The sequence below is a fragment of the Phaseolus vulgaris genome, chromosome 4 (genome assembly GCF_000499845.2).
Source record: "Phaseolus vulgaris cultivar G19833 chromosome 4, P. vulgaris v2.0, whole genome shotgun sequence".
In the NCBI taxonomy this organism is placed as follows: domain Eukaryota; kingdom Viridiplantae; phylum Streptophyta; class Magnoliopsida; order Fabales; family Fabaceae; genus Phaseolus; species Phaseolus vulgaris.
Genome location: NC_023756.2, coordinates 210,231 through 354,307, shown reverse-complemented (window position 1 = coordinate 354,307; position 144,077 = coordinate 210,231). Strand labels below are relative to the sequence as shown.

Here is a 144,077-nt window from a genome sequence, read left to right as displayed (position 1 = left end):
ACCCAGAATAAAATTGCAGAAAGTTGGGCGAAATTTCACAAGTTTTGGTAGAGGATAGCCTTTGATTTGCACAAAATTTCTGAAATATTCTCCCGATATAGTTTTTTCCTGAAATTCCACGTAAGAATCTCCACTGAATTTGGGACAAAACGCGACAAATTTCAGGCCAAACGGATGAGTATTCACCCACGAAAAGAATCAAACAGTTTCACACACAAACGAACCTTCCTTTAAGCCCTCGCAGTGATGAATAAAAGATTTATTGCCATCTTGTGGGACGAATCTGGAGCTCAAGTCTCAGCCAAAACTCAATAGACGTAGTGACAGACGTCTGGTAAAAATTTCAGACCAAAATACCCAATGATAAAGGCGTAGTAAGTCCCAGACCGAGAGTGAACAAAACTGATTTTCCGTAAACAAAACGTCCTGGCTTTTCTTCCCCGTATCTTCCTTCTGTGATTTCTTAATGGACGTGCCTCCTTACCTGGGTGCAAACAACATATGAAAGTACTTTTGTGAATTTTTTCAGCGTAATACGCACCCAAAATAAAATTGCAGAAAGTTGGACGAAATTTCACAAGTTTTGGTAGAGGATAGCCTTTGATTTGCACAAAATTTCTGAAATATTCTCGCGAAATAGTTTTTTCCTGAAATTCCACGTAAGAATCTCCACTGGATTTGGGACAAAACGCGACAAATTTCGGGCCAAACGGATGAGTATTCACCCACGAAAAGAATGAAACAGTTTCACACACAAACGAACCTTCCTTTAAACCCTCGCAGTGATGAATAAAAAATTTATTACCTATCTTGTGGGACGAATTTGGAGCTGAAATCTCAGCCAAAACGCAATAGACACAGTGACGAACGTCTGGTAAAAATTTCAGACCAAAATACCCAAGCAGAAAGGCGTAGTAAGTCCCAGACTAAGAGTGAACAAAACTGGTTCTCCGAAAACAAAACCTCCTGGCTTTTCTTTCCCGTAACTTCCTTCTGTGATTTGTTTATGGACGTGCCTCCTTACCTGGGTGCAAACAACATATGAAAGTACTTGTGTGAATTTTTTCAGCGCAATACAGACCCAGATTAAAATTGCAGAAAGTTGGGCGAAATTTCACCAGTTTTGGTAGAGGATAACCTTTGGTTTACACAAAATTTCTGAAAAATTCTCTCGAAATAGTTTTTTCCTAAAATTCCACGTAAGAATCTGCACTGAATTTCGGACTAAATGTGACAAATTTCGGGTCAAACGTATGAGTATTCACCCACGAAAAGAATCAAACAGTTTAACACACAAACGAACCTTTCTGTCAGCCATTGCAGTGGTTTATTAAAAAATTATTGCCAATCTTGTGGGACGAATATGGAGCTCAAGTCTCAGCAAAACCTCAATAGACACAGTGACGAACATCTGGTAAAAATTTCAGACCAAAATACCCAAGGACGAAGGCGTAGTAAGTCCCAGACCGAGAGTGAACAAAACTGGTTTTCCGAAAACAAAACGTCCTGGCTTTTCTTCCTCGTATCTTCCTTCTGTGATTTGTTTATGGACGTGCGTCCTTACCTGGGTGCAAACAACATATGAAAGTACTTGTGTGAATTTTTTCAGCGCAATACGGACCCAGAATAAAATTGCAGAAAGTTAAGCGAAATTTCACAAGTTTTGGTAGATGATAGCCTTTGGTTTGCATAAAATTTGTGAAAAATTCTCCCGAAATAGTTTTTTCCTGAAATTCCACATAACAATCTCCACTGAATTTGGGACGAAATGCGACAAACTTCGGGTCAAATGGATGAGCATTCACCCACGAAAAGAATCAAACAGTTTCACACACAAACAAACCTTCCTTTCAGCCCTGGCAGTGGTGAATTAAAAATTTATTGCAAATCTTGTGGGACGAATCTGGAGCTCAAGTCTACGCCAAAACTCAATAGACACAGTGACGAACGTCTGGTAAAAATTTCAGACCAAAATACCCAAGGACGAAGGCGTAGTGAGTCCCAGACCGAGAGTGAACAAAACTGGTTTTCCGAAAACAAAACGTCCTGGCTTTTCTTCCCCGTATCTTCCTTCTGTGATTTGTTTATGGACATGACTCCTTATTTGGGTGCAAACAACATATGAAAGTACTTGTGTGAATTTTTTCAGCGCAATACAGACCCATAATAAAATTGAAGAAAGTTGGGCGAAATTTCACCAGTTTTGGTAGAGGATAGGCTTTGGTTTGCACAAAATTTTTGAAAAATTCTCCCGAAATAGTAGTTTTTTCCTGAAATTCCACGTAAGAATCTCCACTGAATTTGGGACAAAACCCGACAAATTTCGGGTCAAACGGATGGGTATTCACCCACGAAAAGAATCAAACAGTTTCACACACAAACGAACCTTCCTTTCATCCCTTGCAGTGGTTTATTAAAAAATTTATTGTCAATCTTGTGGGATGAATATGGAGCTCAAGTCTCAGCTAAACCTCAATTGACACAGTGACGAACATCTGGTAAAAATTTCAGACCAAAATACCCAAGGACGAAGGCGTAGTAAGTCCCAGACCGAGAGTGAACAAAACTGGTTTTCTGAAAACAAAACGTCCTGGCTTTTCTTCCCCGTATCTTCCTTCTGTGATTTGTTTATGGACGTGTCTCCTTACCTGGGTGCAAACAACATATGAAAGTACTTGTGTGAATTTTTTCAGCGCAATACGGACCCAGAATAAAATTGCAGAAAATTGGGCGACATTTCACAAGTTTTGGTAGAGGATAGCCTTTGATTTGCACAAAATTTCTGAAAAATTCTCCTGAAATAGTTTTTTCCTGAAATTCCACGTAAGAATCTGCTCTGAATTTGGGACAAAACGCCAAAAATTTCGGGTCAAACGGATGAGTATTCACCCACGAAAAAAATCAAACAGTTTCACACACAAACGAACCTTCATAATTTTTTATTGTGTTTAAAAAATTTATTGTCAATCTTGTGGGACGAATCTTACGAATGTTCGTTTCTGTGTGAAACTGTTTTATTTTTTTTCTTACTGAATTCTCATCCGTTTGAGCTGAAATTTATTGCGTTTGGTCCCAAATTTTGTTGGGATTCTTACACAGAATTTCAATGAGAAACTGTTTCTGGAAAAAAATTCTGAAATTTCTTGCACTCCAAAACTATCCTCTTTCAAGATTTGTGAAATTTTTCCCTAATTTCTGCAATTTTGTTTTGAGTTCATATTACGTTGACCTTGTTAAGAACATTTCCCAGCATTCCTCCTCGAGGTAAAGAATAGATGTCAAATGTCAATCACACCCAAGTAATGAATAGATGTCAGATGTCACAATTTGTCTATCCTCATAAAAGGATTTATTAAATTTTCCATTGTTCGCGTTCCCGAAGGTGTCCCTCTCTTTTAAGAGAATTCGCGGCATGTTAAATCCTTGTAAAAATATTGTAGATTTTAGGTATTATATAATGCAAAAAATTTAAAAAGAAAGATTTCTGACTAAAATTTTCCTAAAAGAGGTTAGGGTAGATGTAAAAGCAAAATGTAATATCTATTCGTTGATAAAAGTAGGATTTATTTTCTTTGTAAGTGATTTTTTTTTTCAAAAGCATGCTTAAAATGATCAATGATCAGGAAATAATTGTGAACTGCTTTTGCTCTGCATGATCTGTGAGAGCAGTGATGGACAACAACATTTTGATGTTGAATTTGTTAAGCAGTGCTACATGGAAGTTTCTTGTACGAAAGTAGTTTAGAAATTTAGGAGAAGCTAGCCAATAGAAAACATTAGCAGATTGATTTTTATTCAACGGTTTTGATGAGTTGGAGGACTGAATAATTCCATACTTTAAACTTTTAATTAGTGCACAACAAGAGTTTTTCAGTTGCAGGAGGTTCTCCAGATAGTAGAGGAGAGGTAATAAAGTAGTAAAATATAACTGAAACAGTAGCATACAAATAAGAAATGGGTTCTATTTTATTTCTTCAAAGACAAGTTTAGAATCAAATAGACCCACTAAGAGGTTCAACAAAACAGTTTGGTTCAGAAATTCACTTTCCAATCTACAATGTTCTAAGAATTAATGTTTAAAGTATTTGCATTTCAAAACTCCATTCTTTCAATTTGTCTCTCAGATGTTGGAGTTTGCTCGGGAACTGTACAGGAACTCCTCATCAGAACCCAATTTCAAGCTCTTGTACTTATTTCCTCTGTATAATATCATGGTACACTGCTACACACCAACTTTGGAAGAGCTGTGGAAGAAATAAGGTAGAAAGAAACAAAAGCATAAGCACATTGTTCCATTTAAATCATTAACTTAAAAAACAAGAAAGAATGGGTCTATCCATCATAAATACATTAGCATACAAATTTTTTATAGAGCTGCATGTTTAGATTTTTCCAATTAAAGTGCAGTTCTAAAGCTTCACAATGTTAATTGCATTCACAGCTAGCTTCATATTTAGATAAAAAAAGTGTTAAAATAAACAAATGTGCTGCAATGGAGTTGGACTAGCTACAGCTTGAATTGAATACACTCAGAGATTTGGAACTTTTCCCAAAATCCTATCAAACTCAGTCTTCATTGAACACCATAAGACTTATTTTAATGCCTAAAAATCTTGATGAAATATCGAAGACCTTTTTAATAAAGAAAAAAGTGGTTTAAAAATACTTTTAAATTCCAATTACAAGTTCCTTAGATACAGAATGTCCTTTATGTCCACTGCAGTTTCCATTCATAACTTCATTTTTTGGATCATTTAGTTCCAGTGATCTATTATTAAGTTTAAGTTCATTTTTTTGTCAGAAACTGTAGTAACATGAAATAAGAACACAGAATACTCTGTTCGGAATGGATGCCAAATGCCAAACCACCTTCACGATTTTCGTAGTATTCTAAAATTAGGAAAAACATTCGGTTGGAATTTAATTTCAACAGAAAAATTGAAATAATTTTGCACGAAAATATGAGTAAAATAAGAGTAATTGATTCATGAAAAACGTAGTTGAGTTCAAGTATATCATGTGCTGCTCTTGTTTGAAAAATGGCAATTATAGGGTTACCGTTTGCAACTAAGAAAATGGTAATCGAAAAGGTACAAAGATATTCTGGAGAATGGGAACCTGTTGAAGTGGCAGACAAATTGAAATATCACCGAACTTCTGACTCATCTTATCACCGAACTTCCAGTTTTTGGATGTGAGCAATCTTTCCCCAGTCTTCGCCATCTGGATTCCGACAACGCTCCTTCAGCAATGGACAAAAGAAGATTGTAAGAGAAGAGATGGATTTGGGGAGACCCTCCGCTGGTAAGCATTCAAGGCTGGGACAAAACTCAAGTGTGAGAGAGGAGAGGTGGCAGAGACCCTTGTAGTGCATCTTTTTAAGATATGGACACCGACGGATTGCTAGAGTGGTGAGAGAGCGTGGCAGCAAAACTTCATCGGGAAAACACTCCTCCTCCAAATATCTCATAGACAAGGTTTGAAGAGATGTGTTGGGATCCAAGTTGTCTCTCAAGGAGGCGATAAGTTTTAAACATGAAAGAGAGATATGTTTTATATTTAATGGCAAACCTCCATCTGGGAACAACTCAACTTCTGGACAATTAAGTATCCGAAGGTCGGTAAGGGACGGAAACAGGATTTGCATGGGTTTGGGAAACATGAATGATTTAAATCGACGGCAATCTTCAATACGTAGATCCATGAGATGATTATGAGCGTACTCCTGTGAAATTCTTCTTAGGTTTTGGCAGTCTATCAGTTTAAGAGAACGGAGCTTTGGAAAGAAATGTAGTGGAAAGATTGTAAGAGAGTGGGTGCCTCCATCAGTATGCGATGTGTCCATACTGTTTCCGCTAATTCTGAGCTCATCACTAACAACTACTTTCGTACCTTTCAGTTTCGGACATTTAAACACATCAAGCCTTTCAAGACGTGGAAAAGAAGTAGTTTTACACTCCCATTCTTCCCATTCCTTCATATCGTAGAATGACAGACTCTCCAAGGATGCAAACGAAGAGTTGCTCCCATAAAATTCAGCACCAATGCTCACTATTCCATCAAGCCCACTAATTTGAAGGGTCTTCAGTGATGACAAAAGTCCAAGGGGAGGCAAACATAGGCAGTATTTACAGTTCCTCAACTCTAAGAACACCAGATTTGATAACGAATTATCGGATACCCAACTTGGGAATTCTGTACCATTGTAGTACCAGATTGACAAATTCTCCAAGTGATTGGAAGGTTGTAGATTCTGAAGTACTTCCTTTTCTTTCTTTGGATCATCAGTGACGTGGTTCCACTTCCATTGTAATTCTAGCTCCACAAGGCGTTTATCTTTCAAATTTGCTTTTAATGCATCCAAAGGATTCCCAATATTCTGCACGTCATTGATTGATAGCCTTCCATGAAGATTGAGTCCTCCCAATCCGCCCAGTTGCTTAGTACTTAGCTCACTATTTTTATCCACCAAAAACGTACTTAGTACTTGAAGATTCTTCAATTCTCCAAAATGCATTGGCATCTTTCTCACTATTGTACATTTAAATTCCAGGCAACGCAATTTGGTAAGCTTATGCAAATTTAAGGGAAACTCCTTCAACACTGAACAAAAGTTCAACTTCAGTATTAGTAAGTTATAGAGCAAACATATCGAGTTAGGTAGCTTTTGTATCCTAGTCCACGAAAGATCTAACGATTGGAGATGTTTAAGATCACCTACAGAATCTGGGACCTCTCTAAGGTCTAAACAACCACAGAAAGATAACACACGAATAAACTTAATTTTGGAAAACAAATCATGTATCGAAATCTTGAAATGCCATTCATCCATCAAAGAATTTGAGATAGGAAGAAATGAACGAAGTCTTTTAGCATCAGTTAAACTCTCAAAACCATCAAAACTTTTGACGTCACCAAATTTAAATGAAAAATGACGGGTTGTTTTCTGTATACATTCGCCTTTATCAAATTTCAACCTGAAACAGAAATCCGCACATACATATTTTGCCAAATCATTCAGAAGGTCATGCATGACGAAACACCCTACGAAGCTTGATTGGTTAAGAAAACACCTTGACAGTAGATCATTGAAGTACTCTTCACCAACTTCTTCTGGATGTCTAATCTGTTGTGGACTCAGTAGAAAATTTTGGGCCATCCACAACAAAATTAACTCCTCCTTCTCAAACCTATAATCTTTGGGGAATAAGGCACAATAAGCAAAACACCGTTTAAGATGAGAAGGAAGATGGCGATAGCTCAAAAATAACGCAGGAATAATTTCACTGTGTTCTTTTGGTAACTCCCATACGTCACTTTCCATTATGTTCTTCCAATCTGAAATGGATGACTTTGTGCTCAAAAGACATCCAATTGTTTTCAGAGCAAGAGGTAATCCCTTGCATTTCTCAACTATTCTTCTACCAACCTTCATTAACTCATCATTCAATTCAAGATCACGATCTTTTAATGCATGATTTTCAAAAACTTTCCAGCATTCATCCTTTCCTAATTGCTTTAGAAGATGCACTTCAGACCTCATGCTAGAAGCAACTTTCTCATTGCGAGTTGTGACAAGAATTCTACTTCCTGGAGCCCCGTAGCTAAGAGGAGTTCGCACAGCTTCCCATTCTGCTGGTCTTTCGTTCCAAACATCATCCAAAACAAGAAGAAATTTCTTTCCTGACAATTTTTCTTTCAGTTTTTTGTGAACCATTTGTAGGTTCCCACTGTCATCTTTTTGATTTGTGATTGCCTCAAGAATTGTTCTTGTCACGGTCAAAACATGAAAATGATCAGAAACACAAACCCATGCTTTGATATCAAATTTTGCATCTTCAATCTTTGGGTCACTGTACACATGCTGGGCCAGGGTGGTCTTACCCAAGCCACCCATGCCCACAATGGAAAGTATTGATGGCTGGTTAGGATTGTCAGTTTCAGATGTGAGCCAATTAATGATTATATCTTTGTCAGCATCTCTCCCATAAATAACACTTTCAACCACCAAAGAAGTTGATGGCAATTTTTGTGGCATGTTACTACCTGATCCATCACCAGAATAAGTACCCTCCTTCAAACCAAGATCACCCTTTTGGTTTGCAAGATATTCTAGTTTCTTTAGGACTTCTTTCATCCCAAATTCAATTTTCTTGTTAAATGAATTGAAAATAGAGTTGAAGATGTTTGATACCTTGTAAGTACAGGTTTGAGGTTTGGATTGAGCTTTGACTTGGCATCTGGTGAGTTTATAGTCTATTTCACCCAAAAGATCCTCTGCATCAAAGACAGCCTCTTTGACAGCAAAAAGCCATGCTTTGACGTGTGGATCTGTGAACTGCTTGAGTTCAGCATCATCAGCGAGAGCATTGATGGAGTTCAGCTTGATGTTCAAATTGCCAAGGAGCTTCTCATCAAGTTTTCTTCGACGAAAGAAGTCAAGAAATTGAGGAGAAGCGAGCCTTTCTAATGCAACCTGAAGAAAGGCGGAAAGAAGAGCACCACCAACAAATTCTGCTGCCATGGTTGGAAGGAGTTGGAAATGAAGTGAAATGGATTGAGTGGAGGAATGAATGGTATAGTGATGAATGAAAAGAGTAGTTAGAAAGGATGACTTGACTTTAAGAACATGTTTTTCTCTAATGGCAACTCAACCAATATAAAATGTGAGCTGTTGGATATTCATTCAACGGTTGTGATGAATGAACGAATGGGAAGAGGGTTGTGGGCCCAGTGAAGCAATAATTGTTGACTGTTACGTATAAGAAAAGTCCATGAATGACTGTAATAGATGAAACAAATCATCAGTGAAATCTGACAGTAGTTCAAATAATATCTTTAATGTAACAATTATATTATATTCATGCAAATTTACTTGATGTACTTAATTTGGTTTATCGGGCTTTCTTTGTCTCTTTATTTATCACTTAATATATCTTAAAAACACAAAAGATATATGATATTTTCATGATATTTTGATTTATATATGACAAGTTATAGAATTTTATAGCCTCAGACCCTAGACCCTGCAGTTATTATACTACAGTGAAGGCAGAAAACAATTATCTCTTTAAGCATCATCAACTTTAAGTCCTTTTTGAATAACATGTTTTCTTGTAGTTGCAACCATGTCCTTTCTTTGTAGAAATTCTTATTGTCTTTTTTAAGAGTGTCAGTTATCTACTCAGTTCAATCTTTGAAGATGGCCAAATGGAGAAAATTAGTAACTGGATTCAATTTGGATTAAAGCATGTTTATGTACCTTAGCTTTTTGTTTATGTCACTCTTATTTAAGTGTTCATCATAGTGTTGAGTTTTTATTCATACTTCTTAGATTTCCTTTCATCTTAATTATAAAATCAACACAAGCAAGGTCCTATCTCATCTAACCAAAATACTAAACTTTCTTTCTTCCAATATGTATTTATTATACACCAGTTTCAAAGTCAAATCCTCTTAATCTTAGAACATGTAAGAAAAAAAGGCCATAATACTAATATTGAACTATTATTATAGTCTTGTAGTTGACATTAATATCATGAACTTCACTGACACACAGGTATATTGTAAAACATCTATTGCTTCTTCCATTAAGAAATACAAGGACCATTTTAGGTACAACAAATACTCAAGCTTTACACAGCTAATCTACATCAGGTGACTGCTACACAAATTCTCCTCTCCTAATTTTATAAACAAATGGAAATCCAAGGAGGAAAAGAAAAATAAATTAAAAGTTATTTGCAATGCTCACTACTTCAATGCCACCTCCCAACTCAGGAAGAAATCAAATACAATTCCAAGGTCTAAGAATGTATGTTTAGAAGCATTTACATTTCACAACTCCCTTTGCTCCAATCTTTCTCTGAGGTGTATTAGTTTTCCCTGGACCTATTTAGGTAACTCATCATCTGATAACCCAATTTCAATCCCTTCTACTTGTTCTCTCTGTATAATATCATGGTAGTAGAAACCGACTTTGAAAAGACCTATAGGAGAAATAGGGTACATCGATCACGTAAATAAATTTTAGGAGTTTTTTTAGTACTTTTAATTTTAATATATTATTGAAATAAAAATAATAATTTTCTTATCATTTAGACATCAAATCTTTCTTTTGAAATGAAAATAATGTTAATATTTGAATCTCATGATAGAAATTTTGTACTTGGTTTACATATGTAGAAAGTTATGCTACATATAAAGTGTATGAATAAAAAATTAATGAAACTCTAAATCCACTCTTTGAATATAGAAGATTCGTAGAGAGGTGTTAGCTCCTAATAGACTTTTTATCTCCAACTATACAAGACAATACTTGGTAAACAAGAAACTTTACACTTTTGTAAGTTTGTTGTTGCTGTTCAGAGTCCTTTAACTTTTAGTGCAGAGCAAGAGTTTTTCAGAGAATCTATAGACTCTAGAGGAGAGGTAATAAAATAGTAAAATATAATTTAGTTTTATTTTTGAATGGGAAGAGATATTCGAAGGATGTGAAATAAAACAGTAGAGAAACGATTTTTTATTGGAATAATCAGAATTGTTTGAGAGACCATCCATCTAATCCAACCTGAAGGAAATAAGTTTTGAACAGTTAGATGTTTGAATGTGTGTGTTGTGAAATGTGGATCCAATCAATGACCCTTCAGTCTTTTATCTTTACTTTCATCCAGTTTTGTTTCTGCAAGAGGGTTAATGGCATAATGAGTGCTCAGGGAAAAGTCCATTTCTATGTTGGAATATTTGTTAATTATCTGAGAAATCATATTGCCAAAGTGGTTTAAAAATACTTTTAAATTCCAATTACAAGTTTCTCAGATACAGAATGTCTCTTATGGCCATAACTTCCAACTACAGAATACTCTATTGGAAATAGATGCCAAATGCAAGACCACCTTCACGATTTTGGTAGTATTCTAAAAATAGGAAACAGATTTGGTTGGAATTTAATTTCATCAAAACAATGAAATAATTTTGCACGAAAATAAGAATAAAATAAAAGTAATTGATTCATGAAAAACTTAGTTGAGCCTTCTTTAATAAATATCATCACATCAGTTTAAATATAACATGTGCTACTCTCACTAAAAAAAAAAAATATTTTGTGGGGTTATTTTTGACATTTCCGGCGGTTTTAACCTGCATTACTCGCAGTTTGCTATGTTCCTAGAAAATCCATTGTTACTAACGGATTATTGACGATTTTTACAAATCTCGGAAAATAATTACTTTTCTGCGATTTTGAAACCCCATTATTTCCCGACGGTTTAGAAACTCCCGTAATTTTTGACGGTTTTGAAACCCTTGTAATTCCCGACAGTTTTGAAATCCCTGTAATTCCCAGTGTTTTCAAAACTCCTGTTATTTTCGGCAGTTCCCGGTGATTTTGAAACCTCTGTTACTTTTAGGAGGTGCACATATAAAAAAGTAAGTGACGAATAATAAAAATGTTGATGCAAAATAGTCTAACGGTCTTCTGAGATCTTGTGTTCCTCTTCTACCACCTAACACTAATACACTACCGTTTTTCAACTTTTTTTTTTATTTACTTTCCAATGTTTCATAATACTATATTGGTATAATTTTTTCATAATGAAAATATAGACATTGACATTAAAAACATCACTTTTGTCAGTCAAATTACGTGTTAAGAATAAAAGAAAACTATTGAAAACTTTTCTCCGTTCTCTCTCTTCAATTTCCTCTTTGGCTTTCACCCTTCGTCTTCCTCGCATTCTATCTGCACAATCTTCAAATGGCTAAAGACTTTTATCATAGAGCACGACAACCTCAACAAGAATCCCGCAATCATACAACTTTCTTCTTCTCTAATTTCCCGAATGGTTGGGGAGAATACGAAATGTTAAAAAAAAAAAAAAAAAAAAATTCAGAGATGGGCTAAAGTTAAAGAAGTATTTATATCCCGCAGATTAAATAGATGGGGAAGAAGGTTTGGATTTGTGAGATTTTTTGAGGTTACATATGTTTTCCGCCTTGAGAAAGAACTGGACCAGATTTATATAGGGCATATGAAATTACATGTCAATCTACCAAGGTACAGGAAGGATGAATATGATTCACATAGGGAGGCACCAAAACACAGAATCTATGATACGAAAGGAATGAGTTATAAGCAGGGGAGGAAGGATAAGGAAGAAGTAAAATATAAGGAAGTATGGAAGGAAAAGAAAGGGAAGAAACTATATGTAGAGGCTGTTAGAGGTTCATCTTCGCAGGAGATATGGAAGGGGCCTATCATCGAAACTCAAAAGCAAATTCTGCCATGGATGGGAAACAGTGTGGTTGGGCATATGATAGCAGATTTAGACTTCTCTCAACTATGTGAGGAACTTGTGAAGGGTGGGATAAGTAAGATTAAAACAAGGTATATGGGGGATAATATGGTGATGCTAACGCCTGTGGATGGTGAATGTATGGAGAATTTGATAAAGGTGAACAAAGACTGGATGGAGAGTATTTTTGAAGTCATTAATCCATGGTCTGATGAATATCTATCTGGACACAAAATAGTATGGGTAAGATGCACTGGTCTCCCTTTATCTCTATGGAATAGAGATTGCTTTGCAAAAGTGGTAGGAGAGGTGGCCTCTTTGGTGTCTATTGATGAAGACACTATGAATTGGGAAAATCTGGAGTATGCCAGACTGCAAGTTAGACTTCTCAGGAGCTGTAATGTAAGATTGAGTAAAGCTTTTAAGATCAATGGGCAGATCTATAATATTAATATTGAAGAAGAGGCGCCATACGGTAGGGAAGGGAAATGTGATTGTAGGTACAACCAATGTTACTCATCTGATAGTATTACTTCGTCGGAATCATTTGTGGAGGAAACCTTATTTTCTGAAAACAATTTCAATGAAGAATTTCATGGTATAATTGCGGAGGAGGAGATGACCGGAGGACAAGAACGGAACGAGCAAGAACACTCTGGATCACCGTTTGGGGGGTCTGACATAGGAGATGGGAGGATGCAGGTTACCGTTGAAGATACAATCATGGGAAAGGCATCGTGTGGGCAGGGGGAAAGTGAGATAGCACCAGACCTAATGTCTAGCCCTATACAATCTAAGCCTAAATCTGTCCAAGATGTAATAAACAATCTATTGGTAGCTGTAGAGGCTGTAAAAAGTATTCATCCCATGTTGGGCTCGGCCCACTCAGTTCTCAACACAGCCCAATCTTGCTCCATCAAGGGGAATAACCTTGTTAGGACAAACGGAAATACTGGATTGGGGGAGTGCGAATCGGGAAATGAAGAAACATCTAAGAAGCATGTCTCGAAGGATGTAGGCGAGGGAGATACTACTCCGGTAACGAAAAATCGGGGATCGGTATCATCAATGTCTAGCAACAAATCGTGTGGCGCGGTAAATCAGAATGCAATTGAAGCAATTGAAGGACCGCAGACAAGTGTCATCAACCATGGTGAAGTTGGAATGGAAGGTGGGAAAGGAGTTCCGAAAACGATACTGCTGGCTAGATTCTCGGGAGAGGATGAAATGGAATGTGGAGGTAATTACTTAACCCCGCCATATGGATGGAGGCAACGAGGACTATGCGAGATTGGGGAAACAAGCAGAAAGCCCTGATGGAAGTATCTTACAAAAAAAGGGGATCTACAAAACGAAACCATCTGTGAATCCAGGGGATGCTGGTGCTGGGAGTATGTTAACTATGTGGCATAAGGAAGCATTTACTTATATTAATCACCAAATAGGTAAAGGGTATATAGCCATTTTTGGTCATCATTTGAAGTCTAAAAAGAATGTCTCGGTGATCAATGTATACTCTCCTTGCATTTTGAGCGAAAAGAAATCTCTCTGGGAGGATATAAGTAACATTAAGATTTCAAAACAAAACACTGCTTGGTGTATTCTGGGAGATTTCAATGCGGTCAGGAATGTGAATGAAAGGAAAGGGATTAATGTTAGGAACTCCCAAGAGAATGAAATTAAAAACTTCAATCTTTTCATTGAAAATAATCTCTTGTTGGAATTACCATCAGTTGGAAGGAAGTACACATGGTATAGAGCGAATGATTCAGCTAAAAGCAGATTAGACAGGGTACTTGTATCTGAAGAATGGCTCCAAGAATGGCCATTGAGTAAACAGTATACCCAACCAAGGGAAATATCAGATCACTGTGCTATTGTGGTGAAATCTGTGGTTAAGGATTGGGGTCCTAAACCATTTCGGTCTATTGATGCGTGGCTACTGGATGGTGATTTTAAGAATCTGGTGAAAGAAAAATGGAACTCCTATAATGTGCAAAGTGATGATATAAGAAGATTTAAAGAGAAGCTGAAACTCCTAAAGGCTGATCTTAAAATCTGGAATAAGGAAGTATTTGGGCATCTGGAAACATCAAAGAATAAAATTTTGAAGGACATAGAGGATCTTGACAATAAAGATGATGACAATATGCTGGAAGATATGACTAGGTTAGAAAGATTGAATCTTATTAGACAACTGAGGGTGATTCACAATAAGTTAGAATCTCTGTATCGCCAAAAGGCTAGAGTAAATTGGATGAAGAATAGCGATTCTAACTCAAAATATTACCATTCGATTATTAGATGGAGGAGACTTAGAAATGGAATTAAAGGTGTAGAAGTGGGGGGTATATGGACGGAGGAGCCGCAAGTGGTGCAAATGGAAGCAAAAAAATTATTCGAGGATAGATTATCGACTACAAAGGATTTTGGGGTCAGACTGGGGGGAGTGAAATTTCGCTCAATATCCTCAGATGACAAAGTAAGCTTAATCTCGGATTTTACAAAAGAGGAAGTAAAAGAAGCAGTGTGGCAATGTGATGGCTCAAAAAGCCCGGGGCCAGATGGATTCAATTTTAAATTTATACAACATAATTGGGAAGTGATGGAAGATGATATCTTTAAGGCTATTAGACTCTTCCAAGTTACTGGGAGGATACCTAAAGGTTGTAATGCATCTTTCATTACTCTTGTACCTAAAGTTAAGGATCCATTAAAGATTGAACAGTATAGACCTATAGCCTTAGTTGGGGTATTATACAAGATTATTGCGAAGCTGCTAGCGTGTAGAATAAAGAAGGTTCTTCCATCGGTGATTGATGAAAGTCAGTCTGCTTTCTTGAAGGAAAGAGGAATGTTAGATAGTGTATTATTAGCAAATGAAGTATTAGAAGACCTTAAGAGAAGGGGAAAGAGAGGTGTATGCTTGAAAGTGGATTATGAAAAGGCCTATGACTCAGTCAGGTGGGACTTCCTATATGATATGCTAAGTGCACTAGGTTTTCATGACAAATGGGTGAACTGGATAAGAGGGTGCTTAGAATCTGCTTCTGTGTCAGTGTTGGTAAATGGGAGCCCCACAACGGAATTTAAACCGACTAGAGGGCTGAGACAAGGTGATCCACTTGCACCGTTCCTGTTTATTATTGTAGCTGAGGGCCTCACAGGACTTGTGAAGCAAGCTATGAAGAGGAATATGCTTAAAGGTGTGAAAGTCGGTAGACTTGAGGTTGAGCTGGGTATTTTGCAGTTTGCAGATGACACTCTTCTTATGTGTGAAGATAATGTTCAAAATGTGCTTACAATCAAAGCTATTCTTAGATGTTATGAACTTGCATCTGGATTAAAAATCAATTTTCACAAATCTAATCTAGCAGTTATAAACATTGAAAAAACATCTTTTGATTGTTATGCAAGGATTTTGAACTGCTCTCAAATGTCTTTACCTTTTAAATACTTGGGTATGGTTATTGGTGGTAACCCAAGGAAAGGCCAGTTCTGGGAACATGTAGTGAACAAGATAAGGATCAAATTAAGTTCCTGGAAAGGGAAACTGTTATCTTTGGCAGGAAGAGTATGTCTTATAAAGTCGGTTTTATCCGCTATCCCTTTGTTTTATTTCTCTGTATTCAAAGCCCCTGAATCGGTATATAAAACGTTGATTAGTATTCAAAGAAGATTCCTCTGGGGATGGGGAAGGGACAAGCGAACAATTCCATGGATTAGCTGGGAAAATATCTGCAAAACAAGAGAAGAAGGTGGGCTTGGAATTAAAGATATTCGTTGTTTTAACTATGCGTTGTTGGCCAAGTGGAAATGGAGAATTCAAGGAGAAGAAAGAGGGAAATGGAAGGAGATAATTGAGTCGAAGTATGGAAGTGGAACAGATCAGTCACCTATCCCTATTAAATACCAATCGTGGTGGTGGAGAGACCTCATTAAGGTGTGTGGAGAGGAGAGTTCGATGGGGTGGTTCCATTAAGAAATCAAGTGGAAGATTGGTGTTGGGGATAAAATAAGATTTTGGGAGGACTCTTGGGTCAATAATAATAGTTTAAAGTCAATTTATCCTAGACTATATACTTTATCAGTTGATCAGGGGTTAAAAGTAAAAGAAGTTGGTAGTTGGGTGGACTCGGTATGGATCTGGAATCTAAGATGGAGACGTCCTGGATTTGAATGGGAAGTTGCATTACAGGAAGAATTATCAAGAACTTTGGCTGGATTTAAACTAGATAGAGAGATGAAGGATTGTATGACATGGAAAGGCGAAGACTTCTCTGTTAAATCTGCATATGAATGTGTTACAAAAAGTGATTCATGTAATAAGAGTATAATTTTCGAACATCTCTGGATGTCTAGAGCATTTCCAAATGTTCAAATTACAGCATGGAGGGTCTTATTGGATAGGTTACCAACAAGGATAAACCTTTCCAGGAGAGGTGTAGGGGTAAATACATCTCTTTGTGCTCTGTGTCAGAAGTGGCCTGAATCGGCTCAACACCTGTTCCTAGAGTGTGAATTTGCAATACAGGTATGGAACTGGTGTTTTAGATGGATTGGAATTATGTCTGTACAACAAAAAATCCTCAAAGACCATTTTGAGAGCTTCTATTTGATGCAGATGAATTATAAACAAAATTTTGTGTGGAAAGGTGTATGGACAGCTATAGTATGGAGCATTTGGGATCAAAGGAACAGAACTATCTTTAAACAAGATAGTGTTGATACGGAGGAAATATTCCATATGGCTCAACTTAAAACTTGGTTATGGTTGAGGTATAGAATGAAGTCCTTTAATTATTCTTTCTCTGATTGGCTTTTAAACCCTATCTTGTGCATTAAAAGTTGCTAGTAGATGGAAGGAGTATAGGGAAGGAGTCGCTACTTGCATAGAGATGAAAGGAAGATAGGTTAATGGTGGAAGGGTATGAGGGGTTATGTAGGAGGGATGGGTGAAGTGTAATATAGAATTAATTCTAAGATTGTTATAACTGTTCTTTATCAATTTGTATTACTTATATCCTAGCTGAAAGCTAGGAAAGGTTTTCTGGTTTCTGGTTGGAACAGGATACCATGGTTTGCGTGGACAGAATGGTACAAGATGGGGAACTTATGGTTAATTGTTGTGCTGGAAGGTGTGTACTAATACAAGGAACAGCTTGTGGAGATCCTGTAGCCACAAAGGACTAACGCATTGTTGCTGTCTTTATTCTTAGTGTGGTCTGGTATGGGGGAATGGTGCTGTCAAAGGTTATTCTGCTGCACAGAATTCTAAGTAGCCAAATACAATTTGTGTTTTTTTTTTCTCTTAGTGCAGACTTTGAGCTACTATTATTTTGTTTTAATGTTGATGTTGGTAATAGTATTAGGAAAAACTGGTGCAGAATTTACACCTGTGTACACCAGTTTGGAATCAATTAGTTGTAGGTTTTTGACATCTAAAGTTTCAGAACTTTTGGGTAATTGATTTTGCTCAATATCACAAGGAATGGCACTTTGTGATTGTGTATATGGGTTGGGTTACCCCTGAAGTAACCCTCTAATTTAATTTATTCATTGCTGGTAAAAAAAAAATATAGACATTGAATTATTAATGTAAAAAATGTGTGTAGTATGTGATTAACATTATTAATACCAAATAATTATATTAATGTAAAAAATACATATCACTTACTAATTCATTTATCTTATTCATTAAGATCCATCTAATAACCAGATGTTAGAATAATAAACATAAAGGTTTAGATTCGATTCTTATTGTAAAATAGTTAATTGTTTTGAAACAAAATCCTAAAGACAATTTGACGTCACTTTCATTTTCTTGGTGAGGGAAACGGGTCTTTTTAGTAGTGCCCTTGATTTATTTTTTTTATCAGCAATGAATAAAATTAATAAAAGGAGATACTTTAAGGGTATCCCAACCCGTATACAAAACACATGGTTACTCCTCCTTTTAGTAGTGCCCTTGTTAAAACATCATAATATCATGAAATCTTCCAAGTTCAACAGAGAGGAAACATGAAACTATTGTTGAATGGCTTCAAACTGCCACAGAATGGCTTCGAACTGCTTTTTAATTGCTGTGCTGACTAGAACAAATTTTACCAAATTAGCTGATGTGATATGATTCACCCACAATAGCTGCCACAGAGCCTGCAGAAATAACAAACTTCAAAAACTAGTAGCTACTTCAAAGCAGGTTACAGTTGTAAGGGGCATTGCACTAAAACTTTAAGGATGTTTTTGACACACCAATTTTCCAAAATGTAACTTAGTTTCATTCTTTGAACTCTTATGTACATACACATTGGTAGACACCCTTCGAAAAAAGTTTGACACACCTTGTTTTGTCTCACTAAAACAACAGGCATTCCATTCCATAACATTACCTGCCTTAGCAGAATGATAAGACTTCTAATATCCTTCAGTGATAGTGGTATCTCCTGCTCGTAATATTCCTCATTATCAACTATCATGAGCATATGCCTGATTAAAGAAGAACAGGTTATGGTAAGAGAGAGAACCATCTCCCATAAACACCCTTCGAAAAAATTTAATAATTATGATTAAATATAGTAACCAAACTTCAAAGTTATGCTCAAATCTAACATAGAAAAAGTTGCACACTTATTTTTGCATAGTAAGTTGACTTCTCTATGATAGATTACTTTGCTTGGGGTTCTAAAAAAAGTGTATCCTTCCACTCTTTTGCAGTTTCTAATAATACACTCGGTGTTTGAAGGTAAAACTAGGCTGTGATGTTACAGAAGTAATATATTGAGGATTGTTTATATTGGGAAGGTGATCCATCCTTGATTAAAGGGTTAGCTTATTTCCTCGATTAAAGGGTTAGCTTATTGCCTAGTTGTCTCCTTCCTTAGTAGTATGTATGTAGATATAGATGTAATTGTAACAATACATTCTTCCTTCTTTTAAAGAGAAGAAATATGATATTTGTCAATAAAGTTTAACAAAGAAAATAGTATCTTTAATAAGAAAAGCTTGAAGGTCTGATCAGAAATCATACTCTCTCTACCATCAGATCTTGTCTTGTCGGAGATGGATATGATTCCAGCAAAAATGTCGTAACAGAAGCAAGGTTTATAGCATGCTCAATTATCTATTTGGTACATCTTGGATAATATTTAGTCTATTTGACTTTCTATATTCATCACTTTTTTTCAATTTTCTTACTTTGATTGTTAGTTTTCAAAACTGAAAGTGGCATAATTAATTGAAACAGTGGTGTGCATTGCAGAAAAGTGCGCTCTATTTTGTTCTTTGAAAAGCAAATTTAGAAGCAATAGACCCATGAAGAGGTTGGTGGACAACACTAAGTTTAATTAGAAAACCTTTTACAGTTAAATTTTATAAATAAATGAAAATTTGAGAAGGAAAATGTAATGTCAGAAGTAAAAGGTATTTGCAATGCTCACTGCTTCTATGCCACTCCCAACCGAAGATTGGAATACTGTGAAAAAGATAATGTGATTATCAATTAAATCATTAATTTGAAATTATCAAACCAACAAAAGAAATCAGTAGACAAGTCATGAATACATAATACATTAGCATAAGAGCTTTTTTACACCTACATTTTTAGATCAAAGTGTGGGAGATCAAACAAATATCTGATGAATCATTATTGCTTCAATGAGATTCTACAATCACATAGCTGAGATCAGCTACAATTTACTATGCTCAGTTACTAATGCATTTGATATATATATATATATATATATATATATATATATATATGTATGTATTCTAATTGCTATAGTTCAAGAAGCTCTACCATGACAGGAAAGATGTTGGAAATCAGACTTATCCAATGTGAAATTTAGCAGAACAACAAAATAATAAAAATTACTAATGTGATTACTTTAACAATTTTGTAATCAACAAATCCATAGTGATATTTGCAATGCTATGACATTATTACTAATTTTGTTCAAAAGCAATAACAGATAATAACAGCAAAAAGGCAACTTCTAGAAAAATGCTTGATTTGGAAAAAAGAATTATATTATTGCCAATTAACAAATAATCAATTAAAATCATCTGGTCATCTCCTCTAAAACATAGAGTTTATTTTGTTTAGTAAATGCCGATTACAGAGTGAAACATTTGAAACTTCAGAAAATTGTAATTAAAAAGGAACAGAGATACTGTGGAAAATTAATTAGCACCTGTAGAAGAGGCAGAGAAATGGGAATTGCTCCACATCTAATTTTGAACTTGTGCTTCATCTTATTACCTAACACTCAGTTTTTCAATGTGAGCAATCTTTCCCCAGCTTTGCCTTCTGGATTCTGAAAATGTTGTTTGAGCAATGAACATTCTCAAATTGTAAGAGAAGAGATGGAACTTCATCGGGAAAAGGCTCCATGTCAACCTTTTCAATACACAAGCTTGGAAAACATGTGTTTACATCCAAGGTCTCTCTCAGGGAGGCCATAAGTTTGAAACTTGAAAGAGACACATGTTGAAAATTCCACATCGAATGTCCTTTATGTGCACTGCAGTTTCCAGTCATCTTTTCTCTACTCTAAACCCTTAACTTCATTTTAGCCTGGACAAGCTTTTCAATAATACATTCAGGAATCAGTAGTGGTGTTAACAACTACTGATTTTTACCTGAAATTTTGACTGAGATTAGAGCCGTATATTCATCCAAAAAGATTGAAGAAAAAACTTTTATTCGTCACTGCCAGGGCTGAAAGGAAGGTTCATTTGTGTATGAAACTGTTTGATTTTTTTCGTGGGTGAATACTCATTCGTTTGACCTGAAATTTGTCGCGTTTTGTCCCAAATTCAGTGGAGATTCTTAGGTGGAATTTCAGGAAAAAACTATTGAGGGAGAATTTTTCAGAAATTTTGGGCAAACCCAGGCTATCCTCTACCAAAACTCGTGAAATTTCGCCCTACTTTCTGAAATTTTTGTCTGGGTCCGTATTGCGCTGAAAAAATTCACACAGATACTTTCATATGTTGTTTGCACCCTGGTAAGGAGGCACGTCGACAAACAAATCACAAAAAGAAGATACGGGGAGAAAATTCAGGACGCTCTGTTTTCGGAAAACCAGGTTTGTTCACTCTCGGTATGGGACTTACTACGCCCTACTCCCTTGGTCATCTGAAATGAAATTTATACCAGACGTTCGTCACTGTGTCTACTGAGTTTTGGCTGAGATTTGAGCCCCAGATTCATCCCACAAGATGTGCAATAAATTTTTTATTCATCACTGCCAAGGCTGAAAGGAAGGTTTGTTTGTGTGTGAAACTGTTTGATTTTTTTCGTGGGTGAATACTCATCCGTTTGACCTGAAATTTGTCGCGTTTTGTCCCAAAAATTCAGTGGAGATTCTTACGTGAAATTTCAGGAAAGACCTATTCCAGGAGAATTTTTCAGAAATTTTGGGGAAACCGAGGCTATCCTCTATCAAAACTCGTGAAATTTCGCCCTACTTTCCGAAATTTTAGTCCGGGTTCGTATTGCGCTGAATAAATTCGCACAGGTACTTTCGTATGTTGTTTGAGCCCAGGTAAGGAGGCACGTCCATAAACAAATCACAAAAAGAAGATACGGGGGAGAAAAGCCAGGACGCTCTGTTTTCGGAAAACCAGTTTTGTTCATTCTCGGTCTGGGAGTTACTACGCCCTATTCCCCGGGTCATCTGGTTTGAAAATTCTACCAGATGTTCGTCACTGTGTCTACTGAGTTTTGACTGAGATTTGAGCCCCAGATTCGTCCCACAATTGGCAATATATTTATTATTCATCACTGCCAGGGATGAAAGGAAGGTTCGTTTGTGTGTGAAACTGTTTGATTTTTTTCGTGGGTGAATACTCATCCGTTTCACCTGAAATTTGTTGCGTTTTGTCCCAAATTCAATGGAGATTCTTACATGGAATTTCAGGAAAAAACTATTTCGGGAAAATGTTTCAGAAATTTTGGGCAAACCAGGGTTATCCTCTACCAAAACTCGTGCAATTTCGCCATACTTTCTGAAATTTTAGTCTGGGTCCGTATTGCGCTGAAAAAATTCACACAGGTACTTTCCGATGTTGTTTGCGCCCAGGTAAGGAGGCACGTCCACAAACAAATCACAAAAAGAAAATACGGGGGAGAAAAGCCAGGACGCTCTGGTTTCGGAAAACCAATTTTGTTAACTCTCGGTCTGGGACTTACTACGCCCTACTACCCGAGTCATCTGGTTTAAAATTTTTAACAGATGTTCGTCACTGTGTGTACTGAGTTTTGGCTTAGATTTGAACCCCAGATTCGTCCCACAAGATGTGCAATAAATTTTTTATTCATCACTGCCATGGCTGAAAGAGAGGTTCGTTTGTATGTGAAACTGATTGATTTTTCTCGTGGGTGAATACTCATCCGTTTGACCCGAAATTTGTCGCGTTTTGTCCCAAATTCAGTGGAGATTCTTACGAGAAATTTCGGGAGAATTTTTCATAAATTTTGTGCAAACCAAAGGCTATCCTCTACCAAAACTTGTGAAATTTCGCCCAACTTTGAGCAATATCATTCTGGGTCCGTATTGCGCTGAAAAAACTCACACAAGTACTTTCATATGTTGTTTCCACCTAGGGAAGGAGGCACGTCCATAAAACAATCACAAAAGGAAGATACGGGGAAGAAAAGCAAGGACGTTTTGTTTTCAGAAAACCAGTTTTGTTCACTCTCGGTCTGGGACTTACTATGCCTTACTCCTTGGGTATTTTGATCAGAAATTTTTACCAGACGTTTCTTACTGTGTCTATTGAGTTTTGGCTGAAAGAGAGGTTCATTTGTGTGTGAAACTGTTTGATTTTTCTCGTGGGTGAATAGTTATCCGTTTGACTTGAAATTTGTCGTGTTTTGTCCCAAATTCAGTGGAGATTCTTAGGTGGAATTTCAGGAAAAAACTATTCTGGGAGAATTTTTCAGAAATTTTGGGCAAACCCAGGCTATCCTCTACCAAAACTCGTGAAATTTCGCCCTACTTTCCGAAATTTTTGTCTGGGTCCGTGTTGCACTGAAAAAATTCACACAGGTACTTTCATATGTTGTTTGCACCCAGGTGAGGAGGCACGTCCACAAACAAATCACAAAAAGAAGATACGGGGAGAAAAGCCTGGACGCTCTGTTTTCGGAAAACCGGTTTTGTTCACTCTCGGTCTAGGCATTACTACTGAGTTTTGACTGAGATTTGAGCCCCAGATTCGTCCCACAAGATTGGCAATAAATTTTTTCTTCATCACTGCTAGGGCAGAAAGGATGGTTCGTTTGTGTGTGAAACTGTTTGATTTTTTTCATTGCTGAATACTCATCCGTTTGACCTGAAATTTGTCGCGTTTTGTCCCAAATTCAGTGGAGATTCTTACGTGAAATTTCAGGAAAAAACTATTCCGGGAGAATGTTTCAGAAATTTTTGGCAAACTAAGGCTATATCCTTTACCAAAACTCGTGAAATTTAGCCCTATTTTCTGAAATTTTAGTCTGGGTCCATATTGCGCTGAAAAAATTCACACAGGTACCTTCATATGTTGTTTGCACCCAGGTAAGGAGGCACGTCCACAAACAAATAACAAAAAGAAGATACGTGGGAGAAAAGCCAGGACGCTCTGTTTTTGGAAAACCAGTTTTGTTCACTCTCGGTCTGGGACTTACTATGCCCTACTCTCCGGGTATTCTGGTCTGACATTTTTACCAGACGTTTGTCACTGTGTCTACTGAGTTATGGCTGAGATTTGAGCCCCAGATTCGTCCCACAAGATTGGCAATAAATTTTTTATTAATCACTGCCAGGGTAGAAAGGAAGGTTGGTTTGTGTGTGAAACTGTTTGATTTTTTTCGTTGCTGAATAATCATCCGTTTGACCTGAAATTTGTCGCGTTTTGTCCCAAATTCGGTGGAGATTCTTATGTGGAATTTCAGGAAAAAACTATTCCGGGAGAATTTTCAGAAATTTTTGGCAATCCAAGGCTATCCTCTACCAAAACTCGTGAAATTTCGCCCTACTTTCCGAAATTTTAGTCTGGGTTCGTATTGCGCTGAAAAAATTCACACAGGTACTTTCATATGTTGTTTGCACCCAGCTAAGGAGGCACGTCCACAAACAAATCACAAAAAGAAGATACGGGGGAGAAAAGCAAGGACGCTCTGTTTTCGGTAAACCAGTTTTGTTCACTCTCTGTCTGGGACTTACTATGCCCTAGTCTCCCGGTATTCTGGTCTGACATTTTTACCAGACGTTCGTCACTGTGTCTACTAAGTTTTGGTCGAGATTTGAGCCCCAGATTCGTCCCACAAGATTGACAATAAATTTTTTCTTCATCACTGCCTGGGCAGAAAGGAAGGTTCGTTTGTGTGTGAAACTGTTTGATTTTTTTCGTGGCTGAATACTCATCCGTTTGACTTGAAATTTGTCGCGTTTTGTCCCCAATTCAGTGGAGATTCTTACGTGAAATTTCAGGAAAAAACTATTCTGGGAGAATTTTTCAGAAATATTTGGCAAACCAAGGCTATCCTCTACCAAAACTCGTGAAATTTCACCCTATTTTCTGAAATTTTAGTTTGGGTCCTTATTGCGCGAAAAAATTCACACAGGTACCTTCATATGTTGTTTTCACCCAGGTAAGGAGGCACGTCCATAAAAAAATAAAAAAATAAAAAAGATACGGGGGAGAAAAGCAAGGACGCTCTGTTTTCGGAAAACCAGTTTTGTTCACTCTTGGTCTGGGACTTACTATGCCCTACTCTCCGGGTATTCTGGTCTGACATGTTTACAAGACGTTCGTCACTGTGTCTATTGAGTTTTGGCTGAGATTTGAGCCCCAGATTCGTCCCACAAGATTGACAATAAATTTTTTATTCATCACTGTTAGGGCTGAAACGAAGGTTCGTTTGTGTGGGAAACTGTTTGATTTTTTTCGTGGCTGAATACTCATCCGTTTGACCTGAAATTTGTCGCATTTTGTCCCAAATTCAGTGGAGATTCTTACGTGGAATTTCAGGAAAAAACTATTCTGGGAGAATTTTTCAGAAATTTTGGGCAAACCAAAGGCTATATCCTCTACCAAAACTTGTGAAATTTCGCCCAACTTTCTGCAATTTCATTTTGGGTCCATATAGCGCTGGAAAAATTCACAGAAGTACTTTCATATGTTGTGTGCACCCAGGTGAGAAGGCACGTCCATAAACAAATCACAAAAGGAAGATACGGGGAAGATAAGCCAGGACGTTTTGTTTTCGGAAAACCAGTTTTGTTCACTCTCGGTCTGGGACCTACAATGTCTTACTCCTTGGGTATTTTGGTCTGAAAATTTTACCAGACGTTAGTCTCTGTGTCTATCGAGGTTTTGGCTGAGACTTGAGCTCAATATTCGTCCCACGAGATTGGCAATTAATTTTTTATTCATCACTGTCAGGGCTGAAAGGAAGGTTCGTTTGTGTGTGAAACTGTTTGATTTTTTTCGTGGGTGAATACTCATCCGTTTGATCCGAAATTTGTCGCGTTTTGTCTCAAATTCAGTGGAGATTTTTACGTGGAATTTCAGGAAAAAACTATTTCGGGAGTATTTTTCAGAAGTTTTATGCAAAACAAAGGCTATCCTCTACCAAAACTGTATATCAGAAAATTATTGTATTTATCTTTTTTAAAACTGTGTTAAAACTATACAAGAATTTTCATAAATCTAACAAATATTTTTTGAATTGAACACTTCACTAATAAGTGTCGTACGAGTGTTGACACCGATACGTGTGTCTAACACGGATATGTCATTTAAGAGAAGTGTCTGAGCCTCGACATTACTAATTCGCATCCTTTCCTTATTCACTTAATTTGGTTTATCGTCTTTCTTTGTCTCTTTATTTATCATTTTTTTAATTTGGTTCAATAGTAATTTTTATCTCTTTGTTTATACTTTTATTATTTTTTAAAGGTCTCAAATTAGTTTTACTTTTATTTAAAATTAGTCAGAAAAGAAATTTTAATATTGTTTGATTGACTAACTTTGAAGTGGGACTTAACATTGATTTGGTATTATTGTAGTTACGTATTAAATTTGGATTGTATTATGATATGTGATTTTAGAAGAATACAGTGACGTTGTTATCTTTTATGAGTCATCGTAAATTGATGTACTTTGTTGGTTCTACATTTATTTCATAAGGTAAATAAGGTATGACTAATAGAAGTATGACTCTTGACCACCGTTTTTTTTTTGTTTTTTTTCTTTAATTTAATTCCTTCTAATGATGTTTAGGGTTATAATTCCTTCTAGTTAAATTTGAGCTAATTGATATCTCTATTTGTAATATATCATTTTGTTTCATATTTCTTTAAATTTCTCAAAATAACACAAAAATTAGAAATAAACATTCTTATGCATCTCATAATTTAAAAATATGTAAAAAAAATTCAAATTTCTAAATTAGAAGTTGAATTATAACTATTTTATCAATTAAAATTATAAAAAATTAAAGTTCTAAGTTTCTATCTTTTTTATGAAATATTACATAATAATTATGACCTTGATTAACAACTTCCCTTAAATCTACTTCCTCTATATAAGTTTGTATTATTGTAATCTATATTTCAGCGAAGACAGAAAACAATTATCTCTTTAAGCATCATCAATTTTAAGTCCTTTTGAATAACATGCTTTGTTGTAGTTTCAACAATGTTAAAAGTGAAATAGACCACAATTCATCACTAAAACGTCCCAGTGGACACTGAAGGAAGGACCAAAAATTTCCTAGCTCAATCTAGTGCACAAGCTAAAAAAAATCTATAAATATGAGACTTATGAATGAATAGAGAGATACATAATTTTTAGTTTAATAGTTTTGCTTTATTTTCTTTCTTTCTATTTGTAAAAGTAGTATATTAAGTGGAGACTTATGAGTGTGCTGTACTATCTCCAGATATAATAGGGGATGGTGTAAAACAAAGTGTGGAAAAATAGTAATTGAAAATTATAGGATTAGTGTTTGAAACAAAGAAGATTGTAATCGAAAAGGTAGAGAGATATTGTACAGAATTAGTAGGTGTTGAAGTGGCAGACAAAGGAATTTCAATTGGTTGAGTTAATTAAGGTCACAAGACAGAGGTCATCTCTTTCTACTAAGCTTCTGCACTACATCTTCTCACCATGTTCTGCTTCTTTTTTTTCCTTTTATAAGCATAGACTATTATCTTATATTATTAATATTAATATTAATATAGTTTACATCATACACATTGTCATGTTTTTCATTATCATTGTTTATTCTTGGGTGTTCTTTCATGTATTATGTCGTATGGCGATTTTTTTCTTCTTCAAATACAAGAATCAGTACATAGGATAGTTTTTACATACCTTTTCAGCTGGTGTTTCCATGCTATCACAAATATATATACAGTTCCTAAAAATGAAGAAGTTTCTTTGAAAATTTTTAACTTGGGACATATCTATGTAGAAAGCTATTGAAGACTCGGAAAAGTAGCAGTTTTACATTCTATTCGTTCATGTTGTAGAATTGCAATCTTTCCAAAGACAGAAATGAAGAAGACCTGCTTCCATAAAATTCTGCACCAATGCTCGCTATTACTACTGAACTGCAATTTGTATCGACAAAAATGTACTTAGTACTTTAAGATTCTTCAATTTTCTCAAATGCATTGGCATATTTGTCACTTTTATAAGTGTAAATTCAAGTTGGTGAGTGTATGCAAATTTGAGGGCATCTCCTTCAGGTTGTAACAAATGTTCAGCTTCAGTATTAACAAATTATAGAGCAAACATGTTGATATTAACATAGCATACATAATTTTGCTTTTATATATATATAGGAAACAATTAATGTATGAAGAAGAAAAGGGTCTTATTTCTTTAATATCTATTGTGCTGAATTTCAAACAATGACGTCTGAACTGTTGAATTTCTTTCATACACATTTCATATCTGGTTTGAAATCTTTTACCTTTAATTTCATCTAGTTTTTGTTGCTTCTAGAGGGTTGGTGGCATAATGAGTGCTCGGGGAAAAATTTGATTGTCCTGGTTTATATAATTATAGCATGCTGGATTATCACTGCCTGACTTAGTATTTGGTACATCTTGGATAATATTCATCACTTTTTTTCAATTTTCTTACTTTGATTGTTAGTTTTCAAAACTGAAAGTGGCATAATTAATTGAAACAGTTGTGTGCATTGCAGAAAAGTGCGCTCTATTTTGTTCTTTGAAAAGCAAATTTAGAAGCAATAGACCCATGAAGAGGTTGGTGGACAACATTAAGTTTAACTAGAAAACCTTTTACAGTTAAATTTTATAAATAAATGGAAATTTGAGAAGGAAAATGTAATGTCAAAAGTAAAAGGTATTTGCAATGCTCACTGCTTCAATGCCACTCCCAACCGAAGATTAGGATCCTCTGCCAACCGAAGATTGGAATACTGTGAAAAAAAGATAATGTGATTATCAATCAAATCATTAATTTGAAATTATCAAACCAACAAAAGAAATCAGTAGACAAGTCATGAATACATAATACATTAGCATAAGAGCTTTTTAACACCTACATTTTTAGATCAAAGTGTGGGTGATCAAACAAATCTCAAGGCTTTGTGTGGGTTTGGCACTGAAATGGATGGATGTGTGGCCTTGCACATTGGACCCTTTTTTAAGAAAATTTCAAGGCTCATCAGTTTATTCTAATTAATTACCAAATGAGGTATAGAATCTTACACCATTTGACATTAAGTCAAGTTGCCTAAGAGATATATAAATCATACTCCAAGAATTGATAACAGTGATATGGAACTTTTCCCCACATCCCATCAAAGCCTGATAGCATATCACCTATTCCACAGCACCAGAACCAAACTCACTCTATATCTATAAAACAAAAAGCTGAATTTCAGTGTTGGAATATTTGTTAATTATCTGACAAAGACTACAATCATATTGCCAAAGTATCGTATAAAAGATGCTTTAAATTAGTAAACAAAGTTAAGATATTTCTAATCCCAGGTATTTATATTATTTAGTTGAAGTCATGCATTAAATGAACTAACTAGCAGTGTATGAATCAAATAATTTATAAAATATCACTAAAGACAGACCCTGCAGTTATATTACACTAAAGACAGAAAATAATTATCTCTTTAAGCATCATCAACTTTAAGTCCTTTTGAATAACATGTTTTCTTGTAGTTTCAACAATGTTAAAAGTGAAATAGACCACAATTCATCACTAAAACGTCCCAGTGGACACTGAAGGAAGGACCAAAAATCTCCTAGCTCAATCTATTGCTCAAGCTAAAAAAAATTTATAAATATGAGACTTGTGAATGAATAGGGAGATATATAATTTTTAGTTTAATAGTTTGTTCTATTTTCTTTCTTTCTATTTGTAAAAGTAGTATATTAAGTGGAGAGACTTATGAGTGTGTTGTACCACCTCCAGATATAAAAGGGGATGGTGTAAAAGAAAGTGTGGAAAAATAGTAATTGAAAATTATAGGATTAGTGTTTGAAACAAAGAAGATTGTAATAGAAAAGGTAGAGAGATATTGTGCAGAATTAGGAGGTGTTGAAGTTGCAGACAAAGGGAAATAAAAGAGTGTGAGAGTGGAGAGGTGACACAGACCCTTGTAGTGCATCTTCAACTGAAGAGCACCACCAACAAGTTCTGCTGTCATGGTAGGAGTTGGAAATGGAGTGAATGGAAGTTTGTGATTTGAAATGGATTAAGTGCAGGGATGGTATAATGATGAAATGAGTAGTTAGCTATTTTAGGAAGATGGATGAGTAGTGATCTTTTAACATTATTTGAATAATGTTGTGGTGTTTTCAATGTGTAATAGTGTGATTAAAATACTATATATGCAAACAAGGTTTTGTTTTTAGTAATTAATTATATAGTTTCGTGATTTTAGGGTATTTTCAGAAGTTGTAGCTATGCATACTCGCCTTGGTCATGCTATCTATAACAGTGTGGCTAGAATAATGAGATTGTGCAATTCCATGTACTCGATTCTCTGTTTCTTGGTTTTAAACTTTTTGCTGAAACAAATTGGCAAACGGTTCTGGTTGTTGTTACTTGGATGGATGTATGGCCTTGCTCATTGGATCCTGTTTTAAGAAAATTTCAAAGCTCAAATTGTCTCAGTTTGTTGTAACTAAACACAAATGAGCTATAGAATCTTATACCATGTTAGATTTCAGCTTAAAAGCATTTCACATTAAGACTTGAGACAAGCAATATGGAACTTTTCCCAGCATCCCATCAAAGCCTCATAGCAGAAATTAAAGGTTCTAATCTAATATCTAAGAAAAGAAAAGAGAAAGAGCTGATAAAAAAGATAAGAGTATAGCACATTAACATTATGAATAACCATCTTTGAACGTGTAGGGGTTGTTTCATAATAACATGGTTTATTATGTATAATTCAATTTCTCCATGATTTAGCATAACATTTCTGAATAAACTTTCAAGAGAACCAAATTCAAAAAACAGAGATTTACTCACACTCAGATGTGTTAAGAGTAAGCAAGTAGTGAATTTGGTTAAATTTATACGGACTTCATTTGGTGTAAGTGTTGCAAAGGTTATCTTTATATAGTTAGTCATTACAACCTAATTAGTTATTAGTTTATGATACACACATCCACTGATTGCAGAGGAGAAACATCAATGCCAATGAGGTTAATTAAGAGTAAGATCTCTAAAGAGGTCTCTTCTACTCCCTCCAGATATAGAAAAGGATACTGTAAAAAAAGATAGTATGAATGATTGATTAGTAAAGCTTCTTATCTTCCAATTAAATCATTAATTTAAAATCGAAACCTAACAAAAGATAAGTCAACACATCATCGATACATTAGCATAATAAATTTTCAGTCCAGCATGCTGGGAAATGCCGAAGCCTTAATGTTAAAGTTAATCAAAAGAAGGTAAAATGGTTGCAAACATGTTTCTTTCATCAAAAGAAGAAAATATTTTTAACAACATTGGATTGGAGATAGGATAAGCATATTATGGACATCGTTTCTGTTGAGAATCTTTAAAATTTTATTCCAGAAAAGGTTTTATCAAAAAGAGAAACAGTTGATGAAAAAGATGGAGTACAACAGCCACTTCTAAGGGTTATATTCTGTACTGATTACTTTACCAATAACTTCTGCACTTCACAATTTTCAGTGTCCTAAACAGTGTCTGCATAATAAATTCAATGCTGCATATGTAGGGGTTTCACAGCTTGGTTGATTATCTATAATTCAATTTCTCTATAATTTAACATAATCCACCTACTCCTTTTCCATTAAACAGAAACAAATACACGAGTGTGGAAAAGGTAGCTTAAGTATGTGTTCATGAAAACAACTTTAAGTTATTATCAATTAGAGTTTGTTCTCTAAATTTGATCATTAAACTTAAAGGAATAAGCTAAAAGGAGTTTTTTGAAAAAAGGTTATCTAAGAAGCTTATTGAAATAATAGAGATTATACGAGTCATAAGCTCAAATACACTTCCAATAAGCTCTTCAAAATACTTCCTTAGCTAGAATTAAAATCCTCAATTTCTTCATTTGTTATGAATTCAGAGAATGTTAATCTTTTTAAAGGCAGGTAAAAGCATGGACCACATAGGTATAACCAAGTGAATATTTAGACGTGAATTCCTCCTACACCACTCATGCCAACATAATAATAACTTCCATGTTTTTCCAATGGCAGGATATCTCATAATGAAGAGTGATCACTATTTGTTTAATGTCTTATCTAAAAGTAAACCAAAAGCATAGCTGTAAAAGGAAAAGGAAAATAAAACTAGTTTATATTCAATACAAGTTCCTTAGAAACAGAATTCAGAAGAAGCCATTCTTAATGTACCCAATGTTCTCAGTCATTTCCTTTCATCTTGTCTCCAGACAATGAATTTCAATGTTGAATGTACACAAAAGAAATAGTGTTCTTAGATATAGGGTTTAGGATTTAGGTATATAAATAACTTATCATCATTCATTTTAAGTTTATCATTTAATTTTTACACCAATTTCTGTTTATTTTATTGTTTTAAAAATTTATAATTCATTCAAAAAAGATCAATTATTACTATTCAAATTTTATTTAATTTTATTAAAATATATCCTTATGAATTTTGCATGTATTCGCAATATTAGATCATTTCTATTTTGTTTCTACTGAATTCACGGATTATAGTAAGAAAACCAAAAATAATTTCCATATCCAAATAACTAATCATATTTCATTTTAAATTAATTTTAATCACAAAAATAAAGTTATAATTTTATAGTTTCATCAATTAAAAAAATAATTTTATTAATCACACATATATTCACAAATTTTCATAATTTTTTCTTTTTACTTTCCACTTTTTTTTCCTGAATCTAAATAACCTCTCTTTTCGGTCTCTTTCAATTCAAATCCATCTTTTTCATCTTCAAATCATGGAAACAGTAGAGAGAAAAAGATAGATAATGTTATATAGAAAATGACGTTTTGAAAATGATATAAATCTGTTAACAACATGCTTTTTGAAGGTTAATAAATAGAATTAAAACACTCATTTAATATCTTATTTTTATTTTTATTTTTTGCTTACATATCATAGACGTTTTGACAAAAATATCAATGAAATAAATGCCACGTTTAATGTTTTAAGATATTGGGTTGAATGATGTTAAATTCATTTGTAAATAGATTTAATTTAGCTGCTTCTCCCCGTCCCTCCATACCTTCTTCTCTCACCTATTTTTGTATTTTAAAAAATGCCCTTCTGTAATATTCTGGATTGTATAATCCGGAAGTCATTTTTCAAATTTGTAATTAGCTTCCGGATTATATAATCCAGAAGTCTTTTTTTAGATGCATTATTACTTTCCGGATTACATAATCCGGAAGTCTTTTTTAACTTCCGGATTATGTAATCCGGAAGTCTTTTTTCAAATGCGTTTTCGGATTATATAATCCAGAAGTTACTCTATGGGGTGGCACAAGAAGGACAAAAATGTATTTTCATTTTGTATATGGAGGTGCCAGAAGAAGATATGGAAGTGCAGGAAGAAACAGTCTTTAATTTAATATTTTCTTCTATGTTTCCATCTCATTGTATTCTACGACCAGCTTTTAAAATAGAGAGTTAAGAAGAAAAGGCAATTTCTTCCTGCACCACCTCCATGCTTGCTACTGCACCTTCATATAAGATGGAAATGACAATTTTGCCCTTTACTTCCTTTTCTCATGACATTTCTCTTTCCTTTTTTATTTAAAATTCTAAACTCTAATAACTATTAATAATAAAAACTATTTATCAATAATATATAAAATAATTTAAAGATTAATATTTTTTAATCTCTAAAATAATTTAATTTATGTTTATTTTTAATAATCTTTTAGTAGTGTTTCTATATTTTTATTCAACACTAAAGCCATAGATAAATACTTTACTCTTGAGTTTAAATTCTATATATAAGATGATTTAAGTAAAAAGAAACATTTCCAATTTATTCTCTCAAGTTTGAGATTCGGATTTTCAGAAAGGAATCATACACTAAAAATCCACATTTTTTATACAATTATATTATCACTCTTAATATTATTATTTTAATTTTTTTTCATATTATTTAATTTTAAACTTAGCCTTTATTATATATTTTTAATTTTAAACTTAATATTTTAAAAATTATATACACTACAAGAAAATCATTAAATAAAAACCAATTTTAGATAAAAAAAAAATAATTAGTTGTTATATAATTAAATTAGAAACTATTTTAGAGACTAAAAAGATTATTAATTTTTAAATTAGTTTTTATTATTGATAAATAGTTTTTAAATTTGTATTTAATTAGCTATAAAGATTTTAACTTCCAATTATTTATATTCTAAATTTGGTAGAAAAAACTTGGTAGCTAATTAGATGTGAATTTTGAAACTATTTATTAATAATAGAAACTAACTTAAAAATAATAATTTTTTTAGTCTTTAAAATAAATTTTAATTTAATTTATATATAATTAATTATTATTTTTCTAGCATCTTGGTAATATGTGAAGAGGGGTGTCTGCGACATAGTCTTGGATGGAAGAAGTACTGTGAGAAGCATAACAGTGGTGTAACTGTAGCAGCTGCAAAACCAAACATGGTCATCGTATTCTCCTCGTATCTAGGTGGTCCTAAAACTATCATCATCTATTCATAGTACACATAAATCTCTATATGAATCATCAAATGAAATACTATTTTATTTATGTCATATAAAATTATTGAAAACTGTGTTACAGTTTCTCCATTAATGAATTTCCTCGTTAAAAGTATAATAAAATAAATAATATTTTACTGAAATCTAATTTATTTTTTTCAACAACATAATTAGAGGAACGAGCTTCCAACCTCTCAAAAAATTTCTATTTCTTCATATAATTTGGAACAATGGTTAGTCAATGTATATGATTATCCTTCCATCTAACTTTTCCACAATCTTCCTAAATGTATTCATATTTTTCCTTTTTTTTCTTACATGATATTTTTCTTATATCATTCTTTCTATTCTACACTGAAATTCATTCCAAAATAAAATAAACGTAAATTATTTTGGTATATTAAATGGAAATGGAAACTATTTATTTAGGTTTATACCTGAACTTTTAGGAGCTTTCAAACAGCTCATGCACGTCCATGGTCACTTTCAACAATAATAATATTGAAAACTCAGAAAAAGAATAAACAAATGAAAAAGAAAAAAAAATGGTAATAATAAATAACTCACCAAAAAATGAAAAACTATTTGTTATGGCACAGCTTGGAATCCGTAGTGGTAGGTTTAAGGCCCCAGTAACTTTGAATTTTCTTTATATTTTAAAACTTTTGGTATATATATATTTCTCACTTTGCAATTTCGAAGAGTCTTTTTCTCTTATTTAATGTAGGGCCTTTTCTTCATATACATAGGATTTCATGTTAATAATATCAAATTATCATGATTGTAGAAAAAAAAAAACAAAGATTGCTAAAAAACTATGCAATCTTGAAAATATTGTGGCAAAGGCACATGTTAGATTAGACCATGTTATATATACATATCAATGATTAATAAAATTGATATGATTTGAACTTAAAACAAAGCAATTAAACACTTTTTTGCAAGGAAGCCATTGACTAAAATAGTTTTGAAGATTAATATAGATGAGGCAAATAGGTGGGCAAATAGATGAGACATGAGTTCAGATTCTCTTATACGTTTATGGTGTTGTCGGTGTCTTTAAAATACAATAATTTTAATATATTTAAAAAAAATAATATATTTTAAAATATTAAAATCAGGATATCTTAAAGGTACAATAATAGAATAGTAAAGATCCAAAAATTTAATAGTAGTCACCAATTTTATATTTCAAAATATAACATTTAAAGCTTTGAATCAAAACTATTATTATAGATAATATAAGATTTTTCTTTTGAACATCTTTAAAATAGAGATATTATTAATATGATATATTTGTTAATTTTATCCATAATTAATCTTCATTATTTTAGGCATTTTTCAATATTTTAAGCTTTTAGTTAACGTTGTAGGGTTTGGATTTATTTACTTTTATGTTTTATATTTAGGGTTTTGAGTTTTTTACCTTTGAGTTTGTATTTTATGTTACACGTTTGAGGATTTTAATACCATTTTTTAATTAATTTTGCAATTAAAGAACAACTAATAATCTTTGTTTATATTTTATGTTACACGTTTTAGGATTTTAATACTATTTTTTTAATTAATTTTTTAATTAAAGAACAACTAAATCTTTGACAACTAATTTCATTTATTTTTGAATTTGGATTTGTTTGACTTGTTTGAAATTTGTGTTTTGGTTGGTTTGAACTCAGTTGACTAGATTGTTACTATCTCATATCTTGCATTTTAATTTGTTTGGTGTTCTTACATCGTTTAATTTAGTTTTAAGAAATGTTTGGATTGTTGTGATAAATGAGATTTAACATCGGAATAAGCACATTTTTAAAGGAAAAATGATTGATCATTCTCAAATCTTCTCTGGTTCAATTGAAGATTTGGTCTTGGATAACATCCAAATTTCTTCATCTTTTTTGTCTTTTCAGATAGATGTCTTGATCTCCTGGTTTGCATGTTTTCGATTAAAAACAAGTGATTTATTTTAAGTTTGTTAGGTGTGTGTTCTGATGTGTGTAAGGGGAAAGTTATTTTTGTTTTATTGAATTGAGTGATAAGTGTTAAAAATGTATAAGAGTTGTATCACCTCTCTAACTCATATTTTTTCATGCTGATAAATAAAAATGCACTTAACCTTAAGTTTTCCATTGAAAGTGGTCTAGTAATTCTTACATGAATCTTTGTATCTCCAGAAAAAACTCCCAAGAAAAACAAAAGTTATGCTCGTCAATTATGGTAAAGTAGACACCCTCCCATTGGTGAAGTTATTGAAAAAGCAAAGCATTATTCTCCCAAACCAAATGCTCTAATCACACACACACAAGCCATTACACAACAGACAAGACACGTTTTTGTACTGAGTCTGTCCAAATTTTGAAGTCAAACTAAAATTTTCTCTTTGTGATCTTTACCTTCAAACCATCCTTCATAAGAAGAACAATAGAGAGGCTAGGAGAAGCAACATAACCCTCCACCACTTTCACACAGTAATTCCGCAAAATAGCTGCTGCCACCATCTTCAACTGGATGAAGGACAAGTCTTTCCCCAAGCAATTCCTTGGTCCTGCATTGAAAGCAATGAATTTGTAAGACGGTTCATAAACGTTTCCTCCTCTCTTCGATATCCATCTCTCTGGCTTGAACTCCATGCAATCTTTTCCCCATGTTTCTTCAAGCCTTCCCATTGCATACAAAAACAACAGTATCTTTGTTCTGGAATCAACACCATGCCCACTAGGAAGCATGTCAGCTTCAAGGGCTTGCTTGCGTTCGAAAGGTATAGGAGGAAAGAGTCTCAGTGTTTCACATATAGCACCATGCAGATAAACCAGTTTTTTCACTTCTTCCACACTTAAAACCTCAGCTTTCTCTTCATTTCTTCCATACGTTTCTTTGATCTCTTCAAGAATCTTGGCTTCCACCAAAGGGTTTGTAGCAACAAGCCAAAAGAACCACGTGAGAGCTGAAGTTATGGTATCTCTCCCAGCCACAAAAAGATTGAACACAGCATCTCTTAGAAATGTATCATCGTGTGCTTCTCCCTTTCCCTTTCCTTCTCTCATCAAAGTTGTCAACAAGTCAACCTGAAAAGTTTTCCCTGTTTCATTTTCCATAAGATCTTCTCTCTTAGACGCTATGCATGAATATATGAACTCATCAAGCGTCTTACACGCTTCTGTCATCTTCCTCTCTTGCCCAATTTGAAGCCATTGCTGCACCTTCCAAACAGACTTCGGCACTATATGTCTGTAGAATATGCACTCTTCTGCTTGGTTAAAAGCCTTCTCAACTGCAACTTCTGGAAAATCAATGGAAAGGCATTCAGGGTCACGTCCAAGAACTGTAGAACATATATTATCGAAAGTGAAGCGGTTGAAGAGATCTTGAAGATCCACCACCCTCCCTTGTTGTTGCACATGATCCAATACAGGAAGTAGGCTATTCTGCACCTTCTTGTGAATGGTTTTCTCCAGCAAAACCTCGAAGCTTTTATGTTTGAACAAAGAATGGAAGAGATCTCTGCTGTATTTCCAAGCTTCTCCATCAGCAGTGAAAATCCCATCTCCAAAAGCCTGAAAAATGTCTCGAAACTCGGGTCCCTTGACGTAGTTGTGGAAGTTTTTGCTCAGCATGTGGTGCACGTTGAGGGGATCACAAGTGACCAAGTAGTTCATATTGGTAAACCATGGTCCACCGAACTCAGCAGTGCCTCCATGTTGTTTCAAAACCTGAGTTGAATAATCATGGGCATGCCACAGATTACAAAGAACTTGTGGGAGCATTCCAACAAAAGGGTATTCGGTGAAGATGGGGTGCGTGCAACATCTTCTGCGATGGAAAACTACGCAGAGGAGTGCTGCAACTGTGGCTGCTGCATAGCCAACCAAGAACAGTTCCATGTTGTAAATATAAACAAAACATTTTGGCTGTGTCTTCTTATAGAAGATTCACTCATGATTAATTATGTTACCATTATTTTGATATTATCATGTTTATCTCACTTTTAAATTATATGAAAGTGAGTTTTTTTTTTAACTTAATCTTAGTTATTATTACAAAACAAAAATCATTAAATATAAACCAATTTTTTATACAAAATAATTAGTTACAATTGTAACTAAATTAGAAACTATTTTAAAAATTAAAAAAAAATTGGTTTTTAAATTAATTTCTATTATTTTTAAATAGTTTTAAAATTGGTACCTAATTAGCTACCAAGCTTTTAACTACCAATTATTTAGATTCTAAATTTGGTAACAAAAATATTAGTGGCTAATTAGATACCAATTTAAAAACCATTTAACAATAATAGAAACTACTTTAGAAACCAAAAATTTATTTAATCTCTAAAATGGTCTCTAATTTAATCACTATAACAACTAATTATTTTTTGTCTCTAAAATTGGTTTCTATTAATTTCATGATTTTTTTTTTTTTAGTGTTATGTAACTTGGCATCTCAACTTCATTTTAAGTATTATTATACAATTTGGCATCTTAATTAAGTTGACACTTTAAATAACAACAATCATCTATCATTACATAAAAAAAATATATTATACTTATTTATAAATAATTCTAAAAGATAAAAGCATATTATATCAATAAAATATTAATATAATGTGTAAGAATAAATCATAAAAATCTAAATATGACTTGGAGTTTAAGTTGAATAATATTGTTAGAATCTGATTTTATGGTTGATAACTAAACACGTAGACTTTTGGTGTATAGGAACATTGTAGATTTGAGATTAAATACGTATATCAGGTGTGATAGGTTTGTGTTTGTTTGTATTTAGTGATAAGAAAAAAACAATAATTTTGAGATGAGACAGAAACCAGCCTTATCCCTTCGTACATAATTTCTGCTGAAAAGAATGGCTTATCACTAAGCATTTATTATTGTTTGGCCTATGCATTAATGATGAATACTGTAAAATGTTGGGAAAATGATGATTGGTTGTCTCCTCCAACTATCATGTAAGAGATATGAGAAATCGTTCGTAGAAGTACATATTTCTTATGATCTAATATCAGTCAAAATAAATCTTTACTTTCATTACTTTAATTTTACAAAATTAATTTATAAGATGATATTTGTATCAATTTATATACTAGGAAATGTTTTTATTTTTAGTTGATGTGGAATCTTTAAGATCGTTATTGAATCACTTATAGATATATAGTATTATACACGAGTTGAAATGTCTCAACATGAGAAGGCGTGTTGAAGATTTCATGTTGATTACCGGTAAGGACATCTTCATCACAATTTTCTTATTTTACTCTCTATATAAATCTTCTCACACTCATTTTCATCACTCACATTCTTCTGATTATCTCTTTCATTCACACTTATCTTCTTTATCCATATATCGCATTCACATTTATCTCCTTTATAATGTTTACTCATACAGAGTTGATTTTTTGTCTTATGCTAATCTCGAGTTAGTATTTCCTATTTGTCATTTGCATCGATTTTTGGCGAACACTAAATCTAAATTTTCTTATAGTGTTAAAATTATAAAATTAATTAAAGGGATGTTGATCATTAAATTAATAAGCGCACTTAAAGAGTGGTTTAACCCTTATATAGAGTAAAAGAGGACAAATAGTACATTTTCACATACACATAACCAAAATGAAATCTCCTACTGCCTACCCCAATACTACCAACTAAAGAAAAAACATAAAGATCAACGATCAACCCTTATAGTGACATTAAATCGAATGCATACATACCAAGACTTCAAGGCACCCGTCAGAGAACGAGAAAGTCACTAATGATATCTTTGAAAATATCAAAGACCAAACATGAACCTGTGTTAGAAAAAAAAAAACTGTATAGTAAACATTAACTTCATCTCTTGCCCTCTAAGGGCTTTGTAAATGTGTACATGTGCTTGAGGAAGAAAGTCAATATATAGGAAACAAAAGTGTAAATGTGCACATGTACGCTTGAGAAAGAAAGTCCATATATAGAAAACAAAAGGACGATTATGGTGGTTAAAGAAATGAAACAAAGATGATTATAATTTTAAAATTTAGTTGATAAGTCATTTGTACTTAGTATTCTAAGTGTTATACTTATAAAATTTGCAAATGTATGTTATATTATATTGAATGGATTTTAGTTTATCATTTCACATATTCCATATAAAGATTTATTAACATGTGTCTAAGATTTGATTTATAAAAAGGGAAAGAATATTGATGATAATTGTATTAAATCTTAAATTATTTATTTGAATAATTTAAAAAAAAAAAACATATTTTTGTAATTCATAGGTATGTTGAAATTGTTTCTTCTTAAATGTGAGTGAATTAAATTATAATATTCTTCGGTTATGTTGTAATAGTTTATGGTTGAACAAAGTAATATACACTAAAGAGAAATAAGAATTCACACAAAACTTCATTTGCAAGTTTGATTTGCAAGTTTGAAAGAGGTTTGAGACCTTGAGACTCTAACAAGAAGAAGCAATTTAGTTTGATATCTCTCCTATAATTAGAGTCAACAACCAAGAGAAATCATTTATGTTTTATATCTAATAATAAATTGAGTTATAGCTTAATCATTATTATTTCCTCAATTTTTTTGAAAGATTTTTGGAGAAGTTGTTATGTAACATGTGTCTTTCTCCATAAAGATATGATCACTATACAAAATCATTGAATTTGAGTGGACCAAAAACACATAAAAATAGGAGAATATCGACTGTAAAATAAATATTTTCGTGAACTTAACGTCGCATAAACAATAGATGTTAAACTCATCGACACAAACACACTTGTGTCGCAATTGAAAGCCCACACTATTTTGCGTAGGTTTAACCCATGCAACTATTGTAGGCTAAGTTCATACAAAACCGACAATATAATATAAAAATATAATATGTAATAAATCTAACTTTCTTCCACCAAGACCACAATTGTAATTATTGGAGGCTAAACCTACACATAACCGACAATATAATATAAAATATATAATAAATCTAGCTTCCGTCGGACATCACCACAACGGAAATTTTCTTTCAAAATTATAGCATTTTATAAGCTGACACTTATGTAAATGGATCCCAATTCCAAACTAAAATTGAATTTTCAATTCTCTATAAATATAACATTTATATCTCCAAATATAAATTCCTTAGCAAATTAAAATTAAACTTTAATTTCAATAATAAAATCTGTAAATTTCTTAAGTAAAATTAAATTTGAACCGAAATTAATTAAATAATAAATCAAATTTAAAAGACCAACACCATCTATCATGGAGGATGGATCGGAGGACAAGTTTAAAAACAAAACAAAACAAGTGAAATTGTGAACCCTAAAAAAAGCCCTAAATTGTCTCTCAACCGGTCACACCTCCGTTGCAGGTGTGTCCTTCATGCGCACCTGTTCTCCTCGCCGTCAATGGCGTCGCTTTTGTTTAAGATCTTGTTGTTGAAGATATCGTCACTACAGTTGTCTTCGCGCTCACCTCATGCAACCATCGTTCGCGCTCGCCGTTGTTGCAACCCCTACTGTCGTGTTCGTCGTCACCAAATCTCGCTTTTAATTCCAAATCTCGTGCGACAAAGCTTCAAACGGTCAACGGAGCCCGAATCACCACCATCTACCATCGCTCACCTTCAACGAACTACATTTATTGAATAACTATATTTATTGAACTAACTACAATTTGTACAAATTGTCCTTGTTTTTTTCTTTCATTACATGTACTATTTCGAGAATCCAGTAAAAAGATGTTATTGTTGATTAAGACCTCACTAATTGTGGTTTAGCAAAAGTGTGTTTCCCTAGCTTCATTGTTGGATTCTTGAGTTATTTTTCGAACTAGCCGTCGGATATTCTTTAGATCTGTTGTTAGCTTGATGTCAAGACTACTGATGATCGATTATCCACCTTATATTAAGAAATAAAGACAATTTTTGCAAAAGCCTAAATAAATTTAGGTTATATTATAATACTTTGAACTTTTTTAAGAAGTCATGTTGAAATTTATTTATTTTTACTGATAAAAAAAAACTAACCAAAAGCTCTCCTAGGAATAATGCAACAAAACAAAAAGGTAGTTGCAGCAATTGAGAGATCTTGAAGATTTCACATTCACCTGGGCCAAACTGCACTTAATATTGTCCATGCTGCGGTCCACACTGCATCCACTTCTTTCTACCTATATTTTCTCAATAACTTACATGTTCTTATCTTTCTATTTCATACTACTTTATTTATTTCACATTTTATAATTAGTAATCATATATTATATTAATCTTCATCAAAATTTGATTCTCAATAGTCTTATTATCTATTTTAGAAGTCTAAGTTTCAAATTAAATAATAACTGTTTGCATAACTATTTGTTTAAGAATATAAATTTAAATCATTTCAGAAATTAATTTCTGAAGTTGCAAAAATTTTGTAAATTTTGCGAAATTAAATTAATTATAGAACATGTACATATTATCAAATATATAATAATAAAAACTAATTTAAATATCAATAGTTTTTTTTCTTTAAAATAATATATAAGTTAGTCAGTATAACAACTAATTATTTTTTGTCTCCAGAATTTATAAACTAGTTTATAAATTGGTTTTTAATTAGCTATCAATTATTTATATTATAAAATTAGTAGTTAATTAGATATCAATTTATAAATCATTTATCAATAATAGAAACTAATTCAGATGTAAATAATTTTTGTAGTATCTAAAATAGTATATGATTAATCAATATAGCAACTAATTATTTTTTATGTTCAAAATTAGTTTTTATCTAATGATTTTCTTGTATGTTTGAAATAAACTTTAGTAAGAAAAAATATTTAAAAATACAAAATAAAAACACACAAAAATTGTAGTGAGAGGAAAAAAAATTGAGTGGAAAAAGAAATATATATCCTTGAGCAATTATGTTGTTGGGCCCAAAGAGGTGTTTTTTTTTCTTTCGACACCTACTTCTTAAAGAAATATAAAATTGCTTTTAATATGAATAGTACACAATGATCTTTATCTTCCATTTTTGATTTGGAATCATTGCTTTTAATATAAAATTGAATTTTTTTTTATTATCCTTTTTGTATAAAAACAAAAGGCATCACCGTCTTGAAGTCACTTTTTCCATGGATTGTTGTTTGAGAATAATGATAATGAAGAAGCATACTTTAACTTGTGGCCACCATGTTTCAACAATTTTCCATTCCTTCAAATGCATCACTAACACAAGATTCTTCTTTTTCTTGTCCTCATGCATTCATTTTTTTCTACCATTTTTATTCCTTTGTTCATATACTTTCATGTGTGTTTGTTGGCTATAAATCTCCTAAATTACACTGAAATTATTCATCACTTGGTAATGATTATATCTATGGAAGATTTTCATGCTATCATTTTGTGATAATCTCAAAAGGATGAACATTTCGTATGAACTTGAAATGGGTGAATTGTTGGAGAATCTTGGAGTTACGTACATAACTAAATTTTATCATTATATTGTTTATTATTATTATTTTTTATCCATAAATAATAAATAAAGTTAAGCATCTTCCAATTATTATATAAGAATTTCTAGCCACCACATTATTATAAATTATTAAATAAAAAATTTAACAATTAGTTACTATAATAACTTTTACTAATGTTTTAAAGATACTAATTTAAAGATAAAAAAAAATTCCTATCTAAATTATTTTATATTATTAATAAATAGTTTTTAAATTGATATATAATTAGTTACTAATGCTTTAACTATTAATTATTTATATTTAAAATTAATAGTTAAAATCTTGGTAATTAATTAGACTTCAATTTAAATATTATTTATTATAATAAACAATCATTTAAATTTTAATAATTCTTTTAGTGACTAAATAGTATCTAATTTAATTAATATAATAATTAAGTATTTTATATTTTTTAAATGAATTTTTATATAATAATTTTTTTTAGTGAAGATAAATCACAACTAATTAGAGAAGGAGGAGGCAAAACTTCTATATTGTTATCAATTTAGTTAATGATATCAGTAAGAACTTGATGAGCTTTGGTGATTAGTGATAATCAATAAAGAAAGAGGTGTTTATAGTTTATGATCATTATTATTAAATAAATGATTGTCTTTGCACTTTTTTTTATAAATGATAGGTTTAATAACTTTTTTTTTCTTGTTTTACTATTATAAATATTTTTAATTTAATCTCATTTTTAGAAGAAAAAAAAAATCTTCTATGGAATTAGTGTTTGTATCAGTTTTTATCTCATCAATAAGTCAATTTTAATTAATGATGAGTCATTTATTGTTTATTATATGTTATTGTTGTAGGGTCATTTTTATCAGTTTGATATGTCATTATTATGGTGTCATTACTATCAATTTGATACGGAAAAAGTGTATTTATTTCCTATATCAATTTGAGAACGTTTAAAATATGTGACCAAAATTGAAAAAATCATCATAATAATAAAATTAAAATAATTGAATCTAAATTATATAATATATTTTATAAGATTCAATTCCATTCAAATAAAAAAGATTATTATTTTTTATGGTCAAGTATATTTTAAAAAAATATTTAGATGATGTGATATATATTATATATGGATTCACTTTGAAAATTTTGATTAGAGTTTCTTAAAGGCTATTTTTATGATAAAATATACTTTTTGTTGAAATGTGCGAAGTAAGTAATGGCATTATCTCTATAATTTATTGTTGAAAGTCACATAATTTTTCAAAATTTATTTAATTAGTATTAACAAAAATTTGATAAGAAAGAAGAATTTCAACTTGCTTTACAAACTAATAATAAATAATTTATAATTAAATAAATTATACTCATTAAATATATGATTATCACATGATTGATCGTCAATATATATATATGAAATAAAACGTTTTGGTGATTATTATGTTCTAGTCCTGTGTGAGATCTAAATGACTTTTTTTTTCATAAGTTTGATATTTAAAAAGTCTATCATAATTGTTTGAGAAATGTGTCTTGTATTAAGTGAGATTTAATTCCACAAAATTAACTTGAAATGTGTTGTTTAGAAAGATCGATTAGATATAGTTATTTTAGAATTTATAAATAGATTCTTGAATTACCACACTACTACAAACTTTGAATTTTATGACCCAAATTAACAATAGTCATCATCAGAAAAAAAAAAAAAAGTGATGATAGTTTTGTAAATAAATGAAACTTTTTTACAACAATTGACCCATGATCGCGGCAAAAGTGATAAATAATGACAATTTCTCATATAATCATCATCAAAAGTCAAAAAAATAAAAATAAAAACTTTTTTTCATAACTATTGTCGTTAGGGTCAAAATTGTGAAGTTTTCATGTGTATTTTTTTTAGTCAAACACGAGACGGATCTATACAGAGCAAATCGACCCATATTATCACTTTAACCACAAGAAATAGAAAAAGGTTTAGCATTTTTTCAACTTATCACTTAAAAAAAAATACAAAAACCATTTTAAACATAGAATATGGTTTGAATGGAATCCCATTATCCAAAATATTGAGATGAAGCAATAGGCAAGGTAAAAAAGAAAAAGGTATCTAAAGTGTTGTAGGGTTTTCTGATTTTAGAGCTCTGATGAATGGACATGTATGTTCCACCATTTTGTATGCAAGTTGTGGTTTGTTAAAGGCAGCACGAGTAGTGTTCTACTTTTTAAGAAGCATCAAATTCACCAACTTTTCTATAATTAACATGCTTCCGTCACTTCATCACCGTCCTTTATCTAATACTATACTCACCTCTTTCTTACATTTTATTGGAGTAAAACTAATCATCAAAATTGATTTTATTACAAAATGGAATTTAAGTGGCTTGATAAGTCCAACAAATACTCGTTAGGATAGGCTCAAGATGGATCTGATACCATATTACGGAGTGAACTTTCAACTCATGAAGTGAGGTTTACACCCACTTATCTCTTCATTTTGAGGGGAGAGGATATTTACTGTTCACAGGTATATCCTCTCCTTCACTTCCCTGCACATCCCTTGATCCAAATCATGGATATCCACTCACATCCTTCCTCTTGAACAGTACATCCATGAAAGCAAACAAGGGATAAATGTTCTTGCAGAACAAACAAGACCACAAAACTAGTAAAAACATGCTCACATAAGATTTCAAAAAGTCATCCTCATACAAGTCGTAGGATCAAAGCACCTGACGACGTGTATGTTTTTTGAAAATTCCATACATAATAATTAATAAAGAATAATTATATTTTTATTTAGATTTATTAACTTTTCATACAAGTGGGGTTATTTGGATTGAATTTGATTAAATTAAAAGTGTAGCTAGATGAATTGAATGGAGTAGGTTTAGATTATAGATTTTGAGATTGATTAAAAAGTGTAGACATCTTTGATTAAAATTAGGGTTAGGGTTAGGTTTGTGTGGCAAATAGGGATGTGTTGAGATGGGTTAGGCCCACATCGAATTTGTTTGTTTGTGGATTTTCTTGTGTCCACTCAAATCCGCGTAGATAGAAAGCAACTTCTATACCTAGCATAGCTGTGATCACAAACCCAAATTTTTTTTAACAAATATCATATTTATAAATATATATAATTAACATATTTTGACTATTAATTATTTTTCAAGTTAAATTTGGATTTTGCATAGACGGATAGATAAAATAACATTTATAAATAAATAAAGTAAAAAATTCAAGATTTTAATATTGAAATTGAAATAGATGAATTTTTTAAAATATTATATAATAACAAAAGACTCTGCAAAAAGAGAATCAAACAATTTAGTTAAATTATTGTGTTGGAAAATGTTCTAAAGAGGTAGCTATTATAAAATTAAGAAAGCAATGTACTTTAAGTTTGTATTTTTCAGTCAAAGGTAGTTAATATCTTGAAAAAAAATGTGAATTTAGTACGTTTGAATTTTTAGTGGAAAGATCATGTGTTCTTAAAGAATATTAAATTGGAATTAATTTATTAAAATTTTGCAAGTTTAATGAAAAATAAAACTATATTTCGAATAAATAAATAAAACAAAATTATGTTTCCAATAAAATGATTGTATTTTTATCGTTATATACTTGGATTATAAATAATAATTTTATTTTGTGTATTGAAAATTTAAAATAAACTATTAAAAATATGATTTTACATTAATGACATTTTTGGTAACGGTTTTAAATTTAAAAAAAAACGTTGCATCAACTTTTAAACTTATAACATAAAAATTAAATAATAAAGAGATGAAACTGAACTAAATGAATAAATAATTATATATATATAATTTAACCCTTTCTTTTGTAAGATTTGATGGTACATAATGGTAAAATATTAAAAAAATTATGAAATTTCTAAAATAACCATATAAATGTAAAAGACTTTATATTAAAAAATGAATTACCTTATTTAATCATATAATACTTTTTCTGATATTTTTATAATATTATTTTTATTTTATCACATCAATCATCCTTGTCACTTCTCTTTATTATAATGCCAATTGTATGAATTTATATTATAACTATTAAAAAAATATATATCTATACCTTCTCTTTAAATAAATGACAAAGTTTTTTTTATATTATCATTCTATTTATAATAAAAATGATGATTTCATATAGATATTTACAATATAATATGTGTAATTTTAACTTTTAGTGTCTTACTTTTTTTTTAAGGCTCTAAATTAAAAGTTAAATCGTAGAAAAATAAAATTCTCATTACGTCAACGCACTTATGTGATTGTTGATATGACTTAGAATATATAAGTTAACAATTATTTGTTTCAAAAAAATAATGAAATGTAAATTTACTTTTTAAATTATTTTGTCTAAAATATATTTTAAACCCTAGAATATAGATCAAATTTGTATTTAAACAACTACTTAAAATTAATTTTTTAATTTCTCAAATTTAAAAGTATGTTTTCAGCTTCCAAATTTATTTTTGATTTTCAAAATTGATGTGATTGGAAGTTTATTGATGTAAATAACATGTTATTTAACTTTTAAGCAATTTTAAAATAGTATTTGAAATATCTTTTTACTTTTATTTTTTTAATTCATCTTCTCTTTTTTTAACAATCATAAAGGGTGATTGTTATTACAACACAAGTATCTAATCCCTTTCTTATATTCTACTTTCTTTATTAATTGTTTGCTATATTGTAATGAATAAAATTTTCTCTTAAGATTTTATTTTAAGATTAAAGTATAATGGTTGTGATTAGAATGTGTAAATATGATGTTTTTTTTTAGATTTGAGTGGTTAAAAATCATGAAACATTTTATTTTAAAATATTTTTCAGTAATTTAAAATTTGGAAATTTGAAATTGTGATAAATGAAATTTCTAAAAGTGTTATAAAAGATATTTTAGTGACTTAAATCTATTTTATATATACGTTATGGGCCAGTTTTATACTTTTTTTCATCCTTGAAATTTTTTTTCCCCACGAAGAAGATGAATGAAGCAAAACTTTTACATTTAATTTTAAATTAGAGATGTTAAATATATTTTTTTAATTTGATGGACTAAAAAATAATTTTAAATTTGAAGGCTAAAAAATTAATTTTAAATTTATAGACTAAATTACTTTTAAATTTGGAGAACTAAAATAAATTTTGGCCTAAATTGGAATGATTAAAAGGATGTTTTAGTACAAAATTAAAAAAAATAAATTCTTAAGAGTATTTTAGTTACATTTTAATACGAATATCATTAACCACGTGAACAACAATTGTAACGTAAAGAGACAAAAAAAAATATTCACAAAACCCAGAAACTAAAAAACCCATTTTTAATTTAAAAAACTATAAATAATAGCCAAATTTAAAATACTAAAACATATTTAAACTTATTCTAAACACACTAGAAAAAAAAAAACCTTTAATCATAGTGTATTACTATAAGAAACTCATTTTTTTACTAAAAAACGTTAGAAAAAATAATAATATTGTCCTCAAAATCTTTTCACATTCATATTGGTGAATTTAGTTGTATATCTTATTAAGATTTATTTGTGTATGAAAATCTTCAAAACAGTAAACTCCCACTGAACAGAAACATGTGAGCAACAATTATGATATTTGCACCAATTTGATCAATTTGATTTTGGTCCACTTTATGCTATTTGCACCACCGTTCATATGATCGTATAGTATAGTATTTTTATACTTTAACAGTACATGGCAGAAATATTGGTCACGTGTCCCAGGTGGACCAACCAGAACACAACATTTCAGATAGTTAACTTTGAAAAAGACAAAAGCAACAGAGAATCCGATGCTAACGGTTGATTTCTGTTGGATATTCTCCAACTTCAACGTTAACCAGCCACACTCTTTTCTCCTTCACGGTTTCATAACCATGATAATCTTATATATATACCATGGAAAATCTAACATGGACTCTTAAAGAAACGCAGAGTTGTTGCCTCTGTCTCTTGGAACTCTAAACTGACACACACACTTAATAATATTATAGTGAAAGATAGCCAACAAAGTAAGCTAACTCCTTTTTTCATTGGACTCAATAGGTACTTGTTTCTTTCTTATTCCTCATGCTTTTTTCTCCTTGGAAACTGCAAATCTCATCCATTTTTCTGAAGGGTCTTTTTGTGTTGCAAAAGGGTTCACAAAGATCACTCTTTTATGTAATATATCTCTTTTGCTTGCATATGGTGGGTGGAATAGAGATGGAAACTGAAGTCTTTTTCTGGTTTTTTGTTGCAGTAAGCCAACACAGATGCCGCTGAATATATTTCAGGACAGAGATGGATTGCCAAGGATTATATTGACTGAGCCAAAAGGTTCCTCAGCTGAGGTTGGTTTCACCTTTTGTGTTTTTATTGTAACTATGATCTAAAGAGTCTATTTTGTTGTAGGAAAATGGGATTTTCCCTTCATGGTATTTTATGCTCATGTTTGATAGGTTGGTTATGAATTTTGTAGCTTATTATCAACTTTAGAAATTAGATACAAGTTATAGAAGCTCTAAATTGGCAATACTTTCTGAAGATATTTGAGAGTATTGTTTAAACTCTGGACTTACTAATGATCATCTGATGCAGTCAATGCTAAATCTTAGAATTTTTGAGTAAAGATGCTACAATCCTTGTCATTTGAGTAAAGTGTAAAATGGTATTCAACACTATTGGATCAAGATCAATATAGTTTTAAATAAATCAGCCATGGTTTGCAATATTGATCTTATATGGAAGTGGTAATTTCACTTATAAACAGTTTATAACTGTTTGAAATATATGATTTCAGGTGCTTCTGTATGGAGGGCAGATTGTTTCTTGGAAGAATCACAGGAAGGAAGAACTTCTGTTTATGAGCAGTAAGGTAAAAAAGAATAGTTTAAACTTCAAGTAAAACCAAGTTTTTTTACATTGTCAACAAATTAGAAATCATTCAAAATATATGTTTTATTAAATTAAAACAAAGATTAACATTTGTATCATAGTAACAGTATATGATCAGATGACAATGGCCTTCTAAATAAGTTTTACTTGATATTTAATCGATAATGTATATAAACATGTCCTTTCAAAAATCCATAGTTATTTTAATATTAAAAACATTTATAAGAATCACTACAATACAATGATATGCAAAATTAGTTCTTGAAGTTGAATTCATGTTTCTCTATTTTATTGCCAGCCTTGAATCGTGTTTGAAGATCAAATTTCTTCTTAATTCTCATTATTGTCTTTTGCTTAATTTTACTTGAAATTTCTTACAAGAAAATAAGGATGTGAGAATGAGTTTCATGCATTCTTTTGAATGTTGTTTCCTTTACTTGCAATAGATTTATGCATTGTCAATGCAAATGGTGATTTTCTATTGAACAGGCTAACTGGAAACAGCATAAAGCAATCAAAGGAGGAATATCAGCTTGCTTTGCACGGGTTAGTTTCATTTCATCACACTGGTGGTGAAAACATATTTGATTTCTGTTGCTGGAGTCCAACATTTTTAATACTATTTCTGTTTCAGTTTGGTGATCTTGGTTCACTTGAACAACATGGATTTGCAAGAAACAGGATGTGGTCATTGGATAGGGATCCTTCACCTCTTCCTCCCTTGGACAATCAGTCATCTGTGGATCTAATATTGAAGTCAACAAAAGTTGACTTAAAGACACCCCATAGGTACATATATATGGATTCAATCAATCTGTGTTTGTGCTCATAAGAAATCATCTGTGTTTGTGCTTATAAGAAATGAAGTGCAGTTGAATCATCCACGTCGACTAGAGATAAAAACATTTCATAGTATATAACTGATACAAATCTCACCTTATAAGTCGATTTTACAAGTTCGAGTGTTTCCTCTGCTTTTGCATATCTAAATGTCTAACTTCTGTTGCTGCTTCTGCAGCTTTGAGTTCCGGCTTCGCATCTCTCTCAATGCTGACAAGCTAATTCTTATTCCACGAGTCAGAAACACAGATAACAAAGCTTTTTCTTTCTCCTTTGCACTACGCAACTATTTATCTGGATCAGATATTAGGTGTGCATCTTTACATATAGATTAACTGCTTTTTGTTCTGATATGATGCCTAGATTGTTCCATTTCATCATTGCTGTCTTCTAGAATGATCTTGCTTAACTATGACTCTAAGAGAGATTGAATGAATTTGCAGTGAAGTGCGCATTGAGGGATTGGAGACACTTGATTTCTTTGACAATCTGATGAACAGATCACGATTCACAGAACAGGCAGATGCACTTACATTTGATGGTGAGGTATAATATCATCTTCTGCTCATTTCGTTCAGTTGATTGGAGGCGTCTTCCAGGCTAACAAAATTGACATTACAAGCTAATCTTTCTCATAAATTTTCTCATTTCTGGAATATATGTAATAGATACCAAATCATGTTTTCAAGTGGTCTCTAAGGACATGTGTGGTTTACCTTTTGTAGATTGACAGAGTGTACTTGCACAGCCCAAATAAAATTGCCATCATAGACCATGAGAAGAAAAGAACTTTTGTACTCCAGAAGAAAGGAATGCCAGATGCAGGTAGTTAGTTTTGCATGGCATTGTATCTATTTAGCATTCACATGTACACTTTTTTGTTCTTTTAATCTACATTTGATACAAATAAGAAAATAAGTCAGTATTTCTCATCTGTTGTAATTATGAGACTGCAGTGGTATGGAATCCCTGGGCTAAGAAGGCCAAGGCTATCCCTGATTTGGGAGATGATGATTACAAGATCATGATATGTATGAGTTCTGCAGCTATTGAAACCCCTGTTCTCTTGAAGCCCTCAGAAGAGTGGATGGGATATCAGGAACTCTCTACTGTTTCATCAAGCTATTGCAGTGGACAATTGGATCCTCGCAAGGTTCTTTATGGCTTTCATTGACTTGATCAATGCAGTTAGTGGAGATTTGTGGCCCTTAGTTACCTAGTTGGGTGCATGCACATGCACTACTTTGTCCACATAGTGGCTTTCATAGACTTACACTATCCTAATGACTGCATGAATGTGATGCTGATAACACAGCAAAAAGGCTTCAGCAATATGGACATCTATTTTTGCCACTTTACAATAATTGAGAGATGCCTCTTCTTATTCAGTTGCTTGGTGCCATGGCAATTCTTACAATATTATTCATCGGATCCAGGGTTGAAATGCTTACCAATTTTTGCAATGTGTCTGTGAAGTTCCAATGAAACTTTCTGCTTAGAAACAAGATTATGTTACGAACATGTCTTTATTGAGCAATGACAAGACAGCACAGAAACAACTTTTTGTTTTTGAATCCTTGTCAAGACAATCTACTCCTAGATACAATGTAGGCCATTACCATGCCCTGAAGTTCACGATCAACCTTCCTGACTTTCTCGGCCATCACTGAACTTTATGAAAAAGGAAGATGGAACATTTTCATTTTTGTTTGGAAAATCTACAAATTTTATGTCCTGTGATTATGAACATATTATTGTACTGTACTACTTCATCTCTCCATGTAAACACTAATAAGATCTAGTAGTTCGGAGGTAATATGATGGAATTATAAAAATGAACTACAATCTCACAGGAAACAGTTAATTTTAGGGTTTGGAAGTTGCTATAAAAGATTATGATATCCTAGTTGAGTTATTTTTGTGCTTGGTCCAATATTGAACTTTGTGTCACTAACATAACTTTCCTGGAATATAGAAAATAATTTTAGCATACATAGTAACTCCTAAGAACATACAAATTGTACAACAGAATTCTCATCTAAATATATTAGAAGAATAAAAATATTGTCCTCTAAATTATTTCTCACAAATTGCATACGTTTACAGTACAAAATAGAACAAAGAAAATGAAGAGACAACTTAATCACCCTGAATATGGCAAAAGAAAATGAAGAGACAATTTAAATCACCCTGAATATGGCAAAATAAACCAGCAATAAACAGGTCCTCGACGAATCATAATTTAAAATCCAACTTTGGAATATAAGCACTGATCCGTTCTCCAAATTTTGAGTTAGACTGTACAATTCAACATAAAATGTATAAAGTGAGGCAGAGATAAAAATCTATTATTCATCGTCTTCCTCGTCTTCAGCACCGCCAGCAGCCCCTGCATCATCTCCAATGCCTTCAAGTAGTTTGTCAACGTCCTCTCCCAACTCCAACAATCTAGCACTAAGTTTGTCTACCTTGCTTTGTTCTTGCCCGAGGCATACAAGCAGATCATTCAGTTCACCCTCGCTCTCCTTCTGAGCTTCTTCCCTAGCTTCAGACTTTATTGCTTCCACATCTGGGAATGTTGAGTGCCCTTCTTTCTTCAGTGCTTTCACTTCATTCTCCAGTTGCAAGTTAGATTGCTCAAGACTATTATAGGCATCAGACAGACTCCTTAGATCGGCTTCCATCTTTCCAGCTAAATTCCGATAATGTATTGCCTCTGATTCAACTTTGGCCCTTTCTTCCTTGAGCTTCTCCAATCTTTGAGATGCTTCTTGGAGATCTCTACGGAGTGTCTCTATTTGGATTCTGTCTGAGGCCCCACCCACTCTTTGCTCGGGCTGCAAAGTACTGCCTGTCTTTGCCAGGTCCTCAGCCAGAGTAGCATTTCGATGAACAACATCCTGAGATGATGACATGAAAAACTAATCACCAAATCATATACATAGAGCGGCAAGTGCATAGCCTCCTGCATCCTACATACTTCCTATTGTAATGAGATGTCACTTTTATTCAAGACGGGAACATGTCAAAGTAATAATTAACATACCAAGGTATTATTAGTCCATAATTATGGATTAATGTGAAAACCATCATAAAACTTACTAACTGAACAAATTCACAAAGATATAAGCCGGCTCCAGTATATAGTAGTAAGCAAATAACAAGAATGTTCTTGGTAATATTATTATGTGCATACCGTTTAAAAATAATTCCAGAATCTCATTTTAAGAAAATGGAATTTGAAGGTTTATTTTAGTACATTCAACCTACACCTTCCTAATTGAAGTCAGGTAGAGTACCTAAAAAAACAGATTCATGACTCACCTGTATCTCAGAGCACTGTTTCTCAACAAAAGCCTTCAGCCGTTTTATGTATTCACCGTCACTTTCACCACTCCTCTGCTCTAATTCTGCTGGCACTACTGCCACCTTCGTTTTTGGACGACTAAAGACCTCCACAATCTGTTCTCTAATATCTGCCTCTAAACTTTTGACAAGGTTCACAAAGTTGGAATCCAAGATTGAAGAGAGAATTGGATGGTCCAAATTTTTCTTTTCTGACAAATCATTTTCATCTACATCTTCAATATCTACCATGCTAGATGCTGAAGATCTAGTGAATGATTGGTAGGTCAGGGATGACTTCACACTGACAAAAATTGAACTTTTCTGCATCTCATCAAATTTTAAAAAGTATGAGCTAAGCCCAATTTTCTGACTTATTGCATCTACAATGGCAAACGCATCTTTTCCACTGTCAGTGGATTTGTTATATATCACGCATTCACCCAAGACAACTGCCGCAAAACCCCTTATACACACTGTTTCAGACAAATTTGATACCAGCTCAAGAAGATAAGTAAGGTGGGGGCGTGCATCTAGGAAGCAGTTCACTGCACTGGGGCAGTCTGCTAGCCAGGTAATCAGTAATTTCAAGATAATGGCCTGAACATAAGAATTTTCTGATGTACTAGACTTTCCAACTTGCGATTTCATGGAAGAAGCAATAGCCAAATATTTCACCATTCGATGCATTAGCGGCTCTGGAGCTCCTAAAGATTGCATGGGTGCTGCCTCAATTTCAATTCGTAAAACCTGCAACTACTCTCGTAAGATTTCTCAAAAACTTCCTTTTAAATATCACTTCATACATACATAAATGTGGAAAAACCAACATCTAGCCCAAATAAACGTTTGGGGTAGAACATGCCACAAACTTCTGAATAACAAATCATACATGCATAAAATGCATTTACAAATTGAATGTATGCATTCAACAATCTACCTAATATTTATATGCTAATGAATAAAACCTGTTAATTTCTCAATTTTCAATAAGCTATGGCATGTCAAATAGATTATCAAATTTTAACACTTACGGTTTAGTTTATTTGTATAATTCCTTTTACTCTTTAGTCATCTAATCTTGCTATATTATATAATGATAACTTCTCTCTATAAATTTAGTCCTGAATGCATAACAAATTATCAACTGCAATATTTAAAATAATTATAGAAGTTCCTAAGTGTAGGATCTCTATGGTTTAGATAATTTTCTCCTCTCTTTTCACTTGATAGAGCAAAAGCAAATTTTGGGGGTTTTGGGGAACTTGAATTTAGAGGATAGCCAAAAAATCAGTGAGTGTACTTCAGCTGATGTACTAGAAACACACACACATATGAAAAGATGAGAACAAGTACGATACAAGAAAAAGGCTGCAACCTATGACTCTTAACTCTAAAATTAGATACATCCAAAAGAGGAACCTTTATAAAAGCTATACAAGAAATAATAAACAAATATTTAACACTCCCCCTCAAGTTGGAGCATATAAATTGTATGCATCAGACTTGGAACATATAAATTGAATTATCAACCCTTTTAAAGACTTAGTTAGAATGTTTGCAGGTTGATCATCAGAGCTAATAAATTCAATACTAAGTTCCTTGGACGACAACTTCTCCCTAACAAAATGGCAATCGATCTTTGTTTGGTTCGCTAATGAGATATTGAATCGAGATCAATATGAAGCACGGTTTGATTATACAACTCCGTCGGCTTAATTTTACAAAATTTCAACACTCATGAAGGAGTTGTTTAGTCCACACAAGTTCATAAGGGGTCAAGGCCATAGATCTATATTTAGCTTCCGCACTAGATCAGACAACAACACTTTGTTTCTTACTCTTCCAAGGGATAATGTTCTCTCTGATGAATACACGATATCCTACGGTGGATCTCCTATCGCTGGGATATTCAACCCAATTTGCATCACAATACCCAAGCATTCGAGTATTTCCCTTGTCCTCGTAGAACAACCCTTGTCCTAGAGCCTTTTTGACATATTTGAGAATGTGAAGCGCAAAAAATATAAACAATCATTTAATAGGGAAGAAGAAATTGTATACCAAATGCCCGTGTAGGAACTTGCCTTTATAGGTTCTATAATAATAGTGAATCCATATATTATAATTTTATCATGTTATGATTGAGTACTTTGATTCTTTATGATGATTTGTTTAGCTATAAAACTCATTATTTATGCATAAAGATTAAATCCGATGGACTGAAGTCCTCAACTCTGTCATAACAAGTAGCAAAATATAGCTCAAAATATAGTAAGTGGGAAACATTGGCATACCCTTTCCTTGCATTGGAGATTGTCCTTCAATATATGAGATAAAACACTAGCAGCTCGGCAAGAAGTCTACATTTTTAATATAATGTCAGATAATTATCATGTTAAAATGTCACAACAATTGACTTCCATTGTATAAATAAAAATGCCATAGTTTATTAGAATTTCCACCCAATGGCATTAGCACGCAATGCAAAATATAATTTGAAATAGACACAAATTTCAAATAGGTAGTCGAATACATATCACATACCTCAAGATCACCATTTTCACCCAAAGTAAGACTCTGTAATAGCATGCTGAAAAGGAACAGTCAACAATCTTTAATCTGACTGAAGATAGCACATTATCAAAAGGCAAGGGAGTCATTAATGCACCACCAACAAAACAAACCTGCCAAAAGACATACTGACATCCTCCTCAAGGAATGCATGATTCGCTGAATATGGCTGTGGAATTAATGTAGACGCCAACATAGATTGACCATCAGCATTTTTCTGTTTTAGATAAGATTAATCAAGGGAGGAGCAGAAACCATAAGTATGTAGTGAAAAGCAAACACACATCAGTCAAAATTTATTAACTGGTGGGATGTGGTGAAGAGGAATTTTGTAAGCGATAAATCAAGAAAGAAGTATGCACAACCAACCTCACAAAAGCTTTTGAACATATAATCAGCAGCAAGGAACTCTTGCATGTTAGATGTTCTCAAAAGGATTCTAAGTATAGAGTTCAGAGCAGGTTCAACTTGGGGCTCCTCTCCGAGAACTTTGCTTGCAAGAAGGTCCCGATTCTTTGAATCTCCAACAATCAAATCACCAATACATTGCATTGCCTGAGAAAAATAGCAAAATATAAAACCAAGCACCCTTTGTACTTCTTCACAACACAGAAAAAATTCTCACAAACTAAGCATTTCAAGAACAAAAAAATAACAATGCCACAACTAAAATGGAAATGGAACTACTACTACAACAAAAAAAGAAAATGCTCTTTGAAAACTACATGTGAATCAAAAGTGAGGTGGATGCATCATGCATAGACCGTTTAGTAACTCTACACTCCAAGTTCAACTGATTCTTTGACAACAATACTAGTTTTTTGCTTAATTTTACAAATGTCTCTTGAACAACAACTTCTATTGCCAAATATAAGCATAATATAATTTTCTCATTACTTACAACATCTAATCAATATACAACCACATCTAGATGTCACAAGTAATGTAAGGAATGAAAGATAATGAAAGCATGAAGAAAAATTCTAGTCTGTGTTAGTGTTTGAACATTATTTACTACAGATTTTTTATGTTAGAAATAAATACATCAGAGCATTGTTGTGAAAAAGGCAGGTTGTCTTACCGCACAGCGAATGGCAACAGGTACCCATTGGCTTTCAACACCTAATATTAACAAATGTTCCAATACCTTTTTCTACAACAAATCCACAAAACCACAGAATAAGATCACCAGATTGCTATTTTATGCAAGCATCACAAGACTAAGTTCATGACAAACCTGAACCAGAGTAGTTTTATTTGCCTGTTTATTCATATCTTTCCCAGGATCAGACTCAGAACCTCCCTTTAGTAACAATTTAATGGTTTCTAATGCACTTAGAAGATTGATTGTCTACTGGCATGGTATTTATAAAAAAGAGTTAGCTATAAGGGTTCACCAATAGCATGAACTAAAGTGAAAAATTGAAAGAATCTAACCTTTTGTTGATTAAAAGTGAAACTACTTCCTCTCAGCTTTAAAATCAATATCAATGAGTCAAGACCTACAGTCTCTCTTAGTAGCACCTGAACCATACAGAGTTGAAATTAGAACCAGGTTTAGCACTGGATAAACACAGTAGAACGAACAAACCTGATTGGATGAATTGCTACGTAGCAAATTGTTCAACAACTCAAGACAATCCTGCACAGCAACATAAGAATAACTATCCAGACCAAAAGCTATATAAAGCTTCACCATGCTCAAAATATATTACATGAATAAGAACTATATTTATCTAAAAAGGCCTTGGTCAACATTGGGAGGGAATTTCAGTGCCTTGTACAAACAAGACAAGATGACAAATAATACAATTTTGACTACATTTCGTTTTTGCATATTTTTGTTTTTTTTCATGTTTTAATTTACCATATCTAAATCTGAAAATGTGGTTACCCAAAAAAGAATCTGAAAATGGGTTATCAAAAAAAGAATCTGAAAATGTAATCAAGTGATGGTAACAAAAAAAAAAGTCCATAAAAATTATTTTGAGCAATGGCTTTCAAACACTATTGTTGAAAATCCCACATTGACTAGGTATATAGCCAAATTATAGTATCTAAGTGGATGCAAACTTCATTTTACAAACCAATTTTGTGAGATTGAGTTAGAGTTAAAGTCCACTTTTTAAAATGGTATCAAAACTTATCCAAACAAGTTTTTTTGGGCCTATCAAGTCAGTATCAGATTACCTACAAATATCCAATCCCATGCTCGAGATACTCCATCCTTGGATTAAAGGGGTGTGTTAGAGACCTTACATTGACTAAGGATATGGTCAAACTATAGTATATAAATAGGTTAAAATCTCACCTTACAAGTCAGTTTTATGAGGTTGAATTAGACTTATAGTCCACTTTCTAAGAACTATTGACTCTCACAATATTTAGAAGCAGGAGCATGTATGCTCACTCACTCTTTATATGTATATGAAAAAAGGATTTTACCAAAAGAAAAAAATACAAGTACATGTTCGTAATCATTGACAACTTGCTTCGAGTAGACCATAATCGTGCATTAATATCATTCATCATGTAGGTTATACAGCAAATTAAATAAAGTATCGTCATGGTAATCATTTATTACCTGTACTACAACACCACCATCAGAATTTCCCTCTTCTCTTACGATACTGAAAATCTTCTCAAATGCACCTTCAAAGACGACAATCTTTTGAATCTCCTATAATCATTAAATTCATTTAGATGACACACAACAACTACTCAATAAAACAAGTTTTAAAAGGAAAAATTTGAAGTGGAGATAAAAGTACGATTAGAGCAAAAAAAGTTACCTCAGCTTCGCGGGTCAGATGAGTGAGAAGCAATAATGCCTCGTTCCTTATTACCTGGAAGGTAAACCTTTGTCATTTTCCCAGTATAAACAATAGTCCCAGGTATCAATATTCTCAAACAGAATTAGCCCCTTTGGGGCTTTCTCTTAAAAAAATATTAGTGAACAAAACTTATCAGATGATTTCCAACAGTATATATTGAGAATTTAAACAAACAGATTGCACCATCAATTAATTACCGGTGAATATGTTAAACAAATATATTTAGTACATGAGACAAAAGACAACAATTCATTCTGAAAAGGTTACTAAAATTACTAGAACTTTGAAGTCTTGTACCTCACGATCCATAAGCATGTCCATTAGTCGAGTTATACCGCGAGGGATGGTCAATATTGCTTCTTGTAACCTGAAGAGGAAGCCAGCAAGGGTACAGTGAGCTAGATGATTTATCAGTTCTGAGATTAAACCAAAATGGAAGCTATAAAGCCAATACCTCTGTGGAGAATTGGTGAGAAGGGCAGTCAAAATTTGCAAAGTGTAATACCGTACATAGAAATCATCCTCTTCCTATCAAGGTACACTCGAAAGAAAAAATAAATAAGACAATATTTTAATTTATATACATATGCCCAGAAATGAAGGAAACTTTCAGTGATATAACTGAGAGTACGTCCTTGATTCTAGTAAAGAAATTCTTACCAACAAACTTAAGAGAAGCGAGATACAGTCTGCTTCTCTAGAAAGCAAATCAGTGTTCATCAAAGCTGGCTGAACTTCATTACTTGATCCTTTTGCATGATTAATAGGCGTCAATGCACTTACAAGAGTTTCCAGGGCACCGCGAACCTGTTGGAATACACTTTGCAATTAACACATTGTTGGGACTTGATATATTAAAAGCAAATGTTACAAACCTAAAGGGAAAAAATCCCTCTAAAATATGAAGGACTGATAGAGAAACAAAGAACGGTAGAAAGACTAACAGTTTTGATTCAACAACCATAATCAAGAACCTTCACAATCTAACTGAACTGTATCCATCATTAATGAGATTAGCACAGCCAGTACATGATACCACAACAAAGTAAGTTGTCTATAAGAGTACTGCATCGGCAATATAAATATATATATATATATATATAATATAATATAATATACCTTCAAATATGAAAAATCCTAGAAAAAATAAAACAAATGCTAGAGCTCAAGAGAATATCATAGAACCCTTGTGTAGGCTGACTAAAATAAATTTCAGTACATTGATTCATAGAAGTGTCCACAATTCAGTTAAGTGAAGAAGCTCTATGCTAAATACAAAAGTATGAGCCCAGAAACTCCTTTACATATGACAGATGAATTTGACATTTGACCATAATACCAATTTGGTACATAAAATGATAGTCCTGAAGTAAAGACTTCAGAATTTAATAATTGAACTATTGAATAACAAGATCACACTTTCACTTTTATAGTTTTCTTTTTTTACATTTTTTCATGTTGTCCTCTTTACAGAAGTGGACTTCATGATCTGGATCCTTTAGTACCAAAAAGAAACAGAAAAAACAATTAGACAATAAAAATGATAAGGAAGAAGTTGTGTCACCATCTCAACATCATCGCGTTCTTCCTTTAAGACACTTAGCATTATAGGAAAGCCTGAAAAAATATCAAACATATTAAACCAGGGGAGAGGGTGAAAAAACTAAAACTGGTTGAGAGATAGGACGTACCCATTGCCCCAAATGCTAACTGGAAAGGTTGACTTTCTGAGACAACACCCTGAAGCTCAGCAATAGCATTTCTCCTGTCATCTGGTAATTTACCATTGCTTATCCGGTCAAGCAAGCGCTCAACATATCTATTCAAATAAGACAAAGAAAATGTACATCACACTAAGTATAAGGCACTCCGTATAATAGTTAGTTAAAAAACAAACAGACTGCTAAAAAGATATTCATCATTATGATAATTGAAAACTATAAAATAAATTCAAGAGACAGAGTTTCTTATTTTAAATAGTCAGAAATGATATATTTAACCTAAAGAAAACTAAAAGGAAGGCAGCAGATACAAGTCAACTAGCAATGAACTTTGATTTCAACGAACAATAATGTGGATCAAGCAGCAAGGATCAATGATACCCATCTAAAAAAACGTCTATAATCCATAATAATAATCAGTTTTTTTTTTTTTTTATAAAAAGGTGAATATTCTTCAGGACCCCTTACTCAGCAGAAGCAAGTTACTTTACTAGTAAGCAAAGGAACCGATCAACAAACAGAACATGATACTAGCAGAAAATCTCCAATTACATTTGTTCAAGAACGCCGCATGAAACAGACATGAAGAGCTGTGCATAACACAGCAAAACAGTTTTTAGAACATTTACAAAAAAAAAATACCTATCTTCGTTTGAAGAGTTCTCGTTGCCAACAAGAAGCCCAACAACCCCCTGCACAATAATTACCAAACTAATTCATTTCTAAACAGAGATAAATCAACATTAGCTCGGGTTGCACGCTGTCGTTATCTCGAGCTACAAAATTTGCAAATTCAAAAGAGTACTCAAGATCAAATCATACCTTGTAACCAGACATCAAATCCATCCTCATAGATCACAAAATGGCGCAGAATCCTTGAACAAAAACAAATTTAAAAGGCAACAAATCCAATTCAATTCACAGTTATCACAATCGGAAACAATTGGCTCATTGAGATTGCAAATTGTGGGAATTGAGAACCCTAAAAGTGATAGTGAGAGAAGAAATGTACCGAAGCTAAGAATTGGTGATTTCTTTTACCGCAATTCAACATCAAAGCCACAGACACATGACGATGCAGATTTCTTATTTTGTATTTTTTTTTGTCTATTATTGGTTTGGGTTTCATTATGGGCCGTTTCTGGAAAATAAATCAATCCATGCAAATTTCTTCCTCCACCTCCATAGTTTCTTCCTACCCCACCTTAAATTTTAAGATTCCAAAATTACCCTTGAGTAAAAGATGTAGGATTTTTTTTTTTCATTTTCAAATTTTATAATCCATACACTTTTTGAGCTCTAAAATTTAAAATATAAAATTGTATTTTCATTTTTAGAGTTTTAAATTCAAATACTAGAATTGAAAAAGAATTTTTTGAGTTCAAAAATTATTTTCAGATTATAGAATATAAAACACAATTTTGTATTCTGAATTTTAAAGTTTAGAATGAATTTTTGAACCTAAAAAATTCAATTTCACTCTATAATTCAGAAGGTATGAATATAAAAAAAAGATGTGATAATAAAAGACAAAATTAACATTTCACGTGTTCTATGTTTCGGCACGTGAATTAGCTAAAGATTACTTTTATATTAGATTACTTTTATATAGTTAACCAAAAGGGTGTTTTAGTCTTTTTAGCTGCAGCAACAGAGTTGCATGAATAGTTATGGTGTTGCAGAAATTAATTTCTTAATTTTGAAACACTTATTGTAGGCAATTACTTTTTGTACCTTCATAACTTCTTCTTATATTCTATATTTTAATTGATACATTAAGTAATTCATGTTGGTTAGCATAATTAAGAGTATGGTGAAGTTCAAAAAAAATAAAAAAAATTAGAGGAGAATAAATCGAAATATATAACATTTTTTTAAATTTTATTGATGGTGTAGTTTGAAACACATTATTTTTTTACTAGATTGTGTAATCCATTAAATTTATCCAACTCAGATGTGTTTCAAATTGAAGGGTTTATAATTATAACATTGATTCTACCATCCAAAAAATTTATAAATCATTCAATCTAAAAATACAAACAACAAAAAACATAAAATAAATAAATAAATAAAATACATACCTTAACCGAGAAAAAGAAAGTTAGCATAGTGATACCTAATATGAAAGCATTTTATAAAAAAAAACAAAGAAAAAGAAAGAAAAGTGGAAAATAGAAGCAGGAACAATAGACTGTTTCTTCCTGCACCTCCATATGTTCTTTTGTCACGCCATACAAAATGTGAAAATACATTTTTATCCTTTTTGTACCACCTCCACAGAGTACCTTCCGGATTATATAATCCAAATACGTATTTGAAAAAGAACTTCCAGATTACATAATACGAAAGTTAAAAAAAAACTTTCATATTATATAATTCATAAACTAATCATACATCTAAAAAAAGGCTTTCAGATTATGTAATTCGGAAGCTAATTACGAATTTAAAAAAATACTTTCAGATTACGTAATCCAAAATATTACAGAGAAATATTTTTAGAAATATGAACATTTTTGGAAATGAGAGAAGAACATATAGAGGTGCAGGAAAAAACAGTCGGAACAATAACAACTAAGAAACCCAAGAAAGGGAAGAAACAACTTTCTTTCTTCAGAATGGGGTGTTTAAAGTAAGAAAATACGATAGGTTAAATTGTATATATTCTAATAAGGATACTTTTGTCAATTCGATCATTCGTGGAGATGCGTCAAGATATTATAAGGTGCATAAAGTAACTTCCTTTTCTGTGTTTTGCTCCATTTGTAGCTATACCACCGTCATTTTTTTAAGTTTTACCATAACTAAAGAAATTGTGGACTTATCAGGCCACCTGCTATCAAACTGTTGTTGGATTATCCATAATATATAGTCTCATACACGAGTTGGTAGTCTCAATGTAAGTTGTGTCGGAAACTCCATATCATTATGACCTTTTATAGTATATAAATGAATACAAATCTCACATTTTTATAAGGTTAAATTATATTTAAATTACATTATTTTTTGAATAGAAGATTGAAAAAAAGTTACCATAACTAAAGGAATTGTGAAAGGACAAAAAGAATGCAAATCTAGTATTTTATTGTAGCATTTGATTTGATTTATGGTAAAACATTTCCTCTTATCTTTTGAACTCATCTAATGGGAAGAACTTTTGAATGGTTCAAAGGGTATGAAAGGGAAATTTCCGTGTGTTGGAATTTTATGTTAATTAGGTTTTGGCTCTTTTCTTTTTAGTAAAGTCAATTTCTACCAACAATTCTTTTTTTTTTTCACTCAATAAAAACACACACAAAGGTAACAAAGGTGAAAGATAAAAAAAATTAAAAATGTTACAAATTATATATTTACTATTCCATTTTCTTACACTCCCCAATAATTTTTTTAATAAGATTGACTTATCTTTTTAAATAAAAAAATTATTTTTTCATATTAATTTTATATAATAATTTTTATTAGTTTTTTTTCTTAAATAATTGCTTTTAAAAAAAACATCACTATTGTTATTGTTGGAAGTTGCAAGACTATTTCTTAATATTATATATATATATATATTGATTAATTACATATCGTTTTCTCAATATCTGTATTTATTTATTATTTTTTGAAAAAATATTACATCGTTTTCTTAATATCTGTATTTATTTATTGATTTATTATTTTTTGGAAAAAAGATTATATCGTTTTCTTAATATCTGTATTTATTTATTATTTTTTGAAAAATATTACATCGTTTTCTTAATATCTGTATTTATTTATTGATTTATTATTTTTTGGAAAAAAGATTATATCGTTTTCTTAATATCTGTATTTATTTATTGATTTATTATTTTTTGAAAAAAGATAAATATAGATGATAGGCACATAAATAAAAGAAGCATTTATTTTTTCTAAGAGAATAAAAATGAAAGAAATGAGAAGAATAAAAGAAAAAAGGGAAAGAATATACTACCTATAAAATGTGTTTATTTATTTTTGTGGTTTCAAACAAATAATGACCTTAAATTAATACTATAAATGAATCTAAATCATATGTTAATATTAAAATTTAATTAATAATCACATAATAATCCAAATCAATTATTTTTTAAAATTTTAATCATTTACATATACTTTTGAAATTAATTATTTTTTATCTTATTTTCCACTGTATAACAAAAATAAAAAATTGTAAAAAATGGACCCACTAAGATCCCTTTCCCTCCTTCCTTCGTGGAATCTTCAAAATTAAATAAATATCTATCTTTTAAAAATTGTGAGCAAAATTCAAATTTTAAATTCGAAGACAAAAAAAGAATATGAAAATATCTCTCTTTTAAGTTTTTTATTTTTAATATAATTTTAAATGAGATACTTATTGCATTTCTTTGGATTTTTTTTGTTCAAATGTACATTTATGTGTTATTAAATTTTTTATCTTTAATCATAATTACTTTTCTTTCTTCCTATTAATTAAGTTAAGGATATAATTAAAAATTAATTATCTTAAAATATTTAAAAAGTAACATATAGGTACATACTTTTCTTAAAAAAAGACCATTAAAAAGGAAAAGACTATTAACATTAATAAAAGTAGGGGTTAAAAGTTGGAAAGAAATTAAAGTTTTATTTAGAAATAAATAAATAAATAAATAAATAAAAACTGTCATAAAAAATAAATAAAAGAAAAAATGGTGCAGAAAAAAAAAAAATAGAAAAAAAAAGAAAACGGCTATGCTATAAATGTAACTGACGTTATGTTTTGCACAGTACTGTGTTTGTGAGGCTTGAGAAACTCAGAGTCACACAAAAACAACACACTTCAACTCCAAAGGCCTCAAACATTGTATTCAACTCCATAAATTCTCCTTTTGTTTTTCTTCTTCTTCTTCTTCTTTTGTTCTTCTTTCATTCACCATGTCTGAAGGTTATTACAATTCCAAGAAAAGTGATGACATATGTGGAGATGTTTGTAACCAGGTACTTGCACTCTCTCTCTCTCTCTTTCACCACTTTCAGTTTTGGAATGGAAATGGTTACTTCAGATTTTCTTCTCATTTTAATACTAAAATGGAAACTTCAAGCATGATGCTTTTCATTTCCCATTTTTTATGTTATAAAAAATAATGAAATTGTGGGCTGGTGTGTTTTTTGTTTTTCCTTCCCAATCAAAAAAACTTAATTTTTTGGTGAATTTTCAGTGTTTCTTTCACTTTGTTCCTCCATGTGACCCTTTGTGTGTATTTGGATTGGTTATGGACATGCAATTTCTCTTGGTTGTCTAGTTTTTGAAGTTTCATGTGTAGGTTTTTTTATCCAGCATTCTTTTGGAACATGGATTCTGTTCAAGTTTGAGTTTTTGGAATTGGATCTTTTGCCCTTTTCAAACCCGCTAATTGTATTGCCCCCTGCTTCATTTGGTTCCCCTTTGCTCAGGAAAAAAAATATTGGGAACTGAAATTTCTGTGCTTTTCCTAACTTTGTTTTTTTGTGTGTTCTATCTTTTTTTATATTCCATTTTCTGGGGGTTTTCCAGATCCTATTTTCAAGAGAAGATGAAATAGTACCAGGGTGTGGTTTTTTAACTGTTGCCATGAAATGTCTTTGTCTAACATGTGCTTGTGGGGATGATTGGACGGATTTTCATGGGCTGCTACTGCTTGATACTGGTTGTGCTGTGATGCATGTAAGGTATTTGAGCAATGAATTAACTTGGGAGTGGTTTTGTTTTCTGTGCAGCAGGAAACTCGTGCAGCATTGGGCATGTCAAGACTTCGTTGCATTTTGCGAGGGTTGGATTTCAAGACCTGCATTTTTCTGTTTGTGGTTGTTCCAATGGGAATCTTCTTTGTGTATTTTCATGGATTGAAAATCTCATATTTTCTGAGACCCCTTTGGGAGTCTCCTCCGAAGTCCTTCCATGAAATCCCTCACTATTATCATGAGAATGTGTCGATGGAGACTTTGTGCAGGCTTCATGGTTGGGGAATTCGTGACTCACCGAGAAGAGTCTTTGACGCGGTTTTGTTTAACAATGAAGTTGACATCCTTACCATTCGCTGGAAAGAACTGTATCCATATGTGACACATTATGTCATCCTGGAATCAAACTCAACTTTTACAGGAATTCCCAAACCTTTGATTTTCGCAAACAACAGGGACAAGTTTGGGTTTGTCGAGTCTCGGTTGACATATGGGGTGATTGGAGGAAGATTTATGAAAGGTGAGAATCCTTTTGTTGAAGAGGCCTACCAAAGAGTGGCCTTGGACAGGCTTCTCAGGACAGCAGGAATAGAAGATGATGATCTCTTGATAATGTCTGATGTTGATGAGATTCCCAGTGCTCACACCATTAACCTCTTGAGGTGGTGCAATGATATCCCTTCTATTCTCCATCTTCAAATGAGGAACTACTTGTACTCTTTTGAGTTCTTTCTTGACAACCAAAGTTGGAGAGCATCAGTTCATAGATACCAAACTGGCAAGACATGTTATGCGCACTATAGGCAGGGTGATGTGTTGTTATCAGATGCTGGCTGGCATTGTAGCTTCTGTTTTCGCCGTATAAGTGAATTCGTGTTCAAGATGAAAGCTTACAGCCATAATGATCGGGTGAGGTTTGCACATTACTTGAACCGTGACAGGATTCAGGATGTGATTTGCAAAGGGGCTGACCTATTTGACATGCTCCCTGAAGAGTATACATTCAAGGAGATTATTGGGAAGATGGGACCTATTCCCCATTCTTATTCAGCAGTTCATCTTCCATCATATTTGTTGAATACTGCAGAGAAGTACAAGTTCTTGTTGCCTGGTAACTGCAGAAGAGAAAGTGGCTGAGCATGTTAGAATACAAAATCTTCTGATATAACACCCAAAGGAGCAGTGTTGGATGACTCAATTGTGGTGTGTTCATGGTACAACACACCTTTATGCCAAGCAAATGCAGGCCTTTCTTTGGAGGAGTATATGGAAAAACCTGTTGGGGTCTTATAATTTGACATTGAAATTCTCGAGTGAGGAGGTTCTTGTGTGGGAAATAGTGTTGCATCTTTTGGCAAACTTTGTAGCTTGTCCCCCCCCCCCCCCCCATTTGTTTAATATAGTAGAAAGACATTCCCAATCTTTTCTGATGATTAGACTGGGTTATGTTCACATAATTCTTACCACTTTTGTTAAATGTCTCATCACTAGTTTTAGTTATTTCTACAATTAAATTTTGATGTATTTCCATTTCCCCATACTTTATGTATACTCCTATTCTGCACTGTACTTGTTTTGTGTGGCTTTTTTAATTTCTAATGATAACAAGGTGGTAAGTTTAGCCCCTTAACTCTGCATCTAAATTCAATTGAACTATACTGATTAAACCATAAACAGTGCAAGATAAGGTGTGCTGCACTTTAGAATTGGCCATGATGATTTTATTAAACTGTTGCAATTCTTTTTGTCCAACTCTTGTTATGCAATCAAACTCATCCAACAATAAGGCATCAAAACCTTTTCCATAGATTTTCTTGTGGCTAATTTTATTTCTTTTCTTTTTTGTGAACAAGCCCTGAATTTTTTATACTGAGTGGACTTCATTGACTTGGCTGAGCTGTGCCAATGGTTGGATAATTTTCCTAGGAAATTGACGTTTTATTTTTTCTTTCATTTTTCCAAAGACTTGGAGGAAGCCATCTGAGTCCCCACCACCACCCAAGACTCCAAAACAGCTCTTAAGATTAAGATGGACACAAAATGGTTACTTTTTCAACTGTCAATTTAATTATGTGTTTGACTCTTCAACAATCCTTTCCTTGGCATAGTTTACTAGAGCTTCCAACTGCTGAAGAAAAACAGCCGAAAAGGGTATCATACATAGCCTGCATTTTGACTGATAAATGACTCAGTATTAAACCAATTCTTGTATTAATTTCATCAATCTTTATCTTGTTCTTACCGAATTTAAAATATCCTGATTTTTTTTATATTATGAAATTGATTTTTGGTTAAAAAGTCTAATGAAAATATTTGTGCTTGGCATGAATAAAAGGTATTTAAGAATTTGAAAAATATGTGAAGGGGATGATGCATTTGAGCTAGGTAAGTTTTCTTTCCACCGCCCAAATTGATTATTAGTGGACAAATTAGCATCACAACTGTCCTATATCCACCACTATCTCAGTCTCAATCTCAATGTGTTTGTATTGTAAATTGTAATGAACATCTAACTCATAAACTTGGTTTTAGTGAATGAGTCAAGTCTTCTATGCTACATTATCAGTATTTCTTTCACACCTAAAGGTTTTTCATTTCTTCCAACCAAATTCTGTGGTAGATCATTACTTAAAAAATATCTCAAATTCTATTTTGAGCAAGTTGAGTGTTTCCTTTGGTTTTCAAATTATAAACATTTTCTCTTTCATTGAAAAATCTTATGTTCATTTTTCATCCTGATATTTTTAAATTTACATATTTTAGTGGAGATTTGATAAAGATAGAAGTCTCTTACAAGATATATTATACATTGGTTTTATATGGATTTTGATGATTTTAGATTTTGTAAAATAAGTAAATTTTGATTGTGTCCTTGATATTTTGGTTTTGGTTTATATGAAAAATCACTACTACTAATTATTATTATTATTATAATAGTAGTTAACTTTTATGTCTTCTACAAAGAAAGGTCAAGTGAGCATTCCCATTTGTACATACCATAATATAGTTGAAAAGTCAATTTGGTTTACAATGTACTTCTAAAAAAGGACCACTTAAGAATTCAAGTGGCAAAATTGATAAAAGAAAAAACAAACTAATTTTGTTTGATTTTAAAATAAAAGAACAAGTTTCTGAAAAGTCTTAAGAACCAAAAGTATACGTCACGCATAATCAATATAGTAAGAATAGAATTAAATGAAACATCCTTCGTTGAGAAACTAATACACTTTAGGTAGACTTCATGACTCTGTAGAAAATGTACAGCAGATGATGACTGCATTGCATGGTGTGACAGGTACATTGAACAGTACATTTTTATTAGGAGCACGGATTAGGTTGAAAAGGTGTGTCTAAAAACACCATCATTATTCAATTATGTTCTCTGCCCTTTCATTGAATGCCTCCATCATATTTTCTTTTTCAAATACAATGATTAGAGAATCAATTATAAATTTCAGAGATTAAAACCAAATTATCTCTAAAACTAGAAACATATTAAAGTTAATTAGTATACTTAGCTTATATAAAAAGGTTTTCCATTTAACTTTCCAGAACTAAAATTTAGAGATTGATTTTGAGTTACATTATTTTTACATTATTTTCTTCTTCCATGAGACAGCTTAAGACCTATATTGATGTGTAGCTTTCAATAAATAAACATACCCCTCATCTCTTTCAATTCCAATTGATTAACTCAATAAAAAAATGCTATAAAACAATATTCTTCTTCAGATAGTCAAAGTCTGAGGCTTCAAACACCACCAAGAATAAGCCACATACATCACATGAGTAGTAGGCTAGCAATTACTTGAGGATTTATGCAGATAACATGTGACAGTGGTGAGAAAAAGATACCCTGTGAGAACTGAATAAAAGGGCTGCATTGTGCATTGGGGTTCATTTCAAGATTCTGTTTGGACCAATCATTGGGTGTTTCTTCCTGATCTCCACAATTTTCTTGTGAGACCTCCCATGCATTTTGGAATAGACTTTGCATTCTGAACTAACCTTCTAGGTTTAAAAGAGAGTATAGACTGATACTTGTTTGAGTGCAGGAATAAACGACCTAAAAAATACCAATGCAATGAGGTCTTGCATTTACTGGACTAATCACTGTCCCAAGCCTCATCTGCCTGTTTTGGTGTTCTCCTCTTAGGTATATCACTTTTGATCACATTACTATTTTGTTTTGTAGGGTAGTCTCCTTCATCCCTAGTGTCCTCTTCAGCATCTGAAGGGCACAGCCAGTTTTCTGAACCGCTAAATTCATCTATGGATTCAGAATCAACTTTGTTAACTCCGTGCTTACCTCTCAAACTCTTTGGTGCACCAAAACTATTATAATGTTGAGCAGAATCACCAACCTTACCCTTATGACCCTTCACACCACGCTCGTTTCTCATTGCTTGATGTGTATACTCATCATCACTGCTACTACTCTTGTAGTTATTGTCACTGGACTTTCTCAAATGTCCTGAGTGATTATTCTCATCGTCCTCAGACTCCCACATTGCATTTTCAACATCACTGAACATGCCTTCTGACTCCGAATCTTCCATGCTCACATTGCTCCTAAATTTGGCTCCAGCATGTCTATTTGAACTTGTGTTATCTCGGTGTTGTCCCATTTCAGGATTATTCTGCTTTTCTCTCTTCCTCCTACTTTCCTTGAACCTTCCTCTACTTCCCTCAGATCCATTAGAATTTCTGTCAAGATCATTAGCATCATCAATATTATTGAAACGCCACTCATCATCTTCACCATCATCATCATCATTGTCAAAATGAGCATTCTCTTCATCATCACTATCCATAGCGTAACGCTTGGGTTGCCTACTCTGCCAAACCCTTGAGCCGCTAGCCTCAACATCATGGTCATCGTTTCTAGAAACATCTGAGCTTCTGTATCTTCCACCATATTCTTCTCTGTTCCAGTATCTAATTCTACCAAACTCTTCTTTTTCTTTTGCCTCTTCAACTTCATACTCTTTATCTGCTGCATCCTCTATCTCAGCAATGAATCGATCAAGCTCTTCCTGATCACTATCAACAGTAGGCTCTGACTCTTCCAAACCTTCAGCAGGTTCTATTATTGACTGCTTACCTTCACGGAAGACATAAGGACTTCCTTCTTTCTTGTCGATGGCATTGAAGAATGTGGAAGCAACTCTCTGGATGCTAGCCATGGCAGCTGGATCCTCAGGATTTACTCCCATCCGTCGAAGCTGCTGTTCTATTTTCTTTATGTTTAGCTTCTGAGATTCAAGAGCCTGCTCAAATCTGGCCTTGAATAGAGCCTGTGTGCAATGACAAGAACAAAGACATTACCTCCTCAAATATCAACTTCTTTGAATAGTATGTAAATAGCTAGGGGCAAAAATAATGATTTTTCAAAACAAGGAAGATAAAAAAAGACCAAGCAAGTTAAAGCAGTTAAGCCTAACCATAATAGCTATATTTTCATAAAAGCTGTCATGTAAGCATAATCAATAAAACAAAAGCATTTAATTTGGTTAGTCACTAACAAACTGTCTTTAACTTTCTTCCCTTACATTCTTCTAGGGATATTTTTTGTAAGCGGGAGTAAGTTTACCAACACAGCTACAATAAACAGGCAAATATAATATTTTTTTGCATTATAATGAACAATATTGGCCCATAAACATCACAGATCATGATTCTGAGGTATAGCCTTAGGCAAGCTGATGGAGATCCACTACAGGCAAAGAATCGCTACTGTTTATATACAGAGAGTGATGCAGTCAAATAAGGAATATATAATTGCAAGCTTACCTTCCTCTTTGTAAGGGTGTTAATAGGTATCAAATTTTTGGGTTGACGATAATTTCTTCCACGGAACATAATGATTGTTTTCACATTATGAACGTTTATAACAATCCCCCCACTCAATCTAGCAAGCATTGAAGCCATTTCTTTTATTTTTTCCTTGGGGAAATTGTCACAACAAACTTGCACAGTCTCATGAAACTTCCAATGGAGATGCATATTTTGCACAACCCCTCCAAAGACACCACGAACACCGACTGGGACATAGTTCTTATTCCGGAATCCAATTTTTTTAAATGCCTGAAGCTGTTCAGGTGTAAAGAGCTCTGGATCATGCCGAGGAGGAGGCAGATCTGGTAGGTCATACTTCTTGAGCTTTTGCAGAAGCAATGCCACTTTCTTCTTGGCCTACAAAAGTTGGAAGGTAGGAGAATAAGATTTAACCAAATGTTTATATAACAAGCACTTACAACAACATTAAGTTAAAAACGTATCATGATTTGAAATTTTGCATTTCATGATTATCAGTATATGTGCTAATAGCTAAACAATCAAAGCTAGAGAAATAACCAAGACGAAACAAGTTAAAGTTGATTGGGAAGATTCAATGCCTTAAATGAAGAACAAGAAGAATCTTAAGTAGCACCCCCTCCTCTCTTTCAAACATATAGGTCTCTCATCTCAAATGCTTACTTCCTTGAGGCACCTTGGCTTCATTAATTTTCAAACAATCAGCTGAATTTCATTAAGAAAATGTTATAAGCAGCAATCATGAAAACTGTTGAGATGCCCCATTTTACTCAGAAACCTAAGTTTAGATATCTCATGTTATAAGCCAATTCTCTATACCACTTTCACTTAGAAACAATGTACATGAATATTTTCGTTTTTCATTTTTTTTCAATTTTTGTTAAATAGTCTAAGACCTTCAGAGTTGGAATAAAAGATTGAGGAAGACATCTACATTCAGAAACCATATAATTATTTTTTTAACACAAATCTCAGACACTTGTTCCAGCACATAACATTAGATGAACTCAAAACAAGAATCACAAATTAAACTCCAAAAAAACAGTTAATGAAAAGGCAGTTGGAGAACACACTCTTTTGAGATTGTAAATGAGCCTCTCCTCCTCAGTCATGAGTTTCTTCTTCAACTTTTTCGCCCTCCGAATCTCCCTCAAAGTCTTCCCAGACTCTTTCTGCATTCGCCTCTCCACCTTACTGCGCATACTCCTTCCTTTGGAAGTTGACATTGCTCGGGACAACAATGATCCATTCAAAAGATTCAACTGCTTAACATAACAATACAAACCAACTCCATGGCATGCCTCTTCAACTTTAACAATGTTGCTGCACTCAGGCGTGTGAGCTAAAGGCACAACATTTCTGAATAAACACAAATCACAATCAACCCCTTTTCCTTAAAACACACAAACACAAAACATAGAGTGATTTCTGATAAAATAGCATCAGTGTACATAAAATAATTAGAAAAAAAAAAGAGATTTTTATTCTCTGTTAAATCAAAATAAGTAAAGTTCACACAAATTGATTAAAATCAAAGCGAGAGAATTTGTTGGCCAGTGAAGTAAAGATGAGAACTTTGATGTGAGAGAGCAAAAGGGGTTTAAGCATTTGCTAGTAAATAGAGAGAGATAGAGGGAAAAGAAGGTACGATTGAAGTTGAAACAGAGAGGAAAGGGGTTTGAAGCAATGTTTTTGAAGATTTCTGGCACCAAACATTGTTGCTTTCTCTTCCTTTGATCACCAATCATCCACAATTCGCGTTTCTCGTTTCTGGGTTTGACATTGGCAGAGGCCAAAGAGTTGCAGGGTTTTGAACTTTGTCTCCCAAACGCGCCCTAGTTATTCTCTCTTCATATATTCTTTTTGGACGACAAATAATTTTTAAAAATCCAAATTTATATTTTAAATAATAGATTGAATTTTTATGGATTAAAATCTAAATAATTATTTTGGTTTCAAATCCAACTTTACATTTGAAAAATTGTTTGAAAGTTTATAAATCATTTTGATCGATTTTAAAATTATTATATTTTAAGTTTAAAGTAATTTAGTATGTAAAAAGTAATTAAAATATAAGTTAAATTATACCAATGTGCTTATATCAAATGTTACATTATAATTAATTTCATGTAAAATGTTTATCTTATTGATTCACTCGTTAAATTATCATTTTGTTTGATTGTAATTATTCATATCAATTTTATTAAAATAAAATATTAATATTAAAGTGATCAAATTATTCGTATTTTAATGTATTTTAAAAATATAAATTACATTAATTTTATTATATATATGTCAAATAATTTTAAATTAATATAAACTTTTGTATATATGATTTATCTAAATGAACCTTTTAATCTAACAAACACTTTTTAAAAAAATGATAAAATCGAAATGTATTAAACAATGGTAAATGTTAAATCGATGTAATGTAACTGTTATATATATTTAACCTGAAAATTTGATTTATTTTCCTTCCTTATGTCCTTCTCTTGTGACTTGTTCAGAAGTTTTCTAAAGAAACTGCATGAACTTGCAAACATGGCATTACCAAGAAGAATGAGGCACTGGAATAGAAACAATTGGAACAAATTCAAAACAATTCCTCACATACAAATGAACTTGAAAAACAAATTATCAATTGTTTGTTTTGTTAGTCAACTTTTAGATTTCCAACTTCTGCATAATAGTTTATGACAACATATACAAGTTACAACAACAGTGCAAAAACATGACACAGCCATAAAGTTTGTGCTTGTGAGCACCACATCATGAAAATTTGAGCTTTATACACACTATCTTAGCATCTTGGAGTAGTAAAAATGACTGCAACAGGTTAATCTGTTTTCCATAACACTAAGGGAGTAAGCATCATAACATAACCAACTAAGAGTTGCTTCATTCAAAGCAAAAGCTTATAGCTTGTCCATCCACTGAAGGGTGCTGTCTTGAGAGCCAAATTGCAAATTCTGCATGAAAATGAGAATCAAAGAGCAATGAGAGGATGTTAACAACCTATTGGAGAGCTCTAAAAGAGTGAGTTAAAACTTACAGAAAGATCAAAATCTGGAGGAGATTCCAATTCCAGGGTGTCCAGGAGAGAAACTCCAGAAGATGCATAATCATTAGTGTTTCCTGGTGCAACCAAACTGTTTGCAGTGCCATTCAAAGGGGAGGCCAATCCAGAATGATTAAAAAGAGCAGATGAATCTGACATTAACAATATTTCCTCTAATTCATGAAAGTCACAATCAGGCTGTGATTCACCAGCCAACCATGCAGGGTCAACCTTAATATCCTCATGCTGAACATCAGATGGTGGGGCAAGTGATTCCCCAGGTATAGGCTTGGCATCCTAATTTGTGAGAATCAACAACTTCACCATGAGTAAATGTAGCAAGCAGATATCAGAAATACGAATCATGTCTCTTTCTTTCTTTCTGATAACCTTTCATTTAAATCATTCCATATATCATAATTCAATGACCAAATATGTCTTAAAAGTGAAGCAAAGATCACAGTTGTTTGGAAAATTAGTGAAAAATGTCAATTGACTTTGCCTCTTTTCTCTCAAGAAAAAATCACATAAGTCACTGGTTTTTCATGATGTGTCCATCAAATGTGCACAAGTAGAAGCTGAAATGTAATGGACTCTTAAATGCAATAGATGCATAAAAAATAACTACACACCTGGATGAATGAGAGAAGCTCATTTTCATCAAAATGGTCATCACATTTGCCTGTGCAAGGTCGAGTTGGGGGATTTGGGTTTGGGGTACTTGGACCTGCTTGTGCTGCTATGTTAGAATCTTCAACTACTGTATTCTCCTCATTCTTCTCAGTGTGCTTCTGGTGCTGATAAAATACTTTTGAAACCACATATTCACCATCCTTCTCCTCTTCTTCACTCCCTAGATGGAACTGATGCATCACCCAATTGGTTTTATATGCCTTGGACCCTTCCTTAGACCTTATATAAAGGACCATGATCTTCTTAAAGCCCTTATGAACTCCATCTTCTGTCACAGATTTGGTCCTACCAGTCTTGTGCCAACGAACATGCTCCTCAGTCAAACCATCTTGATGATGAATCTTCCTACGTTTCCTTCTCCCAGTAGCATATGCATTAGCTGTTTTGTGAAAGAAATGAACACTGTTCCCATCTTTCCTAGCACCTGAAACAAAACATGAATAACATATTTAGAGAATGTGCTCAAGGGAAACATAATGATCTGATATCTTTTCCTTTTCTTTGCTCCATCTTGATCTGGTATCTAGATATAGAAATCAATTAATTTTTTTCTAAAACTTTGTTACTTATAGTTTAAAGACAGTGGGAAAATTATCATCTCTTAGACATTATGAATTTTTTAAATTGATAATCAATATTTATACCTTCTAAATTATTTATAAAAAGTTAATCAAGCATGACAATTTGAACATATTGTTGTCTGTCTAATACAAAAATGAACCTAATTCATCCATCTAAATCTAGAAAATCTAATTCATTTAAGATATTCCTCCCCTTATTTAATAATGAAAAAGACACTATAGTTAAAGTTGATCTAAAAACAAATTAACAACTTTCAAAGAATTTCATAATATATAAAAATAAGATGCAAGAATAAACATAAATGTTCCTAATAATACATACATAATCTAAGATTATAGGATATGCTCTACTTATTTCTACAATTAAAATAGAAACTTATACAATCAATAAGTTTGAGTTTCTAACTTCTAAAAAAGATTCACCTTGTCTACCCTCATTAATGGTGTGTTGGAACTATGTCGGAGCTATGTTAGAGTTGTGTTGATGACGAAAATAAACCTTTTTTAAATTCAAAACTTTAGCAGAGTCTTCAATATATGTTGTATGAGTGTTACTATCATATACATGTCGGACATGGAACACAACATTGAAGAGGTTTGTCCAAGTTTCATAGAATAGGACCCATAAGCCAAGAATGTTTGTTATATGTTGATTGAGGTTTAACTAGACTTATACTTTATGATTGAGGAGAATCAATTTTTTTGTTACTTGTCTTTTGTCTTAGTCAGGTATCAATGAGCAATACTGCCTGATAAGGTGCAGAATACACACTGATTTTACATCCATTTTATCTTCATAACACTTCACAGCCTATTCAACCAAGGACCATTATCTTAAGGAAGTGTTTAAGTAGCTTCTTTGAGGTCTTTGGCAGGTTCACTACCAGTCCATTACTCAATGTTTTGTGGAACAAAATGGTTAGTGTTAAAAGTATTTTAAAAGGGGAGAAAACCTTTACCTGGAAGATTTTCTGGATGAGTGTAGCAAATACCTTGCTCCCCTTCTAAAGTTGGGATGAACTCATGAATAAACACGTGCTGCTCTCTGTTTCCAACACAACACTTTGCTTCCAAATGCTTTAAAAGCTCAATATCAGAAGGATCAAACTTTACACCAACAGGAAAGCCAGGCCACTCATGAGAAACCTGCACAGGCAAACAAATATTCCTAATGAAAATTATGCAACAAGGTAGTTCTTGGATTTGTCTCCCCTAAACACAACAACTCACTTTAAAGTATAAAAGTAAATAATACCAGTCATGGATAGGAACATCAATTCTCAATACTATATATACATGACAAATCATGAATGCATTGAAATACCAATAATTGATGAGTGATTTTTTCTTTAACGATTGAGTTTTGTTAGTTTATTGGTAATGTTTGCACTTTACTCACCAACTCATGCATAAATAATCATGAAACCTGAACTGTTTCCAGAATTTAATCCTGGTACACAGGTAAAGTCTGCAAACTTTAAGGACTTGAATTGATTTATTAGACTAAAAGAAAAGGTGGTTGCATTAACTACTTTATAGCATTTTTTCTAATTTAGTGTATGTGTGAATTTGAAGAACACCACACGATCTGGGATTAAGTAGATGTTGAATTAGGACGTACATCAGTGTTATTAGAGTGATAATGACATTTGGGGCATTCACGATATGTTTCACAGTTCTTCATTTGATCAGCAGCTGAGAGAGTGGTATTTTTCACTTTCGTTGCAAATCCTCCAATGTCATTAAGCCAGCTCCTGCAAAACAAAGTCACCACTTCAAAATCGCACATCGTTTACCTGAAGAACTTCATGTTATGTATGAGAAAATACACTGAAGTTATCAGAAGTTCACAAGAACGACTCAACCAAATAAGCTTTTGAAACTTCTATTTATTTACAAGATGACTCAGAAGGGAAAATCCATGTCTCTTGTGATGATATTCAGGATGTTTCATGACATCAACGGTGTCAATGATAAAAGACAAACAGAGACAGGGACAAATGAAGAAAAACATGCAGAAAGTATCAAAGAAATTTTGGGAACACAACATTTCATGTATACTCTAAAACTAGGACAAACTTTCTTTTCCACTACTTCTCTTCATTTTCTTTTCTTTCAGTTCATGCTTTTCTTATTTCTCCAAGGTATATTTGAGAGAAGATCACTAATCCTTGTAAACTGAGATTTATTTAAGGGATTAACCTCTCCAAATGTATCATTCCATTTCCATAAGTATCCAGAGATCAAACCTAATCATCCCTCAACCATCGTACGAGTGCATGTATCACAAGGTAAATATCCTACAACTTCACATGATCACATCTACATGACAAGTGATTGCATTTTAACCACCCAGAAAGCCACAAATCAGCATTTGGCATTCCACAAGTGTTTCTTTCCACAGTGCAGTGCTAGAAGTAGAAAGAAGCTGCAAGTATTTCCAACTTAAGCAGCACACACTAAACTCCAAATGAGAATGTCACACTATGTACCCGCTAACAATCTCTCCATAAATGGAATTAAAAACATTCAAACATGTCAATATGTTATACACTAACACCATCACCATCAAGTCATCAACCACAAAAGCCAAACCTCAACTTCACCCTACAAAATACACCACCTTACTTAACCGATTATTTCACTAAAAGAAGCACCTACAAAAACCGAGCAAGGTGACATTTCTCTGACACAAGTTTCCGAAACAAGACCACCCAGAAAACGAACAAGTGTTTTTTCCTCATCAACTCAACAAAGGGACTCCGACCCACACTCTAGATCATTCATAAGAAGAAGATACAACCGAAATGTCCAAATGGGGTGTGAAGAAAAAACCAAAGCAGAAAACTTTGCACGCAAATTATGAAACTTGCATCGCAATTTTCTAATGCTAAACATTAAGCTCACCTAGCCATGGTTAGAGAAGAAGATGAGAAAGAAAGACACAAACGCGTTTAATGGGGTGAGTTATATAAGGTGTTTGAGTAGTTTACTTGGGCGAGTGGACAACGTAGTGAGTGTCATTAAGAAAAAAAAACCATTATAGTCAATGCTTTATATTTATATATATATGTATATATATATAAACCATTTAAAACAAAAGTGAATATAAAAATATTTTTTAGTGCATGAATATTTAGAACCATGCTTGTATAATTTGAATTAAATTAATTAATTTTCTTATATTGGGTTGTGTACTTAAGAAGCACAAACCTTGAAGATGAGTGGGACCACTATTGACTGAAGCTGTTCGAGGCTGGGCTTCGGAAGTTACGGTGTTGTCGCTCTGAAATGCGAGCCAAACAGAGATTATAGTAAATTACGTTACTATCCTCAGTGACTAACTTGTTTCCCAAGTTAATGTAATTTTTAAGATATTTTTTTTTTTACTATAATGTAGCTGTTATTAATTTATGATATCATGCTGTGACAAGAGCTGTTATAGGACAGTTCTGAGTGAATGGAAGCGTGTAGGACCCATGTTGTTCAGTGCAACTTCAAACTCAAGAAATTAATTTTGTTATCAGTGTAAGGAAAATTGCAGGATTAATTATTGTAAATATGCTTTTTTTTTACATAAAAGTAAAAGTTGCTTTTAAAATGATTAGTGTGATCAGTGTTTGTTTTAGTTATATATAAAAGTGTGATTAAGTATAAATAATACATTATCAATATATTCTCTTTATCCCAAAAATATTACCTTTCTTTTACAAGGTGGGAATGGAAAACCAGTTTTTCTGCTTGCTGTGATATTGATACTATGTTCATTGCAAATAGATGCATTATTCTTGGATGAAAGAAAGAAGCGTGAGAAATTGGCAACCATACATGGTTCCATGAATGCAACACATGAAAGGCAATGTCACATACATGAACAAGAAAGAGATAAAGGTCTTTGGATGAGCCTTGCTTTACAATGACATTTCATTACATCTCAGTAACCTTTACCCCATAAGTTTCTGGTTATGAGTCAGAAGAAAGTTAACATGATTGTTCAAGAGAGCTTTGCCAACAACTCTTGTTGAGAGCAAAGGTGCTTTCTTAGCTGCTGCTTGCTACTGAACTCGGTATCTGATAACAGTTGACAATTTTCTCATTAAGATTCTAGCTTACAATCTGTGAATGTGGTTTTATTTAGTTTTCCTACGTATGATCTGGGACAGCCCCAAAGTGAAGTGTTTTTTGAGGACTCAGTAACACTGGTTAAAGCAGAAGAAAAACCCCTTAGGCCTGTCTTCAGCTTTGGCTGTTGAGGTTTCTCCAGAGTCATCTCTTGCAAGCATTAGTGCACTTGTACCAGGAGATTCTGGTGGCAACACCACATTATCTGATGAAGTCATCCGCAGATGAACAACTGGCTCTGGTGGTGAAATGGAGGAGAGATATCGAAGGAGCATCTGTATGATCTCACTGAAATTCGGTCTATCATTTGGATCTTCCTTCCAACATGAAGTTACAATCAGAGCTAAATCCTCAGGAAGGTCTTCAGAACTTGGCCTTGTATTCTGAAATAGTTGAATAATCAAGCCATGAATCTGAAATAAATGTATGATGAAAATAGCCTAATGACAACTAAAAAAGTGTTATGAATCTGAAATGCCAACATTTGAATTAGACTACTCTGGCCAAGAAACAAAAATGATGAAATGGTCTTTTTTCTTTATGGTTGGAAAAATGCATATTTGCACACTGATTACATTTAAATGTTTCACACTTTCAAGGATCATAAACTGTGCAAGTGTGATGACCTTAATCAGAAGCATTATAAAGTAACTATAAATCTACCTTAAAAGCAGCTGCATATGCAGCCTGTAGATTAGACATGCCTTCAAAGGGCAACTTATTATGGATGAGTTCCCACAACACAATTGCAAAGCTGTAGGCATCCACCTTGTGGTTGTAATGCTTCTTCTCACCTTGTCTCAGAGTAACAGTACTGTAAAGCTGCCACCAAACAGATAGTAACGATCAATTACATAACACAAAACTGGAAGATCTATAGTTGTTCATAGTTTAAAGTAGTTAAGACGTACTTCAGGAGCCATCCATCGATACGTTCCTGTTTCGGCAGTCATCATCTCTGTTAAGGATTCTTCTCTGGCTAGTCCAAAATCAGCAAGTTTAACTGTCTTATGATCAGCTGTCAAGATCAAGTTATCTGAAAAGGAAAGAAGCAAGTTATCAACACTGTGTTGTTCTTTGATATGTAGAGCAGATTGAATGGCAACACTTCTACTAGATAGTGCTGCCAATTGTATGCTAATTTTCAGATTTGTTTCTTATATAGCATATTCACCATCATCTCAACCCAAACTCAATAGCTCAGAAATATGGCCTAACAAGGGATTCAATTTCATCAAGGATTGGACTCTATAATGAGACAACAATGGACTAAAAACTAACATGCCCTAGTTCCAGAAGTCTCCCCTGATGCAAAGGGACAACGTCAGTTTTCATAGTTTGATTACTTTTCCATTAGGACAAGGATTGTGGCATTCAAAAATCAACAATGGCATTTCCAAAGAAAAACACACCTTCCAATATAAACCTATGGTTGAGACTAATATGGCTACATAACTTCATTACATTCAACAGTTCAGAATTAGTTCGATCAAGATCAATTCAATCAAACATCAAAACAAAATAGGAGGACAGTGTAGTGACCAACAAGGAAAAGAGGCCAAATTACCAATCATTTTTAAAATTACTTGAAGGATCTACTAAGGAAGCATGTACAAAGGAAACATGTAACTGAAACAGGATGCAAAATTCCACCAAATGTAAGTTACAATCAAGCTAAAACTCAACAAAAACCACTAAGTTCAACATTTACATAGACATACCAGGTTTAAGATCGCGATGAATGATCCCATGGGAGTGTAAACACTCCATTGCTCGGGCAATATCAAGAGCAAATCCAACAGCCATGGCCATATCCAAGCACTTTGGCCGCATATTCAAGAGATATTTGCGCAATGTTCCACCTGATAGAAGTTCAGTTACTATAACCATGACAGGTTCTTTGCAAGCCCCGATAAACTGGAACCAAACCAAAAATAAGACCTTCAATGAGACAAAACTTTTGCAAGTCCATCAATACCAACGTGATCTAAGTACTAGTTAACCTCAGTCTATTGCCAATTCTGATTAAAATATATATATATATATATATATGTATATCTATCTATCTAACTATACCTTGTTAAAAATTAATATACAACCTTAACCAGATTTTTGTGTTGAACTCTCGACAACATAGCAACCTCTCTGGCAAACCGAGCCTCTCTCCTTGAAATCTCTTCCGGGGTTTCTCCCTTGTTGATGATCTTAACAGCAACGTTTTGATTTTTATATCTGCAATCAGAAAATCAGCAATTCAAGAAGTAAATAACTTTATCTAATGGACACAGAATGTTTATTTCTCCAAACAGATAGTGTACAACACATGAGTGTGAAATTGGATGCAAATATAGAAGAAAGGAGAGGCATGTTAATGTTGACTTATAGGTCAAGACAAACTTTGCACTAAATATTTAGAAGAAAATTGAGTTAGAAATTTGTGTAAAAGGATTCAAAACAAAAACTGATTCCAAAAATAGAATCTGATGAAATAGGTTTGACTTACTTTCCTTCATATACTTTGGCATGAGCACCCTCTCCAATTTTGGGGCCAACAAACAGTTGTTTAGGATCTACAAGCCACTTGGATTCCAAACTGAACTCCTCAACTGAGTGAACCTCGTTGCCAGATCCCATTTTCCTTGTTTTTCCTCAAAAAAAATGTGAATCTATCTAGCATGCCATTCTCTGCATTACACAGTAACACATGTGGAAGCACACCAACCTACTAAAAGAAAAAGACCCTTAACTGGCATGAACTATGAATCAGTTGCATAGCAACATGCAAGAAAGCTATAACCCCTAGGAGTTTATGAAAGAGGAAAAAAGGCAAGACTTTAGCACACCCCAGAGGCGACTTTCCCAACACACACTCCTATCCCCAAAATCAGGAACATGGATCATTAAAAAAGAGGAAAAAATCAACACTTGCCTTTGTTTGGGAGGCAGAGAATAAAACCCCACATGTAAGGAGGCACTCAACAACAAACCCAGAAGTTATAGCAGTGTTAAAAAAAGAAAGAAATCAAATCAAAGATCCAAAAACAACAGCCTTGTCAGCAGAAAACTATTCACAATGGAAAAAACAACAATATCTAAAAACAAAAGCTTTCATTTTTTTATGAGAATGCAAAAAAGAGGTTGAAAAGTGAGAGAAAGTTAACCACCCAGATTGAGAAATGAAGAAAAGAAGGTGGTGGAAGATAAAAGAAATTGTCTTTACTATATTTTATTAATCTCTGCAACGCGTATTCAACATTCAATGAGTGCCATTCAGCTGGTAAAGTAAAACCGCGGAAGGAGTTCAGTCACTGTCACAAACTAAAAACAGTGTTTTTTTAGTTTACTTTTGTTTTCTTCTTAAATGTTTTTTTTATATAAATTTATTAAAAAATTGATTTTAAATTTATCTCAATTTTATCAAATTTATTCATATAATAAATTTTATATAATTTTAACTTTATAAAATAAAATTTACGAGATATTTTGAAATATGATTATTTTTATATCAAAGTAAAATTTTAATATATGACGAATTTTGAAAAAATCTTTTATTTTTTTTTATTAGTATGATTTTTTACATATACGAATGGCAAAGTCAATGGAACTGTAGTGTTGACCTGAATATTTAAAGCATACGATAATAGATTAATAAATTAAAGAGTAAAGATGAGAAGAAAATGACTTTAAAATGAAAATATTAAAAGAAACTGTGTATGCTTTTAATTAATCATAAATGGATTATTAAAATAAAATTTCCATAAATAAATAACATGTGAGGTGGTGGTATTGGTTAGTTTGACTTTTTTATTCAAAGATTTTTCTTTTTTCTCTCACAATAAACAATGATAAATCAACTAATTTATTTAAAATAATTTTATTGTATGTACTCTTAAGTGTAAATTTATTTATGTATATAATTTTTTACGGTAAAGATGATTAGGAGTATTTAATTATCTTATCATTATTTATTTTAAAGAATAAATATGAGTATTTCAATTATTTTATATGGAAGATAAAAAGTGTAGTGGTTTTATCTTCCACCTTATAATTAGTAGGGTTTTGTTTTTAACTTTAAATGTTTTCTTTTATTTGTAAGACTTTATTTGTATGTGATCAATGTTGAGATGGTTTAATTTTTACTTTTTTCAATAAAAAAAAAATATTAGAGAGACGAAGTATTTCTAACATTACATAATACAAGTTTGAAATATATTAATAGTCACTTGTATAATAATATCTAATATTAAAGCTTTTGAAATATGTTTATTAGTACTAGCGAAAATACAGACACTTTTATATATGTATATTCACATTTTTTTTCATTATATATACTAGTGAGAACACATGCATATCATGTATCCATATTTTTTATTTGTATCATTTATATATAATTATTAAAATTGAATAAACGATATCATTATTTACACATTTATATTATTCGTATAAATTTATAGTTATTTTAATAAATATAAATACACGTGAGAAAGACACATAAATTTTATAAGTGCACCTAGTAATATATTATTATCAAAACATAATTAACATAGTAGTAATATATGATAAATTTTCCGATTATTCAAATTCATTTAATTTTAATTAAATATAAATTTTAATCAAATTAAAATAAGTTTTTACAATTCAAATTGCCACCAATACCAGTATGAAAAACTAATAACAAATATGGATGGAAGATTGGCTCATCTATAATATTACAAATATAACATATTCAAATTTTAAAATTATTTTAATATATTTATCCTCTACTCAGTGTTGTGTATATCTTCTTCTCGCACCTATGTATTCACATTGTTTATTTTTGTCATTGTTGTATATTTTTATTTTTATCATTATTGTGTATTTGGTTTTTTTTTTTCATCATTATTATGTACCTATTTTTTTTATCATAACTGAATATTGCATTTTTTTATTTGTGTATCTGTATTTTTTAATTTTATCGTTACTATATGAGTATTTATATTTATTAAAATAAACTATAAATTTATAAGGTAACATTCTAATTCATTATAAATTGTAAATTTACGTGTTTTCATATTTTGTTTATTTTATCATAAATATTGTGTATATGTCATATTTAATTTTATCACAAACTTATTTCAATCATAATTAATTTATAGGTATATTGTGGTTACAAACAAAGTGTAAATACTAAAAATAAAAAAAGAATTAGGTATATGAAAAAATTAGTTATAATGGTGCTTATAAATATAGATATTATTTACTAAGTCTTATAATTGAAAGAAAGAGGTGAGAAAAGAAAAGAAGAGAAAAAGTTGAAAATGGTTACAGACACAGAAGCCATAACGCACAAGGCTTATGCAAGAGTTGGCTTACTCGGAAACCCAAGCGACGTTTATTACGGCAAAACGATATCGTTTAGCCTCGCCAACTTCTCCGCCACCGTCACCCTCCGCCCCTCTCCGGAACTCGTCATCCAGCCCCACCCTCTTCACGATCTCGTCCATTTCTCATCGCTCCCTCAATTGGTACCTTCCTCATTCCCTTCTCTTCTTCAATTTTCATTCTCTTCTTCATTTTTCATTCTCTTCATTGCACCTTCTTCTTCCGGTTTCAGGTCACGCGGTTGAGCTCCGGCGGCTACTATGGAGGCGTGCGATTGCTCATGGCTATTTGCAAAGTGTTCTACGGTTACTGCAGAGACAACGCTATTCAACTCTCCGACGCCAATTTCACGCTCTCTTACGACACCAATATCCCTCGCCAGGTACTTGCGTTTGCGTTTGCTTCGTTCTTGAGTTTCCGTTTACTTTGTTCTTGAGTTTCCGTTTACTTTGTTCTTGAGTTTCCGTTCACTCATCGGAATTCTTTTCTTTCTTGATTTCTTCAGGCTGGTCTCTCGGGATCCAGCGCGATTGTGTGTGCTGCGTTGAGCTGTTTGCTGGATTTCTTCCAAGTCAGGGACCTTGTCAAGGTCCAGATCAGGCCCAACCTCGTTCTCGCCGCCGAGAAAGAACTCGGGATTGTCGCCGGCCTTCAGGATCGGGTTGCGCAAGTTTACGGTGGACTGGTTTACATGGTTGGTTGCTTTGTTTCTTTCTTTCTTTTTTGATTTTTTTGAACCGATCAGGGATTTTTGGAAACAGAGATTAAGGTCTTGATTTTGGTTGCGAGATTTGCGGTCTTGATTTGGGATTCGGGAATTTTGGACTCTTTTGAACCGTGTTTGTTTATCGTATTTGCCTGCAATTTCTTGTAATGTAATGAGATTATGATTGCTGCTACTTAAAGATTTTGCTCTGTGTAATCAACTAATCGTGATTGTGTTTAGGCACTAGTTTTACTATGTTCACTTGCTCTGCTTTTGTAGGACTTCAGCAAGGAGAACATGGATGAGCTGGGCCATGGTGTTTACATACCCATGGATTTGAGTCTCCTTCCTCCTCTGTATCTCATCTATGCGGACAATCCTAGTGATTCTGGAAAGGTCAGTCCATGAGTGACATGGAATGGCTTCATCTTTGCTTTTACTCAATGCTCCTAGAATCCCATTTGCATGTTTTGTGTTCTTGAAAATGTGTGTGTTTTTTAATTATTTCTTGATATATTGAATTAACTTTCATGGTCCTTTTATCTTTTTAAGTGGGCTTTTAGATTTATGGCACTGGGTTAGTCACTATATGCTACGATGAAAGTGATATTCTAAGACAGTGCTTCTAATAACAAGAGTAGACTTTTCGATATTTAGAAGCTTTTTTTGAAAAGATAAATAAATGTTTGAAGTGACGGCAACTTTGTAGGTTCATAGTAAAGTACGGCAGAGGTGGCTGGATGGTGATGAGTTCATCGTTTCTTCGATGCATGGAATTGCTAATATTGCCGGAGAAGGAAAAACTGTATTAGAAGAAAAGGACTACTCCAAATTTGCAACTCTCATGAATCAAAATTTTGACCTGCGAAGGTGATTCAAGTTTTTCTATCTCATTATACATGGATATCTGCATTTGGACCATTTAGTTTCTTTGACAGATACAACTTTGACACTTCTACGATGATTAAAAAAATCACATTACTTGCTTATAGGAAGTCATTGGTTCTTCTCACAACTAAGAACACTAATCTATAACCAGAACTTATACTGTGTTCTATACTTTGTTTGGATAAACTTCACTATAGGAGGAAAATTAGAAAATAAACAAATTAAACAGTGATAAAAAAAAAGTAGTTATAAAGTTAGGGGAGTCAACTCGACCCCACAAGTCACGTCCCATTATGATCTGCAGTTTGTACGGCCCTCCCCCAGCAAATCTAAAGTCTAGACTATGCTCATCAATAGTGGATTTGAAGGGCCATGGGTCCTTTCACTTAAAAGTTACAGAGGAATTAATGCATCATGTGTACCAAAAAACATTTCATCATGAAAAAATGGAATTGTGGGCTTCTTTTAAACTTTGTTGTTGGGACGTGCAGGTCAATGTTTGGAGATGATGCCCTGGGTGATTTGAACATTAAAATGATAGAGGTTGCTAGAAAAGTTGGAGCTGCATCAAAATTTACAGGTAGTGGAGGAGCTGTTGTTGCATTTTGTCCTGAGGGAACTTCTCAAGTGAAGCTTCTCGAGGATGAATGTCAAAAAGCAGGATTTGTGATACAACCTATTGAGCCATTTCCTTCTCGTCTCAATGAAATCGACTTGAAAACCTTGCAAATAAAATAATGTACGTCATACTCACTTGCTTTTTTACAAAGAAAATTGTGGATTGTGTTACTTTAATAAGAAGAATGTTCAAATTTTTGTGATGTTCAGAATAATGGTGGATGTTTGACACAATAATGAAAGAAATTATAGTGTTTGCAAACTAAAAAGAAAGATGGGTTGGCCAACTACATGACAGCTATTCATAAGACTACTGTTTTATCTGGATAAGAGGATGAGGATGACACGTTAGTGTGATATTTCTTTGTATAATGAGAATCATGTGCGCAATGTAACTTTTGTTTTTCTCTCTGCTTTCTCCTCATTATTGGTGAGGATAAGAAATGACAAAAAATAAAGTATAAATTATTTGATTGATGTAATATAATATTTGTTTATATATTAATATATTTAGAAGTAATTTATAAAATAAAATTTTAAAATAATTTGATTTATAAATTAATTTTTAAAAATATATCTAAAATAAAATTTAAATTAATATAAAAAAATTATATTTAAAAATAAGAACATGTTAAAAAAATAAATTTATAAAATATAGAAAATTTAGATTAATTTATTTGTTTTATTATAATATACAAAGCATGTATGTTAATAAAATATTAACTTAAATTAATTTATATCTTATTTTAATATTTTTATTTTAATTAGTTACAAGAGGATGAGGATGAGATTAAAAAGGAAAAGAAATGAGAGAAAGTAGTTTGTATATTAATATATTTTTGATTATTTAGAGGAGCACGAGGATACGTAATTTTGATTGATATAATATAATAATTTTTTATATATTAATATATTTAAAAAGTAGTTTGTAAAATAAATTTTTTAAAATATAATTAAAATAAAATTTAAATTAAAAAAACTATAATCAAATATTAATAAATAAAAAATTTATATTTTACAATAATAATATGTTAAAATAAATTACTTTATAAAGTACAGAAAATTTAGGTTTATTAATTTAATTGTTTAATTTAATTAAAACATATATTAATAAATAATAACTTAATATATTAAATTATTTCATTTTATTTATCATTTAGCTATTTATTTTATTATAATACAAAAACATATATTAGTGAAATTTAATAGTATAGTTATATATAAATTATCATATACATTTATAATTTAATTATAAAAAATATTACATGTAAGATTTTTTTTATGTTAATACAATTAAAAAGTCATTTTAAAATAATATAATTTAGCTTAATTTTTATTTTAATTTACTTATGTTATAAAACACAATATTAAACAATAATTGATTATATAAAAGATATCTGATTATCTTTTGGATTGCTCGATAGTTGCTAGACAACTCTTTTCAATAATGTATGGAAAGTTGAAGTTATTAATTTCTTATCATTTTTGCGTGTTTTTTTTTTACTTTTTAGATTTTTACACTTTCTTTGCTTTTCTTTCGTTTATATCTCTCTGCCTTTAGAAACAAAGAGGTGAAAGTGATTTTTTTTGGCAACGGTGCAAATGTGATATATTAACACTTTATAATATACACTTTACGCCTTAATAATTTAATATTTTATTTTTTAATTTAAAAATATTATTATATTATTATAAACAGTGTCAAAACTATGTTTTTTTTACTGTTTATAGTGTCAACAAAACTTTTTTTTCTCTTTTAAGCTTTACAGTGAAAGGAAATGCGTGAAGATACCTCTAAAGCTTGAAGATTTATGTTGGAACATGGTGCTCACTAAAAAAATGTCTAATGATAAAACAAACATAGACTAATTTAATCATGTCAACATTAGATAAACTATAGATATGGGTTTTATGATGGATGGAAAATTGTAAGGCAGTGGCTTAGGAAGAAGAGGCATACGTACACATAATCAAACCTCAGAGGGTTCTTCCAACTATCATGTATTTGAAAAAAATTTGAACCTTTATTCTAAATTCAGCAAACTCAGAAGTATTGAGAGGATGAATTGACTACGCTTTGTGTACCATTTTCTTATATTAGACTTACTCATTTCTTTCATATGTAACTTCATTTCTTAAATCATTTTCAACTTCTAATCCCTAACTTGTCTACAATGTTTCATGACTTCAAACCATACATAAATTTCATTACTCAACTAGTCAAATAAAAACAGAACTACAGAGATTCTATTTTTAAGGGCGTCACATTTTGATCTACAACAACAATATACCTTGATATACAAAATACAATAAGTAAGCTACACTTATTTTATCAAAATAGTAACATACGATACATATTTAAAAACATATAAACCTGTGAGAATCCAAATCAAAATCACATTTTTTTATAAATTGTCTCATAAAAGTATCTATATTTCATAGGTTTGGCTACCTCATCGATGTGTATCGATGGTATATCCTAAAGTATATGGATACACAAAAATAAATTGAAGAACTGGTGCATAAGATGCCTCATACAATAAATTCATGGTATCGTATCATCATACCTTGAAGGTCGTCCAGTAGTAAGGATAAACAGAAGCAATGTTCATCATATACTCAAATGAGAAACACTAAGAAATCAATCACATAATTAGATTCTAGAAATTAATGAACTTTATACAAAACCACAGATTCCCTCTTCCCCTCCCTTTTTCTAAACTCATCATATATATGCTCATGATTCATCAGCCTAAAAAGGTTTAATATTCATCATAACACAATCAATCTAAAAATATATTTACCACTCTGCCAAATGCCTAATCTACACGAAGTCACTGTGCTAGAGTTACACTTACAGATAATAAAATCGGTTGTGCTATTGTGCGAAGCAATAGCGGCTTCAATCATCATCATCATCACCACATAGCACTTCCATGAGGTCATTCGGTGACGCCCAAATTGGAAGATCAAACAAGGTTTGTTTAAACTGTTCTTCTCTCTTAACGCACACAGCTTCTGCCACGTCGCATAAATTCGACACATCACGAATTATCGCTTCCTGCGCTTCCACCTGTGCAATTCAAGCACGCACTCAGCTCATTATCGCATCCACATTCCATCCAATTCAATTATAAACCCTAAAATTTCACGTAGAACCTGGATTTAGCGAATTAGGGTTTACCTGCAATAGGAGGTCGCGGAGGAGGGGGGAGGAAGTGGAAGGGAGGGATTGGGCTTGGTTTAGTCGTTGTGGCTGTTGCTGTTGTTGATGATTAGAGTGGAGAGTGGTGCGTTGTTGCAGTGCGCGCAAGGTGTTCGACAATGATTCCCAGTGAAGAATCTCTTTCTCGTACTTCGATCTGAGCTTGAGTAGGGTTTTTTTCTTCCGCTCTCTCCGAAGGTTGTCCGCCGCCGTTTCGTCTTCCTCGTCCGGCGGCGGAGGGTCGATGCGGCGGCGCTTGCGCTTGAAGACGAAACCGTCGTCGTTGCAGAGCTCCCATTGGTGGTCGTCTTCCATTTTGAATAATGGGAGAGACCGCGAGTTTTTTATTTTTCGATTTTCAATTTCTTCAAATATGCCGCTACTACCCTTTCCCTTTCTTTCTACACCTTTTTCGTTTTCTTACTTATTTTATTCTAACTTTTAATTTCTAAATTTTAATTTCCAAATTTTAATCCCAATAACCAAACCCTTTTAGATTTTTTTTTTTAAAAAAAGGAGATGAGAATAAAATTACACAAATTATATTTTTTAATTTATTTTCATTGAATTTTATAATAGTTTGATAAACTAACGTGGAATAAGTTTCCTTCTTTTATAATTTTTATTTTAATAGATTTAAAAACATTAAATTTTAGTTTTTATATTTTTGTCTTTCAAATAAAATGTTCTGACTCTACCGTTATTGTTAATTACCGATAAAATATCATTTTATAAAATTAATATTCAAGATAATAATATCGTTTAATTATATATAATTTTTTAATTAAAAAAATAATACAATAACTTGAATTTATTAATTTTTTATTCCATGATTACATAAAATATCTTTGTTTTTTCATATAATTGGTGTAATTGTTATTAGAGAGTATGAAAATTAATATTTTTCTTTTATTTAATGAAATGGATAAATTGTGTCATGGTGACACGATTTTGTTTGAAAAAGTCATCTAACATCAACACAACTTCAATGTTATCATTCATTCACATTATTATAATTGGTATATGAATGAGGCAAATGTTTGTTTGTGTAGAAAACGCATGTTTCATCAAACAAAAACACAAACGTTAAAAAGCAATAAATGATTCTTAATAGTTTTTCGTCGTGCATTAAACCATGCATAAAACAATGTGTGTATTTAATGGTTCTATATATGAAGAAAGTGACACTTAAATGATTATCATTGTGCAAGGATGGTGTCGATACTTTATCTCTTGCTAACCATGGTTCTTGGCATGCAAGTGAAAGGCATTGATGGTGGAGTGGTGGCTTTTGAAGCAAAAGATGGACTTTTTCCATCGAAAGTACTCATTGAAATGATGAATTTCATAGAGAAGGAGCACTTGATTGTTCACTGCAAGGACAAGCACCATGATCTCGGGGCTCATACAATCAACACTGGTGAAACATACAGCTTTGTTGTTACTCCTAATGTCTTTGCAAAGGTAACATTGTACTTCTGTAAGTTTTATCTTGGAAGTTCAAGTCACTATTTTGATATTTATAGACAAGATCGAGATAATTGTCCTGGTCATGATTGTTACTGGGGCATATTTGAGGATGGACTTTGTAGGCTTAATCTCAAATCTCGTCAATGCTACGGCTGGAATGAAAACTGAGTATATATATATATACATATATATCTTCAGGAATCAAACATGGTTTTTTTCTGTAACTTTTACATTCTCCCTTCATGGTGTAGAATGATATCATAAATAATGAAAATGTATTACTTTTTCTCTGTTAGCTTATATACACTTTTCTTTTTTAATCCATTAAATTTTTTACAAAACTTGAAAAGAAAAATATTGCTTTGTATTTCGATAAGAAAATTTACAAAATTACTAAAAAAAATTTACAAAATATCCTAATTACTAATTTCTTAACATCTAAATATCATATCAAATTTTTAAGGCTATTTTTTATTTGTCATCATCCCAAGCTTCGTGACCCATATAATTATCATAGTGGCTATTAAAAATAATGATAATAAGTGTGAACCCAAATTTATGGTACCATAAAAGTTAAAACTCATAAATACAAATGCAAGTAGAATTAACAAGTTTCAACATCATAAATATGCATAGATGAATATTACTAATGACTCGGATCACCTTATTGAATGTTCATTGAAGAAACTTGATTAAAGGATAAGAAATTTTTACTAATGTTTAAACGAGTTTTTTAGAATTAAGATTTTATTTTATTTCATTCACTTTATTTGGGTCATTTATAGTTGTAAGATTATTTCATAAAATTTTAATTTATTTTTTTCTTCTTATGATTCATTCCATGTCATATTACTTTTAAACTACTTTTTTTCAATTTTTAGCTTAATATAGAAGTTTTATAAAACTAACATTCTAATTAATATTTGGATTAAGTATATTCTTTTTCTCTATATACTATAACATGAAATTGATTATTGTTCATAGTTTAAACTTTTGACTTTTTAGATATTTATAAAAAGAAAATTTAGTGTTTTTTTCTTCTTACACAACAAATAAATATTTTAACATGAAATATATATTATAATATTATAATATGTGATGAATCAACATAGAATATATTTATGCCAATAAAAAAAAATATTAAAGAGAATATTAATCTTATCACATCTTTAAGTCTTGAAAATGATGTAATAACTCTTAAATGAATAAAAACATTAATGCTTCATTAAATAAATAATAAATACTAACTAGTAATAAATTAGTCTTAATTGAATTCATTAATGCATTAAAGACGTTCGCACATTACTATGAAAACATTAGTTCCATGTCTTATAAGCATTTATTTATCAACAAATTTTAAAAAATGTCTAAGTAAATAATAGTGTGAGTTTTATGAATAGGTATAATAGACTCCCAGCTAGTCTGTTCTTAGAATTCTTTATAAATAGGTATAATCTACCTATGTATCGTTTGTGTTAACATATGGGTTTTGGTCTAGTCCCCCCATATTTTTGTATTTTCTTTCTTTTTTCTTTTTTTTTAATAATATTTTTTTTCATGTGATGGCAGATGATTGTTGTTACTTGAGGTGTCAGCTTAGTTGAGATGTCAAGTTGCATAGTGATGCCTAACACGAAAACTTTATAATAAAAAAAAAAAATAGTGTGAGTTTTACACGAGTGATTCGTTGTTCGTTCGCACAAAATAATAAGTCTTTTTCTTAAAACAATGAAATTTCTATTTTTAATGATTTTCTTATTTTTATTTTTTAATATATATATATATATTAAAAACAAATGAATCATGTAAATATTTTATAAGTTTTTAATTAATTAATATTTCTAATTAAAAAAATTAAAAACTATTAGTTTTCACATGTTAAATTATTCCATTACAGTTGTTAGTTATAATTTGATTTATAACTGTTAATAATTTACTATCTGCGTTACAATATTATTATATATTAGTGTCATTCAAATAATATAATAAAAAATTATATTCTAAACGTTTTTTTATTTAAAAATATAGTAACATATTTTATCTAGTTACGTTTCTAGCTTCTCTATCAACTCCAACTTTTTCTATAGTTTCATTCACTTAACACTTAACACCATTTCCATTACTTAACACTTAATAAATTGTTATTTTATTGTAATATAATATAATTTTTTTAAAAATATTGTAGAGTAGTTGTTTTTTAGGGTTAGAGTGTGAAAGAAAATTTACTTTATATATCCACAAACTCATTCACTTAAAAAGTTATTGAAAAAGTATGGTCTCATTCTCCAAAATGATATTACTTTCTTTGTTTTTAACAACACTTCTTCCTTTGCAATTGAAAAGGAGTGAGGGTTGAGGAGAAGAAGAGTTTCTTCCTTCCAAAGTGCATGTTGCAATAACCAATTTCTTAGTTCACGATAACTTGACTGTTAATTGCAAAGACAAGCGTAATGATCTTGGGGTTCACACATTGAAGGCCGAGGAAACATACACTTTTATTTTTAGACCTAATTTATTTTTCAATGTTACCTTGTACTTTTGTCGCTTTGTATGGATAGGAGTAAGTCATTATTTTGACATTTATAGACAAGATAGAGATAAATGTGTTGAGTATCATTGGGACATATTTGAGAGAGGACCATGTAAGATTTATCCAAAGAACAATGAATGTTTTTTGTGGAATAATTAGAAGGTACCTCTATTAGAAGTAGGTAGCTTATGAACATGAAAATAATTTCCTTATGCTACTTTTTACCCTTTTGATTAACCATTATTTGTATCATTCATTTTGATTAACCATAATCACTAATCCAAAACAGACTTGTGTAGTTTCTCACGATTTATGTGTTACTTTTTAATAAAAAATTATTTTCTTGTTTTACGAAAACTTTAATTTTATTGAATGACAAGAGTTGAAAATTATATTAGTATTAAACATTTTTTTCAAATAAAATCGTACCTCCATTGCACGACTCATCCGTTTCAACAAATAAATAAAAACTTACCATTTTGATAATACCAGAAAAAGTTTTCACCAATTTTGTGAAAAAACCAAATGTTTTTGGTCCTTGAAAAGTGGGAAGACAAACTCATTGACATTATTAGAATTGGTATATGAATGAGGTCAATGTTTGTTTGTGTAGAAAACGTATATTTCATCAAACAAAAACACAAACGTTAAAAAGCAATAAATGATTCTTAATTAGTTTTTCATCGTGCATTAAATCCATGCATAAAACAAAGGTATATTTGTAGGGTTCTATATATGAAGAAAGTGACAGTTAAATGATTATCATTTTGCAAGGATGGTCTCATTACTTTATCTGCTGCTAACCATGGTTCTTGGCATGCAAGTGAAAGGCAATGATGGTGGAGTGGTGGTTTCTGAAGCAAAAGATGGATTTTTTCGACCTAAAGTAACCATTGAAATGACGAACATGCTGAAGCAACACTTGATTGTTCACTGCAAGGATAAACACCATGATCTTGGGGCTCAGATAATCAAAACTGGTGAAACATACAGTTTTGTTGTTACTCCTAATATCTTTAAAAAGGTAACATTGTACTTTTGTAAGTTTTATTTTGCAAGTTCGAGTTACTATTTTGATATTTATAGACAAGATCGAGATGATTGTCCTGATCATGTTTGTTACTGGAGTATATTCGAGAAAGGACCTTGTAGGATTAATTTCGTATCTCCTCAATGCTTCCGCTGGAATGACAAATGAGTATATATATACCTTTAGGAATCAAACATGGTTTTTTTCTGTAACTTTTATATTCTCCCTTCATGGTGTAGAATAATATCATAAATAAGGAGAATTTATTACTTTTTCTTTGATACATTTAATAGTCTTACATCGTTAAAAAAAATTAAGATGAATGATAGTTTATATAATATATTTTTCTTAATTCATTCAAATGTCTTTTAAAAATAAAATAACGAAACTTCGAACAAAAAATATTGCTTTCTATTTGAATAAGAAAATTTACATTTTTTTTATGATATTTTGAATTGTTTGCATTTGAAATTGTTTGAGTTTTTAAATGTTTTATTTCAATAAGTTTTTACTTTACTGTTGTTGATTTTTTATTTATTTGAATGAAGTGTTTTCATTTTCATTAAATATCAAAATTACGATTATCGGGAAAAAAATTACAATTTTCACAGAAAAATGAAAATACTGTTTGATTTCATAAAAAGAATCTCAATGGAGAAAGCATTCAATTGAAAGATAATCATATTAAGTTAACCCTGATATTGAAAAATAACTTCTTTGTTTTTTAAAAAATACTATTATTTTAATATTTTTTATATTATTTAATTACAAATTTATCTTTTATTATATATATATTTTTGTCTAAACCATCACTATATATAATTCTAGAGTTGTGAAATCATAATTTTCCATTAAACTCTTTAATTTTTCAAAAATTTGAATTGTTTACTTTTTTTTTTAATTCTTTATACATATAACTTATTTTTATCATAAACATACTATAAATTATATATAAAATCAAACTATCTTCTACAATTTATCACTCAAACATACTATTATTATGAGAGTAAAAGAATATTGAATGATTACTATGAAATCAAAATATATAATTCAAATTAAAATACTAAACAAGTTTGAACATCATAAATATGCATAGATGAATATTACTAATAACTCATATCACCTTATTGAATGTTCATTGATGAAACTTGATTAAAGGATAAGAATTTTTTTACTAATATTTAAACCTTTTTTTATAATTAAGATTTTATTTAATTTCATTCACTTTAATTGGGTCATTTCCAGCTGTAAGATTATTTCAAAAAGTTTTAATTTACTTTTTTTTTCTTATGATTCACTCCATGTCATATTACTTTTAAACTATTTTTTTTTTCAATGTTTAGCTTAATATAGAAGTTTTATAAAACTAACATTCTAATTAATATTTGGATTAAATATATATATATTTTTTCTATATAATATGATGTGAAATTGATCATTGTCCATAATTTAAACTTTAAACTTTTTAATACTTATAAGAACAAAATTATTAAAGTATTTTTTTATCAGTGTTTTTTCTTAATAATAAATCAACATAAAATATATTTATAACAAAAATTAAATATTAACGAATAATATTAATCTTATAACATCTTTAAGTCTTGAAAATGATGTAATATCTCTTAAATGAATAAAAACATTAATGCTTCATTAAATAAATAATAAATACTAACTAGTAATAAATTAGTCTTAATTGAATTTATTAATGCATTAAAGACGTTCGCACATTACTATGAAAACATTAGTTTCATGTCTTATAAGCATTTATTTATCAACAAATTTTAAAAAATGTATAAATAAATAATGATTGAAGTGTGAGTTTTACACGAGTGATTCGTTATTGGTCCCCACAAAATAATAAGTCTTTTTTTTTTAAAACAATGACACTAATAATTTTCTTATTTTTATTTTTTAATCTATATATTAAAAACAAATGAATCATGTAAATATTTTATAAGTTTTTAATTAACTAATATTTCTAATTAAAAAATTAAAAACTATTAGTTTTCACATGCTAAATTATTCCATTAAAGTTGATAGTTATAATTTGATTTATAACTGTTAATAATTTACTATTTGCGTTACAATATTATTATATATTAGTGTCATTCAAATAATATAATAAAAAATTGATATTCTAAACGTTATTTTTAATTTTAAAAAAAAACTAATTAGCAAAATATTTTATCTCTTTCCGTTTCTAGCTTTTTTTTTATCAATTTTAACTTTCATTACCACAAGTTTCATTCACTTAACACTTAAATAATAAATTATTATATTATAATATAATATAGTTTTTTCAAAATTTAATCATAGAGTAGTTGTTTTTTAGTGTTGGAGTGGGAAAGAAATTTACTTTATATATCCACAAACTCATTCACTTAAAAGTTATTGTAAAAGTTATTGAGAAAGCATGGTATCATTATCCAAAATGATGTTATTACTTTCTTTGTTTTTAACAACACTTCTTCCGTCGCAATTGAAAGGGAGTGAGGGTGGAGGAGAAGAAGGGCTTCTTCCCTCCAAAGTGCATGTCGCAATAACCAATTTTCTAGTTCACGATAACTTGACTGTTCATTGCAAAGACAAGCACAATGATCTCGGGGCTCACACATTGAAGGCTGAGGAAACATACACTTTTGTTTTTAGACCTAATTTCTTTTTCAATGTTACCTTGTACTTTTGTCGCTTTGTATGGGTAGGAGCAAGTCATTATTTCGACATTTATGTACAAGATAGAGATAAATGTGTTGAATGTCATTGAGATATATTTTATAGTGGACCCTGTAAGATTATTCCAAAGAACAATGAATGTTTTTTTGTGGAATCAATAGAAGGTATCTCTCTTGGAAGTAGGTAGCTTATGAGCATGAAGATCATTTCTTTATGTTACTTCTTTTTAATTTCCTTTTCCAAATTTATGGAAATTAAATAGTGATATAATGAAATAATGGACGATATTATATGAAGATGTGATTGTATTATTTTTATTCCATTCTCTACTTTTGTTTATCGCATTTTTTCGATTCTTATCAAATCCAACATTAACAAATACTTATGTTCTGAAGTTTTTTTTAGGGCTAAATATGTTTTTTTTTCATGTACTATAACACGAATTTAGTTTTTGTTTATAGTTCAAACTTTAGACCTCTTGGATATTTGTGGTAAAGAAAATGAGTCCTTATTAGTGTTTATTTTTCCGTAATAAATGATTTTTCAACGTGGATTGTATTATAATATTATAAGATTCATGTTAGTGATGAGTTAACATAAAATATTCTAACATCCTAGCCACACTCGTTGTTCACAGATAAAAAAAAACTAACAATGACCAATTTCAATTACAAGTATCCAAGAAATCTAAAATTTGAAATAGAAACAAAAATCAATTTTACATGAAAATTCAGGGACGAAAAACATATTTAACCATTTTGTTCTCTTGAGCTTTATAATTATAAAACATTTATTTTGTTCTATATTTACTATTGTGAGTTATGCTATACGGATTAAACGAACATTTATTATTGTGAATTATGCTATAGTAGATTAAACAAAATCCCAAATTCCACCTTGATTACGTAAACTAAGGTAGCATATACTTTGAATGTACACTATTCATTTATTTATTTTAGGTTTAATTAAATATTTTTTTATAAAAAAATAATTATTTTTAATTTTCTCTTAAGTGTCTAACATTTTTATATTTTTTTAATATAGTTTGATTTGTTTATTGTGTGTAACATTTTTATATATTTTTGATATAATTTGATTTGTTTATTGAGGTGACGTTACCATACCTTACATTATCTTTACTTGCACATGTTAATCAATAAACAAATTAATTAAGTTTTAAATTTCCTTTTAGATTTGATTATTTTAAAATTTTGTTCTATTGAGTATTTTCAATTAAAAAATATATTTTTTTTGGACTCTAATAATTTTTCTTAATACTAACTCAATTAAAATTGTTGATGCATGAAAACTTAAATTTTAATTTAAGCTTAGTTTTTTAGTTAGAACATGAAAGTGGTGGAGAGAAAAAAAAGAAAAGAAAAGTAGAAGAGAAGATTAGTGTGAGTTCAGTTTTGAGGAATTTGGTGTGGTTTTGATTTGATTGAGAGGTAAAATGCTGAAACCCACTTCTCTTTCTCTATCCAACATTTCATCTTTTTTCTTCTTCCATTCCCAACCCATGCCCTCCACGAAGCTCGGATTCTTCTTCTGCCATTGTTACAGACTCTTTCCAACGCTTTCTTCTTCTTCCTCCTTTCCCTTTTCACGCCCAAGACCTCTCTCCACAACCCCATATCCTCTCCAATATGAGCTCATCATCAATCGTCCAGCTTACCCTCGCCCACCAACTGTTCGACCAATTGACTCACCGGAACCCGACGACCCCACTTCCGAGACTCGCCCCCAACTCGACAAGGCGCAGAGGAAGTACTACAACAAGCGCAGGAAGAGGATGTACGGCTCCGATTCCGACCAAGACGAGGCGGGGCGCCGTGATGAGGCGTTTGTGGAGTTGAAGCCCGAGGTGGTGGAATTCCCCACGCTGCACAAGAGGGAGGAAGAGTTGTACTTCCACGACGCGTTTACGTATCCCTGGGAGAAGGACAAGCATTACAAGATGGTTTATCAGTTGGAGAAGAAGTACTTTCCTGACCAATCGCTTGACAAGGCCTTTCTCCAACCGGGGCAGTCGAATGTGAATGCTGCAAATGTTAATGTTGATGCAGATGGAAAGGGCGAGGGTAGGAAGAAAGGTGTTGGTGTTGATGAGAAGTTGGTGTTTTTCGAGGGGAAAGAGAAGGGCGAGGAGGGTGAGCGTGGAAGTAGAGAAGTGAAGGAGAAGAAGGTTGAGGAGTTCTTCAAGGGTTTGAAGAAGGTTCCTGGTAGTGGCAAGGATGTTCAAGTTGGAGAGCCTTTTCTTTCGTCAAGGAGGACTGGTCTTCCTCCTGTGTGGGATAGTCCGCATGGCACTGTGGTTTTGGTCAACAAACCGAAAGGTCAACTTAACATTACACATTATACTACATTCATTTCTGTGCTTCACGATGAAACTGTAGTTACCTGTGCACTATGGAATAGATGGTGTAAAATGCATGCACGTTTTATTCTGGGCAGGGGAGAAACTATTACATGGTTTTGGACTTATGGGTGAAGAAGAATTTATTATATGATCTAAAACTACCATAGTTACTACCAATCTGTAGGAGACTAACATTTAATAAATAACTATGGACATATTTCATTTAGAGATTGGTCAGGACTATGGATACGTGGTTTTGTCAGACTATATAATAATTTTCTGGGCGGGGGGAGTACGGTTGATGCTCACGAATGACAACTATTGCAGTAGATATATATAGCCGCAGTTTTTTTTCTCAAATTTTCATTTTATAAAAAGGCATTGTAAACTTGAAAGGTCTGGAAGAATTGATATTTTTTGGCGTGGCAACGAAATTGAACTGGGATGTAACTCTTTGGCAGGTTGGACTTCATTCACGGTTTGTGGAAAGCTACGTCGCCTTGTCAAAGTGAAAAAGGTTCTTTCCACCGCATATCTTTATTTTTGTTTGCTTCTCTGTGAAGACTTATATAGTTGATTTTGCAGGTAGGTCATGCTGGGACCCTTGACCCGATGGCTACTGGTTTATTGATTGTATGTGTTGGCAAGGCAACGAAACTGGTAGACAGGTGATTGAAAATTTGAAAGTTTCCTGTTTGAGTACTTAATAGTATTGCCTGTTTCACTATCTTATAGTTTTTATTTGTTGTTAAAATGTTTTATTCGAGTAACTTTTCTGGATACTTGAACTTCTTTGTTTCAGATATCAAGGAATGGTTAAGGGTTATAGTGGGGTTTTCCGCTTGGGGGAGGCTACTTCAACATGGGATGCTGACTCACCAGTGAGTTAATTTAGTTTTCTCATCGTTATGAACCAGAAAAAAATGTACTTTTACCCATCAATGGAACAAGATAAATTCATGTATAATAACCTTTTCAGCAAAAAAATGAATGACTTTTTTGTCAATTGAAATTTAGAACATTTTGTCAAGATTGCTTTGGCTGCAATAAGAATCACTTGATCTTTAAATCTCAACAAATCACCCAAGCCAAAAGAAACTCTCAATTTAGTAAGTTGAGCCATTAGGAGAGGGATAAATAACTAATGACTTCTTTATTTTCAAGTTTCTGCTTAGCTTGAAAACTTTGAATCTTTTACAAAGGACACAGCCACTAGCCAGTCATCAACTTGTGCTGAAAGCCCGTATGTGCATTATGAAAATGGAGATACCAGTTAGCATGGATTCAACTTCAACACACCCATTCAGCAGTGTGTCACGCAAAATAATAACTGTTTGATCAATATATGTCTGAATTTGTGTTTAAAATCACACTTTGAACAAAGCATGTCTGAATATTGTATGTGCTGCTTGAAACTTGAACAATGTTCAAGAACGGAATGTTGCATGCTTGTCATTGTAATGTGACTCATTAGTCCGGTAATGGAGAATTAAAACTTGCATTTATTATGACAGTACGTTTATGTTTAAATTTTAAACATTTGCAATATTTTTCCCTCATAGTCTAACCTAATTTGTAGGTCATTCAACGTGAGCCATGGGAGCATATCAAAGATGAGGATATAAAGAGGAATGCTTTGTCTTTCTGTGGTGAGATTTGGCAAGTTCCTCCTATGTTCTCAGCTATTAAAGTAAGAACTTTTGCCTTTCTTGAATCATTTGACTTTAATAATTTCTTCTAAATTATGGTTTGGGCAAGGTGCTAAAGTATTTTTTGCCTTATACGTCATTACAATATTTTTAAGGTATTAAATTTGTATGTGATGTGTAATTGTTAATTGAGAATACTTTATTAATTTAAATATTTTTGGTGTCAAAAATTGCAACTCAATATATTATTTGTAACTAGTTTTAAACTTAGTTTAGTTTTTAATGCATCAATATTATCACCATCATGATTCATTTCTGCAGCAGTTTAGCACTGGGAAAATTTCTCTTTTCAAAAGACTTGGTTTGTGAGAAAACAGGATAGCATTGTTTACTTCATAAACTGGCTTCACCGTTTGGAAAAAAAAGACTTCTCTTGTTGCTGTTGTGGTTTTTTATGTTAATTCTTGACAAAATTTGCCCAGTTCCTTACATGTTGTCACTATGTCTTGATAGGTTGGAGGTGAAAAGATGTATGAGAAAGCAAGAAGAGGAGAAAGCATTGAACTTTCACCTAGACGAATTTCAATTTTTCAGTTTGACACGGAGCGCAGCTTAAGTGACAGGTAGTCGTCTAGTACTCTCCATTCTAAACTCCTTGCTTGTTTTATTTTTAACCTAATATATCTGTGTTATTATTTTTTGCAGACAAAATTTGATTTTTAGAGTGACATGTTCCAAAGGGACATATATTCGGTCACTTTGTGCAGATTTTGGGAAGGCTCTTGACAGGTATTAGTTTATTATTCCTTTTTTTTTTGCATTTTCTTTCTCATAACGAGAACAACATGACACAGTCATTACGAGAGCAACATGGCTTGTAGAAATATTGTCAATCTCTTGTTATGATTTCATTACTTCATTTATCTGTTGATTTAGTGTTCTTCTTGCCTTTATAATAGTCCATGATAATTTAGTTCTTTCCTGCTAGAGATCCAACATGGGTAATTTGGATTCACCAGATCTAATATTAAATATTTCGAATGAAGTCGATGTTTTACTTTTAGTCTGAAGTATTCAGTTGGTGCAAAAATGAATGGTCATGAAGACGAGAAAATACTCTAATATCCTCCAAAACCAAAGTCGAGTTGCTATTGTTGACCTTTTGTTGTAATTTTGCAGCTGTGCTCATTTAACTGCTCTCCGAAGAGATTCAATTGGTAAGTGGGCTTCCAGTTGAGGTGTGACTTCCAAGACTGATTCTGTAAAAATGTTTATATGGTTCTCTTCTTATCTTCAGGGCAGTATTCAGCTGATGATGCATGGGACTTTCAAGAGCTGGAAGAGGCTATCACCAAAAATTATCTCTAACTTGCTTGCCATGTTGCTCCCTCCTACTATAATGGGATTGAGATCCATGACATGCTCTAGTTTTTTGGGTAAAAAAATGCAAAAATGGGGTTGCTTTGGTTTGATAAAATATTTTTCGGTTTTCATTTTTAATCACAAAAGATGTCATTTTTATTTTGTTTTCTGATTTAAAGACTTGCATAGGAAGCATTGAATACATAAAATGAAAACAAGAACCAGTGAAAAATGTTTTTGCTGTTTCTTATTGTTTTCATTTATTTCTATGCAAACTTTTGAAAACAGAAAGTGGAAAAGGGTGGTATTTAAAAGAAAAATTAAGAAAAGCTTTCACAAACTAAGTATGACTCCTAATAAACCAAATCTCAAGCATGTATTCCTTTCTCTAAACTTTTTATTTTCTAGTTTTTAGTGTTCTTTCTCTGCATCAGGTATATAAAATCAAGAGAAATGTTCTGTAAACTTTTTTTTATTTGTATGGAGAATATTAATGTGCTGTTAAGCAAAATTATACATATGTGGTTTTGTAGATGAAGTGTCATTGCCTATTGTATTAAATTTGAACATTTTTACTTGAGAGCACATAATTTTTATTATAGTTTCCATTTTATAGATAAAGTGATATATAATTAAGCTTAAAATAATGAATATATAATTATACTGTAAGAGTGTTAAGTTATCTTTGAAGGACAAACTAATTATGATTGTTATTAAACATGTGAATGACCAATTTAAAAAATAATAATTTAAACTCATCTTCAATACAAGATCATATTATGATGTCTGGTTTTATTTTATGTGAGTCTTTAATGAGTTATATAATTTGTAAGATTTTCTAGCAAGTTTTGTTCTAAGGTAAGGGTTTTTATAATACCTACTCTATAATATATATATATATATATATATATTTTATTTATACTTCAGCTTTTCAAAGTTTAAAAAACATTTTTATTGTAAGAAACGTGTCATCTTAAATTTATGATTTGCATTGGAAATGATGCTATTAAATAACAAAATACAAACATTATTAAATAGTAATAAATGATCTTTAATTATTCATACAACTATTTATATCTATTTATATGTGTGTTTTTACCTGAGTTCTGAGCTTATATAAAAGAAATTGGTGTTCTTTGAAGTTACCCTATCAAACAAGGAATTCAATAATGGTGGATTCAATCTCCAAAGTTATGATAATACTTTTTCTCTTGTTAGTTCTTGCTATGCAATTGAAAGGTATCGAGATTGGAGACCCAATTATTCCTAAAAAAGTTACTGTTGAAATAACCAACAAATTGAATATGACGTTCTTGGGTCTTCGTTGCAAAGAAAAACATAGAGATCTGGGATTTCACATACTCAATGTTGGTGAAACATATAGTTTTCGATTTTATCCTAATTTCTTGTTTCCTGCAACCTTGTACTTTTGTCACTTTAAATATCCAGGTGGTGATCATCATTTTGACATTTATGTACAAAGAAGGGATTATTATTGTTTTCACAATCGATGTTCTTGGGAGATTGTTGAGAATGGACCATGTAAGATTAAACCTAGATCTCGTGAATGCTTTAATTGGAATGTAGCTTTTGTTCCTGCAAACAAATAATAATTTTATATCTTCCTAGTTATTTATTAATTTATGCAGATTAAATAATATTTACATCATATTTAAATTTATAATTTGATACCAAAATCTATTAATAGGTTAGATTCATTAAAAAATGTTAGAAAATAAATTTTATATTAATTAAATATCTTAATGCTGAAGATAAGATTTGAATGTTGTACCGGTCGGGATTATGTTACTCAGTATCGGAAGCTGACCGACCGGATATATTTAATACATTAAGATAATATAAAGAGATACGTGACAAATTATGTAATATGGTATTAATTCTGCAACACGCGATAAATATGGTGATATTGTTCTAGCAAAGATATGCACTAACTATGACCCATAAACGAAATAACCCACTATAAGCACTATAAATAAGTATGATTATACAAGAAAAAAATGATGCTTTTATCAATAGGTTATTCATTTTAATACAAAATACTTACTTGATCGTTGGAGAACCTTTTGCAGGGTCACCCTCGACTAAGTACAAGAGAACGAATACGAGAAAAAAGATAAAGGAAGAGCGATCTAGGTATGAGAAACAATTGTTCAGCCAATAACAGGTACTATCTAGGCCTTATACAAGTACAATTAGTGCTCACTATGAACTTGAGATAGTATTGAAGAACAAAAATTAGTATCAACAAGGCATATGACAAGCGAGAGAATGACGGAGACTGAGCAAGTGACTATGTTCCAAACTTTACAGAAAGAAATGACGGAGATGCACCAAAAGAACAAGGAGAAAATGTAAGTCATTAGTCAAAAGAATGAGAAAGAAATGCGAATCCTTCGAGAACAGAATGAGCAAGGAGGCAGCAATTGACCGAGATTATACCTGAACCAAGGCCTCAAAGGCTGGATCTAGAAGCCAGAGAACCATAGAATCAGGAGAAGACATCTACTCTGAAGGTCAATCCATCACTGTCAACTCATTTGGATAGAGACTCATGCATCATTCAGGCTTCACCAATTGGTACACACTGTTATTTTGGAGGAAGAACCTAAGAGATATCCCTTTTCTGATGAAATCATGGAAGCACAACTTCCACCTAATTGGAAAGAGTTGAACATTGTTCGGCATGATGAAACTACAAATATGGACGAGCACGTGGATGTATATAAAACACAGATGAGCCTCTATATATTTGACAACTCATTGTAGTGCAAAGTATTCCCCATTTCATTGAAAAGAGGGGCACTCTGTTGGTTCGCAAGACTTTCCCTAAGTCGATGGATTGCTTTAGAACTCTTTTATCCAAGTTCGACACTCAATTCTTAACAAGCCAACAACAACACTTAATATCTATTGCACCCGTCAATATCCAACTAAAAAAAGTTGAATCACTTCGAGTTTTCATGAAAATGTTTAACAAGTTGTCTTTAAATATCTAAAACCTTAAAAATGATATGAAATAAAATTGAACATCTTAAATCAGATAATACATAATAGATAAAATAAAAAATTTGTGAAAATAAACTCTAATGCGAGAGAGTATACTTAAGTCAACTTCATTTTGATTTTATATTAATCATCATTTTGTAAAATGAAATTTAACTTATATTTTTTGAAAAATTATATATAATATGTAAACTTGCTAAGAGATGATATTATCATTAACACGGTTTGATAATTTTATTTTATTAAATATATAGTATATTTATATTAGTACGCAATACTAATAATAATAACATTAATACTATTAATACTATTAATATTAATACTATTAATAATATTAATATTAATATGAATATTATTAATATTAATATATGCTTAAATGTATTTGCATTTTGTAATTATATTAGTATATGTGTAATCATATTTATTAAAATAATTATAAATTTATACAGGGATATTTTAATTTATTATAAATTTATTTGTCTTAAATATTTACGTGATAGTAAACTTTATGTTTATTGTAAAGATTTATTTTGATCGAAACACAACCAACATAATAATATATATGATAAATTTACAAATGTTATTATAAATTATAACATATATTTATTTATATATTTTAAAAAAGATGAGGAAAATGTCATTTTTTTTATTTGGATCGCAGTTTTTATTTTAGATTTATCGTTTACAAATTTATTTGGGGTTCCATAGTAAAAATAAATTACTCAACTATACTATCTACATATTTTATTAACATTAATAATATTAATAGTATCGTACACATTTTAATAATAACAATTTTAATAACATTAATAATATTAATAACAATCTTAATAATAATATTAATAATTATAATTATAATAATATTGATATTATTAATTTAATGATAATATTATTAATATTATTACTAATATGGACAATATTAATAGTATTAATTATAGTAATAATAACTATAGTATAATTAATATTAGGAGTAGCAATAATATTTTAAAAATACTAATAATATTAATAATAATATTAATTATAATTATAATAATATTAATAATAATATTAATTATAATTATAATAATATTAATAATAATATAAAGAATAATATTAATATAAAGAATACTAATAATATTGTTATTGTTAATAATAGTAATAATTATAATAATATTAATATTACTAATATAGAAAATATTAATAGTATTAATTATAATGATAATAACTATAATATAAATAATATTAGGAGTAGCAATAATATTTTAGAAATACTAATAATATTAATAATAATATTAAAAATACCAATAATAATATTAATGATAATTTTAATAATATTAACAATAATATAAAGAATAATATTAATATAAAGAATATTATTAATAATAACCTTGCTATTAATATCTACCTAAATAAGTATTTAACACTATTATCATTTTGATATTTTAGGTTGATAATTAGATGACATATTAATCATAAATTATATTATTTAATTTCTTGGAAAGGATTCAAAGATCAAATGTTGTATTAAACTTTGTAGATTAAGCAAAAACATTACTCCAATCGTCAAACACATATTCTTTTCAGTTTTAAATATAACATAAAAATGTTTTAGATGTTGATCTTAAGTATAAATTATCGAGTTTATCATATTTAATTAGACTATCTTTAAATGCTCTTAATTTTATTTGAGTTTAATTTACAAAATCTCTTTGTTATAAAGAAGCTAGGATAGTTTAGAAAATATTTTACATTTTAAATGTTGATGAAACTTTTTAATTAGTGGGAATTAATTATATTTTTTGAACATGATATAAGAGAATTTTATTTATTTGAACAACTGAGTTAATATAAAAAAAAATTGGCATTCTTTGAAGTTACTCAGAATTCAACAATGGTGGATTCAATCTCCAAAATTATGATAATATTCTAATAACTATAATAAAATATTGACAATAATAATGTTATTAGTATTCTTTATATTAATATTGTTCTTTATATTATTATTAATATTATTAAAATTATTATTATTATTCTTATTGGTATTTTTAATATTATAATTAACATTATTAGTATTTTAAAAATATTATTGCTACTCCTAATATTATTTATATTGTAATTATTATTATTATAATTAATACTATTAATATTGTTTATATTAGTAATAATATTAATAATATTATCATTAAATTAATAATATGATAATTATTACTATTATTATTAATATTATTATTAATATTAATATTAATATTGATATGTTATTAATATTATCAATACTATCATTGTTAATATTATTAATTTTTTTTTATTAAAATGTGTATGATTCTATATATAAGTGCTTATTAATAGTATTAATATTGTAATTATTAATGTTAGTGAAATATGTAGCTAGTATATATAGATGAGTTGATCTAATGTTGTATAAAAAAAATTCAAATTTTAGAGCAACAATATCAAACAATGATGATTTTAGTGTCCAAAATTACACTAGTATATACTTTGTTGTTAACAATATTTCTTGGTATGCAACTGAAGTGTGGTGAGAGTATTGCTCCTATCCTTCCCACCAAAGTAACAGTTCAAATAACCAATAGCATATTCAATGGATATTTGGATGTTCATTGCAAAAGCAAAGACAATGATCTCGGAGTGCAACATCTGAATGTTCAACAATCATATAGTTTTTCGTTTTTTCCTAAGTTTTTTTTCCCTTCGACTTTGTATTTTTGTCGTTTTATATGGACAGGAGGAGATCATTATTTTGATATATATGTTCAAAATCGAGATGGATACTGCAAAGACAATCTTTGTTCTTGGAACATACTTGGCAATGGACCATGTAGATGGATATCGGGAGCTCTAAAGTGTTTTCCATGGAATCCACCTGCTGTAGGACAAAGATTGCTTCTGCAACTAAGTAATAACACTTTATCTGTGTAACATTCTTATCTCTCCTCAAAATTTATGGAGATTTTCCAATTAATAAAAGAGAATAAAAAAGCATAATTGCTATATATACATAAATTAGCAAGATAATTTCATAACTTTACCGCTCTTAATCTTAATAAAATATTACCCCTCAAATTTATAATGAATTAGAATATTATTATATAAATTTATAATTATTTTAATTAATATAATTACACATATAGTAATATAAAAGTAAAAAATACGGGTACATATATGCTTCTGCTAGTATTAATAATAATTATAATAACATCAATAATATTAACATTTATAATAATAATATTAACATTTATATTAATATTATTAATAGTAGCAATGCTATTTACTATTAATATTGCCTACTAATATAAATATATTATATGTTTAATAAAAGAAAATTATCACTATGCGTTAATGATAATATCATCTTTTGGCAACTCTACATATTATATATAATTTTTAAAAAAATATATATTTAATTTAAATTCGATCTCACAAAATTAATCTAAAGATTATTAATATAAAATCAAAATGAAGTTAACTTAGGTAAGTATACTCTCTCGCATTAGACTTTATCTTCACAAATTTTACTTCATCTATTATGTATTATCTATTTTCAAAACCACTCATAAATAATTAAGATGTTTAATTCTATTTCAAATCCTCAAACACATATATTCTTTTCGGTTTTAAAAATAAAAATAACATAAAAATGTTTTTTGAATGTTGATCTTAAGTATAAATTATGGAGTTTATCATATTTAATTAGAATATCTCTAAATGCTCTTAATTTAATTGGAGTTTAATTTTCAAAATCTCTTTGTTCTAAAGAAGCAAGGATAGTTTAGAAAACATTTTACATTTTAAATGTTGATGAAATTTTTTAATTAGTGGGAGTTAATTATATTTTTGGAACATGATATAAGAGAATTTTATCTATTTTAACTAAATGTGTTATCTTAAATTTGTGATTTGCATTGGAAATGATGTTATTAAATAACAAAAATACAAACATTATTAAATAGTAATAAATGATCCTTAATTATTCATATATCTATTTATATGTGTGTCTTTACGTGAATTTTGAGTTGATATAAAAGAAATTGGTGTTCTTTGAAGTTACCCTACCAAACAAGGAATTCAACAATGGCGGATTCAACCTCCAAAGTTATGATAATACTCTCTCTGTTGTTAATTCTTGCTCTGCAATTGAAAGGTAGTGATAGATTCAGAATCACTACCACAAAAGTTACTGTTGAAATAACCAACAGATTGAACAAGAAGATCTTGATTCTTCATTGCCAAGAAAAACACAGAGATTTGGGAGTTCATGTACTTAATGTTGGAGAAACATATAGTTTTCGATTTTACCCCAATTACTTTCTTCCTGTTACCTTGTACTTCTGTCGCTTTGTTTATTTAGGTGGTGATCATTATTTTGACATTTATGTAGAAAGAAGGGATGAATATTGTTTTCACAATCGATGTTCTTGGGAGATTGTTGAAGATGGACCATGTGAGATTAAACCTAGTTCTCGTGAATGCTTTGGTTGGAATGTAGCTTCTCTTCCTGCAAACAAATAATAATTTTCTATTCATGGTTATTTATTAGTTTATGCAGATCAAATAATATTTACATCACATTTTAATCTATGATTTGAAACCAGAATCTAATCATGAGAGAGTATACTTACCTAACTCAACTTCATTTTGATTCTACATTTATCACCTTTAGATCAATTTTGTAAGATCGAATTAAACTTAAATATATCATTTCTGAAAGATTATATATAATATATGTAGTATTAAAGGATATGGATAAAGATTTTTAGACGGATATGTGTCTTTCTAGTTGTTTCTCTCTATAAAGATGTATAACCTTTATTTTGTGTTGTTATGATTTTAGTATTTATTGGTTGACTCTTTGTTTTTCATACTCTCTCTTTAGTTAGATCTAAAATGAATGTACTGTTCATATCTTTCAAAAGTATTTGTTCTAAGTTAGGTTTCATCAATATTTATTCCTACGCTTGTGGGGGTTATTAAAGGATATGAATACCAGACTTATAGGATATTCACCTTAAAATAAATAAATAATTTCTCTTTTTAAAATAATGACTATATAGTTTTTTTAATACTATTTTTATTAAATTATATATATATATATTAATAATGTTATTACTACTACTAATACTATAATTATGAATTCGTGGATAATAATATGTAGGTAATATTAAATTTATTTATAGATTTAGATTTATATCTGTAGGTAATAATTTGTATGCAATGTTGAATTTATCTACGGATACTAATTTATGGTAATAATTTGTATGTAATATTGAATTGAATCTACTGATGAATACAAATCTATGGATCGTAATCTGTATGTAATTTACCTATGGAGTTGGATTCGTATGCAATAATGTAAATTTGAACTTTCTAGTAGTGAATAATTTTGAAAGAATTATATAAGAAATGAAAAATTGAGGTGGAGTAGTTATTTTAGAAAACTTCCAATATATACTTTAATAGTTTTAATTCTATCATATTAGTTTTAATTTGACATTTATTAGGACTTTAATTCTATATATTTAATTTTTTTTCTATTGTAAATCTCATAATTAAAGAGATATTTTTTTATTAAGATTAAGAGATGTATAATTCAATATTATCTTATTCATTTATGTCTATATTCAATGTATGTAAAGAGAAAAAAATAAAAATTATTCAATTTTATTCTTGATAAACCTCCATAAATTTGGAGGAAAGATGCAAATGGTATACATATAGTGTTATTATTTTGTTGATACCATAACGAGGGATAATGTTTTATTAAGATTAAAAGGCGTAAAAGTTATGAAATTATTTTGCTCATTTTGAGTACATAGGAATTATGATTTTTTATTCTCTTTTATTATTGAGAAATCTCCATAAACTTTGAGGAGAGATAAGAATGTTACACGGATAAAGTGTTGTTACTTTGTTGCAGAAACAATCTTTGTTCTTCGGTGGGTGGATTCCATGGAAAACACTTCAGAGCTCCCGATATCCATTGACATGGTCCATTGCCAATTATGTTCCAAGAACATGTATTGCCATGACAATATCCATCTCGAGTTTCGACATATATGTCAAAAAAATGATTTCCTCCCACCCATACAAATTGACAAAAGAACAAGGTCGAAGGGATAAAATAATTAGGAAAAAATGAAAAACTATATGATTGCTCAACATTCAGATGTTGCACTCCGAGATCATTGTCTTTGCTTTTGCAATGAAGAGCCAAAATTCCATTGAATAAGCTATTGGTTATTACGACGGTTACTTTGGGGGGAAAGAGAGGAGCAATACTCTCACCACACTTCAGTTGCACACCAAGAAATATTGTTAGCAATAAACAAAATACCAATGTAATTTTGGATGACAAAACCATTTTTCGTCTTTGATATTTGATATTGTTGCTCTAAAATATGAGTTTCTTGTATACAACATCAGGTAAACTCATCTATATATACTAGCTACATATTTTATTAACATTAAGAATATTAATTACAATATTGATCCTATTAATGATGAGAATAACAAACACACCCATATATAGTATCGTAAAATTTTAATAATAATAATTTTAATAACATTAATAATATTGATCATATTATGTTAATAATAGTTTTAATAATTTGAATAATGATATTAATATAATTTTTTTATTTTTGTTAATAATAATAATATTATTCCAACATTATTATTATTAGAAATGTTATTATTATTATTCTTTTTTAGTTTCTATATTAATGTCAAAATCAATTTCATCTTCTATATTTCAAAATAAAATGTTTAGTGTGATCTCAACTTTGTTATTTCTCAATCAATTTCTTATTTTTGTAAAGATTAAAAAAAGAGAAAATAAAAAAATCTTGTGCTCAATCTGCTTTATTTAAAAAAAAAAACAAATGGAGAGAAAAACCAATGGCACCCAAAAATCAAAAACAGATTTTCATGGAAGCCACTTTATTTTTCACTACACACTAATGAGGAAAAAAGAAAATTGCAAATTGCAACATTTGATTAATTATTATTCTTAAGAAAACGTACGAAAAAATATTATTTTCATTCTATTTTGTTCTTTTGTCATTTTGCATGGTTGGAAGGAAATCATTATTTCGTTATATATGTCCACAAACGAGATGAATACTGTCATCATAATAAATGTGTTTGAGATATAGTTGTCAATGGACCATGTAAAACCAATATGGAACTTCGAGAATATTTTGTATAGAATTTATCAGCGGCAAGTAAAATATTTTGTGCAACAAAATAACACTTTATCTTTACAACATTTTCGTCTCTCCTAAAAATTTATGAAGATTTGTCAATAATAAAAGAGAATAATTCTTATTACTTCTTATTAAATATATACATTGAATATATATACAAAATGGGTAAGATAATATCTGAAATCCTCTCAAATTATGAGATTTACATAATGAAACAAGATAAAATATAAAGAATTAGAGTTCTAATAAATATGAATTAAATATAAGATAACAGAATTAGAACTAGTAAAATTTATCAGAAATTTTATAAATATATTCATTAATAAAAATATTACTTATTTTCTAATGAAAAAAACTGAAAGACATCTTAATATCAATCTTTAGTTGGTATTCCACATAAAAAAAATTATTACTGCAGAATTATGACTTTGCAAATTAGTATTTTTTTTTATAACATATGTATATACAAACATATCTTATAATTTATAATAAAATTTGTAAATTTACTATATATAACTATTATGTTGGTTTTATTTTTTTAAAAGATAACTTATATATATATATAATCGTTATTTAAAAAACAGAAGTTATTTAATTATTTTAAAATAATAAAAAAAAATTCAATTATTTATTTTATTAAATAAATAAATATTTTTTTTATTAAAAGATGAATGATATAAATATGTACAATTTTTTTTTGAAAAAACAATTACCATTATTATAACTAGCGGGAATACAGGCGCTCTCGCGCCTGTGTATCCGCATTTTTTATTTTTGTTTTTAATGTATATCTATTTTTTTATTTTTCTATTAATGTTATTATTATTATGTATCAATATTTTTTATTTTTACTGATTTGACTATTCATCAAATCTATAGTAGTTTGATTTTAATTAGTATTTCAAACTAAAAGAAACTTAGGTCTTAATTAATACATTGTTTTAGTGGTTATAGTAATATTTAACCTTTTAAATCAAATATATAGACGATCATATATATATATATATATAGTCATTTTGTTTTAACATAGATTGTGAAAATTATGTCATAAAAACATTTTTTTAAATGCATATTGATTGAATTTTATTAAAACTCATTAAATTTAGTAAAATTATGTTTATTATGGTTTACATAATAATTTTAAAAGACCTCTCATTAAATTATGTTCCACAACATAAAAAAAAATCAGATCTTCATAAATAAAAATATAAACCAAAATAAGATAATGCATAAAATAAAAAATTGAAACATTTTACATACTAATTTTGCTGTTCAAATTTGAATTAGAGTAATGATGAAAAAACATTATTCTATGATTGCGGAGGTGAAATTAGAGTATGAGAAGTTATCACTTTCCAAATTTTTTTATAATTTAATATAAAGCAAAGCAAAAAAGTTAAAAAGGTTTGAATTATAATGTAGTGTAATATTGAGAAAATATAGGTTCTATGTTATCAAATTACAAAGACGGTCACAACACCGCATAATTATGATAGGCAGAAGAAAATCACAAAATGATCATAAAAACAATAATTAATATGTATTTAACTTTAATGCTTTATAATTAAGATATAAAAATTTGAGGTATATGTATTAGATTTGTTGCAATTTTTTGATACCCATTGAAATAAGATTATTTCGCAACCAACTTTCTCTCAAAAGTGCACAGTATTCTTCTCCCCAGAAGAAATAAATGAAATGTATTGTACATCTACATATCGTAATATATATGCATATAATTCAAATTCATGGTAGATAATGAATTGCCCAAAGAAGAAGAAAAGGAAGAAAACAAAAAGGGAACAACGCCAAAGTAGGTTGTTAAGATCATATGTCATTGATTTGCAAACTCAATCTCATTATGTTGCTCAAGAAGGTCTTCGACAAATTCTTCTTCTAAAGAACTTACATCAATATCTTTTTCAGTCTTGAGTATAGGCTAGACCCTCATTAGACACAACAAAACCTTCATAATCATTAGACAACAAAACCTGCATAGTTTCTTGAAAAAAAATAAACCTTGAAGAGATGCTCCTAGAACACCATAGTTTGTCGAGATTTTCTCAATCACCTATCCAAAGCCACTGCAAAAAAAAAAAAACCCCAAAAACTCACAAACAATCAATGAAAAGTGCAAGATTAATCAAAGAAATGAAAGTATGATTTTCCATGAAAGTGAAAAGGAAAGAGAAAAGAAAGTGAGAAGTATGGTAAAAAAAAATGTGTTATGTGTAGTGGAGAGAGAAAGTGAGAAGTAGGTACCTATATAGGAAAGAGAAAGTGGGAAGTAGGATACGTGAGTTATGTGTAGTGGAGAATATCAGTTTAAATCAGAAAAGTAACGTACCAAATCATCTCCACTCTCCTGCTAAAGTGGTCCACAAAATATTACAAATATATTTAATTTTTTATTTAATAGAGAAGAAGATCTTTAAAACAGAAAAGTAACTAATCATTTTCTCCACTATCTCCACTCTCCAGTTAAATAATAACAAACAAAATAAATTAATACAATAAATTATTAAGTAAAGATAAAATGGAAAAAAAATTAAGAGCAGTTAAGAGGAGAATAAGAAATGACACAAAGACCATAATACAATAATAAAATTAAATATTAATATAAGGATAAAATAGGAAAAAAAATTAAGAACAGTTAAGAGGAATCCCCTTTATATATAGGTATTAATATTATAAGTGCTTATTAATAGTATTAATATTGTAATTATTAATGTTAGTGAAATATGTAGCTAGTATATATAGTTGAGTTCATCTGGTGTTGTATAAAAAAAACTCAAATTTTAGAGCAACAATATCAAACAATGATGATTTTAGTGTCTAGAATTACACTAGTATATACTTTGTTGTTAACAATATTTCTTGGTATGCAATTGAAGTGTGGTGAGAGTATTGCTCCTATCCTTCCCACCAAAGTAACAGTTCAAATAACCAATAGCTTATTCAATGGATATTTGGATGTTCATTGCAAAAGCAAAGACAATGATCTCGGAGTGCAACATCTGAATGTTCAACAATCATATAGTTTTTCGTTTTTTCCTAAGTTTTTTTTTCCTTCTACCTTGTACTTTTGTCGTTTTATATGGACAGGAGGAGATCATTATTTTGATATATATGTTCAAAATCGAGATGGATACTGCAAAGACAATCTTTGTTCTTGGAACATACTTGGCAATGGACCATGTAGATGGATATCGGGAGCTCTAAAGTGTTTTCCATGGAATCCACCTGCTGCAAGACAAAGATTGCTTCTGCAACTAAGTAATAACACTTTATCTGTGTAACATTCTTATCTCTCCTCAAAATTTATGGAGATTTTCCAATTAATAAAAGAGAATAAAAAAGCATAATTGCTATATATACATAAATTAGCAAGATAATTTCATAACTTTACCGCTCTTAATCTTAATAAAATATTACCCCTCAAATTTGTAATGAATTAGAATATTATTATATAAATTTATAATTATTTTAATAAAAACAATTACACATATAGTAATATAAAAGTAAAAAATACGAGTAATAATATCAATAATATTAATGTACTGGTAGGCTAAAACCGAGAGGTTTAGGCCGAGAACAACATTAAGTAAACAAGGGGGGATAAGGTTAAAACCAATAGTGAAAAAGATATACATTAAAGAATAAAATAAAATATAAGTACTACTATAAAAATGAAACCCAATTAAGTTTAAAACCTACAGGAGGGGTGTGTAAATAATAAAAAGGTGTAAAGAGAAAGTCCAACAGAAAAGGAGAAAAGCCCATTAAGGAAACCCTATAAATAGAAGTCCAGAGTAAGAAAAAGGTAAGAGTGATTTTATTTGATGAATATTAAACCTTTTCTGACTTTGGCATCAGAGCGACTTGCAGGTACCCCCACCTGTTGTGAGAAGAAGCCTAGAGCACCAGCCGAAGCCGAGAGCACCAGCCGAAGGAGAAGCCAAGAGTTCCCATCGAGGAGAGAAATCAAGTACCCAGCCCAAGATAGTATCCAGCCCAAGATAGTATTCAGCCCAAGATTGAAGGATTAGTCTTGTTAACCTATTTCGAGTGTTCTTGGTCCCTGCAGTAAGAACAATTAACATGAATAATAATAATATTTATATTAATATTATTAATAGTAGCAATGTTATTTACTATTAATATTGCCTACTAATATAAATATATTATATGTTTAATAAAATAAAATTATCAATCTGCGTTAATGATAATATCATCTTTTAGCAAGTCTACATATTATACATAATTTTTCAAAAAATAAATATTTAATTTAAATTCGATCTCACAAAATTAATCTAAAGATTATTAATATAAAATCAAAGTTGACTTAGGTAAGTATACTCTCTCCCATTAGACTTTATCTTCACAAATTTTACTTCATCTATTATGTATTATCTATTTTCAAAACCACTCATAAATAATTAAGATGTTTAATTCTATTTCAAATCCTCAAACACATATATTCTTTTCAGTTTTAAAAATAACATAAAAATGTTTTTTGAATGTTGATCTTAAGTATAAATTATGGAGTTTATCATATTTAATTAGAATATCTCTAAATGCTCTTAATTTAATTGGAGTTTAATTTTCAAAATCTCTTTGTTCTAAAGAAGCAAGGATAGTTTAGAAAACATTTTACATTTTAAATGTTGATGAAATTTTTTAATTAGTGGGAGTTAATTATATTTTTGGAATATGATATAAGAGAATTTTATCTATTTGAATGAAATGTGTTATCTTAAATCTATGATTTGCATTGGAAATGATGTTATTAAATAACAAAAATACAAACATTATTAAATAGTAATAAATGATCCTTAATTATTCATATATCTATTTATATGTGTGTCTTTACGTGAATTTTGAGTTGATATAAAAGAAATTGGTGTTCTTTGAAGTTACCCTACCAAACAAGGAATTCAACAATGGTGGATTCAACCTCCAAAGTTATGATAATACTCTCTCTGATGTTAATTCTTGCTATGCAACTGAAAGGTAGCGATAGATTCAGAATCACTACCACAAAAGTTACTGTTGAAATAACCAACAGATTGAACAAGAAGATCTTGATTCTTCATTGCCAAGAAAAACACAGAGATTTGGGAGTTCATGTACTTAACGTTGGAGAAACATATAGTTTTCGATTTTACCCTAATTACTTTCTTCCTGTGACCTTGTACTTTTGTCGCTTTGTTTATTTAGGTGGTGATCATCATTTTGACATTTATGTAGAAAGAAGGGATGAATATTGTTTTCACAATCGATGTTCTTGGGAGATTGTTGAAGATGGACCATGCGAGATTAAACCTAGCTCTCGTGAATGCTTCAGTTGGAATGTAGCTTCTCTTCCTGCAAACAAATAATAATTTTCTATTCATGGTTATTTATTAGTTTATGTAGATTAATTAATATTTACATCACATTTTAATCTATGATTTGAAACCAGAATCTAATCATGAGAGAATATACTTACCTAACTCAACTTCATTTTGATTCTACATTTATCATCTTTAGATCAATTTTGTAAGATCGAATTAAACTTAAATATATCATTTCTGAAAGATTATATATAATATATGTAGTATTAAAGGATATGGATAAAGATTTTTAGACGGATATGTGTCTTTCTAGTTGTTTCTCTCTATAAAGATGTATAACCTTTATTTTGTGTTGCTATGATTTTAGTATTTATTGGTTGACTCTTTGTTTTTCATACTCTCTCTTTAGTTAGATCTAGAATGAATGTACTGTTCATATCTTTCAAAAGTATTTGTTCTAAGTTAGGTTTCATCAATATTTATTCCTACGCTTGTGGGGGTTATTAAAGGATATGAATACCAGACTTATAGGATATTCACCTTAAAATAAATAAATAATTTCTCTTTTTAAAATAATGACTATATAGTTTTTTGAATACTATTTTTATTAAATTATATATATATATATTAATAATGTTATTACTACTACTAATACTATAATTATTAATTCGTGGATAATAATATGTAGGTAATATTAAATTTATTTATAGATTTAGATTTATATCTGTAGGTAATAATTTGTATGCAATGTTGAATTTATCTACGGATACTAATTTATGGTAATAATTTGTATGTAATATTGAATTGAATCTACTGATGAATACAAATCTATGGATCGTAATTTGTATGTAATTTACCTATGGAGTTGGATTCGTATGCAATAATGTAAATTTGAACTTTCTAGTAGTGAATAATTTTGAAAGAATTATATAAGAAATGAAAAATTGAGTTGGAGTAGTTATTTTAGAAAACTTCCAATATATACTTTAATAGTTTTAATTCCATCATATTAGTTTTAATTTGACATTTATTAGGACTTTAATTCTATATATTTAATTTTTTTTCTATTGTAAATCTCATAATTAAAGAGATATTTTTTTATTAAGATTAAGAGATGTATAATTCAATATTATCTTATTCATTTATGTCTATATTCAATGTATGTAAAGAGAAAAAAATAAAAATTATTCAATTTTATTCTTGATAAACCTCCATAAATTTGGAGGAAAGATGCAAATGGTATACATATAGTGTTATTATTTTGTTGATACCATAATGAGGGATAATGTTTTATTAAGATTAAAAGGCGTAAAAGTTATGATATTATTTTGCTCATTTTGAGTACATAGGAATTATGATTTTTTATTCTCTTTTATTATTGAGAAATCTCCATAAACTTTGAGGAGAGATAAGAATGTTACACGGATAAAGTGTTGTTACTTTGTTGCAGAAACAATCTTTGTTCTTCGGTGGGTGGATTCCATGGAAAACACTTCAGAGCTCCCGATATCCATTGACATGGTCCATTGCCAATTATGTTCCAAGAACATGTATTGCCATGACAATATCCATCTCGAGTTTCGACATATATGTCAAAAAAATGATTTCCTCCCACCCATACAAATTGACAAAAGAACAAGGTCGAAGGGATAAAATAATTAGGAAAAAATGAAAAACTATATGATTGCTCAACATTCAGATGTTGCACTCCGAGATCATTGTCTTTGCTTTTGCAATGAAGAGCCAAAATTCCATTGAATAAGCTATTGGTTATTACAACGGTTACTTTGGGGGGAAAGAGAGGAGCAATACTCTCACCACACTTCAGTTGCACACCAAGAAATATTGTTAGCAATAAACAAAATACTAGTGTAATTTTGGATGACAAAACCATTTTTCGTCTTTGATATTTGATATTGTTGCTCTAAAATTTGAGTTTCTTGTATACAACATCAGGTAAACTCATCTATATATACTAGCTACATATTTTATTAACATTAAGAATATTAATTACAATATTAATCCTATTAATAATGAGAATAACAAACACACCTATATATAGTATCGTAAAATTTTAATAATAACAATTTTAATAACATTAATAATATTGATCATATTCATAAGTAATGTTAATAATAGTTTTAATAATTTGAATAATGATATTAATATAATTTTTTTATTTTTGTTAATAATAATAATATTATTCCAACATTATTATTATTAGAAATGTTATTATTATTATTCTTTTTTAGTTTCTATATTAATGTCAAAATCAATTTAATCTTCTATATTTTAAAATAAAATGTTTAGTGTGATCTCAACTTTGTTATTTCTCAATCAATTTCTTATTTTTGTAAAGATTAAAAAAAGAGAAAATAAAAAAATCTTGTGCTAAATCTGCTTTATTAAAAAAAAAAACAAATGGAGAAAAAAACCAATGGCACCCAAAAATCAAAAACAGATTTTAATGGAAGCCACTTTATTTTCCACTACACACTAATGAGGAAAAAAGAAAATTGCAAATTGCAACATTTGATTAATTATTATTCTTAAGAAAACGTACGGAAAAATTAATGCAAAAAAACAATTCCTAAAATCAATGTCTAACATTAATTTCAAATGCTGTTAATCGTAACAGAGTTAAAAAAAAAAAAAATCTAAATTAGTATATTGCTTATAATTTTAATATTGTTGAAGATGTCACCTTAATTAAATTGAGTAATATAATTATTTAAAAAAATATTTAGTATATTAATCGAGCATGAGATACTCCATTAAATAAACAAATAACTCATCTCATCTAAATAAATAAGAGATTTAAACAAATATAAAAGTATTTTAAACAATAATAAATTATTCATAAATATTTACATTAGTTAGTATATATAGGTGCGTTTACCTTATTTTACAAGATTTATAGATCATGATGGTTTTAATGTCCAAAATTACAGTAATATTTTGTTTATTATTAATAATATTTTTTGGTGTGCAATTGAAGTGTGGTGAGAGAGTGGTGTTCTTCTTCTTTCCACTAGAGTGACAGTTGAAATAACTAATCGCTTAATAAATAGATATTTAGCTGTTTAATGCAAAGATAAGCACAATGATTTTGGAGTGTAACAATTGAATGTTGGTGAAACATTTAGTTTTAAGTTTTTTCCTAAGTATTATTTTCCTTCTATCTTGTTCTTTTGTCATTTTGCATGGTTGGAAGAAAATCATTATTTTGATATATATGTCCACGACCGACATGGATATTGTCATCATGATAAGTGTGTTTGGGATATACTTGTCAATGGACCATGTACGATCAATACGGAACTTCGAGAATATTTTGTATGGAATTCATCTGCGGCAAGTAAAATATTGTTTGTGCAACAAAATAACACTTTATCTTTACAACATTTTCGTCTCTCCTAAAAATTTATGAAGATTTGTCAATCATAAAAGAGAATAATTCTTATTACTTCTTATTAAATATATACATTGAATATATATACAAAATGGGTAAGATAATATCTCAAATCCTCTCAAATTATGAGATTTACATAATGAAACAAGATAAAAATATAAAGAATTAAAGTTCTAATAAATATCGAATTAAATATAAGATAACAGAATTAGAACTAGTAAAATTTATCAGAAATTTTATAAATATATTCATTAATAAAAATATTACTTATTTTCTAATGAAAAAAACTGAAAGACATCTTAATATCAATCTTTAGTTGGTATTCCACATAAAAAAAATTATTACTCCAGAATTATGACTTTGCAAATTAGCATTTTTTTATAACATATGTATATACAAACATATCTTATAATTTATAATAAAATTTGTAAATTTACTATATATAACTATTATGTTGGTTTAATTTTTTTAAAAGATAAATTATATATATATATATATAATCGTTATTTAAAAAAACAGAATTTATTTAATTATTTTAAAATAAAAAAATCAATTATTTATTTTATTAAATAAATAAATATTTTTTTATTAAAAGATGAATGATATAAATATGTACAATTTTTTTTTGAAAAAACAATTACCATTATTATAATAACTACTGAAATAAAAATATATTATGAAATTATAAAAAGATATTTATTAAAAGTAATTATAAATTAAATAATTTTTTATTTTTATTTGATGTAATTTTTTTATCGTGTAGGTATTTTATTAGGAAGAATTATTTGAATTTAAAAATGTAGTTAATTAAAGAGTAAAATTGTAAGAAATTGAGTTTTTTTGGTTTTTTTTCAAATTCAAATTTCCCTAAATTTTTTAATATTTAAATAATCAATTTAAAATAAATAATTGTAAAATTTATTATATTTTAATATTATAAAGGATAAAATTAGAAACTAAAATGTGTGAAAAAAATAGATGGTTAATGTTATTCTCATATATATATATAAATTACTTATTAATCTATATTCATAAATATTATTATTATTATTATTATTATTATTATTCATGTTATGATTACGCTTTATTATTCTTTTAGTCCTATAAAGTTAAAAATCAATTTTATCCTCCAAAATTTAAAATGTTTAATGTGTTTTCAACTTTTTAAAGACAATTAAATAAAACTTTTTCTGTTACCACTTTGAATCATTTCATATACAGTGGAACCACACCTAAAATTGTGTTAAAATTTTTGGACCAAATTGAAATTCTTAACTTAAGTTGAGACACAACGACATTGAACTTTTTAAAATATTTTTTTTTAAATATAGAAAATGAAATTAATTTTTGAACTTTAATATAGGACTAAAAGTAATTACACATCTTATTATTATTGTTAATTTATGAGTAACTCTAAATAAATGGTGAGTTTCTTGTAGTAAATAGTTTTTGAAAGAATTTTAGTCCAACGAAAATGAAAAATACTTTTTCATCAACTTGGGAGAAATGTTAAGGAAAATTCATATAGGTATTTTAAAAGTTTTAATTTATTCATATTATTTTTAATTTGGTATTTATTGAGACATTAGTTCTATATATTTTATCTTTCAAATTGTTGATATAATTCGAGGGATAATGTGTTGTTAAAAGATTAAGAACGGTTTCTGTATTCTCTTTCATTATTGAGAAATCTCCATAAATTTTGAGGAGAGATAAAAAAGTTACATAGATAACGTGTTATTACTTTGTTACAGAAGTAATCTCTCTCCTGCGGCGGGTGGATTCCACGGAAAACACTTCAGAGCTCCCGATATCCATCTACATGGTCCATTGGCAAGTATGTTCCAAGAACAAGGTTTGTCTTTACAATATCCATCTCGATCTTCGACATATATATCAAAATAGTGATCTCCTCCTGTCCATATAAAACGACAAAAGTACAAGGTCGAAGGGATAAAATACTTAGGAAAAAATGAAAAACTATATGATTGGCCAACATTTAGATGTTGCAATCCGAGATCATCGTCTTTGCTTTTGCAATGAACATCCAAATATCCATTATATACGCTATTGGTTATTTCAATCGTTACTTTGGTGGGAAGGACAGGAGCGATACTCTCACCACACTTCAGTTGAACACCAAAAAATATTGTTAACAACAAACAAAATACTAATGTAATCTTGGACATCATCACTTTTGATATTCTTGCTCTAAAATTGAGTTTCTTGTATACAACATTAGATAAACTCACCTATATATACTAGTTACATATTTTATTAACATTAATAATATTAATTATATTTTATTAACATAATAACATTTTATTAACATTAATAACATTAATTACAATATTAATACTAGTAATTGTGAGAATAACAAACACACCTATATATATATATTATATAGTATACAGTATCGTACATATTTTAATAATAACAATTTCAATAACATTAATAATATTATTAAAATAATTGTTTTTATTATTAATATTAATCTTATTGTTATTATTAATTTGATTCTATATTAAGAATGTTATTATTGATATTATTATTATCATTTTTAATATTGTTAATGTTATTAACATTCATATATATAAGGTGTATTCGTGCATGAACGAGTAAGGTTAGACTAAACAAAATGAAACCCTAAAAACGAAATCATATTTAATAATATTATTAATAATAAAAATTAATAAAAATAAAAATATTAATATTAATATTCATATTATTTAGGATTTATATTTATTTGAGATTTTGAATAATTTAAATTTTTTATTTATTTTAAATTTTTATTTAAGTAGAATATTAAATACTTTAGGATTTATATTTATTTAGAATTTTGAATAATTTAAAATTCTATTTATTTTAAATTTTTATTTGAGTAAGATATTTAATAATTTGGGATTTATATTTAATTAAAATTTTGAATAATTTAATAATTTTATTTATTTTAGATTTTTATTTAACTAAGATATTAAATAAATTAAGATTTACATTTATTTAGGATTTGGATAACTTAAGAATTTTATTTATTTTACTATTGCAACTACTTATTTTGGTATCTAAAAATTGATTTTGATTTCATGATTTTTTTGTAGTGTTAAAATGTTTGATGTGTTCTCAACTTTTTAAAAACAATTAAATACAATTTTTTCTTTTAGATTGTCGTCATTAAAATAGATTCATCTCAACGATTCTAATTTATGAATTTTGATTTATATCCATAAATAATAATTTGTATATAATACATAATTTATATATGAATATATATATATATATATATATATATATATATATATATATATATATATATATATATATATATATATATCTGTAGATAATTTACCTATGAATCTGTATCTGTGGATAATAATTCGTATGTAATGTTGAATTTATCGATTGATACATATTTGTATCTTAATATGTACGTAGTTTACCTATAAATCTATATATGTATATAATAATGTAAATTTGAACTTTTTCATAGTGAATAATTTTGGAATAATTATATTCTAGTTGAAAATGAAAAACAGTCATTCACTAATTTGAGAAAAAATGTTGAGCTATTTTAGAAAATTTCTTATAAGTATTTTACTTGTTTTAATTCTATCATATTATTTTTAATTTGGTTTTTATTAGGGTTTTATTTGTTTCATTTTGTAAATATCATCTGAGAAATATTGTTTTATTAAGATTAAGAGAGGTAGGATTTTGATATTATTTTATCCATTCATGTATATAAATTCAATGTATGCATGTAATGAGAAATACTAAGAATTGCTTTCTTTTATTCTTGAAAATCTTCATAAATGTTAAGGAAAGATAAAAATGTTATATAGATAAAGTGTTATTATTCTATTGCAGGAGCAATCTTCTCGTCGGCAGGTGGATTCCATCCATAACACTCTCGAATCCCATCGGTCTGACATGGTCCCTTAGCAACTATGTCCCAAGAACACTTATTATGATGACAATATCCATCTCGGTCTTGGACATATATATCAAAATAATAATCTCCTTCCAACCATACAAATTGACAAAAGAACAAGGTAGAAGGATAATAATACTTAGGAAAAAACCTAAAACTAAATGTTTCGCCAACATTCAAATATTGCACCCCGAAATCATTGTGTTTATCTTTGCATCGAACAGCTAAATATCTATCTATTAAGCGATTAGTTATTTCAACTGTTACCCTAGTGGGAAGAATAGGAACATGACTCTCACCACACTTCAATTGATCACCGATAAATATTGTGAACAATAAACAAAGTATTGCAGTAATTTTGGACATTATAACCATCATGATCTCTAAATTTTGAATTTCTTGTATAAAAAATAAGGTAAATATAATATATATACTAAGTACACATGTAAGTTTGTGTATTTTTCTACCAACCAATGTAAATAGTTATGAATCATTTATTAATGCTTAACACTTTTACGTTTACTTGTTTAAATCCCTTATTTATTTAGATGAAATGAGTTATTTGTTTATTTAATGGAACATCTCATGTTCTATAAATATACTGAATATTTTTTTAAATAATTATATTACTCAATTTAATTAAGGTGGTCTCCTCAACAATATTAAAATAATAAACAATATACTAATTGTTATTAAATAATCATATAAATTAAATTTTTTAACAATAAGTGTTTTAGATTTTGTGTGTTAATTCTGTTATTAATGTTATTTGAAATTAATGTTAATTAGTCGTTGATTTTAGGAATTGTTTTTTTTTTTCATTAATTGCTCCATACGTTTTCTTATACGTTACCATTAAAGAATTACAATTAATTAAGCGTTGCAATTTTTGCAATCCAAAATGCGTTAAATAATCGTATTAATTTAATAAGTTTTATTAAGATAACCTCTTCATCATTATTAAAATTATAAATAATGTATTAATTTATATTTAAATAATCAAATTAATTACAAACTAATGATATTTTCTTACAAAGTAATTTTATTTGAGAGCCACAAGGATTCACATTATTTTTATATACTTTCATTTACATTTACAATGAAAAATTAAGGTTCTTTAGTTTTAAGAGTAAAAAAATATTTATTTGTGTTGATATTTTTATTTTTTTATAATTTCTATATTATATATACAATTTACGCTATAATTAACACTACAGTGAACATGATACACTAACCATAATATTGCGTATTGTTTGAATGAATTTATTTGAAGAAAAAGCATATTTTTATATTAATACGTTAGATTTATTAAAAAATGTTAAAACATCAATTTTATATTAATTAAATATAAAGAACATCAGATTTGGACCCAATTATATTTGAAAGAATTATATTCAAACAAAAATGAAAACACTTATTCAATAATAGAAGAGAATAAAAAATAATAATTCTTATTATTTCTCATTATATACATACATTTAATATATATAAATAAATTAGCAAGATAATTTTAAAATTTTGCTGCTCTTAATCTTAATAAAATATTATTCTTCAAATTGAAGAATAAGTGTTTTCGATTTTTCAGCTAAGATATAGTTCTTTCAAAATAATATTAATATTTTAATAGCAATAATTATAATAATATATTATTAATAATAATAAAATGAGTACTATCATTCATATAATATTGTTATTGTAAATTTATTAAAATTATTATTACTATTATTAATATTTTTTATAATAATAATAATAATAATATTACTAATATTGATTAAATTATTATTATTAATATTTAAGTATATATATATATATATATATATATATATATATATCACTACAAGACAATCATGAAGTAGAAATCAATTTTTAGAGACCAAAATAATTAGTTGTAATAGTAACTAAATTAGAGACTATTTTAGAAATTAAATAAAAAATTGGTTTCTAAATTAGTTTCCATTATTGTTAAATAGTTTCTAAATTGGTATCTAATTAGCAATCTAAGTTTTTAAAATGTTATTAAAATAATTGTTTTTATTATTAATATTAATATTATTGTTATTATTAATTTGTTTCTATATTAAGAATTTTATTATTGATATTATTATTATTATCATTTTTAATATTGTTAATGTTATTAACATTCATATATACAAGGTGTATTCGGGCATGAACGAGTAAGGTTAGACTAAACGAAAATGAAACCCCAAAAACGAAATCATTCCTCAAACAATATTTAATAATATTCTTAATAATAAAAATTAATAAAAATAAAATATTAATATTCATATTCATATTATTTAGGATTTATATTTATTTGAGATTTTGAATAATTTATAAATTTTATTTATTTTAAATTTTTATTTAAGTAGAGTATTAAATACTTTAGGATTTATATTTATTTAGAATTTTGAATAGTTTAAAATTCTATTTATTTTAAATTTTTATTTGAGTAAGACATTTAATAATTTGGGATTTATATTTAATTAAAATTTTGAATAATTTAATAATTTTATTTATTTTATATTTTTATTTAACTAAGATATTAAATAAATTAAGGTTTACATTTATTTAGGATTTGAATTATTTAGGAATTTTATTTATTTTACTATTGCAACTAATTATTTTGGTTTCTAAAAATAGATTTTTATTTCATGATTTTCTTGTAGTGTTAAAATGTTTGATGTGTTCTCAACTTTTTAAAAACAATTAAATACAATTCTTTCTTTTAGATTGTCGTCATTAAAATAGATTCATCTCAACGATTCTAATTTATGAATTTTGATTTATATCCATAAATAATAATTTGTATATAATGCATAATTTATATATGAATATATATATATATATATATATATATATATATATTTGTAGATAATTTACCTCTGAATCTGTATTTGTGGATAATAATTCGTATGTAATGTTGAATTTATGGATTGATACAAATTTGTATCTTAATACGTAAGTAGTTTACCTATAAATCTATATATGTACATAATAATATAAATTTGAACTTTCTCATAGTGAATAATTTTGGAATAATTATATTCTAGTTGAAAATGAAAAACAGTCATTCACCAATTTGAGAAAAAATGTTGAGTTATTTTAGAAAATTTCTTATAAGTATTTTACTTGTTTTAATTCTATCATATTATTTTTAATTTGGTTTTTATTAGGGCTTTATTTGTTTCATTTTGTAAATATCATCTGAGAAATATTGTTTTATTAAGATTAAGAGAGGTAGGATTTTGATATTATTTTATCCATTCATGTATATCTATTCAATGTATGCATGTAATGTAATGAGAAATACTAAAAATTACTTTCTTTTATTCTTGAAAATCTTCATAAATTTTAAGGAAAGATAAAAATGTTATATAGATAAAGTGTTATTATTCTATTGCAGGAGCAATCTTCTCTTCGACAGGTGGATTCCATCCAAAACATTCTTGAAGTCCCGTATCTGTCTTACATGGTCCTTTGACAACTATGTCCCAAGCACACTTATTTTGATGACAAAATCAATCTCGGTTTTGGACATATATATCAAAATAATGATCTCCTTCCAACCATACAAAATGACAAAAAAAACAAGGTAGAAGGATAATAATACTTAGGAAAAAACCTAAAACTAAATGTTTCACCAACATTCAATTGTTGCATCCCGAAATCATTGTGTTTATCTTTGCATTGAACAACTAAATATCTATCTACTAAGCGATTAATTATTTCAACGGCTACTCTAGTGGGAAGAATAGGAGCAATACTCTCACCACACTTCAATTGCACACCAAAAATATTGTTAACAATAAACAAAGTAATGCTGTAACTTTTGACATTAAAATCATCATGATGTCTAAATTTTGAATTTCTTGTATTGAAAGTAAAGTAAACAGACCTATACATGTAACTTTGTATGTTTTTTCTACCAACTAATGTAAATAGTTATGAATCATTTATGACTGCTTAACACGGTTACATTTGCTTGTTTAAATCCCTTATTTATTTAGATGAGTTATTTGTTTATTTAATCAAGTATTTCATACTCTAGGAATATATTAAATATTTTTATGCAGAGTGATGCCTAACATAAAAACTTTTTATAAAAAAAATAAATATTTTTTAAAATAATTATATTATTCAATTTAATTAAGGTGACATCTTCAACAATATTAAATTAAAATTATAAACAATATACTAATCGATATTAAATAATCATATAAATTACCATATTTTAACAAGGTGTGTTTTAGATTCTGTGTGTTAATTCTGTTATTATTAATGACATTTGAAATTAATGTTAATTAGTGGTTGATTTTAGGAATTGTTTTTTGCATTAATTGCTCCCTACGTTTTCTTATACGTTACCATTAAAGAATTACAATTAATTAAGCGTTTCAATTTTTGCAATCCAATGAGCGCTGAAATCGTGTTACGTAATCATATTAATGTTATTATAGTTGTCATCAATAACATTAATTAGTATTAATTAGTATTAATGAGCATATATTTATATACAATTAATATATTTAATAATGAATTATTGGATTATAATAATAAATAAATTTATTATTTTAAATAATATTTATATAATTAGATTTATGTGGGTTTTAGTTATTATTTTTGTGTTTTTTAGAATAAATTATTATATACCTTTATGAATGAGCCAAATAGCCAAAATAAGTAGTTGCTACTTGAACCAAATTAGAAAATAAATTTTGAGGAGAAAGAAAAAAGAAAATAAAATGTACAGTATCATAACATTGGAAGCAAATTTTCTACAAAATAAAATAATTCTGGAAAGTTGGAAATGGTTAACAAAATCTAAACTACAATATTTTCTCAACATCGTTAAGATACAAGCCTTAAAGAAAATGGAGCTTTTTAAGGTTTTCTTAGTTTCTTTTCTTCTTTGTAATTCATAGTGTTTGATTTTTTTTGTAATTTACCATTGAGTTATGAGGTTTTAATCTATAAAAGTTTCGATTTTTAATTCTCTATAACAGTTATATTAATAGTCTAATATCCTGAAAAACTGGTTTTTGTGAGAGGTTTACTTATCTTAAACTTTGATTTCTTAGTTAGTTCGACATTGTTCTAATAATTTTTTTGGGTGCATGATTCAAGGGGGAGGAGATAAGCAATCCCATGGATTATACACATGGAACAAAGTGGGTGTTGATTAAACTAGTAGACACACATGCTTTACTAGTGAGTTTCAGAATTAGATTGATGCACATTCAATTTGGTTTAGTTCTATTGGAGGATTGAGAAATTATTGATCTTTAGAGAACCTTTGAAGAATTCAATGATAGGAAAACTTGGTAATCAACCGTTTTTTATTTTTTATTTTAATTTATTTTATATTTTGCGCACAATTATCTCAGCCCTCTTTTATGTTTATGGTTATTGCTAACTTTTATGGCTTGCAAATAGATTCTAAACACTGATGTACTGTACTAATTTCACTATTGGATTCATTGGGAGACGACGCAAGATCATCTAACAACAATTATACTACCATATATGTGGCATTAGACATGTATATCCTGCAATCGTATCATATTTAATTTGACTGCTAAACGACCTCTAACAATTAATATTATTTTTAATAATATTAATGTTTTTAAATTTGTTATTATTAAAATATGTAAGTAGTATATATAGGTGTGTCTACCTAATTTTGTTTACAAGAAGCTCAAACTTTAGAAACAATATCCAACAATTGAGCAATGATGGTTTTAATGTCTAAAATGAGAGTAATAGTTTGTTTGTTCTTAGTAATATTTGTTGGTGTGCAATTCGAGTATGGTGAGAGTGAGGGTGGTGGTGCTCCTTTTATTCCCACTAAAGTGACTGTTGACATAACTAATCGCTTAGAAAAAAGATATTTGGCTCTTCGATGCAAAGATAAACACCATGATCTAGGGTTGCAGCAACTCAATGTTGGTCAAACATTTAGTTTCAGGTTTTATCCTAACTATTTTATTAATGCGACCTTGTACTTTTGTCATTTTGTATGGTCGGGAGGAGATCATCATTTTGACATATATGTCGAAGAAAGAGATGAATATGGTCACCACAATAGATGTTCTTGGGATATATTTGCAACTGGACCATGTAAATACAACCCAGGACCTCAACAGTGCTTTAAATGGACTTCACCTGCTGCAAGAAAAAGATTGCTTCTCAAAAAAAGTAATAATACTTTATTTATGTAACATTTTCATCTTTCCTAATAATTTATGAATATTTCTCAATAATAAAAGACAATAATTCTTACTATTTCTCATTACCTACATATATTGAATATATATAGATAAATAAGTAAAATATTTTTGGAATTCTATCACTTTTAATTTTAATAAAATAATACCCTTAAATTATAAGATTTATAATTTGAAATAAAGATAAAATATATAAAATAAAAACTCCAATACAAACTAAATAAAAAACTAATATGGTACAACTAAAACTAGGAAAATACACATATGAAATATCCTAAAAAAATTTAACACTTCCTCTGAAATTGGTGAACACGAGTTTTTCATTTCCAGTTGGACTATAAATTTTTCAAAATTATTCACTACAATAAATTTTAAAATTTTCCCAATGAACTACTACAAATAAATATAAAATCTATAAGTAAATTAAACATTAGATCTGGATGATTACCATTGAATATATACATAAATTTATCTATATACATAAATAAATTATCCACATATCTATATCCACAATTAAATTAATCATTACATACTTATTATTACTGACAAATATATAACAAGACCCATAACCAAATTCAATCCATCATCTATGTTGTCCACAAAATAACAATAACAATAATAATATCGATATTAACGATAATACTAATAACAATAATATCATATTAATATTATTATTTATATTAATATTGTTATTATACATTAACAATATTATTATTAATATTATATATGAAAACAAATTCGTAATAATTTATCTATACATCTATATTCTTAATATTCTTAATAATATTAATAATAATAATATTAATAATGATATCACTCATTTTTCTCTCAATAGTTTTAGTTTCACTGCTATGATATTACTCCTTTATCTTTTAAAAAACAAGATTGGAAAATATAAAATAATCCACATGTTCATCATTTCCCATTCCCAAATGATGATGATGAAAATAACTAACTTTTATACATGTGATACCAAAAAATTGGAAGAAGGATGAAAACATTTATACATTTTTTTTGTGACATAGTATCCTAAGAAACATTTTTTTTTACATAGTATCTAAGAAAATGCATTTAAGTGTTCTTGGATAAGTTTCTCATTTATTGTTTGAACATGATAATTAAATAAGTGATAGTGAGAATTATTCTCTTTAAAATCTTTTTGGAACATTAGTTTAAAAGAGAAGTTATAGTTTATTCTATAATATTTCAATTTTTTCGTTCAATAACTCCATTTTGTTGAGGGTGTATAAACACATGATGATTAATGATTCATCCTAAATTTCTTAATAACCATCCTAACACTATAAAAAATTCATTAAATAGAAACCAATTTTAGAGACAAAAAATAATTACTTACTATAGCAACTAAATTAGAGACTAATTTTTTTTTTCTAAAATAGTTTCTATTATTGTTAAATAATTTATAAATTGGTATCTAATTAACTACCAAAGTTTTTGCTACCAAAACTTTGTGGCTAATTAGATACAAATTTAGAAACTATTTAACAATAATAAAAATTATTTTAGAAACCAAAAAATTTTATAGTCTATAAAACGGTTTTTAATTTAGTCAATATAACAACTAAATATTTTTTTGTCTCTAAAATTGATTTCTATTTAATAATTTTCTTATAGTGTAAATTTGTAAATTGATTTGTAATCAGAGACACAATTTGCGTAACAACAAAATTTACCTAAGATTTTTTCTTTTATGAGAAAAAGTCATTTTATCCTTTTACAATAATCAATAAAAATAATAAATCATCTAGGTTGTGAAATATTTGAAATAATATCACATATTTTACGCTACAATGAACACTACTGTGAACATTATACACTAATCATAATATTGCATAATGTTTGTATGAATTTATTTGAAGAAAAAACATATTTTTATATTAATAGGTTAGATTTATTCAAAAATGTTAGAACATAAAATTTATATTAATTAAATATCATAATATCGAAGATAATATTTCAATCCAATTATATATTTAAAAGAATTATATTCAAACAAAAAATATATATTTAAGAGAATTATATTCAAACAAAAATGAAAAACACTTTAAGAGAATAAAAAAATAATTCTTATTCTTTCTTCTTATATACATACATTTAGTATAGATAAATAAATTAGCAAGATAATTTTAAATTTTTGCTACTGTTAATCTTAATAAAGCATTAAGTGTTTTCCATTTTCAACTAGAATATAATTCTTTCAAAGTAATATTAATATTTTAATAGTAATAATTATAATAATATATTAATAATAATAATAATAATAATAAAATGAATAGTATCATTCATATAATATTATATTGTTATTGTTAATATTATTAATATTATTAGAAATCTTATTTATTTATTTTTATTATTATTTAAAGTATGTACTTAATATATATATTAGTATATATAGTTGTATCTACCTGATTTTGTTCACAAGAAGTTCAAGCTTTAAAGGAAGAATATCAAACAATTAAGATGATTTTAATGTCTAAAATTATGACACTATTTTATATTTTTTTTTTGTGTAATTGAAGTATATTTGACTTTTTTCAATGCAAAGATAAAAAAAAAACGTTTGTTGACTAAGCATATAGTTTTAAGTTTTATCTTAAATATTTTTAGCTACAATATTGTGCTTTTATCATTTTGTATGATTAGAGAAAAATTATTTTTTTAATATATAACGAGAAAAATTGCGACATACTTATCAAACTAATTATCTCTGAAATTTTGTTAAAATTTCTCAATAATAAAAAATAATTCTTATTCTTTCTCATTTTCTACATTCAATGTATATACATAAATTGGTAAAATCTTTAAAATTCTACTGCTTTTAATCATAATAAAATAGAATCCTTGAATGATAGGATTTACCATTTGAAATAAAGATTATACATATATATATAATTAAAGTTCCAATAAAAATTAAATTAAAACTAATTAAATCAAAATTTTCTAAAATAATTTAACACTCTTGTCAAGATGTGGACCTACATATTAGTATTCATAATTTAATAATAATAATAATATTATAATTAATATTAATATTAATTATTAATATTACTTTGAATATAAGTCTATGAGTAATTCTTTTAAGTTAATTTGTCTTAAAGATGTAGTTGGAAATATTTAGTAATTTTTAACCCAATTCTTTATGTGCTTAGTAGATGGCACGTAGACCACATACTCCTCCTCCACCAGTAGATATGCCCAACTTAGCTCGGGCAATAGAGATGATGACAACAGCCTTGCAACAACAGAGTGCTACTATGGCACAACAACATCAAGCCGCCTTCATCAATTAGAAACAACTAGATTAGCAGCTGAAGCGTCTCAACTTCATCAACAACCCCATAACTTTAGTTTGGAAGATTTTCTGAGACACAATCCCCCCAAGTTTAATGGGAAGGTAAATCCAGATGAAGCAGACCAGTGGGTGAGAGACATAGAAAGAATCTTTGAAGCTACTCAATGCCCTGAAGAGAGAAAGTTATCCTATGCCATTTATGTACTAACTGAAGAAGCTGAATTCTGGTGGATAGGCATGAAACAAATGATGGAAGACAGAGGAGAAGATGCCACTTGGGAGAACTTCAAAGTAAGATTCCTAGAGGAGTATTTTCCTGATAGTGTCAGATATGCAAAAGAAATTGAATTCATGCAATTGGAACAAGGAAATCTTTCAGTCACTGAATATGCTACTAGGTTCAAACACCTAGCTACTGAGGCTTGAAGATGTAGAAAATTTGAGTTTGGGTTGAAGCAAGAGCTTAAAGAAGTGGTGATTCCTATGTCTATTAGAGATTTCCCTGTTCTAGTGGAGAAAGCAAAAGTAGTGGAGAGTTTGAAAAGTAGTAGCAGACTTTCTAAGCCTCAAGTGGGAGGACCTTCTAGAAGCACACCCAAATATGAAGATAAAAAGAAGCCTTATTCCAGACCTCAATCCTTCAGGAGTGGAGGGCCTACTTCTCAGTTGCTACCAAATGTCAAATGTTTTAGATGTGGTGGGGAACACATAGTTAAATTTTGTCCTCATCCAGTGCCAAACATTACATGTGTTAGATGCCATAGATATGGTCATGCTACGAAGGACTGTCGTGACAGACTTCCAGTCCCAAATAATAATCACAAACCTAGAGCTACTGCTAGAGTTTTTGCCATTAGTGGAGCTAAAGCTTCGCAGTTCGATAGCCTTGTTAGAGGTATTTGTTCTATCCTTGGAACACATTATCTGTATTGTTTGATTCTAGGGCAACCCATTCTTTTATATCTTTTGATTGTGCTAGGAAACTTAAGTTGCCAGTCCGAGAGTTAGAAATTGAGTTGGTGGTATCTACACCAACACAAGGTATTATAGTAACTTCTTCCATGTGTGCTGAGTGTCCAGTAATTATAGATGAGCATAGATACAAAATCAACATGAATTATATACCTCTAAAAGATTTGGAGGTTATATTGGGAATGAATTGGTAGTCTGCTAATCATATCCTTATAGATTATGGTCGGAAGAAGTTAATTTGATCTCGAAGTCCCGTATTCATCTTACATGGTCCTTTGACAACTATGTCCCAAACACACTTATTTTGATGACAGAATCCATCTTGGTTTTGGACATATATATCAAAATAATGATCTCCTTCCAACCATATAAAATGACAAAAAAAAACAAGGTAGAAGGATAATAATACTTAGGAAAAAACCTAAAACTAAATGTTTCACCAACATTAAATTGTTGCACCCCGAAATCATTGTGTTTATCTTTGCATTGAACAGCTAAATATCTATCTACTAAGCGATTAGTTATTTCAACGGTCACTCTAGTGGAAAGAATAGGAGCAATACTCTCACCACACTTTAATTGCACACCAAAAAATATTGTTAACAATAAACAAAGTATTGCTGTAATTTTGGACACTAAAATCATCATGATGTCTAAATTTTGAATTTCTTGTATTGAAAGTAAGGTAAATAGACCTATATATACTAAGTGCACATGTAAGTTTCTGTACTTTTTCTACCAACTAATGTAAATAGTTATGAATAATTTACTATTGTTTAACACTTTTACGTTTGCTTGCTTAAATCCCTTATTTATTTAGATGAATTATTTATTTATTTAATGGAATATCTCATGTTATATGAATATACTAAATATTTTTTAAAATAATTATATTACTCAATTTAATTAATTTAATTAAGGTGACCTCTTCAACAATATTAAAATTATAAACAATATACTAATGGATATTAAATAATCATATAAATTACAATATTTTAACAAGGCGTGTTTTAGATTATGTGTGTTAATTCTGTTATTATTAATGGAATTTGAAATTAATGTTAATTAGTGGTTGATTTTAGGAATTGTTTTTTTGCATTAATTGCTCCGTACGTTTTCTTATACGTTACCATTAAAGAATTACAATTAATTAAACGTTTCAATTTTGCAATCCAATGAGCGTTGAAATCGTAAATGGGTTACGTAATCATATTAATGTTACTATAGTTATCATTAATAGTATTAATTAGTATTAATTATATTTATTTACATTCAATAGTTTTAATAATGAATTATTGATTATAATAATAAATAAATTTATTATTTTAATTAATATTCATATAATTAGATTTATTTGGGTTTTAATTGTTATTTTTTTTGTTAATTTTGTGATTTTAGAGTAAATTATCTAGAGGAAGTATTTCCCTTTGTAAATGGGCCAAATAGAAAAAAAATACGTAGTTGCTTCTTGAACCAAATCAGAAAACAAATATTGAGAGAAGAAAAAAGAAAATAAATCTACAATATCTCATAAACATTGGAAGCAAATCTTCTACAAAATACAAGAATTTTAGAAAGTTGGAAATTGTTAACAAAATCTAAACTACAATAATTTTCCAACATCCTTGGACATGATTCAAGAGGGAGGAGATAAGCAATCCCATGGATTATACACATGGAACAAAGTGGGTGTTGATTAAACTAGTAGACACACATGCTTTACTCGAGTGAGTTTCAGAATTAGATTGATGTATGTTCAATTTGGTTTAGCTCTATTGGAGGATTGGGAAAAAATTGATCTTTAGAGAACCTTTGAAGAATTTAATGATGGGAAAACTTGGTTATGGGAAAACTTGGTAATCAACTGCTTTTTATTTTCTTTTATTGCTTGCAGATAGATTCTAAACACTGATGTTAAATTGTTAGAAAATATGTAAGTAGTATATATAGGTGTGCTTACCTAATTTTGTTTACAAGAAGCTCAAACTTTAGAAACAATATCAAACAATTGAGCAATGATGGTTTTAATGTCTAAAATGAGAGCAATAGTTTGTTTGTTCTTAGTAATATTTGTTGGTGTGCAATTCGAGTGTGGTGAGAGTGAGGGTGGTGGTGCTCCTTTTCTTCCAACTAAAGTGACTGTTGATATAACTAATCGCTTAGTAGAAAGATATTTGGGTCTTCGATGCAAAGATAAACACCGTGATCTAGGGTTCCAACAACTCAATGTTGGTCAAACATTTAGTTTCAAGTTTTATCCTAACTATTTTATTAATGCGACCCTGTACTTTTGTCGTTTTGTATGGTTGGGAGGAGATCATTATTTTGACATATATATAGAAGAAAGAGATGAATATGGTCACCGCAATAGATGTTCTTGGGATATACTTGCGACTGGACCATGTAAATACAACCCAGGACCCCGACAGTGCTTTAAATGGAATCCACCTACTGCAAGAAAAAGATTGCTTATCGAAAAAAGTAATAATACTTTATTTATGTAACCTTTTCATCTTTCCTAATAATTTATGAATATTTCTCAATAATAAAAGACAATAACTCTTCCTATTTCTCATTACTTACATATATAGATAATAAGTAAAATATTTTCGAAATTCTATCACTTTTAATTTTAATAAAATAATACCCTTAAATTATAAGATTTATAATTTGAAATAAAGATAAAATATATAAAATAAAAACTCCAATACAAACTAAATAAAAACTAATATGGTACAACTAAAACTAGGAAAATAGAAGTATTCTAAAAAAATTTAACACTTCATCTGAAATTGGTGAACACGAGTTTTTCATTTTCAGTTGGACTATAAATTTTTCAAAATTATTCATTACAATAAATTTCAAAATTTCCCAATAAACTATTACAAATAAATATAAAATCTATAAGTAAATTGAACATTAGATGTGGATAATTACCACTGAAAATATATACATAGATAAATTATCCACATATCTATATCCACAATTAAACTAATCATTACATACTTAAATGATTTGTAATCAGGGACACAATTTGCGTGACAACGAAATTAACCTAAGATATTAAATGGGTAAAATATTTAGAATTCTACTGCTTTTAATCATAATAAAATAGAATTCTTGAATGATAGGATTTACCATTTTAAATAAATATTATATATATATATAATATTAAAGTTCCAATAAAAATTAAATTAAAACTAATTAAATCATAATTTTCTAAAATAATTTAACACTCTTGTCAAAGCTGGTGAATAAGAATTAATGATGTATAATAATAACAGTATTAATAATAATATTAATTATTAATATTACTTTGAATATAAATCTATGAGTAATTTATTTACTGATGTATATTTATAGATAATATTAATAATAATTAATATTATGAATATTGATATTAATAATTATAATAATTTATTAATAATAATGATAATGAATATTATTATTAATAATATTATTATTGTCAATATTCTTAGAACTATTAATCTTATTATTAATGTAATTAATATAATTAAAATTATTATTATTATTACACTTATTCACATTATTACAATAATAATTATTTATAACACTTATAGTATAATATTAATATTACTTATAATATTGTTAATAATAATATTATTAATATTAATAAAACTGATAACGATATTAATAATACTAATATAATCATTAATGATGTTATTAATATTGCATTAATGTTATTATAACTGTTATTATTATTATTAATTATTAATAGTATTAATATTATCTTTAATATTATCAATACTGTTAATATTATTAAAATTGTTATTATTACTAATAATATTAATGTTTTAAAAATTGTTATTATTAAAATATACAAGTAGTATATATAGGTGCATCTACTTGATTTTGTTCACAAACTCAAATTTGAGAGTAACAATATCAAACAATTGAGCAATGATGATTTTAATGTCTAAATTTAGAGCAATAGTTTGTTTATTCTTAGTAATATTTGTTGGTGTGCAATTCGAGTGTGGTGAAAGTGGTTCTCCTCTTCTTCCAACTAAAGTGACTGTTGAAATAACTAATCGCTTAACAGATAGATATTTGGCTGTTCAATGCAAAGATAAACATCATGATCTCGGGGTGCAACAACTCAATGTTGGTCAAACATTTAGTTTCAACTTTTATCCTAACTTCTTTTTAACTTCGACCTTGTACTTTTGTCATTTTGTATGGTTGGAAGGAGATCGCTATTTTAACATATATGAAGAAGATATAGACGGATATTGTGACCACCACCACACATGTTATTGGGATATACTTGCGACTGGGCCATGTAAATACCAACCGGGACCTCGACGATGCTTTAGATGGAATCCACCTGCTTTAAGAAAAAGATTGCTTCTCGAAAAAAACAATAATACTTTATCTATGTAACCTTTTCATCTTTCCTAATAACTTATGGATATTTCTGAATAATAAAAGAGAATAATTCTTCTTATTTCTCATTACATACATATATTGAATATATATTCATAAATAAGTAAGATTTATAATTTGAAATAAAGATAAATTATATAAAATAAAAACTCCAATAAAAACTAATATGATAGAACTAAAACAAAAAAAATACACATGAAGTATCTTAAAATAATTTAACACTTCCTCTTAAGTTGCTGAACACAAGTTTTTCATTTTTCAAAATTATTCACTA

General features: G+C 29.9%; 13 protein-coding genes across 21 annotated transcripts; 6 read left to right on the top strand and 7 right to left on the bottom strand.

Annotated features, from left to right (window-relative positions):
* Positions 1-3,942: 3,942 nt before the first annotated feature.
* On the bottom strand, positions 3,943-8,650 carry LOC137836660 (putative disease resistance RPP13-like protein 1). The gene is made up of 2 exons (XM_068645341.1): positions 5,119-8,650; positions 3,943-4,244 (listed from the first exon to the last, which is right to left on the bottom strand). The coding sequence occupies exon 1, from the start codon at positions 8,522-8,524 to the stop codon at positions 5,171-5,173; it is 3,354 nt and encodes a 1,117-aa protein (XP_068501442.1). The 5' UTR covers positions 8,525-8,650; the 3' UTR covers positions 3,943-4,244; positions 5,119-5,170.
* A 27,964-nt stretch (positions 8,651-36,614) lies between these two features.
* On the bottom strand, positions 36,615-38,454 carry LOC137836649 (alkane hydroxylase MAH1-like). The gene has a single exon (XM_068645322.1). It carries the CDS (start codon positions 38,387-38,389, stop codon positions 36,875-36,877), a length of 1,515 nt encoding a protein of 504 aa, XP_068501423.1. The 5' UTR covers positions 38,390-38,454; the 3' UTR covers positions 36,615-36,874.
* Positions 38,455-49,779: 11,325 nt separating this feature from the next.
* LOC137836659 (putative glucose-6-phosphate 1-epimerase) lies at positions 49,780-53,098 on the top strand. 2 transcript variants are annotated; one of them, XM_068645338.1, is made up of 9 exons: positions 49,780-50,039; positions 50,236-50,326; positions 50,776-50,850; positions 51,360-51,416; positions 51,505-51,659; positions 51,889-52,020; positions 52,154-52,256; positions 52,436-52,535; positions 52,667-53,098. In XM_068645338.1, the coding sequence occupies exons 2-9, from the start codon at positions 50,249-50,251 to the stop codon at positions 52,882-52,884; spliced, it is 918 nt and encodes a 305-aa protein (XP_068501439.1). In that variant the 5' UTR covers positions 49,780-50,039; positions 50,236-50,248; the 3' UTR covers positions 52,885-53,098. The 2 variants fall into 2 exon arrangements, with proteins under 2 accessions (XP_068501439.1, XP_068501440.1); XM_068645339.1 differs by having other exon boundaries at positions 50,035-50,156.
* An 850-nt stretch (positions 53,099-53,948) lies between these two features.
* LOC137836656 (golgin candidate 6) lies at positions 53,949-63,313 on the bottom strand. 3 transcript variants are annotated; one of them, XM_068645334.1, is made up of 20 exons: positions 63,197-63,313; positions 63,007-63,059; positions 62,827-62,876; positions 62,155-62,282; positions 62,028-62,080; positions 61,124-61,270; positions 60,918-60,991; positions 60,761-60,830; positions 60,422-60,475; positions 60,214-60,309; positions 59,221-59,271; positions 59,067-59,153; positions 58,867-58,980; positions 58,711-58,782; positions 57,999-58,184; positions 57,743-57,846; positions 57,603-57,648; positions 57,353-57,418; positions 55,035-55,805; positions 53,949-54,610 (listed from the first exon to the last, which is right to left on the bottom strand). In XM_068645334.1, the coding sequence occupies exons 2-20, from the start codon at positions 63,034-63,036 to the stop codon at positions 54,059-54,061; spliced, it is 2,751 nt and encodes a 916-aa protein (XP_068501435.1). In that variant the 5' UTR covers positions 63,037-63,059; positions 63,197-63,313; the 3' UTR covers positions 53,949-54,058. The 3 variants fall into 3 exon arrangements, with proteins under 3 accessions (XP_068501435.1, XP_068501438.1, XP_068501437.1); XM_068645337.1 differs by having other exon boundaries at positions 61,911-62,080; positions 63,197-63,247; XM_068645336.1 differs by lacking the exon at positions 63,197-63,313 and having other exon boundaries at positions 63,007-63,177.
* A 3,616-nt stretch (positions 63,314-66,929) lies between these two features.
* Positions 66,930-69,435, top strand: LOC137836655 (uncharacterized). 2 transcript variants are annotated; one of them, XM_068645332.1, is made up of 2 exons: positions 66,930-67,143; positions 67,903-69,435. In XM_068645332.1, the coding sequence occupies exons 1-2, from the start codon at positions 67,081-67,083 to the stop codon at positions 69,001-69,003; spliced, it is 1,164 nt and encodes a 387-aa protein (XP_068501433.1). In that variant the 5' UTR covers positions 66,930-67,080; the 3' UTR covers positions 69,004-69,435. The 2 variants fall into 2 exon arrangements, with proteins under 2 accessions (XP_068501433.1, XP_068501434.1); XM_068645333.1 differs by having other exon boundaries at positions 66,932-67,143; positions 67,906-69,435.
* Positions 69,436-71,537: 2,102 nt separating this feature from the next.
* Positions 71,538-75,557, bottom strand: LOC137836654 (CRM-domain containing factor CFM9, mitochondrial). Its single transcript, XM_068645331.1, has 4 exons — positions 75,332-75,557; positions 74,757-75,042; positions 73,660-74,061; positions 71,538-73,163 (listed from the first exon to the last, which is right to left on the bottom strand). Exons 1-4 carry the CDS (start codon positions 75,397-75,399, stop codon positions 71,973-71,975), a joined length of 1,947 nt encoding a protein of 648 aa, XP_068501432.1. The 5' UTR covers positions 75,400-75,557; the 3' UTR covers positions 71,538-71,972.
* A 701-nt stretch (positions 75,558-76,258) lies between these two features.
* On the bottom strand, positions 76,259-81,022 carry LOC137836653 (NAC domain-containing protein 10-like). Of its 2 annotated transcripts, XM_068645330.1 has the most exons (6): positions 80,923-81,022; positions 79,637-79,769; positions 78,975-79,161; positions 77,374-77,858; positions 76,736-77,038; positions 76,259-76,652 (listed from the first exon to the last, which is right to left on the bottom strand). In XM_068645330.1, the coding sequence occupies exons 1-6, from the start codon at positions 80,928-80,930 to the stop codon at positions 76,599-76,601; spliced, it is 1,170 nt and encodes a 389-aa protein (XP_068501431.1). In that variant the 5' UTR covers positions 80,931-81,022; the 3' UTR covers positions 76,259-76,598. The 2 variants fall into 2 exon arrangements, with proteins under 2 accessions (XP_068501431.1, XP_068501430.1); XM_068645329.1 differs by lacking the exon at positions 80,923-81,022 and having other exon boundaries at positions 76,301-76,652; positions 79,637-79,941.
* Positions 81,023-81,823: 801 nt separating this feature from the next.
* LOC137836652 (serine/threonine-protein kinase STY13) lies at positions 81,824-85,339 on the bottom strand. 3 transcript variants are annotated; one of them, XM_068645326.1, is made up of 7 exons: positions 85,067-85,308; positions 84,641-84,859; positions 84,237-84,369; positions 83,859-84,054; positions 83,049-83,173; positions 82,801-82,959; positions 81,824-82,520 (listed from the first exon to the last, which is right to left on the bottom strand). In XM_068645326.1, the coding sequence occupies exons 2-7, from the start codon at positions 84,769-84,771 to the stop codon at positions 82,206-82,208; spliced, it is 1,059 nt and encodes a 352-aa protein (XP_068501427.1). In that variant the 5' UTR covers positions 84,772-84,859; positions 85,067-85,308; the 3' UTR covers positions 81,824-82,205. The 3 variants fall into 3 exon arrangements, with proteins under 3 accessions (XP_068501427.1, XP_068501429.1, XP_068501428.1); XM_068645328.1 differs by having other exon boundaries at positions 84,214-84,369; positions 85,067-85,161; XM_068645327.1 differs by having other exon boundaries at positions 84,214-84,369; positions 84,641-85,339.
* A 2,050-nt stretch (positions 85,340-87,389) lies between these two features.
* LOC137836651 (glucuronokinase 1-like) lies at positions 87,390-90,215 on the top strand. 2 transcript variants are annotated; one of them, XM_068645325.1, is made up of 7 exons: positions 87,390-87,641; positions 87,731-87,880; positions 88,004-88,192; positions 88,484-88,600; positions 88,914-89,074; positions 89,584-89,831; positions 89,921-90,215. In XM_068645325.1, exons 1-6 carry the CDS (start codon positions 87,435-87,437, stop codon positions 89,828-89,830), a joined length of 1,071 nt encoding a protein of 356 aa, XP_068501426.1. In that variant the 5' UTR covers positions 87,390-87,434; the 3' UTR covers position 89,831; positions 89,921-90,215. The 2 variants fall into 2 exon arrangements, with proteins under 2 accessions (XP_068501426.1, XP_068501425.1); XM_068645324.1 differs by having other exon boundaries at positions 89,584-89,925.
* Positions 90,216-92,302: 2,087 nt separating this feature from the next.
* On the bottom strand, positions 92,303-93,312 carry LOC137836650 (uncharacterized). The gene is made up of 2 exons (XM_068645323.1): positions 92,895-93,312; positions 92,303-92,783 (listed from the first exon to the last, which is right to left on the bottom strand). Exons 1-2 carry the CDS (start codon positions 93,228-93,230, stop codon positions 92,613-92,615), a joined length of 507 nt encoding a protein of 168 aa, XP_068501424.1. The 5' UTR covers positions 93,231-93,312; the 3' UTR covers positions 92,303-92,612.
* Positions 93,313-94,157: 845 nt separating this feature from the next.
* LOC137836558 (S-protein homolog 2-like) lies at positions 94,158-94,553 on the top strand. The gene has a single exon (XM_068645224.1). It carries the CDS (start codon positions 94,158-94,160, stop codon positions 94,551-94,553), a length of 396 nt encoding a protein of 131 aa, XP_068501325.1.
* Positions 94,554-97,720: 3,167 nt separating this feature from the next.
* On the top strand, positions 97,721-98,113 carry LOC137836557 (S-protein homolog 2-like). The gene has a single exon (XM_068645223.1). It carries the CDS (start codon positions 97,721-97,723, stop codon positions 98,111-98,113), a length of 393 nt encoding a protein of 130 aa, XP_068501324.1.
* A 3,793-nt stretch (positions 98,114-101,906) lies between these two features.
* LOC137836648 (uncharacterized) lies at positions 101,907-106,589 on the top strand. The gene is made up of 9 exons (XM_068645321.1): positions 101,907-102,954; positions 103,439-103,494; positions 103,563-103,645; positions 103,780-103,858; positions 104,557-104,667; positions 105,140-105,249; positions 105,332-105,415; positions 105,806-105,843; positions 105,924-106,589. The coding sequence occupies exons 1-9, from the start codon at positions 102,072-102,074 to the stop codon at positions 105,992-105,994; spliced, it is 1,515 nt and encodes a 504-aa protein (XP_068501422.1). The 5' UTR covers positions 101,907-102,071; the 3' UTR covers positions 105,995-106,589.
* Positions 106,590-144,077: the final 37,488 nt, after the last annotated feature.

What these genes read in the sequence shown, in the direction of transcription:
- LOC137836660 (XM_068645341.1), bottom strand. Translation starts at nt 8,524, where the DNA reads ATGGCAGCAGAATTTGTTGGTGGTGCTCTTCTTTCCGCCTTTCTTCAG.
- LOC137836649 (XM_068645322.1), bottom strand. Translation starts at nt 38,389, where the DNA reads ATGGAACTGTTCTTGGTTGGCTATGCAGCAGCCACAGTTGCAGCACTC.
- LOC137836659 (XM_068645338.1), top strand. Translation starts at nt 50,249, where the DNA reads ATGCCGCTGAATATATTTCAGGACAGAGATGGATTGCCAAGGATTATA. An exon ending in TTCTGTTTATGAGCAGTAAG is followed by an intron (nt 50,851 to 51,359) that starts GTAAAAAAGAAT and finishes TCTATTGAACAG; the next exon opens with GCTAACTGGAAACAGCATAA. An exon ending in TTATCTGGATCAGATATTAG is followed by an intron (nt 52,021 to 52,153) that starts GTGTGCATCTTT and finishes ATGAATTTGCAG; the next exon opens with TGAAGTGCGCATTGAGGGAT.
- LOC137836656 (XM_068645334.1), bottom strand. Translation starts at nt 63,036, where the DNA reads ATGAGGATGGATTTGATGTCTGGTTACAAG. An exon ending in AACTCTTCAAACGAAGATAG is followed by an intron (nt 62,283 to 62,826) that starts GTATTTTTTTTT and finishes TTATTTGAATAG; the next exon opens with ATATGTTGAGCGCTTGCTTG. An exon ending in CTCACCAATTCTCCACAGAG is followed by an intron (nt 60,831 to 60,917) that starts GTATTGGCTTTA and finishes CTTCCTCTTCAG; the next exon opens with GTTACAAGAAGCAATATTGA.
- LOC137836655 (XM_068645332.1), top strand. Translation starts at nt 67,081, where the DNA reads ATGTCTGAAGGTTATTACAATTCCAAGAAAAGTGATGACATATGTGGA. An exon ending in GTGGAGATGTTTGTAACCAG is followed by an intron (nt 67,144 to 67,902) that starts GTACTTGCACTC and finishes TTTTCTGTGCAG; the next exon opens with CAGGAAACTCGTGCAGCATT.
- LOC137836654 (XM_068645331.1), bottom strand. Translation starts at nt 75,399, where the DNA reads ATGTTTGGTGCCAGAAATCTTCAAAAACATTGCTTCAAACCCCTTTCC. An exon ending in TCATTTACAATCTCAAAAGA is followed by an intron (nt 74,062 to 74,756) that starts GTGTGTTCTCCA and finishes CAACTTTTGTAG; the next exon opens with GCCAAGAAGAAAGTGGCATT. An exon ending in ACACCCTTACAAAGAGGAAG is followed by an intron (nt 73,164 to 73,659) that starts GTAAGCTTGCAA and finishes CATTGCACACAG; the next exon opens with GCTCTATTCAAGGCCAGATT.
- LOC137836653 (XM_068645329.1), bottom strand. Translation starts at nt 79,804, where the DNA reads ATGTGCGATTTTGAAGTGGTGACTTTGTTTTGCAGGAGCTGGCTTAAT. An exon ending in ATCACTCTAATAACACTGAT is followed by an intron (nt 79,162 to 79,636) that starts GTACGTCCTAAT and finishes TTGCCTGTGCAG; the next exon opens with GTTTCTCATGAGTGGCCTGG. An exon ending in CTCCAGATTTTGATCTTTCT is followed by an intron (nt 76,653 to 76,735) that starts GTAAGTTTTAAC and finishes ATTTTCATGCAG; the next exon opens with AATTTGCAATTTGGCTCTCA.
- LOC137836652 (XM_068645326.1), bottom strand. Translation starts at nt 84,771, where the DNA reads ATGGGATCTGGCAACGAGGTTCACTCAGTTGAGGAGTTCAGTTTGGAA. An exon ending in GCCAAAGTATATGAAGGAAA is followed by an intron (nt 84,370 to 84,640) that starts GTAAGTCAAACC and finishes TTCTGATTGCAG; the next exon opens with ATATAAAAATCAAAACGTTG. An exon ending in TCATCGCGATCTTAAACCTG is followed by an intron (nt 83,174 to 83,858) that starts GTATGTCTATGT and finishes TTTCCTTTTCAG; the next exon opens with ATAACTTGATCTTGACAGCT.
- LOC137836651 (XM_068645325.1), top strand. Translation starts at nt 87,435, where the DNA reads ATGGTTACAGACACAGAAGCCATAACGCACAAGGCTTATGCAAGAGTT. An exon ending in ACGGTGGACTGGTTTACATG is followed by an intron (nt 88,193 to 88,483) that starts GTTGGTTGCTTT and finishes CTGCTTTTGTAG; the next exon opens with GACTTCAGCAAGGAGAACAT. An exon ending in ATCCTAGTGATTCTGGAAAG is followed by an intron (nt 88,601 to 88,913) that starts GTCAGTCCATGA and finishes GCAACTTTGTAG; the next exon opens with GTTCATAGTAAAGTACGGCA.
- LOC137836650 (XM_068645323.1), bottom strand. Translation starts at nt 93,230, where the DNA reads ATGGAAGACGACCACCAATGGGAGCTCTGCAACGACGACGGTTTCGTC. An exon ending in TCCGCGACCTCCTATTGCAG is followed by an intron (nt 92,784 to 92,894) that starts GTAAACCCTAAT and finishes TGAATTGCACAG; the next exon opens with GTGGAAGCGCAGGAAGCGAT.
- LOC137836558 (XM_068645224.1), top strand. Translation starts at nt 94,158, where the DNA reads ATGGTTCTTGGCATGCAAGTGAAAGGCATTGATGGTGGAGTGGTGGCT.
- LOC137836557 (XM_068645223.1), top strand. Translation starts at nt 97,721, where the DNA reads ATGGTTCTTGGCATGCAAGTGAAAGGCAATGATGGTGGAGTGGTGGTT.
- LOC137836648 (XM_068645321.1), top strand. Translation starts at nt 102,072, where the DNA reads ATGCTGAAACCCACTTCTCTTTCTCTATCCAACATTTCATCTTTTTTC. An exon ending in TTTGGTCAACAAACCGAAAG is followed by an intron (nt 102,955 to 103,438) that starts GTCAACTTAACA and finishes ACTCTTTGGCAG; the next exon opens with GTTGGACTTCATTCACGGTT. An exon ending in TTTGGGAAGGCTCTTGACAG is followed by an intron (nt 105,416 to 105,805) that starts GTATTAGTTTAT and finishes GTAATTTTGCAG; the next exon opens with CTGTGCTCATTTAACTGCTC.